Raw genomic sequence first — 144,179 nt, forward strand, 5'->3', positions numbered from 1 at the left:
TTTGAAAAAAAGTGCACTTAATGTTATCGGGAAACATCCCACTGGACATTGTAGTCATTGTCATGTGAAGGAGACGGTAAGGCTAATGATAACAAGGCTTTAGTGATTAAAGTCCTCATGACATGGCTCTCAGAGTGCTGTAACCTTCGCATATTTATGGATTCGTGGTTGAAAGAAACTGCAAGGGAGGGTCTGATCGCCGTATCGACACAGAGAGACGACACTACATGAGAGGGAAGAACAGCCCACTCTCTCTGTTGAGGAGGAATTCTTGGCCGTCACCTCTGTCCCTTGTGTTATCTGAAGAGGAAGCTGAGAGTGATGTTTCTGGGAAGAAAATGATGATGAGGCCATATATGTTTGAACTGGTACATGATGCCGGGGGAGCTTCTGAGGAGGGAAAGACCAGAGAATCACAGGCTCATCCCTGCAATGCTGCATCGCAATAGTACATATGGGTTTGGCGAGACATTGAAAGAATCATACTGTGCTCAATTAGATGGAAATTTGTCGTCAACGATCTCAAAACGCATTCAAGGGCAGAGCGACCCGTAAAATCCAGTAGGAATATTGGAAAAATGACTTTTCCCCGGCATGTGGGTGACATGTCAAACATCATGTAGGTGATTAAATCATTTCAGAGGAATAGTACCAAGAATAAAAGGTGTGACTGAGTGCAAAGACATGGTAGAGGGGAGAAAGTTTGTATTTATGTTGAAATAATCAACACTAAAAGTGAAAAGGATGGACATTCTGGATGCCAAACGCTGTGAATCGCCAAAAAAAACAATGCATGCATCCAGGTTGTTTGCTGGTGTGTGTGTGTATGCTGTTACTGTGATCTCTTTACTCATTCTGAAACGGGAGTTCTTTGCAAATGTGATTAGAACTCATCAATCTGTGAAGATAAGTCAGTTGCCCTACAGCAGTGGATCAAAGCCAAATGAGTCAATCTGTGGTTGAAAACAGGACGAGTACCTCTACCCACACCTCGACAACCATGTTGTGCATGGCTCCACTGCCAGCTGAGAATGAGTCATCTGGTGTTGATGCTGGTGTGCTCCACCCCCCCACCCACCTCCCCAGCTCATACTTTGTGAACAATCACTTGTCTGACAAAACCACATGTGAATCAGTGACCGTTGTAAATGTTACTGAGGTTTTTGATGATCAGATGAGGTGATCTGTGATGGAACCTCTGGAGTCGGTGATGAGTTGAGTTGAGAAAGATTTGTTTGAAGGTCGGATCTGAGGAGAACTGAGACAACACCTGACATCTGAACAGTAAAGCATCATTGCAGATTCTGGTGACAAGCGTGCCAGGTCTGACACATATAGTCAGTGAGCTTTGAGATCCTTGAAAGGTTTGTGTCTTATCGTAAGTTATGGCTGCTTATATTGAACACCAGCTCTGGTTATCAGAATATGTGAGTGATAAAACTTAAAGATGGCTGAAGATTGGAATTTTCTCTCACAGAAAGCAGCTATATTTGAAACACCATCACCTTCATCCACATCTGTAATCCTGCTTGGCATTCAAAGGCTGTACTGGCACTGGCATTTGTCATAGCACACACTTAGTAATATTAAAGCACCATTCAGCTTTTGTTTTACCTTGAAAGAGCAGCTTGAAAATCATTTTGATGTGGTACTGACTTGGAATAGTAAGAATTGAGTCCCACTCTGCACCTGAAAACTCTCACCTTGCACTTTGTGAGGAACACTGCGAAAAGTGCCCAACTTAGTGACGGTAAACAGACCAGAATCAGATTCCACCACTTCTTAAGTAAAGCTTTAGTAAGGTCAGTCAAAGAAAGACTTTCATTCCAAACATACAGGAATTTATGAAGTAAAAGCCTCACACAAATATTCGCGCAAATATTTCTTCTGAAAACAAAGAAGGCAGGGGAAAAATATCCTCCCACCTGATCTGTCACAGTCTCAGTGCTGACAGACATTAATGACATCATGACATGACTTTGCGGGAACTTTTCACTCAAGTCAAACTATTTCAACCCAGAAAGTGACTTTTTACATGATTGTATCACATTGTTCTTATGATTTGCATGGCTCAACACACTCACTTACTCATCTTCTACCACTTTATCCTCCACATGAGGGTTGTGGGGGGGCCACTGGTGCCAATCCCAGCTGACATAGGGCGAAAGGCGAGATGCAAACTGGACAAGTCGCCAGTCCATCACAGCGTCACACAGAGACAAACAACCATTCACTCTCAAATTCACATCTATGGTCAATTTAGCAAGGTCCAATTTGCCTAATCCCCAAATCTGCATGTTTTTGGACTATAGGAGGAAACCTAGACCCTCGAGAAAACCCATGTGCACACGTGGAGAACATGCGAACATGTGAACCCAGGACTTGGCCCAACACAGTTGATGAAAATGAGTCTCTATTAGCTCCTTTGCACACACATAAAATGTTAGTATTTTTAGTGTTGCTTTAATGATAGCTCTGTTCCATGTCTGAGGCCAATTTTCCCCTACATGACAAGAGAGATGCACCTCAGTAACATGCATCTAATGTGAAACTGGCCTTACAAAGACATGACAGTTCTTGCAAAGCCTCCGGATCACAAAACTGATGCAGCTCCCTGGAATTTATCCATCGTTCATTTTACGATTTCCCACCTGTGTTTTTATGAATCAGACATGTCAGAATGTCATTAAAAAAAAAGACATATTGTTTGTTCTTCTCCAAGCATGAGTGCACGGGTGATACAAGACACTTTGCTGCTAATGGTTTCAAATGTTCCCACTGATGTGCCAAAGCGGAGGCAGAGAATAAGACTCCTCGCAAGTGAATACGATGTAAACAGTCGGTGCATGTTTCTAAATTTTAAAAAAAAACAACTCCAGAGCGTATGTGATGCCTCAAAGAAGCACGGGATGTGCTTTGGTGAGTCGCACCGTGTGTAAACAAACACCTTGCTTGTTTACTAGAAAACTCCACGGGGTGTCTTTAACCTTGAGTGTTTCGGCTGCTTTGCTCAGATATTGTAAAAAGCGTAAATTAAATAAACTGTTTCCAGTGGGCGTGATCTCGGATTATGATCCCGTTCTTCATCTTCAACTGACACCGACACTCTTGACTTGTGATAGCGTTGTGTAAACAGCACAAAGTCAGATTTAATAGGCTCTCTCCCTTGAATATCTTTTTTTTTTTTTCCCTGCTTTGCCCTGAAAGTAAATCTGCACTAGTTTCACCAAGCAATGCATGTTTTATCTACCACCATGCCCGTGTGTCAGGAGGCACAAAAAAAAAACCCAACAACAACAACAAAAGTGTGATTACCACTCACCTGTGACACCTAATTCCCCCGAGCAAGGTTAGAGTGCCATATAATTTGAATCATGATGGTAAAGCCTGACCTGGCCGGGTGTTTATTTAAGGACTGGCTTTTGAGGAGCAGTGAGCTACCAAGGTACTCTGATTCTTTCATCAAACAAACCTGGTCTTAGTTTAGATACAGCGCCACGTGTTTAAAGGAAAAGGGAACGCAGAAATACTACCCAAGGGGTCTACAGAGCATGGATTGATTGCTTTTTACTTACCTAGTCTCGCTTTACTTCTTCAGCTTTACAGAGAGCCGAGGGCTTTCGTTGTGTCCAGTGGAGACGCTGTACAGCTGGAATTTACAGACAGACTTTAGTGTTAAATATTTTACACGGTCTATGGATGGTAGCTCATTTTTGCAGATATTGGTTTGTTAATTTCAAAAATTGAATGGTCATAATAGATGATCACGTTAATATCAGTGAAGCATTTTCAATAGAGATATAACCAGTATAACTTTTTTTCCACATCTAGAAAATAAGTGCTGTGTTTTGATCAAAGCTAAAATATCGTTTTGTCTGCAGAGGAGTGAACTAAGCGTTTACTTTGGCACTTAAAGTCCACCTATTTCACATATTAAATATTCATTTTAAGTGTGTTGGAGAGCCTATGCAGCATTCCGTTGGCATCAAAACTCTGAAGATATTTACTTTTGTCATTCTGGGCTGTCTCCATAGAGGTGACCTGGTTGCTGATAAAAATACAATAGGCTAATTTTAGGTTATACAAATGACAATTCCTACAATCAGGCGATTGTCTTCAATTTCTGCCAAGTGAATATAATTTCTCCTAAATGTCACACACTTGACCTTTAAGTACAGCACTACGTTTTGTTATATCCCGTTGAAATGTCTCTTCATAGAATGCATAAATGAAAACCTGTCATGTGGAAGCTGCAGACCCAGAGTTGCACAAAGAAAAATGTGACTTGCAACCACACTCATGTTCACTGTCAAAAATTGCTCTCTCTCTCTATATTTTTTTTTGTCACAGCATCGTCAAAGGCACTTGTACATGGCGGGAACAAGAAAAAAGGGGGGAAAAAATAAGGTAAGAGCAAGAATTATGACATTAATACCGTCATGATTCCCACTGTTGTCTTGTCACTGGTGTCCAAAATGGCACAGTCTTGTTCCATCTGCTCCTGCTTCTCTACAAATGTCATCCCACAAACATCAAGCCAAGTTTTTTAAAAATACCTTTTCTTCGTCATGCTTTGGACTTCTGTTAGCTCCACCTGCATGTCTGCCTGCCTACACCATTTTTTTTTTTTCTATATTTTACATTAAAACCACTGAGCCATTCTTTCTTTCTTGCCATCCGTCCCCCACGGAGGGACATTTGGTCATAGACTACGGCTCAATCACACACAGATCTGAATCTTCTCATGTCCTCATCCTCATCCATCCGTCCTGATTACACCTCTAATGACTCGTCTTCACAGCAGCCACCAGTTGTAATGGAATTATGCTCGAATGGACAGCCGTGTCTCGGCACTTTTCCCTGTTCCTCTCCTTCTGTCTGTTTTCCTCCTCCTCACTGAGGACACGTACAGTCTCACTTCTCCCCATTTTTTTTTCATTTACAGAAGACTGTTTGCACATTAAACACGCCGAAGCACTCAACACTATTTCATATGTGAAGTATTTATTTTATAATCTTTAGTCAGAGAACAAACACTGCCGAGGCTCCGCCATATATCCAGCGTGTGTGACGCTCTGTTCAGGGAGGGAAGCACATTCATCCTCTCCTCCTTTGCCCTCTGCTTCCACATGAAAATGCTTTTATAATCGCTCATATTTAGCATTATTCTTCGATTTCACCCTCCACGCCCTGTGCGTCTGTCTCTGCCTCTTTGAGTCGGTATTGTGACATTTTAGTGTGGTGTCTTGCTCTCCTCGGGGAAAATCATCCTTCCATCGTCCAACCCCAGCAGCCTTATCAGTGACAGGGGAGAGATGAATAAGGGATCAAAAGAGCCTTTTCTCTCCCTTTTTTCACACTGTCAGGTTATATTTACTCCGGGTCCCAGTGGTTTAGCACAATGTCGCACACACCAATTACACATGACAGGCTTTTTCATTTGTGGGACCTGGGGTGGTGCAGTTGTGTTGTTATTGAAACCTTTTTTACTAAACATGTTCAAGGACAGACCAGGAATGTATAAGATGAAGGTAAATGTCCTCCTGAAATCAAGAGTTGGTTTTCTTAACACTTATTTAATTGCACTGGTATCCAGAGTTGAGCCTAATTTTAGATTTCATGGATAATGTCTCTCCTCCTCCTGTGAGAGTATATTTTACACCACATTTAGGTGTTTATGTGACAAATTATAATTGATGGAAAAGTATCACGGAATTGCTGTTACCTCATGTGAGACCAATTACCATCTTGAACCAAAAACTGGACAGCTTTTTTTTTTTTTGCTAATGTGATTCATCCATGGATTCTCGGGCAGGTTCAAACAAACCTTGGTGCAGAAAAATCCCCAAATCCCACAAATCATTTAAAAGGAAACAATAGCGAACAGCAACAGGGAAGCCAGTGTAATGACCCATGTCTCATTCATTTAAAGGATAAACAGATGCCTCTTTCCATTCTTTTTGCAAAAATCCATACCTGCACTGCAGCATCACATCATGTCCCAGCACCCTCTCCCGTTCAAATAGGATCAGAGTTACCAGATAATCCCCAATGAAACAGGCGTTTTAGTATTGCGAACCTAAATCGGGCCAAGATTCCCAGTGTGTTTGAGTGTTTACCCAGCCCCCATTACAATGTACTAAAACCTTGGCTCTGATGCTGAGGACTGGCAATAACCCACCACTTAATGAGCAAGGCCTACTGCTGCTCATGCCAGGCGATAATCTTCTCTTGGCATAACCAAATCAAGCATAGAAATGTTCTTATCAGGAAGAAACAGCAGACGTCCCCCCCACCAAACACCCAGCAGACCCCTGGCTTAATTGATTTCCACCATCCCAAGGCAGCTCATTCCGTGCGTCAGACTTTTATTTACTGGACTACTTGTTTGGGTGCTAGATTGTTTTCTTGCCCATTTGGTTTGATGATGCGATTCGGGTCTTGATAGTCGCTGTGCAAAAATGGCCCGAGACACGGACACTTCTTCTTCCAGACATACCCAACTCGTTTGATCACATTTAAACTGGTGCTTGCAAAGTGACAGTCCCCGCTCAAATGGCTGTAGAGTTAAACCATAATGAAGTCTTTCTTCATACAAACGGTATATGTTTTGTTCCTGGAAAAAGAGCTGAATTCTACCCTGTGCAATTCCATTTGAATGATGCAAGTGCACTCAAATCACACATCACACTTTTTGTGCATGTGTTTTTCTTTACCGTATGTACTATAATTACAATCACAGGGACCTGCACACAGATCGTGTTCCCAGGCTGTGGTAGACTAATGTGCGTCACTGTGTTTAAAGCCTTTTTAGAAAATGCTTTTGCATTAAGAATCACACCAGAAAAGATTGCACGCTTCTTTACGAAACATTTAACGCAGACACAACAGCCACTCAGATTAGAAGTGATTCGATGCAGCAGAACAACACAAGCCATCAGATATGGCCTTCAAATACCTTTTTTTTTTTTTTCCTCACCTAATTACCAGTTCCACTTTTGCTGGTCCCTGGGGCAAACATTAGCCTCATCATTATTTAGCAATCTTCTTGTCTTTTTCATAAAATATTGTACATTTTCAGTCGGAGGAGGCAGCAGGGAAATAGATCTGTCCTTTTGAAATAATGAAAATGCGATCCACTTGATTAGTAATAGGTTTTTAATTGTGTACTGACAGAATCACTTTCTAATCTCGCCTCCTGCTTCTGCTGTTCTCGTGAAGAACCTCTCTGCAGAGTGACATGGGACAGACTATTGGCACAATTCATCACAGATATAAATTAGTTTGTAAAAGTGAGTTGGCCCTGCCATTGCACTGCACTGTTAGAACAACAAAGTCTCAGTATTGAGTATTATTATTAGCATTTTTGCATTGTTTTTCAGCCGTCATGTTTCTTTTTTCAATTTTTTTTTTAATAAAAAGTTTCATTTAATACAAATAGTCTACTATGTTTATTTAAGACACTTGCAACAAAACAGCGTTTGTCATCAGTGTCTGTAAAATAAAATCCTCATTCAACAATCCAAACTTCAGAAAAGCCTGGATTTGGGTTGCATTTCTTAGGTTCGCTATACTGCAGTGCTTGTCACTGCAAACTCCTGCTGATGGCCTGGGGACAGTCTGTTCCTCAATACAGAAGCCAAAGCATCACCTGGAGCCAATAAAGCTTTCTAGTGTTACAGGAATTCTCCTCAGTATCACAAAAGTTATAAAAACCTTAAGTGGCACCCCAAGGCATGAAAGCACAGTTTTGTTTTTGGGGGGTTTTCCAAGAAGAAAAGTTAGTTTCTTGAACTGAACTACTTTCAAAAGACACATTATTTGACATTGGGGGTTATACCACAGCATGAGTGTAATCGGATATCTCATTTGGCTGCACAAACTGCACCACTCGCTCTACTCTCTGGTTGAAACTGACCAGTGGCTTCTGGAATGCAATTAGTCACACGTTCTGGACTCTGCTGTGGTGGGGGTCCACTGACCAGTCACTCCACATTGTTCTCGTTATCCTCTTACAAAATGTGTTTTCAGCAGTCATTTAGATTATTCAACTTTAAATAGGAAAGTGTAGGAGTAGGACAATGTTATATTATCACTCCATAGTTGAAGGCTATGTTCAGACTGTAGACAAACCTGATTGTTTCTCTGTAATCAGAGCTTTTCAGACAGTGTCCACACTGTTAATTGCAAGTGATCAAATGGGATTTGTGTGTTCAGATATAAGCAACCGTCTGCATAGGGCAAAACTACATTTGTGACACTGGTCTTACATATTGCAATGTGCCATGCTTTAGTCAATGCTAGATTAACTGTGCAGCAAGTATTAGTGCCACACGTGAAGAAAACAATATTTTTTGCATTGAGGAGATTGAACTGGAAATTCAAGTTGGAATTTCACGCGGATCAGAACCGGTACTCAGTGTCCAGGTTTATGGCTTGAGTTCTGCGCAGTAGGTAACTAAAGGCAAAGACTTCATGTTATTGCTGTTTTAACACTTCCAGCCAAGAAAAGAGTTTCAGCAAGTCAAAAACTCACATTCCAACCACGTCTGAAACTGACTGTCCGGATTCAGTGGCAGCTTCTGTGGAGCAGTCGCTCTCACTGATGGACATGTCGAGACGAAATGTCGAGTTTAGAGTCGACTTGAATCTCGACATTATTTATTCTCCAAATGTCCAAAACTTTATTCTCCAAATTTCCAGTCAACATGTATCTTGTCATGTATCTCGCCTTAAGAGTGATGCAAAAGGTCATTTGAAGTTATTTTAGCAGTGTTCAGAGATGCATGTGTAGAAATAACCTCCAAATGTGTTTTGACAACATCTGTTTATTTTTGATTTCTTTTCTTTTGCTATTCCGACTTTGAAGACATAGACAAAGATTCGATTTTGTGTGGCCAAAGTTTTCCACGTGGGCCCATCTGCTTAACTGCTGAGGAAGATTGTTTCCTGGAAGTTGTTTCATGCGTGTGTGTGTGCTGTAATTTCACTTCCCGGTTTGTCAGATTGACAGTCCATTATGGCAATTTGGCTGTGCAACAGCCTTGTCAGCGGTAGACCATCAGCCCTCACTGTTTTTTTGTTACCTTTCTTTCCTAGTGTGGAAAGGAGTGCATACAATGTGTGAGCAGCACAAGACACATCTTAGCACTCTGCTCCTCACCTTTAGAAAAATGTGCATACACAGGGATTATTATTCTTCCCTGGGATTTCTGTCTACACTATTGACGTGGGCTCCGGTTTTGCTAAACAAAGCATTATATTCAAGAATGTTGCTTTGATATAATAATGATTGGTATATGCAAATGACCTATAAATGAAAGGTTGATTGCCCTGCAATGGACTGACAACCTGTCCAGGATGTACCTCGCCTTTCACTCTGTCAGCAGGGATTGCCTTGACCCCCATGTGGAGGATAAAGTGAAAGGTTGATTGATTGCATACCGTGTCAAATCACACTGCACTAAAAAATAGTACATCAAAGTATAGTAATGAGGATATTTTGTGTATGAAACCTTTTGAAAACCTTTCAAAGTGCTACTTCAGTGTCATTCAGGTTTTCACTATTTAAACTATTTAAACTGTAAAAGTCACTGAATGCACACCAAATGGCAGACAGGCAGAGTTAATGGGGAACACCGTTGAGATATTTAGTAGATACAGTTTCACTGATGAGTTATTTGTGAGCTAAAGGGAGAGTAAATATTGGATGTCCATTCATCAGGTGAACACAAACACGTCTCCAAATGAATGTTAATGTGAGTTTGTGCACACAGCTTCGTCCGTCTGTAATCTGCAGGCAGCTCCAGGGAACACACCCTATCTCCACATTTGAAAATAACAAAGAAATAAATGGTAAGATACCTGACATTGACTCCAAATGATCTTGTAAAAAGATCATGAGCAAGACCAAAGAGCATTTGAATCCTTGTGTGTCGCGTGTGTGTATTTAACAACTCTCATCTGATCTTGGTCTTATGTGACTGGAGTCCTTCCATTTTGTTTTTATTTTGCTGTCATGAGGGAAAAAAAGGCAGTGTTTATGAGTCAGAAAGCAAAAAATGTCCATAAGAGGAGACAACATGTGCTCATTCTGTCCCTCTAAGGAAGCATTTAATGAGAGGACGGAGCCGTTCTCAGCATCACCTGTGATAAAAAGTCCTGCAAGTGACAGTTTATGAGCGCTCCCCCTTCTCCTCCCTCATTTGAAATGGACGTCTTATCTTCCCTGAGCATCATAATCACCTCTATATTTAAAAGTTTGTTTCTACTGTCTCCAGTTTCCTTTTTTTTTTTTTTATCTCTGCTATCATTTTGTCTCGTATAGAATATACAGGTGCACATTGTTATCTTTTTAATCTGTAGATAGTTGGACCATTATGCTGGCCCACAAAGAAAAGTGCAGTGATTTCGGTCAGAGTTGCATTATAACCATAAGCCGACAGGTGTTGATAAAATATGATAAAGTGCAGTGTCATGACAACGGTTTGTAGCAGTAACACGAGAGCTGCAGTGTGCCGCATCAAGGCTTTGACTATAAACTACTACCCACCCAGGCTGCACTTCACTGGTAATCTGAATGCACAATATGACTCACAGATGCTTTTTCCACACAGCGTCTGTAAATGAAAATGTCAACTTTTGACATCGATTGACTGAATTATGTTTGTCGTTTCATACTATTAAGACGACGGTTTAATCAGTTCATGATGTGCAAAGAAAAAATCGACATAAATATACAGTACACTTCTCCATGACATACAGTACAGACTATATCAAGATACACAATGCATAACAATTATTCTAAGACAACACAAAATGACTTGAATCTAAGGCAGTGACTATTAAAACTGTGCTAATTTCTGGTTTTATAGTTGTAGTATTAGTAGTAGTATTAGCTATTAGCTGTGCAGTGATTTTTTTATTGAGGGTAAAATCATCTGCCTTCACAGACATAGAATTAAAGCGTTCCCATTCTCTGTGCTGAGATTATTATTTTGTCCAGTCTGAGAACTTAAATCCCTTGCTTTCTTATTTCACCTGCTTGTGTAGTCACCACAAACAGCTTTTATAGCGCCTTTGACTGTGCGAGTCATTGAAGTCCAATAACACAACTATAATACCCGGCTGCCTTGCAAATCCAGGGTTGTGGTGCTGTGTTCCTGAACAGCTGGTGAATGGCTCTGGAGCCCCACTGGGAACTGCTGTCTCCTTTCATGTTCACGCCGTACACTGCTGACTTCAAATGCAACCACGAGTCGCCGGGCCTTCTTCACAACACCTCAGATGATTCTGCAGTGAAGTTGAAGTGGAGCAGGAGTCTTGAGTTGAAGGATGTGGTGGGCATCGTGTTTAAATTATGGGTGAGTTGGAGAGGGGAAAACAAAATATGGGGGGGGGGAAATGTAATCTTTATGACTTGCATCAACAGGAAATGTATCTTTTATAGAATATTGACAAATCACGGCACACTTTTAGCTGTCAAACATCTAATTTCACCCTCATTCTATCGCTGCAGCTAACTAATCAAAATGTAAATGATCTATTACGTAGATTGACAGAAGCCATTTTTTGTTTGACTTCCCACACGTCTCGCAGTGTTCCACGCCTGCTTCTTGCTCGTCAGTAAACTGTTAATTAATTAATCCACCTTGTTACCTTGTTTGCACAATAACATCCCATGGTTTATTTAAGATAAGTATCTGTACGGTCGGTTCTTGTCTATGCATACAAATCATGCCTCCTTTGTGGAGCGTGTTTAAAAAAAGGGCAGTTAAATAAAAGAGTGGATGCTGTTAAACCTTCTAATGTGCTGATGGCACAATGGTCCCTGAAAGGTCAGCACTGCGGAGAAGGGGTGGCTTTTCGTCAACTGTGCAAACTTATTTGTTGGACTTCACCAAAGTTGAAGTCCACGCAAAATATTTGCATGGGTTTACCTCGTCCCACAGGAATTAATTGATTTTTTTGCCGTGGAATTTTGTGCATTAATGAGCCAGCCTTTAGTGGGATTATAGCCTTAGGAGTTTATATTATGCAAAGACTAGTTGTGCAGTATAGGCAGGAAGTAGTGAGCCTGATGTCCTTTTAACAAAGGTGTGTGTGTGTACGTACTCTTCAAAACTTGATGAAGTGCAGACAAATATCATTAAAACAGGTGCACTAAATTAGAGTCATTACATCCTGTGTCTGAAGTGATATCAGCTGCGGAAAGAGAGCAATGTTCTTTGTATATTGTACAAAGTAATGTTGTGTTTATTGGTTTAGTCACTGCAACAAGAATCTTCAATTGCAGGGGATCAAAGGGGCCTGACAAAACATTAACCCAAACCAAGGCATTAATTGGAGGACTGCCAGGCGCTGGCACAAAGCCAGTGCTGTATTCCTGTATCTTCACTGTGCTTTTAGCATCATGATCCTGAGTGAAGAATTTGCTACTTTTCACAAAGCATGTTTACTTTGTATGATTTTACTTTTCATGAATATATAGAATTCCATTCAGTTAAAGATAAGTCAGATTGGTCAACTACTTGAGCTATGGATCTTAAAAATCCCTCTGATTATACACCTGCAGCAAAGATGCTTATTTATTCTTATTTTCTAGATTTTTTTTGGCAGTGATGCCCTTGAATTGTTCATTTATATTTATCCCTTGTTTTCCGTGGATCAGCAGTGACCTTTAGTGATTATTGCCAGGCGCACTCATGCCAATCACCACTTAGGACACCACTTTATCACTATCCCTCTTGTAAATAGACACAAAAAAAAAAGATGCAGCAAATAATGCAGATTGATATGGCGGAGCCAGAGATACAGTATTGACCCGGTTCAGACTTGGTATTAACATGTATCCTGAGTCATCAGATCACAGGAAACCACATTTGGAAGTGGTTTGAGGATGCATGTGGCACAGACACAATCTATTTTCAGCACACATTAGAGACGGCCTCTTCATGATTTCTATTTTTCTAATGGTTTAAACTAGTTTCATGTTACAGCAGCATGCGTCGAGCTTTGAGTCACTTGAGTTCCTCTTATCTCTTTTCTCTCTCTATGTCACTTCCACACACACACACATTAGTTAAATACATAACGTTGTTCTTGCAAACAGTCACAGGATTTATTTGAATAAAGGGTGGAGACACCATATCCAATCATATGCAGGGATAGGAGATGCATTCAGGGTGAATTTTAGTGTCAGGTGTGGACAGTCATATTTACGGCAGTCCATATTAATGCAAATTCATGTTAATACCAGGTCTGAATTGTCCTTTCAATTTCACACATTCACCTTTCCCACAGTGTAACGCAACTGCAGACAATTAAGTTTGAGATTTGGGTGTGTTATGCAATTTATTGGCTAACATAGCCCCAAGAAGCGATGCGACGCTGCAGAGATCTGGTGAGCTCGCTTCCTTCTGAGCAGCCGTAGCCATCAAGAACATGACAACACGTGTTTAATGCAGTGTGATCGCAACTTTGATGAAAAACAATCTTGGCAGGATCATGCTCCTTCGAGGCACAGAACATAATAGGCTCTGCCACAAAATTCATATTCAAACAAATTTTACACTTTTCCTCCCCAAAATAAAAACGGATATTAGAATTTCTCAAGGAAAAAATGCGACTGATTAGTGTGACAAATTAGTCACATTTACAGTGAAAAAAATGAGAAAGTTATCATTGACAGAATGATGTCAGGATTAATTTTAGACAAAACAGCCTGTTTAATCCAGCATCACATTTTCAGACGGGCTTTGTAATGAATATACAGAGTGGAGGTCCAAATATACTGACAACAGCAGACAGGATTTGTAGATGAGTAGATGCTTTCACCTTCAACCTTCTCCCTTCCTCAGTAAATGACAGTATTTGTCGACTGACTGATCCTTTTTTCTTTGATAGATGCAAAGATGAAAGCCTGTAAGTCGCTTTCAGTCACAGCCACTCAACCTACACATCCCATTTCTGTCAAGGTTCCTTGTTACCCTACTCTCACCAGGAACGGACTCAGTGGGTTGACATCTGTCCTAGCCTAGATGTGCTATCAACTCAAATAGCAGCAATATTTCATGCAGCAATTTTATTAGATTATGATTATTATATATAATTTTTTTTTTTTTCCCTGACTCTGTGGTTCCCCCTGAAAGTGCCCTGGCATTGGTTAAATAATGTAGTGGAATTTCATCTCCTGTCTCTGGCATTTTCACACACATTACTTCATAGCGCCACAGGAGAGCTTGTTTCTCTCGCACGCTTCAGCTGATTCTTTTTCCACAGCTCTGGGGTCACGCGGTGAGCTGGTCTCATGAAAATGCGAGAAACGATCCCAAACTTTCAAATGCAGATTACATGCTGTAAACGCGAACTATGTACACAGTGCATTCCTCTCCCATAATTTGAAAGCTGATTATGAGTTGGCAGAAGGCGAGCCACAAAATTACACAAGATTTTCCGCGACACAGTACAAGGATGGATCCACAGGCACAAAAGAATGTGATGATAGGTCTGGCTGCTGATGTTATAGTGGCAAACATCAGTAAAATAGGGTGATTTGACTTTGTATGTTCCCTTTTTTTTAGATTTGCTTCACATCACAAAGCATATACAAGATGGTGCTTGTAACTGTAATCAAATATCATTAATTAAATAAGTGGGGCCTGTGCAATGCATGCAAATAAATATTAAATAAACACATGAGATAAGTGATTATACCAAATAGTTTGATGAAATTATTTCACATATTTGTTATTTAAAAGGGAGACATTCTACTTTTGAATATGATGGCTCTTTATCATTGAGAAAAGCTAGTGTTTTGAATGCCTTCCACTCTGGTATGGTTATACTCGGCTCTCATATTCAAGATCTGCTGCTGCTTTGTTTGCAGTGTCAGATGAAGCATCTGGTGTGTATAATCTTACAGCTGTAGTTACTTTGTGTAATATGTCGTGTTAAAAACCTACACCTTCACCTGTATAAAAGCGGTAGAAACAAGTTAAAGAGGGGAACGTTTGACTTTTCACAAGAATTTATAATCACATTCCACGAAAAGGAAAAGAGCTAAACACAGACGTTGTGCTTTGAAGCTTCAGAGATTTAATGGAAATCAAGTAAGTCACGTTAAGAGTTGGGCTGCACCACAGGTATGGGAATGTCCCAGTAGGGGGTAAAGAGTCTTGTAGGAATTATAGACATTACAAGAGCAAGTATATTTGGATTGTATACCTGCCTGCTTAATTCTAAATGTGCACCATGGAAGCATATCCCAAAGCAAAAAAAGCATTAAATTTAATTTCTTAACACATTATCACAAGGTCTTGCATGTTATTGGTCTGTGTGCTTGTATGGTGCATGTTTTCATACACTTCTCACTTGTCCTTTTCTTTTTTGATGTGTGTGTTCCCAGCTTCCCCGTCTGTTTTCTTAGCTCCCAAAAGAAAGGGTTCACGGGTGGGTGGAGCACTATATGCTTGTAGACGTGCCCGGGAGCCTTGCCCAAGGGAGGCCTGTGGATAATTACAAACCATTCAACAAACACAGCCTGCCGGCTTACTGAGACACCCTGATGGTAAGCCAATAGTCAAGAAAGCTCTAACAAGATTGTGAAAGGCAAAATATGGAGTACATGAGTCATCAAACATCAGCTGCCAGATTGGGAACAGACATTGAAGTTACAAGGGCAGAAAGCATCTGACCACTGAGGATAGGAGTGAAGGATATGATCATACCCATCTTTATATATCTATATATAGATATCTATATATATGTATGTGTATATGTATATGTATATGTATATACATATATACATGTATATGTACAGTATATACATGTATATATGTATATGTACACACACACTGTAACTATCACAGACAGGGAGTACAATTGTATTTAAAGCTGCTATAGATAAGAAGCGTATTACATTAAGACATAGTATGACCTTAAAAACATGATGCACTGAAATACTGGCTTTGTTGACAACAATGGCGCCACCAGTATTTTGGCTGTCAGCAGAGTGAGCAAAGCAGCAATAGCTGCTAAGTGTCGGAGCATTATCAAAACTTAAAAAGTGTAAACCTCCTTAATAAAACAATTTCGATCAGTGGAGAAGGAGCGAAAAACCTTGTGCCCTAATGGACAAAAACACAGCACGGAATACATGATAAATACCCTCTAGAGTGCTAAAAACATGAGGAAGTGCCCAACTGGCTGCCATTCATATGTGGCCTCTAAAACAAAATAAATAAAAACATGTTTTCTTATAAATGAATGACTTTCTAGTGGAGAAATGTGATGCAGTGCCCTTGCAACTTTGTTTCCTGTGGGTGTTATGAAGTTCCCTACTGCCCTGACATGACAGTGTCCCATAGGGTGTCCTTATTCAGTGACGTATGAAAAAGCCCATCTGGGTGATAGAAATGAGTTAAACAATAATGTGTGGAAGTACAGGCTACAGTTGTGTAGTGGTTAGCACTATTGCCTTTGCAGCAGGAAGACCCGGGTTCACATATTTGAGGATTAGGCAAATTGGACACTCTAAATGGACTGAGTGTGAGAGTGGATGTTGTTTGTCTCTCTATGTGGACCTTTGATGGACTGGCAACCTGTCCACGGTGTAAAAAACCTACAACTTCACCTGTATAAAATAGCTGAACACAGACGTTGTGCTTTGCAGCTTCAGAGATTTAATGGAAATCAAGTAAGTCACATTAAGAGTTGGGCTGCACCACAGGTATGGGGATGTCCCAGTAGGGGGTAAAGAGTCTTGTAGGAATTAAAGAACAACATTACAAGAACAAGTATATTTGGACTATATACCTGTCTGCTTAATTCTAAATGTGTGGTGTGGAAGCTTACCCCAAAGAAATAAAGCATTAAAGTTAATTTCTTATCACATGAGCTCAAGGTCTTGCATGTTATTGGTCTGTGTGCTTGTTTGATGCCATGTGGTACAAGCATGGATTTCTTTTATACACTTTTTTGATGTGTGCCACCCTCATGTGGCGGATAAAGCAGTAGAAGATGAATGAAAGTGAGTGTGAAAGTCCATGTAGAGGACCACGAGAAATTCATTCCCCAAAGGCCTGGCTGCCTTTGGCCCAATTTCTCACTTTGGACATGCCCATTTAATTTTTCACAGTAGGTGCCCTTTTAATTTTCGCCCCTGCCCATCCAAATGTCTGTGCACGCCACTGCACATAAACTTTGCTGGTATATATTAACATAATAAGACTAGCTCTGTTGCTGCTCTAAGGAAGACATTCTTTTGCTTTCAATCGCTGCTCGTTGCTATCACACAAAAATGAACCCAATGGGTTCTTCTTTCTCTTCTTCTTCTTTTGGCTTCTCCCTTTAGTTGTTGCCACAATGGACCCATCCCTTTTGTCCTCTTTTCTCTCACCAGCCGTCCTCCTTCACAACATCCATGAACCTTTTCTGTGGGCTTCCTTTTTTTTTCCCCCCAGCCTCACAGCTCCATCTTCTACATCCTTTGTCCAGTATAATCACCATCCCTCATTTGACCAAACCATCTCAACCTTGCCTCTCTTACTTTATCTCCAAACCATTCAACCGGACTACAGACTACAATATCATCTGCAGACATCATAACATGGCGTTGGCGCAGTTATTTATGCGTATTAAGTGAAACACTGGTCATAAGTGCATCTCTGTAGTTCACTGGTTTGAACTGGAATTGCTGTTGCCATTTTAAATACAAAATAAGGATAAATAAGGGTATGCTACTCATAAAATGCTGAAACACCCGCCACGTTTTCCAAGCTCAGAATCATTCCAGTCATTTTGGCGATCATCACCATCACAAACACTTCCACGTTCCAGATTGAAGTCTAATTACCCTCATCATTAAATGTCATGTCTATCTGCGACGAGTCTCCTCATCAGATCCACGGTGTGCATGTGTGTGTATTTGTAAGTTTGTGAATGTGTGAAGTGTTAGCGTCTTTCCCCACAGGGTTGGTATTCTAACTGAAAAGGGGGCGGAGGGAGAGCAGAGAAGTCTGCAAAGAATCTGATGTATCGGTGACCTCAATCATGTCTCACACCTATGGCTGACCTCAGGCTAAGTTAAGGGAATTAAGAGAGCAGCCGGGGAGAGATGCAACACTGCCTTTGACTTTGCACTTCAGAAGTGAGAGCACTTTGCCCCTCCTCTGGAGATTCTGGAGAAAGACCATCATTATACATTATTAAAACCAGAGACTTTTCCCTCCTCAGCCTGCACAGCTTCTGTTTGTGTCCCCTATTGATTTTTCACTGAATTCTTTTGATGAGAGTATAGGGAATGACACTTTGATTACGTTTACTGTTATTTGGTGTGTGTTTGGGTGAACTTACTTGTGTGGAGTGTGTGTGTGTGTGTGTGCGCACACAGAAAACACCTCTGACTGTTCCCACACTTTTCCCATAACCTTGTCCAAGTCAATGCCATTCTGTCCTGTTTTATATTCCCCCACAAACTCATTTTCTTCAGCATCCTTCCTTATTTCACCCGCTTTGTTTTCTTTTCTCTTCCCTTTCCCCTTTCTTTATTTTTTTTTCCCCGTTACGCTGTCGTTTTGCAAATTACACACTTGGCATTTTGGGAAGGGCGGTTCACTCGGTTGGTTCTTCACAGTTCTGTGCATTTGTCCTGCTGCCATTCCATGCGTGAAAATTACAGGAAAACACACACATGCAGACAAAGCCAAGGGGGCAAGAAAGTGAAATCTCAGACGGCAACACTGACAATGCTTGACCGCAACAGGACAGCAACACAAATACCTGTTTGCCAATAAAGGGGGTGGAGTGGCTCAGTGGTTAAGACCCTACCTTGTGTACCAAAGACATCATGGTCGCAAGTTCGATTCCACCCCTGGCTAATTGTACTTGATTCCATTGTAAGTCGCTTTGGATAAAAAGCGTCTGCTAAATGACATGTAATGTAATGTAATGTAAAGGGCTACATTAGAACAACAAACAGCTTTTCCTCTCTATATGAATATATCTGGTTTCAGTGACATTGAGTGACAGGGCCATGTACACATAATGTGCACATGCAATTTAAAAAAAAATAAAAAATACATGACCATTAGTTGGTGGATCAAACCTTTACGTCAGGTGTTTTCTAGTGACTCCAAAGTGCATTGGGACGCCTTTGTCAATACCTTCTACCTGTCATGGCTCATTCATTGCATTATTACAATATTTTGACAAAAAGGCCGTAAGGATATTGTCTAAATTGAATCGTCCTGCCATTTATCAGGATATGTGCAATGTTTGCACAGCCAGCTTTTTCCTCAAATGGAAACCATGACCTTGGGGCATGCGGTGAGAAAGACATTTTATGTTACCGTGCATTTGTTCCTGTGTAAGCACAAGTCAATGTCTTATTTTACATATGATATATGGCCCGTTCATTTTAGTGTTTCAAAATCCCTACAAAGAAAGTTAAGTGTTTTTTCCCCCCCAGGTTTCAAAACAAATTTGTGTCAATAAAAAAAATCACAGAAATTGGTCATTAAGCAAGCATGCCAAGTCCGATCTGAATCAGAAGTTATGAAAGCAACACTCTGCAACTATTTTCTTTGAACTTAAACTGCTTCAAAATCATTTAATGGGTCACTGACTTGAAATGGGGAGAAGGGAAACTCTGTCTATCCGCTATGTAAGTTAGAAGTTTGTAATTATAGTCTGCAACGGAAACTGTCAGATTCAGGCCCAGTAGGTTCAAGAGTAATGCAGAACTGAGGTCAGTTATAAAGACTTTAGTGCGGTATATAAAACACAGCAAACACTACAGGGACACTGCACGGCCACCAAAAGTTATATAGCTTTGATTACATCTTCTTGCTTCCTTTTACCTACCGAAAACACGCCGTGATATGGGACCATACTGATTAATCAAAACTTGCTTCAACTTAAATATAACGAGTAGTGTTTTCAGGTAAGAACAGTTTCATTTATTAATGCATAAGATCTTAAACCACCTTAAAGATTGCATGCTTTCTTCTTATTATTACTATTATTATTATTATTATTATTATTAACATCATCATCATCATCTTCTGCAGGTGCTGGGCAATATGTGTCATAATCTGAGCTCCTATACCTGCTGATTGTCTTTGTGTAAATACAGTGCTTAACACATTTATTAGAGCACAATTATTTGACTTACTTTCAAAAACTTTTGGGCAAATTGGCAAACTTTTTTATACCCAAATTTGAGCCGACTTCTCTGAGAAGTCAGAAAATGAATCAGGCATAACATTCAACCACTAAAGCGTATTTTTTTCAGTTTAGAAAGGCAAGTAAATAACTATAATTTCATCATAATCAAGAAATAATAATGTGCTTTACTGTTTTGTTTTCTGTTTTTTGTGCGCAAAACAGTGCTTAAGTAAATTCATGGATAACAATCATAATTATATTTCCCACATTAAAACTATTATTTTGGTTAAAGAGCTTCTACATACTGGTGTATTAACCATTACAGCAACATACAACAATAATTATTCAATTATTGTTTTATGTTGCTGTAATGAATAATACCATATTAATCATAATAAGGGCGGCGCATGGTCTCATAAATGTGCTCAGCAGTGTGTATAAGAACACATGTTTACTGTGTTTATTCAAACATTTCAACAGAATGAGACAACAGGTTTGGCAGGCATGAATAATTGCACTTGTGCTTTGGTCCCTGCACTAATGATTACACCTCTAATCATCCGTCCATCAAACTACCTTTACTGAGCAAAAACATGTCAACTCTTGTGGCACATGTCATTGACAGTAATAACTATGTGTGTGCAGGTGAGGGGGGGGCACGGGGTATCTGTGTGTGTGCTACTGTGCTGCCTGTCATTAAAAACTGCTGAGATGAGGATTGATTTCCGTGGGTTAATTTATATCTGGAGCATTTGTTTGCTGAGCTCAGTTATTCAGGTGTCCTGTGATAATCCCTTAGAATAATCAATCATTTATTATACAGTGGGAACCTTTTTTTCCCCCCGGTTTGATAAATAAGGGCCAAAGTAAATCCACTTCTCAGATGTCAGAGTCTGGCACATTTTCCTCCATTATTAAATCATCATTATGTTCAGTCTTAGATGTTTATGAACTGTGTTTAGGCAAGCTATACAGTCAGTGGTGTATATCTTGTTAGTTTGCATAACTGCAGACAAATGTGCAGTGATCTCATTATTCACCTTCTTTTCTTTAACTGGTGAAGATATGTTGCTTTAAACTCTGCATCAGGCAGCAGCTCCACATCTAAAGGTTATCAGTCATATCAGAAGTGCTGTGTGATGTCACACACACACACACACACACACAGTAATTAACGCCTTGATTGGATCGGATTACTAAACCGGGTCAGGTATCATACTGTACAAGCTGCGTGACCATCAGTATAATTTGCTGCAACATTTAGCTGGTTTGAGGAGAATGTGTTGTTGTTCTGCAGGGGGGTTTATATCACTAATCAGTCCCCTGGTTTAAATGAACTCATTTACACAGTCTAGTCTATACGCAGCCTTCATCTGCCCCGATCTGCTGCTGTTTGGGTTGCAGTGGGATAGGGTGGGAGTGAAGAAGCAGGCGGGGAAGCAGCAGCAGCAGCAGCATCAGCATCAGTCGAGGGCAGGCGGGCTCAGTGGAGGAACGCTCGCTCGGAGCGCGCCGCGCGTACTGAAGGGACGCATTGATTGACAATCGGCGGCACTGTGCGCCTTGTGCTGCACACAAGCGGAGCGCACTCTAATCTCTTCGCACCCGTCTTCTCGACGGCGTCTGTGCGTAATACCAGCCTGATCGACCTGGCGCAAAGTCGGAGTGGCTCTGTCAATTCCCCGGGCGCCGGTTTTGGAGTCTTTTCGCCGTATGCACGAGAAATAGAAGGACGCGACACTATCCCGTTCTGTCTTCTTGAAGTGGCCTCAGTCTGGGGCTGAGCTCACGCTTCAAACTCTCTTAGAAACACGATGGACTAAAAGCTCGGGTTGCACTTCGCAATCTGAGCCCAGGAAGATTCAGTCGATTTTCTTTTTATGGAATAAGAGGACTGCGCATGGTGCTGCCAGGATCATTTTAGGGTTAATTTTTGTCAAGTTCAGTCTAATTGTGATGCGTCTGTGGACCCTGTAAACACTCATTTTTGTGTATTTTAATTGGAATTAACGACTAAATTTTTTATGAGACTTTCAGACGGAATTTAAGTTTAATGTTTGGTGCGTAAATTGCAGTGTGTGCGGTTGCGGAGCCGCAGAAATAGTTGCGTCTCCCTTCTTTTTTTCACGTTAAAGGCTGATTTTTCCACGGATTAGGGCTAAATCACTGATCAAGACTTAAAAGGCGCTGGTTTATTCTCTCTTGCCTGGAGCTCACAGGCGGATCTGATGCGCAGATTCTCCGTAGGATGGTAAATGACCGATGGGGAACCATGAACAGCTCTTCTGAACTCGAAGATGGCACTCGGCATAAAAACCAGGTACATGCTCACTTCGTTGTGATGTGTGTTTGTGAGGAGTGGTGCATCTGTTGGTGCAGTGTCACCACGCTGAGTTTGGTGATGATGGTGTGGCTCTCGCGAATCTCTGCAATGTAGAGACACTGTAGCTGCAAATGAACTCTGACACTTTCTGTTCCTGTCATAATGTCGAAACTCCAACTTGCACATCACCAAATCCCAGTGGTTTCTTCCAGTCACAAAACGCTTGAACGTGTTTGTCACGAATACTTTACTTCCCAACAGTTGAAGTGAGGAGAGTGGGGCTGAAATCACGGCAGGGGGATTAGTGCCAGTGTGAACAGGCGGAATAGATGTTTGCGCATCTTGGCTGCGTACTCTCCACACGCTCTCACATCCCGCATCCCCCAATGCGAACCCCGCGGATTGCGCTTTAATTGAAGGCGATGTAATGGAAATCACATGAAGGGTGTTGTTTTAATGTGGATAACGTGGCACGTAGACCTGTGTTATCAACACACCGGAGTCCTCCGCACGATAGAGACAGGAGCGGACGTGCCGCGGTGTGTCAGGCAGGCAGGCAGGCAGGCAGGGAAGCTGACTTTGGGGAATAGTCGGTGTGTTTTCACAAGGTCAGTAGAGGGTTATTGGCAGCCCACCAGGGAACAGGTTCTGCCCTGGAATCGGATTTCTTGGGCACAGTTAAAGCTCGGCGCCTTTGGAGACACGCAGCGTGATTTGCCTTCATCTATTAAGACTGAGGATGGATTTGGTTTTTGTGCGTCATCACTGGGAAGTAACAATACTGGTGCTCATGAGAATTACTTCAGAACTATCCGATTATGTGTTAATTTTGTTTGATTTTTTTTTTTTTCGTTTTTGGGGTGGCTTTATTGGAGTGGAAAAAATGTTCATACATGTTACTCTTTTAGTTAGTTTGCTTTATTGTCCAAATCATCGAGCAGTTATGCCGGGAGGAACAGCAGGGAGCGTAAATTGCCTCATGATTTACTTTTATTGTGATGAGTTTTGATTTTCCCTTCCAAACTCCAAACACAGAGTATAAGATGTGTTTTCTCTGTGCCGTCATTTGACTCCAGGCTAAACGCAAGAAAAAATGATTTTGCCACGACATTTGTTTGAGACATATGAGACATCTGTGACAGATTTCCAAAGCCTGGCAGGTGTCGGGTGATATCTGGCCTTCTGTCTTGTGCTCTCACGGCTCACTCTGAGTCATTTCTATAGTGGCACTTTGAACTGGGCTGTGCTGTGTTTCAGTTCTCTAAAATTACATTCCTATTGATTAATACAGGCTGCAGTTAATCTTTCAGATATTGCAGTTGGCTGATTCTCATGTAACCTTTAGGAGATGGAGCTGATCAGTTGTGTAAAGGATCCCACCAATACTTTGCCCTCCTGCCCACAAAGCCAGTTTTGCCTCTTTTACTTAAAGGTCATGTGAATACTAAGTACAGGTGATCTGGGTTTTAAAGCTGCGGTGATGAATGTCCTTTACATTCAAAGCCTTTGCCAAAACGATTAAACCTATCTGCTCCAGTCTCCCTTTTCTGTTTCTCATTACAGCTGCACACAGGAAGTGAATTGTTTGACGTCACAGTTGACCGAAGCAGAAAGATTTCTACACAAAATAGATTATATATTTTTATTGAATAGTTCTCACATAAGGCAAAACCTTTAGACCACTCTTTAAGTTCATTTTGGTAACATTTTGCTCGTCATTTAACGACATCATCCACTTTACCAGTACATCTTATTGCTGTTTGCAGCTGCTGAAGCTCTCCCCATCAAGTGCAAACACACAGGTGAACCAAAAGAGACAAACAAATGCTACCCAAGCTACTTCCTGACATCATTAAACTCGGTCTTCTGTTATTGTTTTGATTGAGAGACATATTGTGCATCTAAAGTGATGTGTGTACCAATGCATGTCATGTTGTATCCAAATCAATCACCCGCTACTTAACTGGCCAGAAGAAATTGTTATCTAAAGAGCTTGTATTAGATGCTGTTTCCACACTCTGTGGCCTCTAATAAGTCCAAACAATGAAAAACAAATTATTATTATGTCCTATTCTCCTGGATCAGACAGAATCAGTGGATGTTGGAGAGAGATGAGCAGAGAAATGGAGATGGTTAATACTGCTCTACCTGTCTCCTTCCTCTACACTTGTGGTTTTACTATCACTCACAGACACACATACATTCTCTCTTCTGTTTGTGTGCGTCTGTCTCTCTTTCTAATCTGGAGAGCAGTAACTCTGAACGTTTATCTCCAGCCTTGTGTTATTGACACAGTCATTTCAGACTCAGTGGGGAGGGTTCGGGTAATACAGATCTCTTGTGGTCTCTGTTTGTTTTGATATTACAAAACATGCCCCACTATTCGTCTGGTAACTCGGCGTGTTTGATTTGTTGCTGGAGGTGTGCTGTCATCCGTGCCATTTGATAACAGATGGAGGCCAGTTGGAGTAAAACACAAATTCATCTGTCACTTAAAATCACCCATAAAAACCAAATCCACTGGATCACATAGGCAACAGGGACCCAGACTCCAGACATGGTTGAACACGTGCCTCATTTGTATGTGTGAAAATGTGACACTAATTTATTGCCTTAGCAACGGGAGGAATATAAAACTGAGGGGGCATAAACATGTTCTTAGCTTTTCTCACTCAGGAGACAGTGTGTGAGCTCACAAAGGAAACACAAAGAACAGGGGATGCAATACTGTGCAGTAAAAGCACAGATATTGATTTTTTGGAGGGATGCCAACAAGATTTCTTATAGGGCTGTTTGCTATATCTGTTTCCATGGTATCGTTCCTAAATCAACCTCAAACCGAGTTAAAGCAATTGTTTTGTCTCTGTTTAAGAATTTCACTTTGATATTTTCACTTTTTAACCTGTTATGTATGTATGTCTGTATATACACATGTATATAGTATAGTCTAGTATATCAGAGAAGTCGGTGAGGCCTGTGGGTTGCCCACTCTGGTTAGGAGTAATCAATATCACTCTGAGAACCCCAAACTTTCCAAAGAAGTGAAAGGTTTGTTTGTGTGCGAGCAGAACACCACACACACACACAAACACACATACATGCACACAAATGCACACAAACACAACACAGCAACAGACAAAAGAGAGCTGCGCATGTTTATACCCCAAGCTTCACTTCAGATCCACGAACCAACATAAACACATCAAAACCACACAAATAAATCAAGTAAAACTAAGTCGCCTAACTATGAAAAATAAAATCTCGTAAAAATAAAAATAAAATAAAATAAATGCACACGGTCCTTGGGGCACCTCCTGAAGCTAACCTGGAAATGAGAATATATTAAATAGCCACGAGAGGATGACTCTATTTGAATGGAAGTCAATGAGCCGACTTCCCACTTGATTTATAACGTCAGTAAATCACTACTTTAAGAACTTCTCCAATAGCACACGGTGTCAGTTTTTCCCATTTAGAGGAAAATCGACGATAAAGTACGGCAACTATGAGAGGACACGGAGTGACTGACCCTGCAGCTGCAAAACGTCAACATGGCGCCAGCCAATTTGCAGTCCTGGAGGCTTCAGAATGGGAGTTCAGATACTCACAGGTGATGCTACGACAGGTTGCCACTTTGTCTATACCTACTCACTTTTATACATCAGTTCAAATGCATTTAATACATCATCAGGTTGTTCCTCCCCCTCCACATTTCTCTTTGAATTTATTTTTGTGTCTCTTTTCATTACATTGAAAATGATCTTATTTTTTTTTGACTAAACTAGTAATTTGCAACTCAAATTAGACCGTACACATAGAGTGTTGTTGATATAAATTGGTATTTAACTGCTCTTAATATAACCATTTTTTCTAAAAACAAACATTTACGAAAACACCAGCAAAGATAAAAAAAGCTGTATTTAATATTATATTTGGCAAAATAATGTACTGTATCTGAGAAAATTGTTACTTATTATATGTGAACTCAGCAGCCACCAGTGTACGTTGTACTTTGTCAATTTGTAAATTGTTTCAAATGTACCATTTCTTATAAATCCTTCAGCTTATAATGCTGTTTTGAACTAAGACTTTAGACATTGCTTGGATGTTGGACATTTGTGTTAGTTCTAGTTGCCACTTCAACTTGAATTAGCTTTTGAATCACAGTACAATGTGGCGCTTTTCCATTATACAGTTCCCGCACAAGTTGGCCCGACTCTACTTGGTTTGGGTATCAGGTTTTCCAGCAGCCCCAGTTGCTGGTCTTTGTAACAGAGGAAGCTCCTTTCAGGCCCAGTTATTTATACATGAAATGGGCTATATCACTGAGCCAATAACACACAAAGATCAGCTGTTTGTCTGCAGACTCTCCTTGCAAAATCCACACAGGACTCGTGCAGAAAAGGCTCTGCTGTTGTGTAAGTTTCTGCAACGCTGTCAATCAAAAGCTGGTTCTACCTTTCAGACAGTTCGTCCAGTCGTCATGCAGAAGCCCAGGGTCCGCTGAAGCCGAGCTTCCCTGGAAGTGTCATTTAAGCCAGATTTGTCCATTGACGGTCGAGCGCCCCGCAGTGGAAAAAAAAAACTATTCCTCAAGTGGTTTTAATGCGGAGGCTGCTAAGGTAATACGAAAATCACTTGAGACGATCCAGGTACTGGTCCCTAATGGAAACGCCCCACTAGTGTGTTGAGAGTGAAGACTGGATGGCTGTGTTGTATATTTGTGAGATGTGGATGTGGACTCTCTCCTTCTATGGATTCCCTTGTCAAACTAATGAACCTGCTGAGCTAGCTGGAGGTGTTAGGAGCCAGTGTGGACCGAAGCAGAGCAGGAAGCAAAAGAGAGAGAGAGTTCCCTGGTTCACTGGGCCTGTAATTTCCCTGTGGGGGGTTCCTGCTGTGGCAGCACAGAAACTCGGAACAACTTCACATTCTGTCTCTCCTGCACTGCCCTGGGTGTCATCAAGGAAACACCCACCAGCGAAAAGTTTGAGTCACAGAATCAATTTGGCAGATTACATGAAGCTTGAAGTTGCATATATATACACACTATATAGAATATTATTTTCTCAGTTCAGCATGAGGAAAATTGGTGTCTCTTTTGTTTCTCATAGTGCTGTATTTTTCTCAGTTTATGTGGGGGTGTCTTCTTCTCTAAAGACACAATTCACAAGAGGATTCCTGGCACATAATGTTTTTAAACGCTTGTAATGTAAGTTTCTGACAGGAGTACAAAGTTGTTCCGTGTGTGTGTGTGTTTGCCTATAGTGTGTTGCCCGTGTTTTATTTGTACTTCCAGCTACTGTATACTTGGAGAGTGTATAATATTATTCAAATTAGATGTTGAACATAAATAGCAGCGAGCCACCAGGGGGACCTCTGTTTGAATGTAAGTCTAAGGGAAAATGATTTCTCACTTCTTTATAGTGTCAGTATATACTTTCCTGAGGAGCTAATGGTCTCGTTCACTAGTTTTGCAATACATCATTAAAGTGGACACTGGTTTGACAGTTTATGGTACCTGGTTGCAGGTTATGTATCTGGTTTCAGAAAATGGGATGTTTGTTTGATGGATGTACAGTTTATACAAAGGTATACTATAAAAGCTGAGATTTAGCTATATTTGGAGGAGTCACTTTATTTCTTTGCTTGTGTGATTATGAGCTTCTTCTCTGCCAGTTTGTGTAAGAAGGAGGTCGAGAGTTGAGGGAGCTGTTCAGTCCATCAAAAAAAAAGAAAAGAAAATCTCAATGTCATTGATTTCACTTTGGGTCTGCTCTTCATAGCAACACGCCTTTATATTGGCATGCTCTGTAATGAATTTTAGAGCCTCAAGGTGTCGATGTGTTTTCCATCTTCAGTGGACACACAGATGCTTTCCTAATCGCCTCTCTATCTTTTTTTTTTTTTTTTTTCAAATCCTTTTAATCATAATTTGATTAATAATCTGTGGACACATCGAATACCACAGAGGCTTTTGTATGGCTCGAACCAATTGCTTTTGCTCTTGTCCAATAGCAGAATCAACGCACAAGTGTTCAGAGAAGTGTGGTCCTATTGTTAGAGTAAAGGTATGAATGTGTGAGAGGAGTGAGTGTGTGTTGGTGGATCAAAGTGATAACAAGCCTTTTACTGTCGTTATGTAAGTGAAGAGTGCTTTTACATACCGAGCGACTACGTGCCTTAATGGAGCGCCATGGTATTTTGTTTAGGTTTTTCTATCTGCAGGCAGATGGATCCATTTTGTGTAGCACACAGTTACAGTAGCCGGGTGAGGCTGGGACGTCAGCGGTGTGAAGGTTACAAATGACAGCAGCTGTCCTGTGTGCTCCTGGCCTTGCTCATCCTCTATCTGCCTTTGTTATCTGACCCTGTGTCTTTCTATTTTTTTCTAATTTTCCCTCATTCCGTATCTCTTGCTGACATGAAGGCACAGGATATTTCAATATCAGATATCTGGTGGTACAAGGTGGCCAGGAGGCCTTGGGAGAAAACAAGACCGAGGGGAGGGTGAGGACAAGAGGAAGAGTGAAAGCTGGAGTTGGAGGAAAGCAAAAGAATAAACACAAGAGCCAGAGTAGTGAAAATAAAAGAGTAACCCCAAGTATAAAGGACGTGAGAGGGTTTGGAAAGTATGAATCACAGAAGGTCTCAGATCAGTGTGGAGCAGACAGCAGCCTAGCTGGGGGCACATGTACCTTTTGTGAGATGACGCAGATATATTCCAGCTGCTCCGAAACCCTCATGCCTCCAACAGAGGATTGTTAACAGATATACCACACGTTGTTAGTGGAGGGAAGGCAGTCCTCTTCCACTGTTGACTCCTGCATCAGTTGCAAGCCTCATCACAGAAACCCCAAAGCATCACTGAGGGCTGACTCACATCCAAAACAACAGCTGCAAGAGAAATATATTCATAAGTCTTCCTTTCTTCTTGTGGATTTTTGTGCACCGCACATGCTTTAGGATCAATGCAGTTGTGTGTGAGACTCTGCCGTTTGTATGTTCACGTGTGTTTACAGCACATGTGCACATTTACAGAATGTGTGAGTGAACAATGATGCCGGAGGCTCCTTTTGTGTGTCTTTGTGTCTTTAAATTAATGAGAAGAAAGTCAAGCTGAGTAGGGAACATTAGGAAAGTACTGCAGGGCAAGGTTATACTCTTTCTCCCAAAGCATGTATTGACAGATGTGTCAGCAAGCTGACCTGATGGGCAGTGTTTCACAGTGGAAGAGCTAAAAGTGTGTGAGGGAGAGAGGGAGACCGGGTAAGCTAAGGCATTAGGTTTCTCTCTGCGGGAATCTAACCCGTCGTGCATCTCACTCTCTCTCTCTCTGTCTGTGTGTATGGTGTCCAGGAATTACTCATGTTGTCGGGACCTTAATCTGTTTACACAGTCACAACACAGCTACTTGTCCCCATAATGTCCGTCAGTACTTTTAAGGTCAGGTTACTGTTTGATCAACACATGAGGTTCAAGTTGGGCAAGTTGTATTTTATGGTTATGGTTATAGAGTTAAGTCCCCCAGCAAATTAATGCAAGTCATTGTAATGTCACCTGGAGTTATGGGGACAAGTGTGCCCACTTGTATGTATAACTTTTTTGGGGGGGAGAGAATTACAAGGATGTTAAATAAAAACACTCAAAGTAAAAATAAATGTATACGTTCCCCAAGATATTCCCCAAACTCTTTAATACCCTTAGGCAATATCACTGTTCTGCAATTTATCGCTCACTTTCCCTTTAAGTCGTCATTAAAAATGCATTGGAAATTACGTGGAAGAGGCAAATGAGAGGTGTGCCGAGCACAGGAGAAAGAGAGTGTTAGGAAAAGAGGTGCAGTGTGAGAGACACGTGTTACAGACTCCAGTCACATTGATGGACAATGAGCCAGGGCCATTCTACTGACTGATTGGACACTATCTTCATATCTCCAGTGAAGACATGTCCAATTTACTTGTGGTGATTTCAGTCCAGGAGTTAAAGAGCCTCACTTCAGTCATGATTAAATTGAGATGTGAGATGGCGGTGGGGCTGGGTGGCATGGCCAAAAAAGGTCATTACAACGAGCGTTTTCAAATCAGTTGATCTGTAATTATTGCAATGACTGTCAGATGATTAAAGATTGATTTTGGCTTCTGAGTCAAAGATGAAAAAAATTGTTAAAAAGTTGATGATGGCTGAGTTCAGTTCAGAACTCGCTGGAAAGTCCTGACTACTTGAATTCAACTGTCATTAATGTTGTCAGTTTTGTCGCTAAAATGCCCAAGGGCATGAATTTACTGTGAAGTTTTGGACAATTCATTAATATTACTGATACATATTTATTTTATATTTTTTGTATTAACAATGGAACAAATTGTATTGCACTATTTTTCCTTATTGTTTTATTGACAGCTGCTGCTCTTAGGGAATGACCTACTTGCCAAAAAATATATTTTTGTTATTATTTCCCATTACTATAATACCGCCTCAACATGGGTGTGGTCATCATAGCACGGCTGCAAGAAACTGCCGTGACGTTGTTTTATACGCAACAAACACAAACTAGTAACCAGCATCATTAGTATCAGTTCATTAAAAATATTTGTTCAGTACTTGCTGTATGACCGTTTGACACGGTCCTTAAAAACAAAAATACGGCAACAACAGGGGTTGTGATTCACCTCACGGTTGCTGGCTTTCGGCAGTGCTGTCGCCAAATACACCCGGCTCCTCTGTTAAATATCGAGATTTTAGACATTTCCGCGCTAAACGTTGAAGATTAGTGCATGTTTTCAAGGATGTTTAAGTCTTTGTAACTGTTTGGCATTGTTTGGTTTCGATTCTTGTGTCGACCATCACGCTCATGACTCTTCCAGTGACGGCATTCTCTGCCCCCGGTCTGTTGACCTCGCCAGAGTAGAGTCGAATAAAAAATGAGTCGATTTGAGCTGAGTTCCAGAGTGCCAGAATTGTATAATAGAAAAGCACCATTTGTCTCATCTGACCTCATATATACTCATAAATACACTTGAAATTGTGGACACACACGCACACACACACACACGATGAGGACAATTTGTGATGGGTTATGTGCCTGCCTAAAAATGCAGACTGAACAGTAAATAATAGGGAATTTAATTAGAGTCTGAAAATCCAGTGAATAATTTATGATAAATTGAGGAGTTTAATCAAACCATCAATCTACCCTGGCCTCTGCATCTGGAGCAGAAGAATATTATAGGACAGAGTGAGGAGGAGGAGGAGAATGTAATTGTTACTCGACGTTAACCACTTGAACACACAATAGCTCCGAAAACTGTTGCAATACAGAGAATGCCCTGCAGTTAACCACTGCTAATTGGAAAAACACTAATGCCAGTGTACATAAGGCCTTTATATCTATTTAAGTGGCTGTGATTGAGCAACATTGCTCACTTCTACTTTGTATTTTCTCCAAAATCACATTATTGGCTCTTCCGTGAGCCAAATGGAAACTGGCTTTATACATTTACCTGCTAATGACTTGCTTAAGCTAACGGGGGGGACGACGACGACATAATGGCATCATTATGAACCCGGCAACATCAGGTGGCTTGAGGTTATTAGCAACATTAATTGGCATGAAGAATGAAGGCTGCTATCCATAGTAGAAAAGATTCTTAATTTAGATGCAAACAGGGAGAGATTTCCTAATTACCCAGTGACATATTCAGCGAAATGTATCAGAAAAAGCTAATGACCGCATCATTTTACAGATGTATTCTAAACTCCAGGGAACGTGCTTCACTTTTAACAAGCCACAACATGAAAAATGGAATGATACCTAAATCGTCCATGGTAAATATTGCCAAAAAAAAATGAAGCAATGAAGCTATAAAGCATGAATCTTGAGTAGAGTCAATGCAAACACTAGGCTACACTCACAAGTGCTGTGCATTTACTCCACTGAAATAAAAACTAGCATATTTGTGAGCAGCAAGATGAGGAGAGAACTACACGGAAGGAGGGTGACAAAAAAGGCCTGATGGCAAATGTTGAAAATCGGAGAACGAGGCGAAAAAGCCTACAAATTTATTGTAGGTCCTCTTTTTAAACGGCTATGACAAAATCATGTGTAATACATTGACAGACTTATCCACTAACATCCATTATTTAATCATCATCAAAAATTCAATCTGGCAGTCTGTGTGCCATTATTCAGATGTGCTCGGGGAAAGTGGCACTTTTAAATAAGTGAGAATTGTACTGTAGGTCTCACTCCCAAAGCTTGTTGTTATTCCAGAAACACTTGCCTTGAAATGATTCAAACATTAAATCAGTCAAAAAAGAAATGTTGAAGAATCAATGCTGAAAACAAATTCTAGCCCTTGCTCTCATAGCTGGAATTTATTATATCTTAGAAAAGAAACATTTTGTTTTTCATGACCCACTTAAAAAGAAATCCATCTAATCAGAACTGTTGGAAGTGGCTCTGTCAAACACCATCTGCTTTGTGTTTTTCATGAGCAGAACAAGAAGGCATTATGTTTTCCGCACGTTTCAACTTGCATCTCATTTCAGGGCAGTTTGTGCGCCGATGCTATGGCTGCGGTCGACAAAATATTTACTACATTTGGTTTGTCTTGTTTCCTCTGGTGAGATTTTTTTCTTTCTTTTTTTGCACCTCTCTGCAATACCTTAGTCTGAATGAGATTGGATATGGAAATGTAGAGTACTGCGGACCAGTAGTTTCTGCTGATGTCGTGGAACCTGGCGGCGTGTGGAGAACGGGACATATGCCTCAGAGAAACAGTCGCACATGCAGATGCTTCTCTGCAAGCAAGAGACATAACACCAGCCACACATAGCTCTTCAGTTTAGCACATTACAACCATAAACAATTATGCAGACATGGATGTCTAAAGACAAAAATATTTACCGAGCAGTGATGATGTTTGTCAAGCCTTTTTTTTGTTGTGTGTGTATAGACCAGAAATAAACACAAACGCAGCATGGCTGCCTCGTGTATCCATTGGTGTTTGAGTATTTATTTGGTGTGTCATCTGTGCACATCCTCAGTAATGAATGTGTCTACATGATGCAGTACCTGCTTGAACAATAGGGGCAGTGTCGAGGCAGTGTACAGCCACTGTCCCAAAATAACATTATTTATGTAAGGACACGCGTACAATCTACAGTAGAGCTGCATTGTTTATTCTGTCAGCACCTCACACGTAACCACAAACTGACCTCCAGTACTGACATGTTTTTTTTTTAAACTTAGAAAAAAAAAAAAATGCAGATTCAGTCGCCCCCTGAGCAGTCTGTGGTTTGCCCCCTACTTGACTATCATGACATCTGTAGTCTCCAGCAAGTGAGAGAACAAGTGCACTCACAAGGCTTTTCTCTGCGAACATGTGGCTAAAGAGCAGGCCTGTGAGATTTGAGTCCAATTGTGGACCAGTGGACCGGATATTGTGAGTCGCAATTTGATTTGCAATATCATTTTTAAGTCGAGCACCGGTTTAATAGTCACTGCATTGTCAGTATGGAACATTATGGAGCATAAATGATACTATGAAAAAATAAAGATTACTGCAAGAATGAGAACTTAAGATATGAACTGAATTTCCATTAAGAGTTTCTTAACATCTTTAATTGTTAGTTAAGTATAGACCTTAGACCTTTGGCCAGATGTGCTACACCTTTGCACTTTGCTAATTGCATCATTTATAACTGGGATTTTGAATTGTTCTGCCCTACAGTAAGTATATCTACAACCAGAGTTTTTCGTTTAGAGAGGATATTTATTTATTTATATTTTATTTATATTTTGTTTAGATATTTTTTTTTATCAGTAAAAGGTCTATAACAATTTCATTTTCATTTGTCAGAGTCAGATAGTAACATAAAGTAATATTAAACTGTATATAATCTATGCAGTTACATAACGCCAACAGTTACAGGCAAACTTTATTCAAAAGTTGAATACAATAAACACACTGTTTAATAACAGTTTTGCAGGTGGTGAATGTATGCGTCTGTCTGATACAGCCAGGATGTGAATCCTTGACTCTGGTTTCAAAGCACAACTCCTTACCAGCTGAGCGAATAGGGACGGCAAATGACGCCTGTTATACCAGTGTTTAAAATGTGTATGCGTGATGGTATGTAGAAGCTGCGGGCCGTATAAAATCTGTCCAGTGAAGAGTTGTCCGGAATTAAATGTGCATAAGTTGTTATTGTGTCCACTGGCATGCTGTCCGAAGGCGATCTGTCCAAGTCCACTCGAAGTATATTTAAATTAAAATGATCAATCATAGCTCAATAGTAATTCCTATTCATTGTAAGCAATTGCTTAAATGTTTTTGTGCTTTGAGAATTTCATTTTATTTCATTTTTGGCTGCGTCAGTTGTCAAGATAAATCTAAATGTCACATTAGTGTTAATGTGACATTTAGTGTAACACTGAATTTGAGGCCATTTGTCTTGTTGCTCTGCTGGTGCAATTTGTGCTGCCGGACCATGTTTGTTTACTCATGAGTAAATAAAATTGGCAGCTACCTGCCTGTGGCTAATGCACAATGTACAAAGCCTCTCCCTCTTCACCTGGTCACCTGGGCAACATCGGGTCATTGGAAGAATCTTGATGATGACTGGCTTTCATGATGTAACATCAAACTATTTTTTTCTATAGTATGTATCTTTATATTTTGTCTCTGTATCGACTTTGTGTGCAACTCATCGCATAAACAACGTTTATATTCAGTGTGAACGCACCATCGGATGACGTTTGGATTCAGCATTGGAAGCAGGAGTTAAAATATAGCGCAATGCCACAGACTATTTGGATCCTCGCTTGAATTGTAAATCTCACGCGGATATTTTCCGGCTAAGTTGACAGGTAATTAGGTACTTATTGTTCCAGTCTAAGAGTGTCTGGTATTGTAAAAGCTCTTATAAAGGCTGTCGGCACTGCACAGCATCTCAACCATTTGTCTGCCACCTTTAGTTGAATCTTCCTTACAGCTGCAATGACTAATAGATGAAGTTAGTAAGAGACGGGAAATGGACTACAGAGAGTCAGAGAACTTTTTGGGGGAACTGAGACAGTTTCATTTCTTTTTCTTAACAAGATTGGATTTGTGACTAGATGGAAACAATACCTGTCACATAATCACTTGCAAACTGCTCCTAAGCTTGGTTCACTTTATACAGTGTCTTTCTATAATCCACCCCCTCTATAATGCGTGCTCACTCTCTCTCTCTCTCTCTCTCTCTCTCTCTCCCTCTCTGTGTGTCTCTCACTGTGGGGAGTGAGATCTGGTAGCTCCTCACAGGCTTCTGTCATGTGCTAACATAAGAAATCCATCAGGCTCACACTATTCCTACAGCCCCTCAGCTCACATTGATTTATTGCAAATGTGTTGAAAATGAAGAGAAACTCTTTAGCACTGCAGGGCGAGGTGGTCGAGGGGAGTAGATGTGTGGAGAGAAGGATGAAGGGCCGATGACAAGTTGGGGATGAGAGGCGGGGGGGGGCAAGCAAAGAGATGGGATCTTTGCGTGCCGACCTTTTATTGTGATTGGCTGATGTTCACCTCTAGGGTCAACGCCCTGTCTGTCATCAGGCAGATGTGCAGAGAAAATGATGATAACGTAGTTCTTACTTTACAGGGACTGCGGTATGTTTGCAGTGTCCTGTGGTTTTTCATTGTTATTCTCCCGTCTTCTGCATGATCTGCTAAAATAACTCTGAATTAACACAGCTTAATAAAAGAAATGTGCTCCTGATTCTGTTTTCTAAACAAAACTATTAGCGAAGTGAAGTGGCAATGCTTACCCGCTACATATTATAATGGCTTTTTGCTGTTACCGATATGAGTCACTTCCATTCTTCTACATTTTTTTTTTTTTTTGGAGTCAAAACAAATTATCTTGCTTTTGCCATTCAATTATGATTCAGAGCAAATACATATTTCATGCTCAGGCGGCTCGAGGGGGAATCTGCAGGGAAGTCTCACCAATAAATTTTGTTTCCTATTTTATATATTTCAAGAGTGAGAGGCTTGTTTATCCATTTTTAGTAAAGATGACTGTCAGACAGGGACAGAGCTCAGTAGTAGCTTTGGTGTATTTATATCATGGGCGTGCAATTTGAGGCCTGATGGAGTCGAGGATTGAAGTGGATTACTGAGATAGGACAGCCCTTCAGATCAAATGAAGTCTGATTTTCATAAAATACTCAAGGAGGAAAACATACGTCTGTCCATGGCCATGTGCCGCTCAGCTGAGTGGCTGTGGCTCTGCTCACTGCAGGGGCTGTGAGGCTGATTGAAGGGGTTAAAGAGGAGATTAAAGTGATAATGTACATCTCTAATCCCCAGCACTTTAAGAGGCCAAAGAGGCGAAACCGCCTGAAACCACAGGGCCGGACATGAGGAGGGTGCATCGCTGGCCATAAGGGTCAGGCATCACCATGACACCAGATTATTCAGAATAATTATCTACCATATGTGCCTTGTCACAATTACAAGTAGACTGCTGGGTCGAGCTGGGTCGCGGGTCAAATGCTGATCAGAGTATTGGGGTTGGTGGCAAATGTAACCTCCTACATCTGTCACACAACTTAACCTTTAATCTGTCGATTGCTACCAGCTGCATCACTTTGTTAGAGTAAATATTTCCTCACCACTGGTAAAAAAAAAAAAAACACACTTATAACCCGGGTTTAGTTTTACACCAATGGGTATGTTTTTAATCACGATTCCTTTCTCTGGTCAAATCTCTGCTTTGTGGGCTACGTTTTTGGGAGTGATGGATCATTTCATCCTCCAGCCATTTGGATAGCTCTGTTAGCCATTAGGGCTGTCACTTTTTATCCAAAATGTGGCTCTCCATTCAAACTCAAACCTTAAAAACCCATTTAAGTTCAAAATATGCAGTCTAGAAGCACACCAGACTGTCTGTACTCTAAGTAGATGTCAAGTTGTCCAGCAGAGGTTGCTGTGAGTACAGCTTGGCCTGCATGTATGCTCTCTTTGGTCATCAAAAGAAGATAATAGTGTGAAGTGGGGGTGAATGGTAGTGAGAAGCAGCTTTGAGTCTAAAAAAGTGCTATATGAATACAAACCATATTTTTCATGCCACATTGTCTTCATTAAAGCACAAATATGTTTGTAGTGAACTTAAACTTAAAACTTTAGACTGATATATCTTTTTCTGAGGTCTATGGCGGTCTTGTTTTGTTTCCGTGCACATCCATGACTCCTCAGTTCAAGTACAGGTGATGCAGGCGTGAAAAAGCCCCACCACAGAGCAGCCACTGGATTGTGTTAATTGCCTTTTCCCGCAGCTTCACCCTGGTTACACAAATCCCAGGTCTACCCACTAATTTCAGTGTGAAAAAGGCTTTACTCTAAACGTTCCTGCATATTGTTTCATACATTACTGAGCTTTCAAGTACTGTTTGTTCCCCACATAGATATTCCACAATGAATATAAAGAAATGAATAAAGAGGATTTATGATTTCAATCACAGTAGTAAGCATCTTGAATCAGATTTTTGGCTGAGTAGCAGGAAAAGAAAATGACTGTGAGGCTAACGTGAGCTCAGGACGAACAAAAAAAAAAACCTTCTGTGGTTTGTTCTCATGACCAAACCTTCCATTAGGAGTCCAGACATTTTAACTCATCACTGTAGCTGTCCCACAGGAGTTAGTCTCTGAATGTTTCATTTCCCATAAAGCCGTGTTCACACCTGCACCCTGGGAAAAGAAGCAACAAGGTGCAAAGTGGTTATCCATTATTGTGTAGACTTCATTCTGCCACTATGGCTCATGTGAGAAAAGTCATTTGGAGTGAGATACCTCTGCATTCTGTTTACCGTCCTGTAACACAGCAAAGGCCAGTAGCAGCTTTCAAAATCATCATTAATCAGAGAAGTCACATGAAGTAAAACAGCTACTGGTCTTGTTTCTTCTTCTAACTTTTTTTCATGTTCATAGTGTAGGCACTTGAAACCGCACACGTGAGAAATCTTTATTCAGATCAAGTATCTGCACAACAGTTTGAGGATCCCTGGGAAATAGTGTGAAATGTGACAGTGGCTATAAAGCTGTTTTTTTTTTCCCACAATACCTCAGGCTTCTTACTGCAAGCTGTCAGATAGTGTAAAATGCACAAATATGCTGCTTTTCCCCTCATCAGATGTGTCACATTCCAGCAGTAAGAATCACACGGTGCAGGCAGTTCTGACACGTTGAGGAAGGGGCATAGATGTGTTCAGACAAGCCACTTAGGTCTAAACACCAATTAATACCCATGCACAGCTTCTATCTGTGCTCTATTAGATTGTCACCCATCACAATTATCAGACACCAAGGGCTTCATGGCATTCTGGGAAATAATTACGTTCTTTTTGCTTTATAATTACAGAGGAGAAAGTGTCCCCTTTCGTGCTCGACCAAAGCATGCATTTATTTTCTCCCTGTCTCTGGATTTCTCTCTCCCTGAGCTCAGCCTTTCTCGTCTCTTGACTGTTGTTACCCGAGACACTAATGAAGTGGTTTAATGCGGTAACTTTAGAGGAATTGTTTGCAGAGAGCTTCATTAATTAAGTCCTTATGTATCTTTCGTTTTTCAAAGGTTTTCCGCTGTTTTCTGAATGAGCCGGCCACATAATCCTGTTTGTCATAATCACTCGCGGTCGCTTTGTGTGACACATGTAACATTCGACGATGGATTTGCATGAATTTTTGGGGGCAATGGGTGGATCAATTAGTTAAAATGAATGTAATGCATTTTTGTGCTCTGAAAATTTAGATAGCACCAGTGGAGCCCATTTTCTACTTTACTCAACTCCATACAAATTAAGTCAGTTACCCTTTACAAGCCTGTAATTATGTCATTTGAAATTCACTGATTTTTTTATTATTTTTTTTATCTACTGTATGAACCTACACACTGTGGCAAGTTGATATAAGAAACCTGTCAGGCGTGATCTTTGTTTGGGTAATAATTTTGTTCCGTTTCGCTAAACACGGCTTGTCTGTTAATTCCAGAGTGTGACAGATATTTAGCGCGAGCTTACCACACTCAACTGGTCTATTTATGCAGTCACTCAACTTTGATTTAGTCCACTATATCAGTGAGTGTTCATTGGGATTACATTTTTGTTTGACACCGCCTGTTGCATTCATGGAAAGGAATGACAGTTGTGTCAGTTCCTTTTACAATGAGCCAGAGAGCAAGCCGTTACTTCTGCTCACTTGTTTACCAGCTCCTGAAATTGTTGACTTTAGATCTCAGTATTTCAGAATAAAGTGTCCTTCCGTATTACATCTCCCTCCTACACGGCTCTTGTGTCTCACCAGCTAGAGCTGTCACAGTTTTTTGTTTTTGTTATCTTTTAAGTACAGTGCTTTGCGCTAGGTTACAATTCAGGTTACATTAACGTTGCCGTCAGCAACGGTTTGTGTACAAATGTTTCAAAATGTGCTACAGCATCTATTTTAGTCAGTTTTGTCAATGTTTTGGTGTGTGAGGGAATAACCTGGTGCATCACTTCTGGATTAATGCATCCAGTCATAGATTCACCATCGCAATGTTTCATTACAAACACAGAAATCATTTTGTTGAGCAATAAAAAGGGAAGGAAACATGAGCTAATCAATAGAAGTAAGCTATTTGCCTTAGCTTACTTTAAATTTAGGGGCAGGAAGAAGAGGACAAACTGTACAGTACACTCTGCATCAAACATGCATCTATGTGTATCTGTGTGATATTTAATTTCACACTCCTTTTGACAGTAATAGTTTCCACAAAACCATTAGGGTTCTTCTTTGCTTTTTTTCATGAAATAGAAAGAAGTGAATTGGCGCCTGCAGCCACAGAGTCGCCTGTCATTTGCTTTTTTCTTCATTAGGGTAAGTTATTATTGGAAACTCATAATAGTTAGCACACTTACTTGCCTGGTCTTTTACAATCAAACTATTGGTCCATGATTAAAAAAAACCTTTGATTAAACTCATATGTGAAGTTAATCCATCCATCGTCTACCGCTTTATCCTCCACATGAGGTCGCCAGTCCATCGCAGACCTCTCACACTCGCCTACAGTCTCAGATTGATGATTTTAATCGCCACATCAACATGTTTTTGGACTGTGGGAGGAAACGGGAGAAGCCGGAGGAAACCCACGCACACACGTGGAGAACATGCAAACTCCATGCAGAAATGCCCATGTTCTGACCGCTTCACGATCCCCGGGTCTTCTTGCTGCAAAGACGAGAGTGCTAACCAGTTACAAATATTTTCATATTTGCTGACTCCGCCATGTGAAAAAGCAGCGATCAAACCCCAACACTCTGCATCAAGAGGCCTGTTCGTCATGCACACATATCAACATTTTGCAGTATGTACCGCATTCATTGGCAATTGCTTGGGTAGGGTTGTTTCGCACAGAAATTTAGAGTGCTTCCATTATGCTGAAGGTCCTTTTGGAGAAAATTGCTTTTGTATTTACGAGTAGTGCCATGACAGTAGTAGCACTACACTGTGTGCATGTGGGCTGTCTTCTCCATTCAGACTCCATTCAGAAACGGAACTGCCACTGTTGCTTTTAAGCGTGAAGTTGATGACGATGAGCACAGAAAGCATAGAGAGCTGAGAAATTGCACTTAATACAGGAGCTCATTTGTTTGCTTGTTTGTGAAAGAGCGTCTTGAGTGTGTGCGATAGGAAAGTTGAGTATGACCTTAGAAGACCGCTGTCCACTACAGCACAACCTCCCCTGTGGGAGAGATTCAACACACTGCACTTACCACCCAGTACCACCGTCAACACATCCTTTTGGTCACACTCTTGCACGCACAGCCAGACGCACGCACACACTCGAACACACATCAAATGCATGCATGCACATATATCCACAAACGCTGGGAGTAAAACATCCAATTTATTGCCTTCTAAATCTGCTCTTTATACCAAGGTCAAGATGTATGGTTACCCCACACACACACACACACACACACACAGACAGACACAGACCCACACAAAGAGGGTGATGGACATAAAGAGACAGACGGAAATGCACAATTGCATCTGCAGACGTACAGTAACACGTCCATGATGTGCTGCCGAAGCTATAACCATAAGTCATTTTGTAGACACAGGTATCTATAACACATATGTATTATGTATGAGTGCCTGCACGGTTTGCATGTGTGCGATGTATGCAAATGTATACATTAAGGAGAGGCCACTATTTATTTCTGTCTGTTAGGAGGAGTGTCTGTCTTCTCATATTACTGCTATTAAAATAGCCAGAGATCCATCGTGTCTTTTCATGGCATCTCCGACATCTTTTGCTTTCTTTCTCTCGCTCTGTGTGTGTGTGTGTGTGTTCCACATTAAGATGTTGGAATGTGTTTGTGTTCCTACTTGTTTGTGCACCTTGTGTGATCGTGCTGCTGGTGAACTGCAATTAGGACTGCAGTTTCAAAAACAAAGCGGGGACAGTAAAGGAGGTAGGAGACGTATACGCCCGTAAAGTTGAGATGCAGTGATGGCACTCATTTTGATTAGCTGAGTAAAGGTAAGGTTGAATAGCATCATAATTACCTCCTTGCCATTTCAAACGAGAACTGACTCTGTTCCTTTACAAAGACATAGCTGCAATGTGTGCTAAAGCGGCATCTGCAGGATGACCGTTCTGTTCTCAGTGTGCGTTCTTAGAGCATTAAGAATGTTTATATTGTCACAGAAGTGCTGCCTTAGCATTTGCAAGCCCCCATTACAATGCGTTCCTGGCTGGAATGTGCTCTGTGTGTGCTCATACTCCAGTACTCCTTACTTGGACTGCTTCTTGCAACATGAAAGTTTAATTTCAAGTCAAGATAAGGGAAGTGTGTTTGTGAATCCCAACATCACATTCAGTGTCTCAATGGGTTTTAAACAAGCACACCTAACAACAATTCTGGATTTAGCCCAGTTTTTTTTAGAGAGCAAGGGGGAAAAGAGAAATAGGATGAAGAAAATATTAGTCCCCAAATTCTCAGGACAGGAAAGTTTGATAGAAATCTTACTGGGACCGGTGGCTGGGGAAAAGGCAAAAGTTCTAATGCTGTTTTCAAATGGGGTCGCGTTCATTGTGTTTACGAGATGAGTCAATATGAACACCGTTCATTCCCAGTGGCGCGTGCTGGTCTTTGAAACAGGGGAAGCTCATTTCAGGCCCATTTATGTGTACAGAAATTCTGCAAACAAACAACTAGAACAAGGAAATGCAATAATTATGTAAAACTGAAATGCTATAATAGTGTTTTTATTTATGTACAAACCAAAAAAAATGGGCTTCGTAGGCGAGCAAATACACAACGACCAGCTATCGTGCAGAAGCCCAGCGTCCGCGCCCGTCCACTGCTCCATTGACTCATGTGATTTTGCCACATTTGTCCAATCACCATTGAGATCACCACAGTGAAAAAACCTATTCCATGCCGTCCCATAGAGAACAGTAGACGCTGAGCTTCAAGTGATTTTAATGCATAGGCTGCTACGGGAATAGGAACATCAAGTAAGGCGATCCGTCATCCGTGACAAACAGCTGATTCTGAAAAACTAGTGACCCGTTCTAATTGCATTCTAAACACATGTTTAGTATGGGAATGTAAATACAACACAGTACGTATTTGTCTTAGAGCAATCGCCACTAGTCTGTTCGTGACATCGCATGTGGAGTTTTTGAGTTATGATGTTTTTGTTTAAATGTCTACGTGTTTGTTGCCCTGTCACGCTAAGACTCTTACAAATGAACATTATTAGATGAGGGAGCTTGAGCAAGCGCAGTCTCAAATGATTTGTGTCCTGAGACGGAAGAACAGTGTAAGCACTCATACCAATACAAAACCTGAAGTTCCCCTTAAATCTCACAGTCTCACTTCATGCTCACAAAGCAGCCACTCTGACCTCACGGTGATTGTGTGCTTTATAAGAGCGGCTGAGGTGATGGTATGTTTTTGCATTTGTGTGCGTGTGTGCATTTCAGGAGTGACAGATTGTGTGTGTGTGTTGGGCGGGTATTGCAGTGTGAGCTCCAAGGACAAGCAGCGGAGGGTGGAGCGGGTGATTTGTCTCTTAGGATTGAACTCATCTCTCTCGTCTCCCGCAGGCCTCTCGTCCCTCCTCTTTCCCTGCATGCTGTCTTATTTTGAAGGTGAAGTGCATTTCTCTCACTGTTTGCATGCACACATTTTTCGCCGATGCAGTTAATCATTTTTCATGAATTTACACGGGTTGGGTGTAATGCTTTTCAGGACACATCCACGCCCAGGGGACCAGATTGACATGTATAGTAGATCTGCTCAACAAAAATGAGAAGGCAAAAACCCGATCTGTTTTAGCCAGTGGAGATCATCACACAATATAAACACACCTCCTGTATACCGACTGTGACATTTTTAACATAAATCCCAAATCCTGTATTATAAACATTATTCTTTCATGCATTTTCATTCCGATAAACGGCATTTGTTTGTTTTCTTATGTGAAGACGACAGTCTTGGTAAGGTGTGCTGAAAGATAAATCTAATGTAGACAGAAGGCATGAATAATAGACCAGTCTCCTATTATCAAATTTATCCCACATTAATACCAAATCACAGCTGTGTCCCACCTTCTACAACGTGCCAGTGGCCAAGAAATCCCCCTCCTTCCCAAAAGAAAAGTGTCCAGTGCTGCCATGAGCCATTAGCTGTGGGGGATAATTCCCTTTGAAGTCTGTAAAAGCTGATCTGCTGCCCATTACGTACACAATAGCTGTGTCCTCTAAAATATCCAGACCCAAATCTCTGTGGTGTGCAGAACAGAATACAGATGCTGGCAAAGCAAACACTGCTGTCATCATATTCAGCAGTGCATATGACATTCTTCTGTTTACCACTGTTTGATTTCCACTTCCTTTTTATGAAGGAGGTGGGGAAGGTTACAATATTATTTGGTCGAAACTACTTGGACCATATTGCAGTCTGCTTCATCTGTTTATTGCGCTTATTTTAGGAATAATATCTCTTGCAAATGAAATATCTATATAAATCTTTGATTTTCATATAGGCTTAAGTAGATGGAGGAAAAATAAAGCTGCACATCATTATGACACCCTCCACCTGAAAAGTGCGACTGGGTCTTAGGATAGTATCACAAATATCAGCTAAATTGATAAATAGACATTTTCACATAAATAAATATTTATGATTAGTATGCATATGAAACATATAAAGAACGATAATGCTAATGTATGGAAATGAATCGCATCATGGACTGCATAGTAGATAAGTTACATGAGTTACATCTAATGAATTTCTGGATGTACCGCTTCCTTTAATCTTCACCAATTTCAAATGAGATGGTCTGTTAACCAGCAATCAGCGATGGCAAGTTACCATTAAGATGTCTCACTCAGTTGGATTTGTTAAAAGTGCAGAAACAGGCAGTTGACTCTTTGACTTGTGGTTGTTCAGAGGTGTCACAGAGTGGCAAGTCGTCTCTCGCGAACTCTCTCGACAAGTGCAGACAGCGGTGCAGAGACACCCCAACTGACATCTGCCAGGTTTCGTTTAGGCCTGTCGTCAAGCTAATTAGCTGCAGCCGCTGCGAGGAACCACCGGCAGCAGCGGTACATTTGGTATTTTAACGTACGACAGTGACACTCAGCATTTTGGGCTGTCGCTGAGAAGGAACTTTACCTGCGGTGATTTAGAGCGGCTTAGTGCTGGACTTGCACGTACGCGGTGGAAGTAGAGTGCCTGTCATTCACTTTGAATGTGGAGGTCTCAAGCGTTGCAGTACTGCATTGGGGGGTATCCACTGTTTCTCTGCTTGTGTTGCAGAGGGTCATCACTGTTCAACATTCTAAGTGGCAGCATGAGTGGGAGCCATTAAAATCCTGCTTTTTCTAAAATAAATATTCTAGCTCAGGAGTGTTGAAGCTCAAACAGCACATTGTCCAAATGGAGGTCAACATGAGCAACTCTTGCTACAGTTCTTGCCAGCAGAGCACTTGGCCATACTGCTCCGCTAACTTCCAACACCCACCTCCAGCATGGGGTAGCCAAATATCCGGATTTAAGGTCTGGTGCAGCCTCGAGCCGGACGCTCAGTTGTCCTACCTTTTGTAGTTGCACTGGAATGTAGCATAACTTCCAATGCCATAAAAGCTATGGTCTAACACAGGGTTTCTCAATCCTGGGGACCCACTGACCTGCTCCAACAAACCTGATTCAAATAAATGGGTCATTATCAGGCGCTTGCTGATGAGCAGACCATTTCTATCAGGAAAACAGGTCAGTGGGTCCCCAGGACCAGGATTGAGAGACACTGGTGTAACAGATACTGTAATTGGCTGAAAGCGGTGTCAATCAAATTATGTCTTATATATCATTGGATACAAAATGTAAACATGGCTTCCAGGTGTTGGCCACGCACAGAAAAGGCAGTGCTTGTGCTGCTGCTGCTGTGACAGCAAAAGTAGTAAGGACGTGTTCCGTGGGTTTTGCTCTATTTTTAGCTGTGATCTTGATGTAAGTACAAATGGAAATGGCGCCAGTGAAAGACATATGTTCACATGTAAACAAGTAAACAGCAAACACCTGTACCTCATTTCTTTAGAGAAGATTGTACAGAAGTTCCCTGGCAACAAAACACTCTTGGATGAAATATTGCTTGATATGATGCAGCTTTATTTATTTGTTACATTTATGCCTCTTGCAAGGTATTGTTCTCAGATCTCAGTTGTCAGTTTTTCAATCAGGGATTTGGTTGTGAATAAATACAAAGACTGTAATTTCATAATTTTTCACCATTGTTTTCATGGACTAAATTGTATTGTAGTGTAGTTGTGTGTCCTCCTTTTTGGTTCTATGAAAAATGGCTACCCTAGACTGCACTGTAATAGTGCAGTATGTGGTGTTAGTTTATGTTTAGCCACCATTGCAGTTCCCATTTTTCTCTGTCTGAACCAGTGATACAAGGTAAGGTCACATCCAGTCATGTGCATTTGTCACAGCTGCTTGTTATTCTCCAAGGTTGGCTTGTTACTATCACAGTTTTTCATTTTTGCACTTCAGCCTTACTTAGCGGGAGGTAAAAGATAAAATTGCATATTTTCTCGACTCCAGTGCAAATGTATTTGCTCATCATTGTCATAATTAGTCATAAAAAGTCTTTTAATAAATCCCCTGTCAACCCCTTCCCCTCCCTTAGATGGCATTGTCTAGTTTGGACTGAATTCAGTAGACATCACCCAGTGTTTTAGATATACAAATATGCATTACGAATATGTCAAATCATATTGAACCTCAACATTTTTGAACCACTTCAAAACAAAGATTACAATAGAGGATATCATGTGTGCTCAGTAATGTAGCATGGCCTCAAAGGGATGTGATAAAATTAAAATGGCCCTTGATAGGAAAACTAAATCATGATGAGTGATTGAGGCACTTCCACTTCATGGTCTTACTGAGCAGATTTCAAACAAAGACCCTGTCACTCACACACAAACACAGGTTTGCGTAGCATTTTTTCATAGGCCACTGCATTGACTTTCAGTCATTTGGACAGCCTGAATAAAGATTTATCTCTAACCTTAATCTTAGCCATGTCCAATCTCTTAGTCCTAAACTGTCACAGAAATGAGCTTTGGCCTCATTAGGACCAGATTTTGGTGTCCCCAAGGACTATTGGCCCTCAGTGTTTATGTCAGAAATGGTCCTAAAGATGTGGGATCTTAGGATCTCTGTCCACCTAGGCAAACATGCAGGTGCACTTAAGAGTGCACACACACACTTGTCTGCTAAGATGAGAGTCATCAGACAGGATTCTGCTTTGGTCCAACCAATACAAGGACCAGACATTCTATTAGGTGTGAATCCTCTCCGCTGGTGCAGCTTATGAAGTCAGATTATAAGGCGAGGCAAACGCTGCCATGCAGTCGCGCCCACTCCGGGGGCCACTCCAAAAAGAAGCTTCATACACTGTTGTGATCGCTGTGTGCGTGCCTGTGTGCACTCGCTGCAAAGCGAAAACAACGTGAGCCTCAGCAGGAGAGGTGGCGACGAATAAAGTGAAGCTTTGATACCTGCCACTCAGTGTAATGGGGAGGGCGTGTCTCAGCGAAATAAGCGAGATGCAGCTGATACAAGATGTTCTGCATCTCTCATCCAAGCATACACTTTATGTCTATAGTTCAACATCAAGATAAAACACAGGCACCTTTACCTGTAATGAGTTTTTACTTGGAAATATCAATTCAAACTAATTATATAGCTGACTTGTTGGTTTGTTTAGCTGCGTCACTGTGGGGGCTGTGTTTATTTAATCACGATGGCTCTTTAGCTCCTCTGTGCACTGCAAGCACAGACAGCTGCAATGTTTTCGACAGAACAGACATGGATGTGACCCTAGGATGCTCATTAGAATTCACTACACCTCTCCCAAAAAATCTCCCTCTATCTTTTCCCTCCTTTCCCAACTTCTCTCGTTCCACTTTGCTCATATTGCTGGCTCACGCGCTGAAAGGAAATGAGTCCTTACAGAACAGGGGGTGAAGCCATCAGAGTGACTATGTGATAAGCATACGCGATTCATACTGACAACTGACAACATTTATTTATTTATTTTTTTAAATACTGCGCACATTCACACACTGGAAGGAAAAACAACATGTTATATTAACGTGAAACGAAATGTAAAGTATCTGCTGGAACAAGGACAGGAATGTCACTTAACTCCTGAACATTTTTCTCTCAAAACGATGTTAACCTCCAACACAGCAAGCTGTTCAGATTTTTGTTTTTCATAACCAATGCACAAATTTATATATTCATGCGGGATGGAAATTTTTTTTGAGACATTAACTGCCAATATTTTCTGTATCCATTTTCAAACAGGCAGCTTTATGTATGATATTTGTCCTTGCGATTCTGTGTGTGTGTGTGTGTTTGTGTGTGTGTGTGTGTGTGTGTGTGTACACGTGCTTGTTGGTGTTATTGTCCCTGGCTAATTGAGCAATTCCACAGTGGGAGCAGCGGCGTTTAAGGTCACGGAATGATGTGCTCTCCTGGAGCAGTCAGAAAGCCCCCACTTTCATAATTACTCTGCTTTTATCGGTGCAGCTGCTTCAACAACTCCCCGACAAATGCACATAGAAGCACATGTCGTACACAGAAGCACACGGCATTCACGTATTGCATACAAACACCCACATTTGCCTGCATCGAAGAATGCTTGCCTCACCACCTTCTGTCCCCTCTCTCATTCATTGAAGCATTCTTTTTATTCCTTTTCCTTTTATCCGTAGTGGAAGGAATGTGTGTTCTGAACATTTGCACATCTTTCACTGGGGAAGATGCATTGAGCCTGTCCTGAAGTATTGAATTCAGTGATACCTTTGAGATGCACAGATGCCTGTTCAGATTTGTCTATGTCAATGTGCAATTATATGTGTGGGAAGTTGCAGTTTATCAGCCCCAGCACCAGAGATCTCTTAACAAAGATTTTACATTAGCGTTTGCTAAGGAAATTGTGCTGCACCCCAGCACTTCAGATCTTTCTCTTTTCGTGTTTCTGCATGCATGTGTCAGTGCGCATGTGTTTGCATGCTTGATTGCACATGTGACTCGAACAAACGCCAACACTGGTGGCCCTGTGTGTGTTTGTCCCATGCAGACATTCTGTGAGTGTGTACCCAGCTCCTCCCAGCTCAAACATCGCTGGTCAGACTCAGAAACTGCCAGGGAGACCCCGGCCAAGGTAAGAAAAAAAAACCTGTCACCACCACCATGTGTACATGCACACACAGGCAACTATGTGCATGTGGTCACACCTCAGTGCATGCTTTTGTTTTGCGAGGTTTTATATTTTTAAACCTTAAAAACGAATGAAATGAATGAAAAGTTTGTTTTTTCATCATCATTCGTCTTTTCCCCCCCCAACTCTAACTTTCCAAAGTGTTCCAAAGTAATGCTTCTTTGGTTCAGGGATCGAAGTTTACATTCAGTTTGACAGATGTCCTTTCATCCGGCTCTGGATGGACTAGAGGAGATTGGAAAACATAAAAGGTAATAATGTAAACTTCAGAGAGGCAAACGGAAAGACAGGCTTCACAACTTGGATCTTAGTCGCATGTTGTGGCTGTGGTTGTTCATCTTATGTGTTATGTTAAGCCATATTTGCACTACATGGACGTTTCCTTGGTAATTGTTGGAGAACCCACATTTTCAGGATTTTTAAGTCTTTAAGGTTTTTAACTGATCTGCAGTTCCACTTTGTTCGGTTTGATTCTTGTGTCGGACGCCTTGCTCATGCCTCTTCCTGTGACGGCACTCTGACCAATCCGGGGGCCCGGGCAGTCTGACGATGACACGCGTAGTATCAGCTCAGCTCGCTTGGGACCTCGCCGGAGCAGGTACTAAAAAAAGTACTAGGTACCAGGTACTATCACTAATGGAAACGCAAAATAACCATGCCGTGAGAAGATAGTGGAAAAGGGGCTTTAGTAGCTGGCGGTAGTTGGTTGTCAATTGACAAGGGACTCGCTTTAGTGAATGCACATCCTCTCTCACCAAGCTAATTACCACTAAAAGTGCTCTGTACAGCTTTTTTTTTCTCAGTTAGAAAACCTTTCTAACATTAAACTTTCAGAGAGATGTTTTACAACTGTATATCTGATTTGATGGTTGCAGTAAAATGTTAAAAGGAAAGGTTTGGGTAAATCAGCCATTTACTTGGGCCGTACTCATACTATGGTGAATATTTCCAGTGATTTTGTGTATAAATTGAGATTTATTTAGCATTGCAGTTCAAGCTAATTGAGTCATTTTGAAGTGTTTTATTTCTGTATACTATAAATGACCTGTGTTTACAAAGCGTAGTGTCTGTCAGTACGTGTCTTCTAGTGTCTCAAGCTGACATGTGCCTATACTGATTTACACCTATCAACAGTATCAAAAGGTAGCTGGGTTTAATATTGTAGATGTGATATTAATGATGCGTCTATTTAAAGAATAACAACCATTAATGTGGTTTAAAACCTATTTCGTACTTGTATTTAGATTTAAAGAAACACTAATATGTTTACCTGTGCAGAATGTATATTAATAATGCACTCTTGATGTACAATGTGTCGTAAGGACCAAGTATTAATCATTCTGTGAACATAAGGATTAAAGAATGCAGAGCGAGACACTATGCACACAGTACAATACAATGAGGATCTGCATGAGTGTTGTTGATGAGTGTGTTGCATGCATGTGTACAACACATGAGCCATTCAGTGGCCATTTTTAATCCACTGCTTCTTATACCAGACAAATGTCAAAGTGTATATTGGCCGGATGGAAATTATCCACAAGAATAAAATGTGTGCATTTTAAAGTCCCCCATTAAAACTTTTTAAATGTCCTCTTGTGTATATACTCTGGCAACTCTCTTTGCAGTAAAACTACGAACGGTGACATTTTCACCTGCAGAGGGCATTAGGTGCTGTATAACTGCTGATAATTCTCATCCCAATCTGCTTCTTCACTGCTGTGGTGTTGGCAGTGTGAAGGATTATTGCCTATGACACGTTAAATGTTGCAGCAGCAGCAGCAGCAGGACCCAAACCCCCAAGAATTAGATCGGATTCAGCCTTGTAGATTCTTGCAGTCATCATGGATGCAAGAAGCAAAAGGAGCTTAATTAAAATGTTGGGAACTGTTTTGTACTGAATGTTGATTCAGCATTCAGGTGAATTACATCGTACTGAGATTGTCGAGGAAGGAAAAACTCATACAATTGTTTATATTGTGCATTAGGCTTTTCATTTGTATGCAGTACATCTACTCATTAATTAGCGATGGCAGTGCTTTTATGTGCATTAGACTTCTTTATCAGTCCAAACGTGTGTGTTTTGTTTACAGGACTCCTGCTGGTACCCTTTGTATTAACTGTATAATGAACAGACAAAGCCTTTTGTCCAAATATTGTCTGCCAATGCTTGCGTGGGAAGACATTTCCAATGAGGAATTCTCTCTCATTCACTGCCTTTCCTTTTCTAACTCTCCATCACAATTCCTCTTCCTTTTTTTTCCATTTTGAATCCCATTGTGTGGCATGAGTAGAGACAGGAGAGGATATCAAAGTCAGACACTAATTACTGAATGGGCTCCTGCTGTGAGATTGAGAGAGTAATTAAAAAAAAACAGTTAAAAGGCTGCTTGCGTCCTATTCTTAGTGTCCTTATTCTACAATAACTCTTGGTTTGAATTAAGAGCCCTTGTTTTCCACTGGGAGCAGATTGCTTTTGCATTTTATTTTTACTGACCATTCACCAACCATTTACCAACACAGCAGTCAGTTCATTCACTGCAAATTAATGTCTAACTGACCTAAAAAGGGAGAAGGGAATTTTATTTCTGGGCACACTGTAGAGTATCCCTAGGACAACACTGTACCTTCATTCTTTCAAGTACAATCTGAGACCTTTGCAAGTCACTATTGGCCAATAAACTAATAATACACTCATGAGCTGTGTGACTTATCCAACTTTATGTTGGTTAAAATGGAACAAATGTTTAATTATAATTAACAAGTATATTAGTATTATATGCTAAAATCTATAGACATTTTTAAAACAAAGATCAGGGAACTCCTGCTTGTGTTTTGTTTCAGCTTGTTTGTCAGCTGTGTGCATGTGTGTGTATCTCCCGATGTTAGCAATGAAGGAATAATGGCTTTGCTTTTTGTGTGTGGTCATATGATGTATTGACACATTGTCATCACTGACTTCAACATTCGAACATGCCACTGTCTCTGAAAACGAGCCGGGGACACAGATGCTTGCTCTCACTGACAACGGTAGTGTCTACATACGGAACCAAAGTCTACAGAGAAAATCAGTGAATGTGCGTCATTTTGCCGCTTCCATCGAAATGAAATCTGTTCTTTTGTGACTTTGTTGTCATCTTTTCCAAGAAGTGACACAACGTCACCAAACATGGCAGCAATAGACCAGTAGCTCCTGTGTTATCCATAGACTTTGGTGCAGAAGAGTGAGAAACGGCTCCTAAAATAAACCCAAATGATCCCTTTGAGGAGGTTGTATATGGTATCTTACCCATATTGGGCTGGCATTCAGTATACTAGCAGTAAATAAAGTACAGTTCCAGTGACGGTGTCCTCTGATGTGTTGCCCCGCTGGTGACAGGACTCAGTCAAACTGTTCTAATGTTACATTGCTGCCATTCAGCAGGGTGAAGCGACTATGCACATTATGCCAAGCACAGACACCCCTGCCACGCACGCATCCCCATGCACACATTAATACAGCCAAGCCCAGTTCAACAGTCACAATCACTCAGCTGCACCTGCACTCACTTACACGGGAGGAAGGGGGGCGCGGGGGGGGTTCAGTCAAACACTGTTTGACATGCAAGCAGAGATTTCAGTGTGCAGTCAGGGTCTCTACATGTTGAGTTTGAGCATCGAGACAAAAAAAAACAAAAAAACGTGATGTGCGACAATACTCCCCCGGAGCGTTTTTCTGTGATGTATTCGGGTGAGAAAACAGGAAGAAGTGGGAAGGTTCTGACAAAGCAGCGCTTCAGTTTTTGTTGCACGTGTGTGTGTGTGTGTGTGACAGAAAGGCCTGTGCTCAAATGATGCGTGTTTTGCATTGGAGATGTACTGTATGGGGCGTGAGAGCATGCAGCGTTTATAGAGTCAGTGGGCAGTGTATGTTAATCTGAATATGCTAATGTGTATGCGTGCATGTGTGTGTGTGTGTGGACACAGTTTCCGACCCATTTGGACAAACAGAGCCCAGGGACATTTTTCTGTGACGGTGCTAAAGTACATGCAAGTGTTGTCTGGACAAATAGTGGCCACAGTGAAGCCGGCTGTAACGAACAATATGCATTCATTCAATGAATGTACTCATTATGTCTTTGGGATGTAGAATTAAAACTATCACATCAGCTACAAATTAAACATGATTAACGTCAGTGGTTTCTGGACATTTTCTGCAGTATTTAGTGGGTATAAAAATGTTCAACCCTCAATGTGTGTGTGTGGCGGTGAGATTAAAGAGAGTGAGTGGAGTCGAAGGAACTGAATGAATAAATGAATATTTATTTTATAGTATATAAAAAGAGCCTATGCGTGCGCACTTTAAAATGCACTTAAAGCGTTAAATATTCATGAGTGTAATTCTTGAGGAGGCAGACCATTATATTAGCTAAATAAAATGATAACCTCCCTCCCCCTTCAAAAAACCCTCCAAAAATAAAACAAACGACAATGGACTCGGCCAATTGTAGATAGTCAATATATTTGTCCAGTCGCCCAACCCTAGTGTGAATCATTTGCATTTTCCAACTCCCTCCAAAGGGCGGGGGCATCCAGATTTGGGAACCACATCCAAATCCTCATTTGGCCAGTTAATGTAGCAGTGCTGCCGGTCTGATTGATTGCTTGAATCTTATTATTTTTTTGTGTGAACTATATCACACTCACCAAAAAAGCAGAGGCATGCAGCAGTGACTCACTCGACTCAGCAAATTTGTGCTCTCTTGCCCCAGGCTCTGTACATATCTGACCATGTGGGTTTTGAATGAAGCCATGGGGGCTACAGATGGGGCTGATGTGTACAAAAAAAAAAGGAAAACATCCCCAGGCCTCACACGAACCCCTTTTTTTAATGTGATTTCACTTGAGCTTATGATCAGAACAAGGAGAGATACAACTAAAGGCTTGTGTCGCAAATCATCCTTAGCACCGTGATGGGGAAGCACAGTTTCTGGCAAAAAAAACCCACAAATCAATGTGGGATTAAAATTGTGAGGTCATGTTATGTCAACTTTCATGTATTCCCAGTCTTGAGTAAAAGTATCTTACCAGAACATGACTTTTGTAGAAGTTGAAGTCACTTTTTATAATATTACTTAAGTAAAACTCTTAAAATATATGACATTTGCTGTACTTAAGTATCAAAAGTAATTTTCTGGTATAAATTATACGTAAGTTTTAGAAGTAAAAGCATTAAAAAAGTGAGGAGTTAGGATTGAGCCATGGTTGCTCAGTTATTGCGAGTTGCCATTCAGCTGGAAGGTTGTGTGTTTAATTCCTGGGCCCTGCTAGTCTATATGTGTCCTTGAGCAAGACACTTAACCCCATGTTGCAGCGCGTGAATGGCAAAACTGTAGTGTAAAGCAGCTCATCAAGACTAGAAAAGCTCTATATAAATACAGACCATTACCATCTCTTCTTCACCTGATTTTATTTGGTAGTAACAAGTAACAAAGATAGTTAGAGGAAATGTAGTGGAGTAAAAGTAAAATTTGCTAGAAATACAAATAACAAGTAAAACACAGATATTACATTACAACACTGTGCATTCCCTTCATTGTTGTGGACGGATGCCACATTTCAGGCCATTTGGGCAATTAAAACTTTTTTAAGCGTCTTATTCCCAAAGACGATAAGCCAACACATAGTGGATAGAAGTATTTCCTGCACAACACAATTGATTTTCCTCATATTAACGGAACCATAAACCTTTCTCGTAACGCAGACCATTAGCTGTCTATTAGTGTGCTTAGCTGTGCTTGTACAGCCAATTTACATATTAATGAGCTCACTCTCACTCACACTTACACAAGCACACAGATAACAAGCACACTCTCACACACACCTGCCCACACATTCTCATAGATCATCCTCCAGCGTGGAAAAATACAAAATCAGTCAAATATCAGTTGCTGAATCATTTGGAGGAAGAAAAGGACGTAGGCATTGTTAATCATGCAAAGGTGGGCCACATGACTCTCCAACATATAACGCTACTTCTCTTGACCCGAGTGGAAACATGGCGCCACATCATAAAGGGCCATCATGCGGGCCTTTTATAGTCCAGTTAAGTGAAGACTATGTTACGGGTAGAGGTCTGCCTTTTTCCTCTAAAAGGATTCCTCTGTGTTTACTCGTTTACATCCCAGTGGCTGTCGGAGTCACATTTGTTTACGTTCTCTTCCTGGCTTCTATTTATTTTCAGGTTTTTATTGTTTACCTTCCTGTCTCTGCGTCGTAAAGACAGAACATTGGTGTCTTGACTGTGTGTTTCCTAGAAGTGTCTCACAGTAGCACACAACCCCTTATTTGAATGCCCGCCACGGCTTAAATGACATTGGAGGTGTTGTCTTTTTATTTTGCTTTAGTTTTCTTAGAATTTACATTTTGCACTTTTAGGGCTTCCTGATGCTAAATAAATGATTTAAAAGTACATTTTGACAGATGGGTATGTGGTTATGACGCTGAGCACTGAGCATCTGGCATTCACCATATCCCCAGTGATGAATGGAAGTTATTTCCTTTTTTAATAAGGCAGGTGTTATGTGGTATTTGTTTATGTTCTAGCATTTGATCATAACATCTACTCTTTTTTCTTCTTCCCTCCGTCTTACAGAGGATGAGCTGCAGCTACCTGCTGTGCACGATCCTACTCTTTGTGGCTGTACTGCTGGCCGTCACCGTCACTGGCACCATCCTTTTCATGAATCACTACCAGGCCCCGCCCATGAACGACGGCCTACCCCTCATCTCTACCAATCAGGATGAAGCGAACGCCCTGGTCACTGTGGAGAGAGGTGATGGCTCTCGCATTAACATCTTCATCGACCCCAACTGTCCCGATTACAACAGTAACTTTTTGCGCCTGGAGGGTGTGCAGACTTCACTGCTCCACTCATTGACTGACCATGACTCTGACCTGAAGTCGGTGAAGGGCCAAGATCGGGCTCTGCTCGTCAGTCTGGCTGAGGAGGTGGCCAAGTTGTCCGCCCATGCTGGGCAACTAAAAATGGACTATGAATCCCTACACAGGGGGCAAGGAAGTCTGGGTCAAGACCTTAACACACTGCAGACCGAGCAGGGACGTCTCATACAGGTAAGACACACATACAGACATGGACATGTGTGCAAAAGCATAAAAGAGGCCCCAGAAAGAGGCGCACACCATAGTCAGAATGGGAACTGACTGAATATAAGTTTAACATAAAAAAAAAATATAGTAAAAAGTTTTTCTGATGATATAATTTGCTGTTGCAGACTAAAACCCAATACTTTATTCACTTTTTCTGTGCTGTGAACAGTGTTATTGTTCTCTCAAAATCAATCTTATTTGATCAACAACAACAAATATGGTCCCAAGTCGTCACAAGCACAGATTTGTATTTGGTACAGTGACAACCCTATTTCATGCATGATAAAAATGACCTGAATTAACTCTACGATGATGGTGGTGGTGGTGATTAGAATATTGACAACTGGTACTGCAATTTAAATCACTTACACAGAATGCAGTTACAAGTCTAAGATAGTTTGTTTGATAATCCTATGTATGTAATGTAATAATGTGTCTGCAATTTGGTTTTATGACTAGATGTAATTATTGGTAGTTTGGTTAAGAAGCTATCAAATGGAAGAATTAAATCTGGTGTGCATCATTCACCACCGAAGACCTTAAAGACTGTATCTCATCAACCTATCAATATGCACTGATTGTGAATCCACCGTGAGACCTGGGTGCACACTCATTGGACTTGAGGTCCCTTCCTTTTCCTGAGTGCACATTCATTAATCTAATGCCAGCTAGACCATGGTAATTTCACTTTACACTGCATATTGCCTGTAATGACAATATTAAAGTGCAAATAGGGCCCATGATCCTCTGAGCATATCTCACTCAGTCTAGTGTTTGAAGATCATATCGCAGGGGACTAAAAAAAACCATCATGATTCAAGAAATAGAGCAACTTGTGCATTAATTCAGTGCAATAACTTAATGTTTCCCCAGATGCAACCGATTCCACATGGAAACATTGTTAGACCTCGTGTAGTTCTGTTAGCATTGATTTATTGACGACACATTTCCTGAAAGTGCATGGAAAATCTTTACAGTACATGCTTTTAATTTTGATCCATCAGTCTCAGCCTCTCCGTCCTATAGTAAATAGTTGCTCATAGCTGCCAGCCATTCTGCCCCTACCAATCCATTCTTAAACCAGACCTCTTTAGCCCAGGGTTCAACATTGTTCACTCACTCAAAAACTCACTGGATTGGCCTAAGAAGTTTCCATGGTCTAAGAAAAGTTAGGTGGTGATTGTTGGAATGAGGGAAGCAGAAGGAGGACCTTTATTCTTGTTAATAGGGCGTAGGTGGCGTGCAGTAGGCACTGAGGCTAAGTGGAGGTAGTGCTGGCAGCCCAGAAACTCCAGGTGATTGATTTTCTTTTTGGAGGCGAGGCATGTGGCGTGCACATCCGCTGTTTTTGCCTGACACCATGGTGTGACTGTGTGATCTATGGGCCACCTGTGGCTAGGACTTCTGATTTATACGATGACATAGAGCTGACTGTGCCAGTGTTAGTAATAGCTTTGTGTGAACCACAGCCACTCAGAGAACAGTTTCACTCCGCCACATAGACATAAACCCTTCCACAAGCCCCCGAGGAGGTAGGCAGGAATATATGATTGCACATGTTCAGGAACAATCAGTTATATACTGTATACATGTGTGTGTGTGTATATATACGTATATATGTATATATATATATATATATATATATATATATATATATATATATATATATATATATATATATATATATATATATATATATATGTATATATATATATATACATATATATATATATATATATATTATATATATATATATATGTATATATATATGTATATATATGTATATATATATATATATATATATATATGTGTGTATTATTTTTTCCTAATGATGACTTGAACTAAAAAGACAGGGGAACAATGGCATGTTGCTAATGTTAGCTCTAAATCATGTCATCTAATATAATACTGGCAAAGCCTTCCCCTTCTTTTATTGGAAACCCATCGTACTACAGACTTGACAGACCATCCACAATCTTGTTCCCAGTAGGATCTATGTTGCCATTCAGTGCACACAATGAAGAACGTTTGCTCACATCTTAATATTAGCACATATTCATTCATTTTTCTTTACCGTACGTGTCTTAAAGTAAATATCACATGCTTTATTTCCTTACTTTTTGTGAATTCATTTTTCTCCCCTTATTATTTAAGCAGCACAGAAATGTCTGGTGGAGCGCTGCTGGTGTCCCCTGAAACCGCTGGTGCTCATGGAAGGGAACATAATCGAGACAAAGAAATTGAAGAAAAAAAAAACCCAAGTCATGGCATTCAGTAGGTTTCACTGCCTTTTTGGGGAAAAAAGAAAAGAAAAACAAAATCATAGTTACACTCATGGCAGGTTTGCACCACTTGCACATGTATGGCATTTACTTTGCCACTGGGAGCAATAGTCATAAATACAGCATTTTACAGCCTAAGTACCATCCTAGAAAATATATAAATGGATGCATGTATAGGGAACACATTTTTTGAAGGGATAATTTACCATATACCATATGTATAAATATGTATAAAAAGGGATAAATAATGAGTAAATTTAAAGACATAAATACATCATAATTCATAATGAGAATGGACATAGTGTTAGGCAATATGGTTTAGTGCAGATGAAGTATCACGTGGGACATTGTGGTCCCTTTGCTACTTAGAAATTGTTAATTCTTATATTTTATTTGCTGTATTTTGAATGTGCATGCTTGTGCCTTTGAAAGCCACACAAAGAAAGCTGTATTCATGACTACTGCCCCCAGTGGCCAAAGAAATGACACACACTTGCTTAGTGTTGCATACCTGATGTGAGTGCAACTATAATTAGGCTTTTGTTGGCTCTCTGATGACACCGCAGGGCCGATACGCGTTGGTGTATTTTAATGCAGTAGCCTGATTAGTAAAGGCTTATCATTTAAGCATTTTTAAATCACATTCAGAAATTCTGAACATTCAGAGTCCAAGAAATGAACCCTGAGGCTCTCCACATGACTACATTTCCTCCAATTCCGACCTAAACCTTATTATTGCTGGAAAAAAAAACCTCATTATTTTCATTATAGATTTTTTTTTTTTTTAAATTTAGAAGAACCACTTATAACACTTATAACAGTCAAGCAAAAACATGGATGTTAAGACAGCCTTACACTACACACAAATTGATATTTGTTTACCTCCCTTCAGTGACGTACAGCATGCGATTTGCCACTTGCTTCATTGCTTCATATTTCTAAAAGGAGCATGAGCTCAGATCACACTTTATGTAAAGGCAGAAAAGTCTTTAAGAACGTAATAATTTCAGTCTCAGAGCGTTCGAGGTCCGGCGTCCTCACATTTCTGCAATGTCAGTTTTTGCAAAATGTTCTCTCGAGGGTTTTCTCAAAGGCTCTTACTTTCATAGGCAGTGTATGTAACCATTTACTAGACTTATGAGGTACGGTGAGCATACAAGTTTAATGACCTGCCCTTATGCTGTTGAGACGGAAAAGATTGAAGAGCTTGACCGTTGACCATAGCAAAAGTCTAACCTAAATATGTATACAACTGAACTGAGTTGACATTCAGTCTTTTTTTAAAAAATGCTTGACTGCAAGAAGGTAAAGTCCTCGAGGGAAACTATGACTTAATGATTTCTTTGAACCTGAGGTTCACAGCTTAAACTGAATTATGTGCGCGTGGAATATTAACATTAAGGACCAACAACACTCAGCGCCACTGTTAAGAACCTACACATATTTCTATTCTGCTGCCGTAGACCTTTTTACCTGAGGATGTTAAATGTGGTAAACACAAAGTCCTCTGAGAACTGAAGAAAGGAGGGGGTTTCTGCGTCATTCTAGTGAAGGATGTGACATAAACATGTGACACAATTCACTTCCAAGGAATAGATGAGACTAAAAACCACAAAAATGGGCAGCTCCAGAAATTCAGCTCATCAACCTGTGGAAAGAATACAGGCGTTTTGGAGCATCATTAGAATTGTACAAACAGTGACTCAATATTGTAGTACGAATGACTATATACTGTATGTTAAAGCAGAGCACATTCATTATTGATGCTTGTGCAGAGGACTATTGTTGACAAAGTCAATAAGTGGTTTATTTCTCCACTTCATTTCATTAATAAAGATAAAAAAAATAGAAAGCCTTGATCAAAGATCAGAGTCCCTGAATCAGATTTGCTATGAAAACATTCTCTTAATGCGCGAAGCTTTTGACCATCATCAGGGTAATCTTTTATTCATTGTTTCTGTGCTTGTGAGGTCTCCCACATGTCTTGGATCTCCAAAACCATTAAATCTGAAGGACTAACTGACTGAGGCAAAGCGAACACTCGTGTCCCAAGTATCAGACAATTTAAGTATGGCTGCAGGATAAAAATGTAACATTCACATCTTTTTAGGATTAGATTGTATTCCATTCCATTGTTACGTTTAGTTATGGTTAATTAGCATCAGGAAAAACAGACTTATCTACCGCCTCCACAGCCATTAAAAGACAAACAAGATGGTCGTTTGCTCTTAAATTCAGGATGTGTCATCTGATATCATGCCGGCAAAGTGCAGCATGATGGGAAAGGATTGGATTAACAGTTAAAGGACCCTTTACATGTATGATGTTAGTGTGCCCATTATGTCCAACTCAGTGTTTGGCAGAATATTATGTTCAGGAGCTCTAACTCAAAGAAATGTAGGACAACAAAGTGTTTGGGGAATTATTCAAAGGGAAAGGGAATAAAATAAAAATACAACATACTCCATTGTGTCAAAGTAATGGTTTTACACACACTAATTAGTATTTTTTCAGATATTTTGTAGTTTATGCCACTTGTCCAATATGGTTTACAGACCCTAATGTAGTCAGAGTCAAGTCAATTTTATTTCTAGAGCATATTTAAAAACAATAAAAAACATAATAGTTAAATATCCTGGAGTGAAGGCCAAGGAGAAGAGGTGGGTCGTTAAAGGTGATTTGAAATATTTGAAGGGGGGGCAGATTTAATTTCCATGGGCTATAAATGAATGACTTTAATTTGTTTGCTTTCAATTAATGTTTGTTCTTTGCAAACCCAAAGATATTTCAATTACAATGATATAAGACACGGAAGAACAACACATTTAAAAAAATAAAAAAATATTTTTCTTATCCATTATTCCAATAATTCAGCTACACTGGGATGCCTTTTATTCAAACAGTCATATTCATAATATGAGCAAACGGCAGGAAATTATAGTTGTATCAGAAAATACCATAATTCCATTACAGCATACGTGTCCTCTCCGTGCCATGGTTGGTGGAGGTTCAGAGAAACTGCAGCAGATAAAGGTTTTTCTCATTACATTCCAAACCTCTTGGTTACTCGGATTTAAGTGAGACCATGGAATCGCACCAATGTGCTTGAGGGTTTAAAATTATTTTCAACTTGCGAGGGCTGCGTCAGTCAAGAGGAAAGAGAGTGTTAGCTGTGACTCGATGGCTCCTCTCACTTCTCCCATTAGCTTCAACAGGCTCCAGTTGAGTGGACAGCATCTATCTGAGAGGTGAAGACGTTCTATTAAGCAGATGGTCACTGAATGACTTGTTCTGTGACTCGAACCCACAGGGATAAATGTTTACTTCATCGAACAACACGGACCGATAAAAAGCACACCTAAATAATTCACCCGTGTGTAATGGAGTCGGGTTCAGAAGCAAAACATCAAAACAAACTGCTTTTTTTTTTTTACTTCAGTAAGAAGAAGAAAAATAAAAAAAAGTGCACTGCACAGAATATGAATACTGCACTTGAAAGTTTCAACTTTTTCAGAACAATAGATCTGCTTGAAACACCTACAGTGGTATGCAAAAGTTTGGGCACCCCTGTAAATCTTCACGATTTTCCTTTATAAATCATTGGTTGTTTGGATAAGAAATTTCAGTTATATATACAGTGATATTTGAGAAGTGAAAATAAAGTTTATATGAAGAATTATTCACTTCTCAAATATCGCTGTGTTTTTCTCCTAAATGATATATTTAATTGAAATTTCTTATCCAAACAACCAATGAATAAATGACCTTTATAATGAATAAAGGAAAATCATGAAATTTTACAGGGGTGCCCAAACTTTTGCATACCGCTGTAAATTTGCCTGGATTTTTCAAACTAGGCTCATAAAATCCACGCCCCTTGTTGTTTGTGTTAAGCACTGTGGTGTAACTGATTATTGTGAGCCAATGTAAAGACTCCCCGACGAGTGCTCATTACATCGTGATGCTAATTGTTGTGCCAGTCAAGGCTTAGCATTAGGAGCGCAGACACACTTACCCATACATACACTAACAAACATGTACCCGTCAACTACATTACAGTATGGGAAATACATTTGCACATGAAGAAGCACACACACACACAAAGCAGCCCTGTTAATGCTCAACTGCTCAATAACAATAAAAGCAGTAATGACGTCTGGTAAAAGTTTGCCTTTCAAGCTCACGCACAAACATGCACCCACCAAAACTCTCCTGAGATTTTGCACAGATACTTTTCACAATGGGTCATTTCTGTTTCATGTGTGTGTTGTTTTTTGTTTTTTTTTTTCGTGTGTGTACTTTCATGTGTCTCATAGTTTGAGTGTGAAGCGTGGGTTAAAGCTCCATTGCCCATGCGATATGATTACGATTCAGCTTGCTGTGCCTCAGCGGTGTATCACATTGTTATTGAGGCCAGAGAAAGGCCAGTGCAGTTTCTATCTAATGATTCTATAACACTTGAATATAGCTGCAAAGACTTACCTTTGATAGAAGACCCTCAATCCCCTTATATGACTTGAAGGTCTTTGTGTGTGTGCGCATGGTTTTAGGCGTGCATGACGGTAAATGGAGCCAGACTATAGCAAAGTGGTGAGAGTTTGTACGAGTATGAGAAGGAGCGATATACCTCACGCCCATCCAAAGTACGGGGTGTCTGTCCATACAGGGTCCAGCACCTGGCTGTGCATCGGCGCCGGCCAACTAGGGCAATCTTTAAAAATGACCTTTCTGCAATGAGCATTACATAAAGAGCTGCAGGAAAGAAAGTGACCATGGTAGATCACAGAGGTTACTCTGTTCTCTGCCAATCCTAGCACACACATTCATCACAAGCCTTCCCACAGGGCTCTTTGTGTTTCACAGAATTCACCAGAGTGCATTATGGGATGAAATACCATGTGGTGAGAAAGAGTTTTTTTTCACCCATGTGTTTCCTAAAGTCCCTATACGACTATAGTGCACCAATAGTGTGTGTTGTATCATTTTACAAAGAATATGGATAAGTCTTGCATGCAGTTCTACTTTTGGTTGGTTTCTACTTTCCACAGGATTTTAAACTTGACTATTTCAAAGGTGCATTCGCACATTGTCACGCAGTCAAAATGACTCTGACAACCATCTTTGATGGTGTTCAAGGAAGGTCTGACGTCTGAGATTGCTTTTAAAAAGCACCGCCTCCACAAGCTTTTGACCCGCGATCATTTTCAGATGACAAATTATATGAACAAATGAACTAAACTGCTTTCATTCGGTATTTTCTCCATTGTCACAGATAATCACTACATCATAGAATGAAGAATCCCTTTATGTATTACAGGTGTGATGTAACTTTGACAAAAGTGAAAGAGTAAAAGCCTCTGATTGTTGTTTTTTCCTATGAAAGTCTGATAAAAATCTATTAAGAATTACCCCTCTGTGATTTTGGGACACAACAGTGACTGGTCGTAATGCTAAGAGCATTTTAATAATAAAAGTGCTACGGTGCTATTCAGAATAATGCGTTCATCGATCACTGTGGGCAGCCTGTCGGGGAGAAATACAACAGGAGAACAGCGAGCCATGTTTTCCCCTTGTTCTTCATCCATGACGAAAATTAGACGCCTTCTTCATATCGCTCTAGCTTTACTTGTGTTTACACAGATATATTACTTTTCTAAAATACCTGGAACAGTCTGTGCTGCTCTTCTCAGAATCACTTCATTACCTGACAAATGTGTGGCCTTTGAAACAAACAGCATTTCAATCCAACACGGGGACGGCGAATGCTGCCACCGACCAGTTTAAAAAGCAATCATTATAAAATGTAATGAAATAAATTGAAAGCGCTGTGTGCCAGAATGTTTGTCACACTTAGAGAGATAATCACAGATAATTAAAAGCATGCTCAGTGTTTTAGTCCACGTTAATGCCAACAGACGGGCGTTAACTTCACTGTTAACAATGCAAATGTAAACGTGTGTTCTTCTTCTCTTCCTCTCCTCAATGTGTTGCAGCTCCTGTCAGACAGCCAGATTAACATGGTGAAGGTAGTCAACTCGGTGAGCGACGCTCTTAATGCCATGCAGAAGGAGAACGTGGGCCTGAAGGCGCGTGTCAAGGCCGACTTGCAAAGGGCACCAGTCAGAGGGGCTCGTTTAAAGGGCTGCTCCAATGGTAAGAGAATTGAAGGTTACTTTGATTAGAAGCACTTGACTGCGGAGATGGAAATGTTCCCGTGTAGAGTTGTCTGTCTGCGTTTCAGTGTGTCCCTCTCTGTCTCTGTATAGATAATTCATACATCACTGGGTAGCTGTGTGTATATTTGACATTCTGCCGCTGTTTTCTGCTGCATGTCGTGATTCCTCCCAGTGTGAGCAGGACCCCACCACTCTGTAGAAATCATATTCCAGTGTGGTCTGTCTGTCATCCATCTTAACCACATATTCATCTAACCCAGCCTCTCCTGGTGATATCAGTATTCCTCCCTGGGCTACATCTCATCCACATTATCCAGTGGCCTTGGTGGAGATGTGGAATTTTTTTTTTTTTTTTACTGTACATGAGAAATGACTTGTATGTCCACTGGGCTGTGTTGCTGAGAGATAGAGAAAGGCCCGAGGCGTCATCCCATTGGAAGGCTTTTAACCAAGGCACAGTATACCCAATGGCATTCTCCTGTTGGATTTGCCTTAACATCGGTAGGCACATAGCGAAGGCCGTTCATGTACTGCATTCACTATAGAATAATATAGTAAGAGAGATTCTGTTCACGTTTTTCTTTTTTTGTTAGAGGCAAGACTTGAAAATCTATGTTTTATACACCTGAAAACATGAAGACGTAGCATGTGCTAGGAATGTGTGAAGGTAGAGGTATATTATTCAGACTGTCTGGCTAAGTTTTCCTCGAGAAACTGTAGTTTAATTGATAGAACTGGCCAATTATCAGGCACACCTCCCACCGATCAGCTGTCGAATTAGTGTCTCTCTTTTTGAAATAGTCCTGCGGAGACAATGTTTTCCAATTGAAATACGACTTTTGTTTATCAACTATTAAATCTATATTATACAAACATTATGAATGAATGACAGCAATATCCAATAAACTTTAGGAGTGTAGAATGAGACCAACTAAATCTTTACGTTAATAACCCACACAGTGCTGATGTGCAGAAAAACCCAGACATTGCAAAGAAAAACCCTTAAGTGATGAATCCCTTACTGTTTGAAATAAATCTCATATTCCTTTAGTCTGGTGAATTATTTAAAAACCTACTACCTAAAATAATAATTTAAAAAAATAAATGTTGCCATGTTGATGATTTGTTTTTTTTTTTCACCGGGGAATGTGAAGGGTCTGACTGCAGAGCTGTCCGTGGTGCTGAACCTTTGCAATCAATGCCTCATACCATGCTTCCCTTACATGTACGTTGGTTTTCTCTTAAGGCAGTTACTGGGAACGCAGTAGGATTCCGGTAGGCGATAAATAATAAATCAATCAATTGAAACATTTTGATAGTAGCAGAATTATTAGCGGTACCATAGATCAGTTGTGTAATCATGTCTTCAAGCTTTAATTTGTTTTCTCTTGGCTCTATTGTAATTATGACGACAACAGAGACAGAAACATTATCGTTCCCCATTGTTAAGGCATTCATTAGTCAATTTATGATCTGTGTAGTATTCACCTCCCCGTACGCGGTGTACGGGGAGAATGGACTTAGACGAGGATGCAATGAGATGTGAAGCAAAAGTACACTTCTGAAAAGGTCTGAGCAGATTTTAATGATCACCTTAGTGCTGCTGTGATTGATTTTTCACATATTTAGACAAACACAAACTACGCTTTTAATACAGGCAAAGGAGACGGGAATAGCCTTCTTGCATATAGCTGAAACACAGAAATGATTTGCAGTTAAAGAAAGAAAGTTAAAGACTTGCCTTGCTGTCCAATTTGTAGGCTTAACTCCTCATTAGATTTACATTGATCTATTTAGAGCATAACAATACTTAAACTGTGTCGACACCAACCTTCAGCAACCATTATATATATATACATACATACATTATATTATATAAATGTGATGTGTGCATTCACTGTACATTAAGTCCAGCAGATCTTTAAAAAGCTGATCTCTGCAGATTTCCACACGGAGCACTCAGAGGCAGTTACTGCAGCCTTGACATTTTATCTTAGACCTTCACTGAAGTAGAGAACAGTTAGAGCAACAATAAAAACATAGCCCCCCCCAACAACACTTTTTTAAAACATGTTATGTATCTTACATAACATGTCACTAATGCATCCGATAGGAATCATAGTAATTCTGTAATATACATATATGATAATTAAAAACCCTCTGTGAAGGCCCCATTTTCATCACTTTATTAGAATCGCCACTTTTTCATTTCACTTAACCACTGAAGGGATTTATCAGTAAAAGTTGGTATCATTGATCGGCACTGAGCGTTTCATATTTTATACATTTTGCTGCCATATAAATTATTCATATTTTAATGCGCTTACACAGAAGAAATGAAACCAAATCATAAATATAAGTACGGTGCAGGACACAAATTGAAGCAATTGTACTATCAATGTCTGCCTATTTCAGTAATGCATGCCATCACAATCTTTTTCAAATCATGTCCTGCTGCTATACAGTAAGCACCGTAATTCACCAAATATACAACAGGAAATGTACAACTGTGGTCCCTTTTTTGCTATAATCTATACTCCCTACTAGTTATAGGAAAACAAATAAAATCTATTTCAGCTGGAAACAGCAAGTTCAGAGTGGCAAAAACTACTGAGAGCCCGACTCATTTTATGCTTTTAGTTTTCACTGGACTTGTTGTCAGTAGGAATAGTATAAAGCATCACCACCTCTGTCCTGTAACTGTTTATAAAAAGCAGTTATTTTAGAACTGGGATCTGTGAGATCTATGGACACGCAGCAAGGGGGACCATTCAGGAAAACACTATACTTTGTCACAAAATGCTTCATATCTACAGGTGGGAAGAGGCTCAGTGTGCAGGTAAAGAACTCAGACTCAAAGGCAGTCAAAGGTTAAGACAGAAACATGGTTTACCGACAGGTGATCTGTCTCTCAAAAGGTGGAAAGATTACCGGAATATTCTTCTCAAGTTAAAGTACCACTATTTTGAATAAGTAGCTTGTTTAAAAATGTACTCAAAGTAAAAGTTACTTTTTTTTAACAAGTTTGGGGTTCTTGTGTCATGCAAAAAAAAAAACAAGGGGACACACATCTCACAACAGGAATTGTTTTTAATTAAAGGCAAACCATGACAAACGAGTAAATGTAATTCATTACTTTCCACCTCTGCTACTTGCAATCTGCTCAGTATCCCATTTCGAAATGTAGTCTGACTTGTGTATGATTTACTCTTAACAAGATGTAGATGCAATGCACGCTGCATTTACCAGATTCAAAATTGTCAACTAGCTCTACCTCTGCCCCGGTAAAGTGCAAAAGGCAGCAGAAACTAACATTATCTTACTTTACTTACAAAAGCAATTTTAGGAGATGGATAATACATGTGCTTTTTCTCCACTCAGTATTCAGATATTATAGCTCAGATGATGCATTCAGATGCAGATCCATGTCACCACCACGTGGAAGTGGAACCACAATAATCCATAATTGGCATCACGGGCTAACACAGGCATGAGATTAAATTGATAAATTGCCAAAAATGGCAATTGCTAGTGTGGCAGCAGACTTAGGGACCGTGGTCATGATGTGTATGCTGGAGAGTTAATTAGGTGAGTGGGATGTGGTTCACAATTGTAGGTCATGAGGTCATGGCTGAAGGTGGAAAATGGTAGTGATTCGGAGACGTGATAACCGCTGTAGGGCAGGAGGGAATAGCAGCCTCTAATATGACAGGAAACATGATGCACTAGCAAACTGAAAAATACAGATAACATGAGAATAAGTGTTGCAGTTGTGACAGGAAACTCTGTCTGACCTTATTTTTTTTAGTAGATAGACGATTTCCTTGTTCCGTACACCAAACGTATTCAGGTAGTAAGCCAAGAGTAATAGTGTGATCATGATGAGAGTTCAAGAAATGTTTCTTTCAAAGGATCATTCCACTTAAAGCCTTTGTTATGAAGGGCGAAATCCTCAAATAATGATGATATTGTCTTTTTTTTTTTTTTTGTTAAGTCCCTTGAAACCAAGACGGCTTCAGTTTCCTGTGATAAAAACAGGAACTGGGAAATTCTGCCATTAATGTGTGATGATGAGAAAAGTCTGAGCTTATTAAGGGATGCTTACACAGAGAAAACGGAAAAGCTTCAAGGCAACCAGTCCATGTCAGGTAGGGACAATTTTGAAAAAAAAAAAAGTCTCCTATGGACTTTTCAAGAACTCTTGTGGCCGTTTTAAATTCAGGAGTTTGACCCGGTGAAGCCTGGCATGCATAATCTATGACACTGTACTCATCACAGAGCTCCTCACTTGCTGTCTGGGGAATAGATTTTGTATCCCTGGTGTAAGACGAGTTTCTCGGTCGCAGACAAGGGTGCTGCAGTTCTGCTCGGCTGTAGTGTACAAGCCCCCTGTCTCTGTCACTTCTTTGCACTAAGTCTTCATGAATTCTCTTTTAGTCTGTCTGTTATATACTCTCACCACAGCCTGTGCCGTATCACTCAAATGTATATGCCTCTCTCCTTCTCCTTCTCTGACTTTTGTTTTCGTCCTTTGCCTTCAACTTGTGTTATGTGTCTCTGTGCCGTGTATCTGCTTCTTTTCTATGACAGTCAGTTTTTGTTTGGATGTACTTGTATTCTGTCGTTTTAAGTTTCTCCCGCCTTATTCGCCTCGTCGGCAACATTCTCTACTTTCTCACCGCGGTATCCGTTGTTTTTCAAGCAAAAAAAACAGTCCAGAAAATAGATTTTGAGAGGACAACTTCACACCATAGAGTCAACCTAATGTCCACTGTGCCTCCCTCCTGTTTTCTTGTGTGTTTTCCTCATCTTCTATTTCAGACTGATTTTACTCAATTTATTTTCCTGCCTTTCTTTTTTCCGCCTCTCCCCAGGCTCTCGCCCGCGTGACTGTGGCGACCTATACGCCAGCGGTCAGCGAGAGGACGGCATCTACTCCGTGTTTCCTCTGCACCACCCTACAGGCTTTCAGGTGTACTGCGACATGACTACAGACGGAGGAGGCTGGACTGTGAGTCAGAGCAAAACACACACACACACACACACACACACACAGACACACGAACTCACTTTTAAGTAAGTTGCAACTAAAGTAGAAAACATGAATTCATTTTCACAAGTCTTATAATGGAGATGAAAAAAGATGACAGGGGAATTGGAAGGTGTTTGATGTTTGCTGTTACAAAACTGGTTTTCGTCACAGACTATTCAACCGTGTCAATAAATGTGGTTCTCTGCTGTTTTCCAGCCGACGTCAGTAATTACAGCATCAAGAATCACACTCATCAAAGTTTTACCCATGAACAGTGAACTAGTTTTAAGAGAACCTTTCAGAAAATAGTGCCTTGTTTTTCATGCTTGGTTTCGGGAAAACAGTTTATTAATTAGTCAAACTCGAAGTGAGAATGTCAGCAGGTGGAGTGATGAAAGGAGAGTGGATAACACACACTGTGTGACAAAGAAATGGCACATGGCGATGAAATAGCACTGATTTTATTTACACACTGTTTGATTAAGTAAATGAAGCATTTAATAAACATTTTTTGTATATAGCACCTTATAAGGCACAGACAGCTCATGTGAATATGGGTTCATATTATGTTTGTTATTTGCTTCAAACTCACTAAAAGAAACTGACTTTTCTCATCATTGTTGACCAAAGTCTGACCTATTTGTGTTTCGCTCTGCTCTTCATATCATGGCATTTCGAGAAGGTCTGCAAACAAAAGGAGACATTTAGAGTTCCTAAATCCATGTGTTTCTTTCTCGATTAAAACGCGCGTCACTCATCTGGCATCGTCAACATCGTCATAGTGGAAGCACGGCGTCTTTTGGGAATGAGAGACAGCGAGGTGAACAAACATTGACACAGAGCTGTTTGAAGTTATATTTGGAAGTGTGATTTAGACGCATTTTACTGTGTGCACACACACACACACACACACACACACACACACACACACAGCCTCTTGCTGGTTACAGCCGTTTATTTCCCTTTGTTCTAAAGTGTAGTGTAGCAGCCCTCAGGGAAAGCAGAGCAGTTCTCAGTATGAAGAACTTGGGCCTTGTAACACTTACAGAGTTTGAGATTTGAGCTCCATAATTCCATCACAACTCTGTTTTTTTTACAGGTTGTGACACATTCTCACATCTTTTTGAATCCGTCCAAAGTTATCAAAAGACTGAATTATAACGTCTTTTGGAAATCTTATTTATTATTTATTAAAAATAATTTAAGTGGTTTAGTCAACATGAAATCCATCTCCTGCATTTAGCTCTAAACTCAGGTTATTATTCTCTCTTCTTCATGGATATTTGTTGGGTAATTTGAGGATGAAAAACGTGTCCCCTACATTTATAGTCAGAGGGAACATTTGTACACCTGAATATAGATATTTCGAGATATATTGTTGAATAATTTGACTATTTTACCATAGTATAAAATAGTAAGTATAGCACCTTTAAACAATATCCAAGGATGAGGAGAGTATCTAGTTTTCCTCTTCATATTTCTTTTCCACTAAAAGCACACGCAGCAACGATCAAACGCAAGCCCAAGTCGCCGTTACATTGGCACGACAGTGATTTGTGTGTGTATGTGTGTACACTTGTAAATCTGTGACTAACCGTGTGAGATAGGCAAGGTCATAGCCTCCTATCACCAAATAAAGCAGGACTGTCCGAGTGACAGAGTGCTTACCACGGCATGATGAACGGGCACTACATACCAGCCTGTCAGCGTGTGCATGTCTGTCTTGGCATGAATTAATGCCGGTCCCAATTGGTGTGCACGCAGATATGGTTGAGAGTATTCTTTTGTTCCCACCCTTTTTTTTTTTTTTTTTCACACATTGAAGAAGCAATAAGCCACTGCTCCTTGCATATCATCCTGTAAAAGGGATTTATATCGAAGCTCAGATTAAAGTGATAAAGCAGTCGTTAACTGATCCTGCCAGGTGTGTTGAGCTGATTGTAATAATGCTTTAGCCTCATTAAGAGATCAGTGTGGTGTGAGCCAACAGAGGCAGGTAGGGAGATGGGATGCTTGGTGAGTTGAGTGGCTTACTGTCAGTCTGATGGCTGGGCTTAAATAAGGAATGAGCCATATGTGCCACCTCATTAGCATACTTTGGCGTAGCAGCAGTAGCACCATTGCAGAGCCTGTGACAGAAAGACTGAGAGATGAGCAGGCTACTTAGAAAAAGGAGGGAACAGACCAGGACTCAAGACACAAATCTGATGTGGGGAGAGTGAGAGTCCGACATACTGCAGGTACAGTCTTGTATTAAGTATCTAAAAGGGATACTTGAGTAAAAGTACAAGTATCTTACCAGGAAATGACTTGGGTAGAAGTTGAAGTCACTTTTTACTTAAGTAAAAGTCTTAAAGTATATGACATTGCACTTAAGTATCAAAGTAATTTCCTGATATAAACGTTCAGATACGGGAATGCAGTAAGCAAGTATCTGTACTGTGTTACATTACAACACTGTGCACAAAACTGTAGAACTTTCACTTTTTCAAGCTTCAGCTTAGACAAGAAAATCCAATCTTTCTTCTGTATTTGCAGTAAAAGTAGCCCCGAGGGAGCGTCTGGGGTAACGCAGTTACTTAAGTAATGGCTTAAGTAATGGCAACAAGAAGAGACTCGATTTAGGTGTCAATCAGCAGAGCTGTAGAATCACTCATTGGTGACCTTTTGGGAAACGTCTGTTCAAGTCTCTTCAAACAGAACGTCTACATCATCCAAATTCACCTGCAGCTCACCGAGCGTCTGTTCCTGTATGAGCAGTCGTGTTATTTCCCCCCATTTTCCATACATGCTCTGTATGACCTCACACAATCCATCTTTATGCCAATACGTAAAGGGCTTCTTCTTTTTTTTTGTATGTATCTCCTCATTTATTAAAAAATCTGCTGCCTGGTTTAAGTAGTCATGTCATTTCCCACAGGCCCCAGAAACAAGAGATGATGTGAACTCACCTGTCAGGTCCTTTCAGTGGGAGAGAGGGGGGAGAGATAAAGGCAGAAAATGTATGGTCGTAATAGCTTGGAGGTGCAGCAGACAGGAGGGATAAATCTCTACAGTAATGTGTATATAGCCTATAGTGCCCAAATTTCCTTGGCTATATGGATATAGCTCTAATGCAGAATATGAAGTGTGTGGAATATGGTGCTGACATCACGGAAAACACATGCACAGAAGGTATAGAACTCAATATGTCTATTTCTTTTTCAGCTTTTTTCTTGTTAAAAAGGCAGACAAAAGTTTTTTTTTTACTTTGTGAATATCTTTGGTTCAATCATGAGGAAGCAGGGACAAGTGTTAATTACAGAAACCTGAAGTGTGCTATTATTTAAACCCATTTTACAGTGTTTGCTCTGTGGGACTGAAAAATGATATGAATGCAGGAAACATAATATCATAGCATGAGGTCGGGCTTGTGGAAATCCTTTGAACTGACTAATGTCTTTTTTTTTTTCCTTTATTCTAACACAAACTATGGAGTTGAAAAGAAATATGACACGTGACAAAAAAACAACTGAATTTCGCCTGGTACGATGGTACTTATGGTGACTAATATAAGCATATGTTGAGAAATGAGAAATGCTTTGTGACATTAATCAGTTAAGCATCTGACAGAACATTTAATCAAAACACCAGCGCTTGTTGCGTGGAGGCTAAAACTGCTAGTTTTGTAAAAGCTATAAAGATGTCAGCTAGTTGTTATTACCTGCCACTTACTTAAAAGCTAGCTAATAGAAAATAGGTTAGCTGCTATAATGAAAAAATATAGTTGCTACAAAGTGTCTCAGAAGGCTATGAACCCAACTAGAAGGTTTGTTGTGAGGTAACAGGTAAGTTGCTACTTGCTAAGAAGCTACTAAACCAGCTGCTAGTTTCTAAGACCACAAAAAGCTAGCTACCTGTTGCTAAGAAGCCAGCTTCTAATTGCTTTACAGCTATGAAACTGTCAGCTAGTTACTAAGAGATAATAACTTAGCTGTTATACTGACTAAAAAAGTAGTTGCTGAGAAGCTAAATCAACTGCTAGTCACTCAGAAAGCTATGCACCTGGCAGCTAGCTGTTAGATAATAGTTAAGCTGCTACTTGCTAAGAAGCTAGTAAACCAGCTGCTAGTTGCTAAGACCCCAGCTTGTTATTTGCTACTTGCTAAGATGCTAGCTGCTAGTTGCTTAGGAGATCTTGCTGGAGTTGTTTGCGAACAATTAGCAGTTAACGTTTTAGCAAAGACTTTTTGTTTATTCTTCACGTCACTGTCACGTCTCCTTACTTAAAAAAAAATGAAGACAAATTCTTTTGAAGACGACGTGAGAAAGATGCAGTTTAGCAACTTCACAGTCAGGTCAGTTACAATGGGAACATGATGTAATAAATGTAATGTATAATATGCTTTTCTAGTCTTGCTGACAACTTTGAACGCTTTACATTCCATTTTGGTCGTTCAACTATTCGCAAACATTCTAATATACTGTATCACATGCTGTGGGCACATCAGCCAAGAGCAATTTGGGGTTAAACGTCTTGCCAAAGGACACTTTGGAAGACAACTCATTCTACCACAGCTTCCGCTATGTCCACATGGCCTCTTTAAGCTATTTAATTTCCACTTTTTTTGCAATAACGGTTGCTGAAAAATGTTCTATATTCCCGTGATTGATAACGGAACAAAAACAAATCGCCGAGACTGACTGAAGCTACACTAGGACTTGAGCTAACTATATATTGTTGGAGAGGAAACATTTGTACCGGTTGATGTGGCTGGTTGTCAGAGGAAATTGGTCTGTTAGTGTCCGCGATCATAACTCACGCCCTGTAGAGTGTGTGTGACCACAGACGTAGGAGGGATGATAACAGAGAGGACATAAAAGAAGAGAGCTGTCATTACAAGGCCCCAAGGCCCTCAGCACGCAGACGTATACAAACAGTGCCCAAACCAAACATTTGCCCTTTACGTCGACAGATTGATGCATCAAATAATCAAAGAAGCACAGTATACATGTCTCCATTTTTAGTGCATCCATATGTGTGTTTACTGTATACACGCTCAAGCCCCTCTCTCTCTCTCGGATGAAGTAATCCGCTGGGAGGATGGCGCTGCCTCTTGCCACAAAAGGGAGATTTCAATTTAAACACGGTCTTAAAGCGTAGAGTAATGTTTTCTATTATTGCGATTTTATTTTTTTAAAAGGAAGGGACTAAAAATGACCCGGGCATAAATAATGAATGAGAGTAGATACGCAGCGGAGTTGCGTTATCAAATGGTGCTTTTATCAGAAGTACCGCAATCACTCTTAAATATTCAGTTCAGCTAAGAACCGGAATGTAAAAGTTTGTGATTGAATGTACGATTGTGTGCATGTTGAGTCCGTCTGTGAGGCCTGGAGTGCCTTTTGAGCATCTCAGAGTGTGTTGTAGAGGTTTTTCTGGATCTCTATCTGTCACTTAGGTTCTTCAATATTTCATGTCCGTTAGTTTATTGATTTGGAAAAAAAAGAAGAGGATCCAGGATGGATGTTTTTGTACTGGAGTCTTATCTGTAAGTACTTTGTAAGGCTGGGAAATTGAAAAGTACAATCTAACTTTTGTCCCAAACACAATCCCTTTTTTTTTTTTTACAATGTTTGTGTATATGGCTGTGCACAATGATGAATATGTTTTACTTGTCGTATTGTTTACCGGCTGAATAAGGATGCTCGGCTGGCATCTATTTTTTTTTTTACCCTCATTAGCTCACATTGGCGGGGGGGCAGTTTATTGTGTTGCTGAAAGAGAGCATGAACTGTCTACTGGTGGCATTATCACAGATAGTGTCAGACATGTCCTTAGGATATTAGTGCCATTAGCTGAGGCTGGGTGCAGGTTATTGTGAGGGGAGGTTGCAAAGGTGTATGAGGGCCGCTGCTGGAACATTCTCTGAGTTTTATCATGTTTCATATTCTCTCTCTCTCCTCCATAAGCCGAAACATGAATAGGACTCCCACCAATGCCACTGCTGTTGAATGGTTTATATCCATTCATTACTATAATCTGCATGTGAAAGAAACATTACACTAGGAAAAAAGGTTTTACAGTATATTATATTATGCTTTTATAGTCTGATCAGATTTAATTCCCATTCATACTCGCACACATGACCAGTTGCATACGTATAAGGACAATGATGTCAGCAGTGCTTGAAATTTATTATCTATATTCTATTAACCACTGATGTTGTTTGTTGGCTTCTGGGAAGAGATCATGTGATAGAAGAATGGCAAAAATTAAAATCCAATGAAGTGCTGTACACAGGCATGACAAATACAAATGTAAAAGACAGTAAAACAATAAAAAAATAGTAAAAGCCAAAAAGTGAGTTAGCCTGCCTGATGTGCAAAGGCAACTCATTCCACAGTTTCGGAGCAGCGACTGAAAAAGCGCGGTCACCTCTGAGTTTCTTCCTCCTTAAAAAACAAGCAGTAACATTTTGATAAGTGATAAAAGCACAAGAATAATACCTTATGTCTGATCATATTTAATCAGGATGCATATGTGGGTGGCTTTGTTTTTTAAAAGCCTCATATTCTGCCCATTTTTTTTTTATTATAAACACCTCAGATATACGGATATTGTAGCAAAAGTGATACATTTTAATATTTACTTTTATCCTGACTCACACCTACCAGTTTGAGTAAAAAATAATCTTTCTCCTCAGTGGTGTTTGTCATGCAACCATACACAGATGTTTTTTTTCAAAAGCCTTAGAAGATATCTACTAATATGTTTGCCTTACGCAGTTCAAACATTACAGCGAACCAGGTTTCTTGTTTTTTCACGTCTTAAAAAAAATCAGGTTACTGCTGAGAGCCAAAAATAATCCTCTCGTTCACCGAAGTACATGTAAATACATAAAGCGTGCGCAGAGCAAAAGAGAGATGGTGTATTTGCGATTGTGCGATTGTGTTTCTCCTTCTGTTCTCGTTTGCTGCCGCTGTGTTCAGAGCACATCTGTCTTTCTGATAGGATTATAAAACATCCCCCCAACAGATGTTAGCGGCCCTTTCTGAAGATAGAGATTCTGCAGAGTGCCGTGGATTTACGAGTGCTTTCATCAGACGTTGTTGAATTTGTCACCATATCATCAATATTCTTAACAATGTAATCAAATTGTTGGCAATTCCTCTGCCTGCTTCTTTTTTTTTTTTTTCTTGATCTGTTTAAATCTATGGTAGGGGGTGTGAGGCTGGTTTTAGAGCAGAATCTATTAGTCTTGACACTTGTATTTATCTTTTTCGACACTATATTTATGTATGATAGTCTGTACGTTTGTGTGCGCGTGTGTTTTCTGAGTATTATAGTGTGTATCTAATGGCTAATCTATTAACTGCTCTCTGAAGATGTCTCCCATTAACTTTATTTAGTCAGTATATAGAGCCGCAGCACTCGGTGACATCTGCTGCCAAAGCACCACACATATAAACATAGTGTGTTCACAGTGTGTACATGCCAGGAGCTAACAAGCTATTGGCACCTTTCCTGTTTTCCACCCAGTCATATGCCAGACTGTAAATCTGCCCCAATCAGCTTTGGAGTGCTTGTGGTGATTCTTCGCCTGCTCTGGTGTGTCAGTCAGGGTGTCGCTCTCTGCAAACAGTGAGCTCCGAAATAGTTGACAGGGAGCCCGCTGAAGAGCTTAAGGCAGCTTGTTAAGTCGCTTCCATCTCCTGCAGAGATTACAGACAAGCTCAATGTGATCATGCCAGTGCAATAGCCCTTTAGCAAGTGTTGGGTGCGATGGATTGGAGATTTGGTCGTTAATACAATTTGGGCCATTTTGATTGACTTATATGTTCATAGGCGTTCCTGATTTATTTGAAACAAAAACATACTTCGTTTGTCTCGGACGAATTCTAATGCGACGACCACAGGCGTCGCTTCTCTAAAGAACTGTCACAAATTCCTTGACTGTAGAGCGGGAGCACGCGAGACGTTAAACTGCCAGTGCTTTGTTTATAGGGCCTTGCTGACACAGACGCTCTGAAAAAATGTGTTACCAGCAACCACTGTCCCCCTCAATGGTACTTTCCTTCATCTGTATGGCCTGTCTGCCTTTGTGCTTTACTGTTGCATCGATAAAATGATGGCTGGTGGTAAAAGAACCGTGCGGGCAATGCAAGCTTTGCTGCTGTGCATTGTTTTATCTCGTTAAATCCGTCTCCCATTTCTCACGTTCAAACATTTGAACAAAACTATGTACAGTAACGCTGTATACCACTTTTCAGATGTGGAAATATCAGCGTATATCTGTACATTTACAAATCCAAGCAGCTCCATTACACAGATGTCTTGACTGCATGTTCAGTTTATCTGAAAAAGGATTGAAGGAGGACGTCTGCACGGCTACATCACCACCAGTCATGTTTTTTAATGTATCCCTCTGCTGTATTTCACCCTGACATCCTCACAGTTCAGACAGACAGAAACTTAGATGGAGACACTCACAGTGTAACTGCAACACGTTTCAAAATTCATCGTGACAAATCCTTGGTTTTTCTCTTCACCAATGTCATGTCTTTCTTTTTTTCCGGTTATATTTTCAGCAACTAAGCTGCTTGAGACATGCCTCTGCTCACATCAACACACACATATCCTACGTGTTATTGTTATTTTACCTTTACTATAACAAGGAGACATACATTTTTTTTACCTGGCCAGAGCGATGACTTTTTATTCTGAAATGAAACCATGTTAGACAGAGGAGCACGTCTGTCTCATGTCTTTCTCATTCCAGCCATTCCCACTTTGCCTCGTGTGACTCGGACAACTTGAGCAACTGTTGTTACAAACGGCCTTCATAACAACCCAGCAGAGGTTAAATACCTGCGTCTTACTGGCAAAGCCTCTTTAATGAGAGATTAATCATCCTTAAAAGATCTAGACTTTGTTCAAAACCCGGCATTACTGTCCATCACAGGTGATCCAGTCAGTTCACACCTGGTATTAAAAGGTGTTTACATGTGTTTCTTAAGTGACCACAAGAGATCAGATCTCTGTTTACTTCTGTTTACTTCCATCATTTATTTTTGTGAAGACAGTTATGTTGTCAGACTATAATGGACAAAAAAAGTGTACCTCAAAACCTCTTGGGCATGTTCTGTCCAGTGTTGAATGGACAGAACACATAGAACATATGGACACTGTACTACAACAAAGTCCAGTTGTCCTCAGTTCAACCATCCCTGGACAGTGCCGTACACGGTGGTACAGAAATGACAGTGATGTGGGGAAAGTCTCCTCTGGGAGCTGGCTTGTTTTTAGGCTCTGTGGTGGTGTACGTAGAACAGATTGCATAAGGAATTAATTAGCTGCAAAGAGAAAGGGATGAAGTCAAAACGCCGCAATATGGAGACAGACTGACGAGAAGGTTCCAGAGATAAGAGAAGAGAAGAGAGGAAGAAAGGAAGAACTGTCCCAGAATATTTTCCTTTCATTGTAACTCTGCAGATGACGAACAGAGAAAAAAAGTCGTTTGCTGTAGAATTAAATGGCAATCAATAAAAGCCTTCTGAGAAAGTGTCTACATGGTTCATGACTCAGTATTATTCTAACTATTATTAATGAATCATGTTGTATCTTAGTGATACTAGTATGAGGTGATTGTGTTATGTGTTACTAGAACAGAGGTGCACTCTATTTAATGTACTTGGACAAACCTATTTAAAACATCATTTTCAATATTTGGAACTGCTCTGGATTCCATTAGCCAGCCCATTATGTTGTTCACTACTGGTATACAATATGACCACAGGCCAAAGTCACTATTGATTTTGTAGCTCAGTTTTTTGGATTGTTCTGTACTTAATGTTATGAAACACGGTGGCCTTGCAAAAAAATCTTTTTTTCATAAAATAAAAATTACACATGCTGTGTCACAAATGCAAGTCTCAGGAAGGCTGTGGCTACAACAACATCATCTGCCCTCACCAAACTCTCAGCTTATGACCTTGACGTAAATAACTTTAATGTCAGACTCGGCCCTCTAGCGAGACAGTTGGTGTAAGAATTTGTCAGTTGTGATGTTAAGCTGTGTCCCAGTGGAAACCCTGTTGTCGCGCGTCGAGGTGATCGAGCAGCCGAGCGTCATAAAAACTGAAGCACGTGCAATTGTAGCAGCTCCCCGGTCCCCTGTTTGAATGTGAGGTGTGCTCTGTCTGCACTTCATGTTTTAAGATGTTACATTACATTACATCTACGTTACATTATTAACTGTACGGCACTTTGGTCAACTTTGTTATTTTTACATGTGCTTGTAAACAAATCGGATTGGATTTGACGACTGTGAACATGTTGGCTTTCGAAACTAAGCAGACCGACTTAATGCATTCATGCGACACATAGATGTTGACACTGATGTAAATACATAGACATACAGTGCCCACACACACGCCCACATTTTATTCCGGACAGCCGGCTCTTACTAACCAGGAGACTTGTGGTTCCATCCCTGGCTCCTCCAGATCGTGTGCAGAAGTGTAATTGGGCGAGACATTGAGATTGTAAAGCACTTGAGTGGTATTCAAGACTGGAAGATCGCTACATAAATTCAGACTATTTAGGATTCACACACTGTATGTATCTTTGCATTAACAGCACTCCCCGTAATCCCTGGGTTACATCTACCCCCACTGCGGGCTTTGCTTCTGAAAGTGTAACTAAACCCCTAAACCACGTTTTGCAGGTGAAAACCAGTGTATATGTGTATAATGTCATTTGCCGACCCAGGTGCAAATCTTCAGAGTTTAGTGTAAAGTACTGAGCATTCAGATTTTGCCATTGGCTTTCTTAGTCCACTCTTGTTTCACTGGGACATGCTTTCATCGTCTTATCAGTCCAAGGCTTGCTGTCCCAGACTCCTGTTGTTTCGTTGTTTTTCGCTCTGCATTGGTGGAGCGTGGTGTGAGCAATGCTCCCCACTCTCCCGCCCTCCTCAGCTCTCAGACCACTTCTTGGCATTTTTCAAAATTGTTCATTGAGTTAAGGCCGTTGCACAGCAGATCACATTTTTTGGAATATTTTTCGAACATGTGTCCATTAAATGCAGCATTCACCGTTTAGGTTAAGTTTTAGTTAATAAGTCTTATAAATAAAATATCATTTAGTTTTAGTCGACTAAAATATGATTATATTTAGTGTACGAACACCTAATGGATTATCCATCTATTAATATGTTATTATTAAGGTTCGATTTTACAACACGGATATAACTGTTTTGATGTGAAACATTTTTATTTGTCTTAACAATCAAATAAATTAAATAAAATTTTCTGCATTTCTGCCGCTTCCCTTGTGTTGACATCCTGGTCAATCAACCAAACCTCAGCACCTCACATAGAGATTAGTCTGATTCGATCTCTTTCTTCTGATTGGTTCTCGTCCCGCCCTATCATTTTCTTCTTCTTTTTATTCATTGTGTCAATAGATTTCGTCATAGTTTTTGTCACATCAACCTTTATTTTTATTTACTTAACGTCTCCTTTTCGTAGGTGAAAAAGGGTAATTGACGCACATTTTTCATCATGTTTATCGTAATGCAATGAACGCTGCTGAGAATGGGTTATCCTGATGTTATTGCTATGTGAACTATATATCTGGAGGACACACACACACACACACACACACTGACATACACAGATACAGGCGCACAGGGTCAGTGTGCAATTACACCACAGAGGGCCTCTCCTGTCTTACAAGGATGCTTGATATCGGAGCAGACATGGCAAATATGACAACAGTGTTAACCCTAATCTGAGCTGAACTGCTCGCTGGTTGACCTGCTGCCGTGGAGTGCCGCTTCATGTGACCACTGGCCAGATTGTTGCACTGACTCACAGCAGCAGTAAACTACAGCCAGGTGCACTGTAATCTGTTGACTGAAGGTTCCAGAGCTGTACCAAAAAAAAAATAAAAAATCTCCCAAAATCCTCAGAACTACAATATCACCAATGCAGCATTTTTCGATGCCCATTCGTTCCATCTCCAGTCTCTCCGGAGATTGTTGTGATATTTCAAGTGGCTCTACAGTGTAGCCAGAAATACACTGTGATTATATCAACAGTGTGTTTTTTCTCAGAGGTCCCAGACAATTTGAATGAAAATTTGATGCTTGAGTTTGTGGTTTTCTAAAATATTTCCGTAAAGTTTGAAAGTAGAGTTTGTTTGACTCTCTTTTCTCTTTCTTTTTGTGTATGTGTGTGTGTGTGTGAGAGAGAGAGAGAGAGAGAGAGAGAGATTTATTTGGTTGAGGGATGACTTAATACAATTTCCTCACCTCCTGCTGCTAAAACTGTTAGTGCCAGGGGGGAAAAAAGACAATTAGGGATGCATGGAAAGGAAAACATCAACTTCACTTTTAACATGGGATCATCTATTGCAGTCCTCTTAGTTTCTCATTCGAATGTGGGGGGAAAGAAGTGCTAAGCGAGTAAGAAAAGGAGGCAGGGAGGTTATGTGTTTCATACATACATTCAGTACGATGCTGCATTGTTTATTCTGCCAAAAGCCGCAGCCTTTTTCCCCCAATGGCTTTTGAGAAGGTGTTCCTGTTTTCATCGTAGTGATAGCCATATTAGCAGGTTATTGTCCCTGGTGTGTTTTAATGTCATATCATAATGTGTCACACTGAAAGAAAAAAAAAAAAAAATCCACATGCTCACAGTAATTAATTTTAAGTGCTAATTGAAAGCAAGTCAATCTAAATGTGTTACATGATATAGTCGTTCATGCGGTGGTGCAGACAGAAACGTTAAAGACGTAAAACACAGCCTAACATACATCATAATACAGAGTTTTTTTCCAATCATTCCAGTACCCATATGTCTACAATATCAACTGTTTAAAATAGCTAATTGGCTTGGTGTAAGTCAGACTGGCAAACCCGGCAGATATAGATACCTGATGTCATGTTTTCAGCATAATTGGTTGACATAAATGTTACCACATATCTGTTTACCGCTGTATGCTTCATATTAGGGCTGAACAGTTCTTCGGAACTTCGCAATACGGCCTACTGCAATTTTCAAATCGCAGGACATCTGCACAAATGTCTCAACGCAATCATGTTAAATACGAGAATGAGAATAATGATGTAAAAATGACCATTCCCTGTGATATCGCAAATCATATCACTGTCACTAATGATCGCAATTAGATATGTATTCAAAACCGTTCAGCCCTGCTTCATATAGTATTAGTTCTGGCGTATACACTGTAGCATGTGTGTTAAGCAGCTCTGTAGCCTCACTCCTTCTCTGTGTATGAATCATTGATGACATTATTTATACAGCACCAACAGTACATCATACATTAATACTAAAATTTCAAGCTGTAGTATATTTCAATGAAGGGAAAATACGAAATATTACCGAATATTGCAGTGCCAAATTTCAAACCATATCTGTGATTCTCATGAGGAAATATGGAATTGTTTATGTAAAATTATACGTAACTGTGGGCAAACGTAAAACTAGTTAGTGTCACCTCACGTTCACATTTCATGTTCGGAGGCTAACTCTGCACAACTGTCAACATAGATCCCCATGTCAGCTTAAGGAAGTTAAGAAGTAAAATCAATGGCGTTAATACAGATACCCAAGATACTTTGGATGATCTAATGTGAAGAGACTGGAGCAAAGCCTGCGAGAGTCTCATGCAATAGATGATATAAACCCCTCTGTGTCTTTATATATAATTGACGGCTTCATACAGCAACTCTGCGTGCCATCATTTCTATTCGGGCCTCAAAGAGAAAATGTCACAGGGTTGTAGGAAAGGGGACTTTTAGAAGCCGAAAGAAAGAAAGAAAAGAAAAATATGGCTGGTCATATTCTAAAAAAAATTACCCCAACAATGTATTGATCCGACCACTGTCTGCAACCACAGTCAGGTGGGTTTTTTTTTTTCATATCTTTAATATTAGCCATTGTTGTCCTTGAACCATGAATGACTTACACAGCCACTGTCGTGAGTGGCATGTCGCCTCGCGATGATTGATGCCTGCAAGAGCATAAAACGCTGCTGTCCCCATTCAGCGTTGACAATGTTTACTTCTGTTTCAGTTGCATTTCCTGAAACCTACTCTGATTGCCTGGAAGAAACTGTATTACCCTGTTTTTTAAGTTAATATTTATTCAGCGAGACATTTGTAAACACTTGCATCTTTTGACTGATATCTTGTCGCGGCGTCTTCTTGCATAGATTGTCAACAGAGCACTGATACTGCTAACTGCTTTAGAGTTAACAGAAAGATGGATACAACAAATCTGCACAATCTCTGTCAAGGCTGTTGTGTGTTGTTAAAAAAAGAAATGCTGTAATTGCGCCGCAAGTCAAGAATGCTGGGAAGTATTCAGAAAAAGGCCTTAATGGGGAGTCGAAAAGAAAATTGTGACATAAGAAAGGAGAATTGCTTTTATGGTAAAATAGTGTTGAGAAATAACGGCAATGCACTTGTGATGATGGCCATGATGAAGACAATTTGCGATGACGAAGATTTCACACTCTTCAGGATTTTCTTCTTACCAGATGGCCGTTGTTGTCGTCTGGTGCCATATGGTCTGTTATAAAATAAGTCACACTAACCCTAAACTGTCCTTTGTCATTTCAACATTGACTTCTTTTCACATTTCCCTTCCCTCTCTGCCTGACACTTGTTACCACGTTTATTGTATTCGCTGATGTAGATACCACACCTTCACACGTGTGATCGAACGCGCCGCTGAGATCAATTAAAGTTGCTATAATCTTCCACACGGCACAGCTCATCTACAGCGTGTGTATTAAGGATTGTTGTTTTATGAATTATTGGGATATGAATTTGTGAAGATTCCATGGCCATTTGTTTCAAAGTCGGTCACAATTTAATGGATTTCCTTTTATTAGCTTCCTTCTCTAGTGGAAATAGCATTTGCATTATTCATTTGTTAAAGTGTTAGTGTGAGTTCATCTAGATGAGTTGCGAATGAGCTCAGTAACCAACACGAGGACTGAGACATTACTAGGGACAATGAGACCGTTGCCTTGAGCAGAACTTGAGCAGCCCAAACGCAGGGCTTAGTGGAGGAATAAGCGTTTTTATATTTGGAGGTTTGCTATGGTAAGGTTTAAGGGGAGCAGAGTCCGTGTTAATATAATGGAGCAGAAAAACGAGGGAAAAGGAGTTGAATGAGCTGCAGGATCATGACCTGGAGACATGAACTAATGCAGAATCAAACCAGCTTGAGGTCAACATGAGAGAAACTGGAAGTTAAGTTTCGCCTGTAGCATTTTCACCATGTTGTTGGATGGAATGACATAGCAAAGATTGCAGTGTATACAGTTGTGCTGCAGGATGAGTGAATGGATCACAGATGTAACCAACAAAACAGGTTTGGATTGGATTGGGGGAATAAGCTTCCATGAAACTACTACATTTGTTTGATTTTGTTTTATTTATCCTGTACTTATCTTTACTTCTTTTGATTGAAACTTGCTTTTAATCCTTGTACTTATGGTTGTATAGAAGTTTTGGTAACACTTTAGATTAGGGAACACATTTTCACCATTAACTAACATGCAATAAGTAGCATACCAGACCTTTATTAGTAATTATTAAGCACGTATTAACACCTTAATTAGGAATTCATGTCGTAATAGAGGTACAATAATATTATATAGAATAAGATGTTAATATGTGCTTAATAATTACTAATAAAGGGCTAGTGTGCTATTTATTAGTGAGCACCTAGTTAAGAGTGAATATGTGTTCCCTAATCTAAAGTGTTACCAAAGTTTTTAGTTTGTGTGTTTTAGAGTAAAGCACTTTGTGATTAATAAAAAAAAAAAGAAGAAAAAGACTTACCTTGCCCTCTTTGTTGTCCAGGTGATCCAGCGCAGGGAGGATGGGTCAGTCAACTTCTTCAGAGGATGGGAATCCTATCGTGAGGGATTCGGCACAATTACTGGTGAACACTGGCTCGGTAAGTGGCTCGGCTGTGTTTGTGAGTGTGACCTCTGACCTTAGATTGCGCTATACTAACGACATAATAAAATGAGGCTTTCATTGGGGCTGCTCCTGAAGCCAACCTGAGACCACATCTTGATTGATAATGTCTGTAAACCTGCTCCTGATGTGTAAATATTCTCAATTGCTAGTTTTAGGGCTCTTCAATTTTAAATTTTTTCAATCAATTTTGTAAATTATTTTCCCATTTAGAGGAAAACAGAGGACAAATCACAGTATGATTTACGCCTGGTTACGGGTGATGCCTCTGAACATCTGCCTGCAAAACGTCAAAATGCTGCCTGTGACACCGTGCCAGCAAATATTCACACAGTGCTGTGAACTTTGATTAGCTGCGATATAGTTACCTTGATAACGCTTCACAGAGCTATCACATCATCAACACCAAGTGCAGCACTCAAACTAAAAGCAGAAATAAGACGGAAGCTCATTCACAGAGGCTGAAAAAGCGTGTCATCTCGAGTGATGGATCGGGATAAAGAGACGTCCAATGAGTGGTCAACATAGAAAAGCCTCAATTGCTCAGATTCCACTTCACTATTTTGTTTAACAAAGTTAGCAACATTTTGTCTTGTAGAGGATCCTCCTCAGCACCGTCAGAGTTCCTGTTGCTTGTAGCAAGTTAGCTGTTCGCTTAAAGTGTGCTCTCATGAGCAGAGTGGCAATAATGACACCCATGACTAATTAGACTTTCACATGACTAAGTGGATTTGTGTTCATCTTTTTCACACTCCCTATGTAAATGAGTTTTAAAAAAATCAACCTCCCGAAGGCCTGAAAGGATCCGAACCCACAGAAGAATGTGTACCGATATTTAAGAATGCATTTTTCTTCCGGACTAAGCGATGCTTTATTAACAGTGGGACTTTCAGGGTGACAGCAGTGTGGATTTAATGTAGAAAACAAGTTATTCCTCCCAGCGAAAGCATGCGTATTACACCAACAACAGATATCAGACTGAAGCCAGAGTCATACTGTGATTTGGCTGAACTTGAAGCAGCTGCAGCTGTGGAGTGGACGCTGCAGAAGCATATAATTGCTGTTGTCACAGAGAGAAACTGCCCATCGGTCTCAAAATGCTCTGTAACCTCAGCTGTTACCTCTTCGAACAGAACCTGCCACTGATCGTGATTCGCGGCTATCAAACTTTGATAGTGGCAACCAGTTTTGTTTTATCCCATCAAGAAAAAAAATTTCTAATAACTACTTTCCATCTCTCTTTCCTCTTCTTCTTCTATTTATAAGTCGAAAAAGAAAGTTGAAATAGCTGTGATATAGAAAATTCCAAGCCAATGAGGTATTCTTTTATGAGCTGATCTGTTCATACAAAAACTGGTTCCCCACCAAAAGAAAGCTCACACAGACATGTTGTTTCCATTATAACATTTGGATTATCTACTGAGCGTTAATGAGCTATCACCATGGTAATTTTTTTTTTCTATTAAAAAAACCTCTCAAGAGCCCGACCCTGCCTATGAGCAAAATGAGTGGCCAAGGTCACACGGCTAATAAAATAATTATAATAATGATAAATCTTCCAAATTTTGAAAGTGCATAGAACTCTGAAAGTAATGTTTATACAACCGAAGAAAAAAGTCCGAAAAAGAGTGACGACTACATTCATTTATCACTGTCTCTATTCAAGTGTGACCTTCTGTTCTGTTGAGTCTGTTTCTCTATCAGAATAAATGCCACTTTCTAATGTTTCTAAATAAATTATTCAGGCAAGTGTAATTTCAAGTAAAGTAATATGGTAAATGCTCCGTGTTTTATATAGTGCTTTTGTTTGTCTTCAAAGCTGTTTTATGTTACAGCGTTGCCATTCATTCACTGACTCATTCATTCATGTGCAGCACTTTTTCTATTATACCCATTCATTCATTCATGCGCTGCCAGCACAACCATCAGGAGCAACGTGAGGTTAGGTGTCTTGTCCAGGGATTGTGCCTACAACCCTCTGGTTGAAGGACGAGCTGCTCCGCCCCTGAGCCATGAGCCATCACGGAGTACAGAGTGGTAGAGTAAGCAGAGTTTAAAGAATTCTATTTCTGTAGAAAGTCACTTGTTCATGGTCAAGGTCATGGACGTGCTGCAGCTCAGCTGTGATCCCAACGGCACTGGGGATGTAAAGCACCCTTACACACACATTCACTTTAGGAGGTTGTGCGCTAATGGTGGCACATTGTAAAAGAGTGTGATAAACTTTTTTTTCCACTTTTATTGCAGTTACGTAATGAAGTAGTTTAATTTCTAAATGGTAAATGAAGGGAACTCGAATCTGAATTGTAAAGTAAATAATTTTTAGAGAGTCAGTGCACAGACCTATGTGAGCCACATACAGGGAAAATAATAGATGCTGTAGTGTAACCTGCAGGCAGTGAGTGGTGCATGACCATAAACCACAGCAGAAATAATAATAATAATATAAAAAAAAAAGGACATGACTATGATGAGAAATGTATGATTTGTTTTTGTTGTTAAACATATTCAGTGTTATCTGGGCACACCATCAAGATTTCCTTGGCACGTGTACATCAGACTTGAGCCTCAGTAATTAATAATTTTCAGTATGCAAATAGGTTGGAGCACAGGTACCAAACAGCAGGTCTGAGACATTTAGGACCGCTGCTCTGTAATGGTGTGGCATTAGTCATCCCTGCATGGTTTTGGATTCTATTATCATCTGCACCCGCCTGCGTCCTTGCTAGACATTGGAAGACTTACACACAGACTGTATAGGTTTTCCGAGTTAAAGGGAATTAATGTAGATCTAGGTTTCTTTGCAGACCTGAGGCCATTACAGAGTGCAGGGCACGATATAAATTGTGGTTAGACTGCCAGCTAGATCTCCCTATGGTATGCTGTAACAACATGGCGAGAATATGGAAAGCCCTGGATTTAGCAGAATGAATTTGAATGAGCCAGAAGGCAACTTTGAACCATTCAGAGTAGCCTTGTTCATTCAGGGTGTGCTGTTGTCTCGTTACCCCCATCATCGATTACCCTCAGGGCAAAAATGAAAAATGGATTTGTGCCTGCCTGCAGCCTGGAAGGAAATTTATTGCAGCTACCTCCTCTGGACCAACATTGCTCACTAATGCCATCAACCACCTCTGAAGATCTGTACATTTCTCATTATCTTGATACGCCATTAAATTCAGATTTCTTATTACATTTTGTGTTTTATATACTGTGTATATATATATATATATATATATATATATATGTAAGTCATAACTAGAAACGTTGAAGGGAAGGATAGAGTTAACAAATGCTGCCTTTTACACTGAATTAGTTCCATCGATGTGTTGCTGTATGACGGATTATGAGAAAATTCTCACACATCTGTTACCGGATACATGAAGTTATTCTAAATCCAGTCTAACACAGGAAACGACCAGGTATGGGAAAGAGAGGCACTTTTTTTTTTATTTTGGCAGCAAATGTGTTGATTAGCTGACGCTAATACGTTTTAATTAGTGTGCCAATTCTGTTGCGAGATTGCAACAGTCTTTCATAGTCTCATAATGGATTTGTTATACTTCTCTTTATGATAAAATATTGTAAAGACCGGTGCATTGTACTGTATAAATGAATGCTTCAGTTTCAACTGTGCCAGGTCTGAAGCTGCCGTTCGTGTCTACGCATGACGAATGCAATGTCTTCGATTGAGTATCTGTTTTCTCTAGGGCTGCAACTAACGATTATTTTTAGAGTCGATTAATCTGTCGATTATTTTCTCGATTAATCGAGTATTCTTTTGTTCATAAAGGGTAGTGAAAATGTTGAAAAATGTCCAACGGTGATTACCGAACCTGGAAATCATGATGTTCTCAAACGTCTAATGTCAAATGGGGAAAAGAAACCAGAAAATATTCACATTAAGAAGCTGAAAGCTGGTATTCATTGTTTAAAAAAAACCCTCAAAAACCGATCAATAGATGATCAAAATAGATTCTTTGCAGCCCTAGTTTTCTTATCTTCTCCTCTTTTCAAGTGAAGCACAGCTTCATTACTTGCATCTCGAGTAAATAACAACATCATTTGGATTCTGTGTGTATAATAAGGACATATTGTGTAATAATCTGTCCCAGAGGAGCATTTACAAAGAATTTAAATCTTGGTCTAGGCATTTCCATTGTCACCATCAAATCTCCCGGACACCTGGTCTCTGAGGCTGATGTAGACTTGTCTACCTGTAATGTAGGTCCTGAAACTGTTTAATGCTGTCCCAAAGAGACTAACCCAGTTTTCCAGGTGGCCTGTTACAATAATATACTGTACCTTGGTCTGTAGAGTGGAACTCGGCTCTTTCAGTGTTCAGCGAAAAAAAAATAGAAAATGTGTCAGGAAATTGCCTCTGTTCATATTCACATCTTCCCTCCTGGCTTCACGTCTGTAAACTGGAGCTATAATTTATTCTTGTGTACAAACACAGTGTAACTAAAACTCAAAGGTGTCACTTGAGCTGCTGTGTTTTGTAGAAGTACGGACTTTTTGGCTGACTTTGACGCGTCCAATACAGAGTGACAGTTTGTCCTTTCTTTCTGTGAAAACTGTCGCAGGGGACTGACATTTAGAAAATGTTTGAATGTTTTAAAGGCTGCTTGTCGTGAAGTTTGCTTTTGAGCGTGGAAGGTCATTTTACCTCGCACTGTGGAATATATATATGTACATTATAACACTGAAATTATTCCAAGATCAAACAGGATTTATATAAATGTATTAAAAAATGTTCTGGTCAGAATTCTTTGTGTACTGAACCCTTGAAAGAAACTAAATATTAATTTTGTTGTCGAGCAGTATTCAGTTGTATTAATCAGTGGAGCAATAACAGCTTAATCCATATCTTTAAATGGAATTCTAGTTTTTGTTTGCTCCCCATACGTTGGTATACTAAATGCTGGCTTAGATCCATCCATTCATTTATTGAAAAAGAAAGAGAGTTTGACACTCTTTTTCCCACTTTTCATTTCATGACAAGTGACTATGAAGAAGGGAGATACGTCCACACCTCCCCGCTCTGTTCAAAAATAAAGCTGATATTAGATGGTGCTGACATTTCGCAGCGGTGATGTCATTTAGACAGAGTAGAGCTGCTGCATTACAGTCCCATCCTCTCACACACGCCCAGACAGACTCAATGTCCAGAGGTGTTTTTCCAACTCTCTCCTCTGTGGTGACAAAGAAGATACTAAGAAAGACTGATTCTCCGTCTTCCTGCAACAGCCCGAGTGAAATCACCTTAAAAACCACATTTTTTCCGATGGTGCAAACCGCCGCGTAATTGCACGGTAATGCAAAGTGAGCGTGTGCAAACGTGTCATCTGCGATACACTCTGTGTTAAGGGGTTCAGCGAGCCAGGTTAGTGCTTTTGTTCCAATGTAAGGGTTAGTTGCAATACTTGGCCACTTTTTTGTGTTTCAATAAAGTGAGTGAGAAATAATTACACTGTTATGGTCATTAAAGCAGTGCTTAAGCAGCAAATCGAATTGTGGCCTAAGACTAATTGCGCACAATACTCTACAAGAGAAACCTGATGAGTTAAAGTTTTCAACAGAACCCACAAGAACTCCTTACTCTGTTACTCAACTCGCATAAACTCGGTGAGGTGAATCCACCGTGGATATTGCATTATATCTGCCTGCAGGCTTTGTACTCTAAGGAGTGGGCAGCATATTGAAGGTTGTGTATGATAGAGATTAGGAGAGACAGAATCTGCTTTTATATCAGTAAAGGTTAGTGTATTGATGTCACAGTGTTAAAGAAAATCTGTTGTCCTCACCTTCATGGTCCTTTCATAAGCAGTAAGCCATTTTATTCACCACAGAATTCTTCTTCCTTTATTCTTGTCAGTGTTTTACGGCCGTGCTTCGAGATTGTGGGACTGAGGCGTTGCAACACCAAATAACGGAGCAAGAACATCCAGACTCTCTTCTTATTATATTTTTAAAAGAGCAGACCTAACTGTGCAGAAGGTACTGTATATGATGTAACTTCATATACCTTCTGAATTAGTGCAGTTAGGGGGGAGGGGAACTACATTGAAGAAACACGCTGTTACATAGTATTAAAAAAGGCTGTTTTTGAACCCTCTGATCACTCATCTTTTCACAACTTACAGGAAACAGAAGCTAAAACCCACAAAGCCTGTGGTAAACTCTGTGGGAGGACAGGATAATGATTTCATTGAGTCCGCTGACACCAAGGGCCTTACAAATTTAGCAGAATTTGCAGCATTTTTGCATCATATCCGCTTTTCATGCACATAGAGCCAGGGTTTTGGGAGCCCTAAAATACCCATGTATTCACCCAATACACAACTTTGGGGAAACCACAACCTCGCTAACCCTTAACCCCACTACATGTCGTTGTTCTTTTTGTATATGGAGTTTTACACGCTTCATTTTTCATGTTTTGTGTACTTGTGTGGCACCATTACAGCACCACATACAGGTCGAGTAGATATATACTGTAATACAGCATTGAGAGTCGTTTTGGGGGGGTTTGTCTATATGAAGGCATTTCTTGAAACAATGCCATGTTTAGAGAAAACTTTTTAAGAGCAAAAGATTGTATAGGTGCAGTTCTGTTTTCATGTGGATAAGGCCAAACATTGAAAGGTGTCAGGGCAGAACATTTTTCCCTTGCAGGTAGTAAAATCAAAGTAATAAAAAGTGGTTTTAGAGATGAAATGCTATTAGAGCAGATGGAAGAAGCTACATTGAAACCTAAAACGAGCAAAGGAAATGTCCTTGGCTGTCAGTGCGCAATTTACTGTTGCAACAAATTTCTGTTCTCTCACTAATATCGCCTCAATGCTGCATTAATGAAGAGACACTTCCACGGGAAAAAAGACCAGGAAAGCCCCAGACCCAGATGGCATCTCACATTTCTGTCTGAAGCCCTGTTGTGGCCAACTGTTTCCTGTCTTCACACAGATCTTTAACAGATCATTTCATCTGGGTGAAATTCTCCCCTAATTTATATGCACCACAATCACCTCGTTTCCTCCTGAATCTTCTATCACAGGGACATGTATTATAAACACATTGTCCTCACATCTGTGCTCAGTATTGGTCTACCAAAAGACCATAGTACCAACGCTGGGTCACGTGCAGTTAATGAAGCCGATATAATGGCACCCCACTTTGTACTGCAACTTTTCTACTGCCTGAAGTTACTGGACTGTATGTGAGCATCTTTGTTCCTGACCCCAACCCCCCTCTGCTCAAAACTCACTCACTCCATACATACAGTCCTCCAACTCTGCCAGTGTATCCGTAACCTCCCTGCAAGACGGGATCCATCAGGAGCTTTCATGCCATTCTTGTATTCCCAAGAGACGTGCATTCCTCTCACCTGCTCGCCGGTGTTGTCTGAGGAAGAGCATCCCATAGTGCTTCTTTCAGCACCTCGGCACGCCGGCCATGGAAACTTTCAGTTTTGGACCAAAGCTTGTAAATAAATAAAAATCCCAGCAGAGGGTTTTCTTCCCCGTGCAAACTGATGAAGTTCAGCTTGACCTCTTCACACTTAGAGTTGGTTGTGTTCTCTGCATTTGTATGAGCAAGTTCAGGTTGGCCACAAAATAGGGCAGGAACAGAATACAACGGACAGATCACTGGCACCAACCTGACTATCCTCGAGGACATCTACGGCCCCTGAATCCTCAAACATTGATGCCGACCCCCTCAACCTTGGCCAAGAATTATTTAACTCCTCCCCCCTGGCAGGTGCTTCAGATTAAAGGCCTGCATAGGTCTGTTATATAGGTTCCCCACGTTCACGTTCACCTTCACCCACAAATGTTTCATGCCACCGCTGCCTCATCTAATGCTCATCACTGTGTGTTTCCTGTTCCCCGTCCTGCAGAGAAAATAACGTAGTGCTTACGGGTTGTTAATCCAAAACAAAATGCTAATGTAGTTACTCAACTATTAAATAAGCCAGCTGTAGAAGATATGAACATTCTTTTTAAAAACCCAGCCTCACCCCAAAGCAGTGGGACAACAAATGCTATGGATCACGTCCTTGTTTCTTAAAAAAGCTTATGTCAGTTCTCATAGTAAGTGATGCAAGCCAGAAGGACAGAGAAGCAAAGAATTTTCCATATATAATATGTATGCTCATAAAGAGATCAAAGGAGAGCGAATAGCAAACAGTGGAAAACTAAACTTAAGTTTAAAAAGGACTGAGTTAAGGCTGGGTTAAGACAATTGTCCAGGTTAAGCGAGCTAGGTTAGCTCACACACTTTCAGACTTTTATTTTGTGAATATCATCTGCATTTCCATGACCAATAAGAAATCCTAAATATGGAAAATATACACTCTATTATTTCTACATGTCAGGGACTGCTTAGTGCCAGCTTGATGCTCACAGCGATGTTAAAGTGTGCGGACGGACGCTCGAAGCAGCTGCTCCGAGCGTCTCTTTCAGGCACGGAATGGCACCTTGTGCGTTTGTGAGGACGGGCTCCGTTGTACAGTATGTGGCCGTCAAGTACAAATAAATGAGTCTTGCAAGGCTACAGTATCCTGCTCCGATATTACATGACACAGGAAAACTTTTCTACTAAACACAATCTACCACGGTCAAATGGAAATTAAGCCTGACGGGCTTTTCAAAAATGTACATTAAAGGCCTCTGTATGGACACTTCTCATGAGCCACTATTATTAACCGCGTAGGCTTTTGCACATTATTTTATTAATCTAAACCGTCTGTGAACTGCCAGACTCTGTGGTGCTTCCTGTCAGTTACAGACGATTTAGATAAGTCATAATTGACTGTTTTTCTGTCATTTAAATACAGCTGTGCACAGCTATACTGACACACTTGACAGGATTTGTATAGTAGAATCAATATAGAAATTCCAGTATGGAAGAAACGGCTATCGTTTCTTGATAAATAACTGCCTGCATGATATTTGGAGGTACTCTTTTTGGTGTTATCCTGTCGTATCATCAGACTTTTGTGATTGTGCAGGGACACGGTGTAACAAGACCCATATATCTTGACTGCTCTTCCTCCATCCATAGTGCCTTGTTGTAATTTAACATTCCTAAGCTGACTGCCTCATTTAAAATACACTTATACTGCCACAGAGAAGACATACAAAAGCAAGCCTTTATTTCCCTCTACCTCTCACTAAAATTGCAAAGAAAGATTCCTCAGAAAGTCAGTGTTAACCACTTAACATAACACTCACCTGTAACAAGTGGGACATATGCAAGTGCTATAATTGAGCTCTTAGCCTGTCTGACTATTGTAAGTTAACGTGATAGGGAGGTGAGCCACGAAGATTAAGACATTTGCCTGATTGTGTGTTTTTATATGAAAGCATAGTTTGCCAATGGAAGCCCAGCGAGGGAATTACTATAATTTAACAACGTGCAATTCACAGGCTTGGCTGTCTGTGCCAATCCTTAACAGATGAGGGCCACTTCACATGAGAAAAATGATGAATATAGTGAGTCAGAAAAATGTAATAGCACTAATGCTCCCTACGTGACAACTTAAGAAGAGACACTAAAAAACAAACTCTGCAAACTTTGGCTACTTTGTTCTCTTCACTGCTTCCCTTGTATATGCATATCTTTTCTGCTAAGCACATGTTCGTCAAATCGTTTTTGAAACAGCCCAGTCTGTTTCAAGCACTCGGAGCTTCACTTAGAGGAAGAGCCCATTCATCTTCCGTCAGGAGAAAACGCACCATCTGCACACACAATAGACAGACAATAGTGAAAGAAATAAGTCGACTGGGCCAAAATACTTAAAGACAGCATTCTTTTGCTTGTATCAAATTATGTTTTGTCTAATTTAGTTGAATTGGAGCACACATCGCGGATAGTTTTCAAGTCGCCATTTTATATAGCTGTAATCCAGGGGTCTCAAACTCAAATGACATCTAGTCTGGTCAGGATGGGGCCAGTCAAGTGAAAAAAAAAGATCAAATTAAAAATCACATCACAATATTTGATCGCTAGATCACAGAAACAGTACTTTGGAGGACATTTCACAGCATTTCAAAGTAAAAGAGTTTGTTTTTCGATATAGAATTACACCTCACAATGAAAACATATTTATGATCCAAATTTAATCTAATATGAACAGCAGTAGGCTAAAAACAACTGTGAATAAAATCTATATATAATTTGCTGTTGAATGTGTTGCATTTAATAATCTGATATGCATAATATTTTATTATAAAAATGTTGTGAACTGTTTATACCAACTGTGAACACAACAACACGTGCTTTGTGTTTAAAAGTAAGAAGAGGCGGGCCGCATGGAATCTGTAGAGGGGCCACATAAGGCCCGCAGGCCTTGAGTTTGAGACCCCTGCTGCAATATATTTCTGACAGTGATGCAAGTTGGAAATAGAGAATATAGAGTAGTTCATATTTGGCGATGGCGTGATAATGGGCCATCGCATTTTAAATCTATTACACAGTAAATATTGATCTTAAGCTTGACTTTATCAGAAAAATCACATTGAGTTGCTTTTCCCAAAGAGATTAGCCTTAATAGAGAACGCAGTGCAGTGTACACTTCAGTTGGATCCGAAGCACTAGCAAATATAGCAGAACAAATACAAAGAAGGTCATAGAAAAGGTCTAATTTTCCATCTAAACCTTTTGGGACTACAGTGTTCATATTTAAGATTCCCACATTTACAACTGCATGTACACGGCAGCCATATTGTACCAATTTATTCCCATGTTTGCCTTACACAACAAGCCCGTATTTTTTATCACTTCATTCCTCCCTAATCTCTTTCTTTCCCACAGAACCATATGCACAAACACACCCTTACACATTTATCCTCCACAGCTTGCATCTTCCAAAATGCAGCGTCCTGAGGCTTTTATTTATATTCTTGTCACACAGCAGAAAACCTAAAGGAGGACTGTAGCTACAAAAGAGAGCACAAATCAAAGCACATTACAATTCCTGTAAGAGTGACAGCCCATTTTCCTGTGCTTTGTGTACTCTTTTTCTTCTTTTTTCATGCCTTTTTTTTTATTGTGGACCATTAGTTTTGTGCAAATGGAATAAGCCAGGGAAGGTCAACGCGGCCATGAAAAGAAGGTCTAAGACTTTGAGTAAACATTCGATTATGCTCATGGGGGGGCGGGGTTATTCATAAACCTCGCTCCTCTTGTCCGCCTTTAATTAACATAACCCTGAAGTCAAAGATGGAACTGCATCACAAACTTGCAGCATCATCCAGGGCAGACAGCATCCACAGATCAGAGAAGACAGGAGTGAAAGCCAGCTCACTACAATCCGCCAAACACTTGAGTTCATGTGATGCCGCTGGTGCTGCTTCTCGCGGTCAAGGGTCAGTACCTCTCACCACTCGCAGGATGAAGTGCTGATCGATTCCTCTTTGGGAGATTTATTACTCCAGTCTTAAAATGGGTGATGTCATGTTTAAAGGTGAGACGACAGTGTTGTGTCACACATGAAGTGATTTTTAGACATGGAGAACATCCTAAAGGAAATCTAAGGAAAAGGAAACAGTTGAGCAATAATAGCCAGTCAATTTTATTTTAATAAACGATGCCTTGATGCTAAGGATAAGCGTTATGACTATATATGGTAATATTCCTGTATTTTTATATTAAATGGCTATATACAGTATACGCTAATATTTTATAGAGATGCTGTCAAGTGTCACATATGCAAAAAAATTTGTCGGAGCACAATGTACCTGCATATTTGCAACCTCATAATGACTACACTTACAGTTTTAATTGCCTGGCGTCATGGACATCTTCAATAAAAAGTCTTACTGATGAAAGCTCAGCCAGTTCCAATGATGTTGATGTTGATTGTGGATAGGATGGTCATGCTTTAGTTCTGACTGAACCTCTCTGTGTGTCCGAGAGCTGCAGCACACATGCAAGAGAGCTGTGTCACAACAGAAGCGTGCACTTATTTTAGTTCATGTGTATTTACGTAAGAAATTACAGCTGATTTACACGGAAACAATCAGACAGAAATGTGCTGATGTCTGATTGTATGTCTCTTTATTCAGCTCATATGCCCCTTGACCACCGCTCTCTCACTCTCTATTGGTCGAGCTGTCGCACCGCAAAGTTGCGGTTTCAACGTCAAACCAACGACGTTCACTGCTCATTAGAAAATAGTGTTTTCTGTCACGACACAGGTTGGATTTTTGCCAAAGAGCTGAGGCGGAGCATTGCAGTACAAACCCTGGTTGAGCAGCGAGCGTCCCGCAGCTCACTGTCTGGTCTGTGGGGAGCCGACAGTGAGCTGCTGACCGCAATATATCCTGGTAAATGGTATTGTCGAGTTCTGTGACCCATTGAATTTGGCTCTGGGTCATGACCCACCTTTTGAAAATCACTGCAAAAAGGGTAAGAGGGAGTGACAGCATTATTCAAAGAGGACAGAACATCACCGAGCTGTTGGAAGAGACAAAGTGAGTGATGGGCTAACTCAACAAAACGTTAAATTTGATTAGATTTTTTTATACCATTATACGAATCCATTATTCCTGCCAGGAATATTGAAATAGATGCACTTGTGGGTGCAAGCCTAAGTAAGCACAAGCTTATATGCATGCATAGCCACAAAGTGCACAAGAGGCTGTTGTGGTGTGGAGTCAATAACGGCTGCTACCCTGCAGGAAGGTCACAGCTTAGAGGAACTCTCCAGAATGCTGTACACAGTCTCCCCCTGAACTCCCTCTGTCCCCGTTAGAGGGAATAAATAGCCTCATTATTCCAACAGGCACTCACCATACATCCCTGTTTGAGGCTTCTATTGTTTTCTAAAAAAAAAAAAAAAAACTGTGGAAACGGTTAATTCTGTCTGCTTCTCAATATAGATTTCTTAACATTGTCCTCAGAATTAATGGACATTTTTTGCACTATATGCTATTACCATTCCTATTGTTCATCACTTTCTTCTGCCTGAGGGAGAAAATAATACATTTAAATGAGTGCTACTGTTTACAGCAGGTGACACCGTATACCCCAGACTCCAGTAGAGAAACAAGTTGTCAGTCTCCATATCCTTCAATTTATCAGTGTGCTCTTTTAACACAACTGCGAGGTAATTAGCTGGTCCCCCGTTTTTATCCGGCTCATTAACCGCTCACACTATCATCTCACTCCTGTGTTCACAATGAATTGATATGATACAGAATGTTAGCAGACTTTTTATGTCTGATTGTCGACCTTCTGAATGGAAAAAATGTGATTGAAATTTGTGTAAATTCTGTAGATTTCTCTTTTTTCTCTGAAATATAAAAAAAATTATATTTTAAAAAAAAAAAAGAAAAAATATATTTTCTTTTTTACATTTTAGGGAATAGATTTAGACATTATATTATATTATATTATATTATATTATATTATATTATTTTATATTATTTTATATTATATTATATTATATTATATTATATTATACACATAGAAAGAGAAAGATAAACTTGGTTGGTCACTGTTACCCTTTTTAAAACGGCTTCTGACCATTGTGTGGCATATGTAACCAAAAACAATGGACGAATGAATGAATTGAGATGGAGCTGCTGAGAGACTGGGAAAAATAAGCGTGAGTGACACAATCACCCTGCCAGTGTCATTTTCTATCATGGTACAGTTCGGTTTGGTACAGAATGGTACAGTTTGGATGGCCGATGGCCGTACCAGCGAAATATGCAGCGTAAACGTTGTACTGGTGCGTCAACAAATGACGACATCAAACGCAACACGCAACAGACGCAATGTTTTTTTTCTGCTCTGTGGCTGTGTGTCTCAACAAGACTTCAAGCTTTATAGGAGAACAGACTGCGGCCGATGAAGAAACACCGGTTGCAAGGGAGTGACATATTTCTGTCGCCCAATCAGCTGATTGTCGTAGGTCTCGCTCCATTCGTACCGCATCATTGCTCTGGTACCCCAAGGGAAGGTTACAGGAAAAATGTAACGGCTGGGAGCAGTTATTTCGGTACAAATAAAGGAAACACAAAAAAATGTGTCCCCATACCGAACTGTTCCACTCGGTGGAAACACACCACAATACACCTCAGTTACCTCAGACTTATTGCACATCTTTAGATTTAAAGTAATCAAACACATCTAAAAGTCAAGTTCATAAAATAACTTTATTTGCATCCATGGCATTGCCATTAGCATACTCTGGTAAGAGTTGCTATATAGGGACTTAATAACAGTCATCAATTGTAGATTAATACAATTTTAAACATGCGATTAAAACACAATTAATCGCAAATAACTATTGAGTGATGATAGTTTTTCAGCCCTAATAGGCACACAGAGCAAAACAGAGTATAATCCAGTGTTAGTAAAAAAAAATGTAACTCCATATAGAACATTTCCCACCCCAATTAAAACATATTAGTATAAAGCAAAACAAAGTTTATTGTGATCACGATGACCCTAACATCAGGAAAACAGTTGTTTTTAATGCGTTGTGCATCTCTTTACAGCCAGTGTCTGCCCACACACTGTGCCCATGTGGCTCATACAGCGTGCTTGCTTTGTACCCTGCAGATGTCCTCCCTCCAGCCACACTGCCTGATAATTATAATCGAAAGAGCCATTTCATGGGGTAGTACAACCACAGCAGTTTGCTACCGCGATGTTTAATTCTTCACTCTGACACACACTTCAGTTTTAAGAGTGTTTCACATAATTGCTGTCATAATAACTGGCTCGGCATGTAAAGAGCTTTACGAAGCTTGTACTGGTCCCTGGTTTGGTTTTAACATTTGTGAAAACCTTTGGAAAGGGACAGTCCATTGCTGCATCGATGTATACGTATGTAAACGGTGTCTCTGTGAGGACAGTGATAAGTTTCCCTTCATGTGTGCTGTGTGGGTGTTTTACATTGTCAGGATGTGGCACATTTTTACGCTGTATGTTCTGTACAATGGTTTGCTTTAATATCTCCTGTCACCTTTCCAAATCGTTTTCCCCAGCTCCGTTCATAGGTTTTCCCCTTTACTATTCACTTACAAATCACTTCATATCACCTACAGACACATATATGCTTTGTTCACGGTCCCCGGATATTACATTTTCAAATATGGTACGTGTTACATGTGACCCCCAAGGGTGCAGTACAGTATATATACATCCTTGGCAGGCAAAAGTGCCGGAAATGTCTGACTCTACAAGGGCAAATCAAAGATTTACTAAATGTGGCTGACTGACAGTAAGTGCGAGCACTTGTGCGCACACTGAAGTACATTTAATACGCTGATAAATGTGCCAGTATTAGCTACGGGGTGCAATTCAAAACACACCGGGGGAGCTGATTGAGATGAGTGTGGAACCCGGCTGTCAGGAAACGCAGGGATACATGATATGATACCGCGCCGCATGGCAAAGAGAGATATAAACTACAATACCCCGCAATCTATTATTTAGAGTACATTTAAGTGTTTTCAGTTGAAGCTCCTCCGATACGGCATTCATATCCAATTAATAATTCAGCAGTGGGATTCCTCCTCGACGAGTCCGACACTCTGATGTTGACTGTCCAGGGATCCAGTCAGACAGCCAGCTGAGGCTTTGCCAATCAGCGCAGATGCTGACACAGAGATGTCTCAGCCTGCAGCTCTGCCTCTGCTTTATTCAGGAGAGGTATGCTGTCTGTGATTGGTGCGCCTCTACCCTGGCAGACACTCCATCTGCACTAGATTGCAACGGTGGAGTGGAGATAGGTGCAATTTGCAGCAATTCGTAGTCCTCTCCACGAGGCTCAGGTCTCTTTATTTGACGCCTCTCATCACCAGCCTACAGGTATTATAGCTCCACCTCCCCTACTTGTGCTTTGTACCAAAGGTGTGGTTTGGCTTGTGCTGCAGAAAGGGATCTTTAAAAAACTAGGAAGGAATTTTATTGTCCAGGAGGTGTAAAAATTAATGAGCAGTCGTGTCATACATGAATGTTGAATGAGCACAGATGGGGTGATTGAAAATTTGATTGAGGAATGATTGAACGGAACAAGCAACAGCGGTGACAGAAACTCTCTAAGTCTATAGCCGCACAATTCCCTTTCTGTTTTGTTTCATGTAATAATTCATTTCATCTCTCGACCCAGGGTTTTTCTCCAGGGCTTTCAATTAAAAGATACATAATACGTTTTTCACTGCATTGTACATAAGCCACATTGTTCGTGCCTGGTCAGGCATTAGACAACAGAACAGCGTAACTATTTATAATTTCTTATGTAGCCTCAAGTCCTCCGAGTTGAGATAAGCAACATCTCTGCAGGATGGCATCCTTGCTCTGTGCTGCGGCATTGTGAATAAGACATTAAAATAAGGATAAGGCGATAAGCTTGTTTCCTGTCACTGAATTAAACATACTTTTGACAACCCAGTGCTACATTTCCCTGTCTGTATGGGTTATTACCTTTCTGGGAAGCTCCTGGTACACATTTTCTCCACATTCCCCTTGTGAGGTCAGGCTCAGCAAGGCAGAAATTATACCAGCTTGATATAAAGAATCGCTTTTGCTCATTTTAAGTGCAATAATCTGGTCTCTATTTCACCCTATAGTTCTGTTTTCATAAAGTTGGGGCTTGATATAGCAAATATAGCACTGGAGGGTCTGGAGATTCAAGCCTGTCATTACTTTGACCCTGGAATCAGAGGAGAGGGCTTTGCAACACCACCACGCATGCCCTTGCCCAGCCTCAATGTTGTCGTGTGCCCGTGATCAAAGTCGTCATTGCATGTCAGTTGTCTTTTCCTTGCTCCGTGACACCTCCCTTTCCCCCGTCTCTCCCTCTCCACCAGTGTCTCTCCCTCTCATCTAACGCAGATCTCCCTGCTCTTTTGGATTCTTTGCTCAGCACTCCTTTTTAATGCATTTCACTTTTCTTTTTTTTTTACCATTTTACCCCCCGAGGACTCGGCCCATCAGGACAGATTAGAAAGACTGTGGCAGAGGTCTTTTCTCAGGACACAACCCAGTGCCAAGCTCTTTTCACTCTAGTCAGGTTCAGGCTGGGTGGTGAAATGTGTAATACTCAAGTGGATCCAAGTGAGTTTTCTATTAGTTTACATGGTGCATCCTAATCATGGAAGTGGGCATAATGTAAGTATCTTAGGCAAGACAGTGTTCACTAAATGAAGTTAACAAGAACTAATTAGCTGATCAGCACTGCAAATAACAATTATCAAGACATTTGTTATGGTTGGGGGGGAAATGTCCGTCAATTTCTTTTAAAATGTTCCTAGGAAATCTTCTTGGATGTCTTTCAGATTAGACCCAAATTGTGAGACGATTAATCTTTTTTGCTTTTTTGATTTGTTTCCCTTTTTACAATAGTTAGGCTGCCTGATTTAAGTTGCTTCAACTCGTGTTGGTGTTCTGTATCCCTTTAACACCCAAGCCCTATAAATGTACAACGTTTTGCTTATTTTAAAGGCGACATCGAATGCTTGTATCACACATACATGTTAGTTATGGAGGTCTACTTATATATTAACTTGTTTTCATGATTAAAAACCTCCTAATCGCTGCAAACGAGCCGATCAAAATATCTCCTCACTGACGCTCTCGTCAGCCGCGCTGTTTCAGACCAAAACCACACCCCTAGAATGTGGACTGTGTTGTGATTGGCCAGCCAACGAGAGCTTTCCTACTGTCCTGTGATTGGCCAGGTACCTGGAAGTGATGTAATAGATAGGCCAGCTCTCAGATACACAGCTCCCCCTCTGGCACGGTGGATGCTCTGCATCTCAGCAGCTACAACGAGAGTAGTTCTTCTTCTTCTGCGGTTGAATGTACGCAGCTGGATGTGCCCGGACTAGTGCCCGCACCAGGAGGCGCTACAGTGGTGAGAGGAGTGGTGAGGATTTTTGATGACAACATCAAATTAAGGAAGTGCCGATCCGCTTCGCAGAGCCCAGGAAAACAATACAACACTATTTTCTCAGCAGTGGTTGAACTGTTTGTTCTGAAACTTTAGGGTTTCATAAACGAGGTAATGACGCAGATACACACACAAACGCAGTGTTAATTGGAGCTTCCGGTCTATGTGGCCTTTAACAATAAAAGGGCCGGAAAATGTCCAATGACTAAGTGCTTGAATGCCCATTTTTCCAGAATAACTTTCAATATCTGCACGTTAAAATAGTGTATTAACAATTTTAAATGAAGAAAAACAAAAATGTTTTATTTAAAAAAGAAAAAGTTTATGTTTTTGAGTTTATGTCCCAAAACTGGAAACTATGTACAGGCGTTTTTCCAACTCTCTCCTCTGTGGTGGCAAAGACACTGATCTGCCGGAGTGAAATAACCGTAATAACCTCATGTTTTCTAACTTCTCTGCTTTCAGAAACCATTGTGATACGTTCGGTGTTAAAGGGTTAAATGTTGCCTGTCACAATTATAATAACCCTATCTTTATGTATTATTATGCATGTGGGGTGTGGATGGACCTTTACAAACATCTGTGTCGGATTAGGTTTTACATTTTGCACCAGCAAAAACCATTTGTGGACGGACCCGGTTTTTTTTACTCTGTTGAAAGTAAATTGAGTTAACTTCTCAAACAAACGTATTGAATCCTGCTGAACCTTGAAGCTTTGTGTCTGTGTTAGTCCACACCCAGTGGATTTTTTATACCCTGTGTTATGCCAGCGCCCTCCATCAAGATTGGGCTGCTCTGCTCATTTTGTTTTACCTGAGAGCCCCTTTTAAATATTAATATGATCTTCTCCCTAAATTACAGCCCTACAGGCCTGCCAGCTCTCCAAGCATTTATCTACCTGGCTCTCTTTCCCTCCTCCACTTTCCCTGTGTATCTCCCTTCACCACTCTTGGCTCAGTCTTTCCACCCCATAGGTTAATTTCTGATGATATCAGATGTGATGGGTAGTTGGCTCTCATTCTCCTCTCTCCTGATTTTATGACTCTAATCCTGCCTCTTGAGCAAAATCCCCTCTTTTATTTTGCCCGGCGGATGATATTTGGAAGCATTTAGTTTCATAGAGGCGTGAAGTTAAAAGCAAACATGAAATTTTATCGTGACATCTAACTGTGCGCTATCTCCCATCAGATAAATTAATCTTGTGTGATGCTAACCAACACTGAAAGGCACATGACTTCAGAGATTTAAATGTGTTGTGTCACCCGTGGCTTATACCTGCCCTTCCTATCACTAACAAATGAGTCTTGTTTGAGCAGGATAAATGAGTTCGCTGGCTTGGCAGCTGCTGGCAGTTTTGACGATTTTTCTGCTCATCATCCTTGCTATTTAGCATGTTAAATAACAACAAGATAATGTGGAGCACTCTTACACATGCTGTCATTTAAGTGCTTTCAAAAAAAGCACGCTAATTATGAGCGGGTGCTACTGTAGCGCTCTGAGAAGCTATTCAACATATGTTCAAATAGACTGTAACACAAAACATTAAGCGTCAACTGCTGTGTATGTTTTGACAATGCTACTTTTCAAATGCACCCACTTGGGATGAAAACATTAGAAATGATAAACTGGATCATTTTATTTTTCCCATAAGTGCAATTTATTATACACTCATGCCTTCAAATGCACAATGAACTCAAACCCAAACAATTTCCAACATGTAAATCCAAATTACATTTGCAGAATTATTACCATCGGTAATCACTGTCAACTGCATAGTGATAGCAGACATTTTGACTGCCTCTTCTGCGCTCAATTACATCTGCATGAATTATTCTTCGAGCAAAGGCAATGTTTTATGCATAGTTTATTATAAGAGGACCTCAATACAAGAGCAATTTCAAAGCGGATCTCACCAGTGACACAATGAGATGAAGAGAGGAGGGTAGTGGAGAAATTGAGCAATTAAAAAAAATTATAGCATGTTGCGCGTGCGTGTGCGTCTACGCGTGTATGCGTTCTTGCGAGTCATGGTTCATTAGGGCAGAAATGTGAACTATATCTTAAACTATACGTCGCAATTAGAGACCCGGCGATTATTTTTATTTTACATCTCCCATGAATAATTGTCACGATGCAAACATCACAGTTCAGATCGAGATCAGGCGACGTGGGCAGCCGTGAGACTTTCTCCGCGTCTTACCGTGCGAGCGCTCATCGACGGCAGCAACTGGTGCTCATTTATTTCAGATGAGTAGCTACCGGGAGAAGTGATGGGACAGAAGGGGGAGTGACAGCTGGCGGAGACGTCTCAGTGAGTTGGCAACAGGAGAAAGTCGAACACAGACGTGATGTTGTCACAGACACCTCATTATTAGTAAGAGGAAACAACACATTTATGAATTATCATAAATATAGAGGTACTACAACTGGTTATGGATAATGTCCCCCTGAACATGCTCTTTATAGGCAGCAGGAAGCAGGACCCACGAAACTAGTTCATGGTTACCCACAGCCACAGCTGAGACAAATGTGGTTTACTCTGACCTATGAAGGTAACATACTAAGTAAATGCCTCCTAGGGCATTTTAAATACAGTACACTTCCTGTTAAATAAACATTTCAGTCGCAAAGCCAAGTAAATATGTTTTGCTTCGCTTTCGAGCAAATGATTGTCAATCAGGGTTCCCAGCACCCAGCGGCATTTGTTTCTGCCGTTGCTGAAGGCTACAGGGAAAGCCTCTGTTTGCATTTGAAAGACACAAATCCCATTTTCCATTATAGCCAGCTGCAACACCTGAATCCCACATTGCAGTTCAGAGTTCATGCAGGCAAATGAGCTCTTTGGAGGTAACACTGAGAAAATGCCTTTGACGTAGAAGAAAAGGAAAATACATGGAGGCGTGTTTTCGTTGAATAAGCCTTGTCCAACATTTCTTTTCTTTCATTCAGTCATTTATTACGAGTCACACGATGGACACATAGAGACAAACAACCATCCACTCTGACACTCACACGTCCCCAAATCAGCATGTTTTTGGACTGTGAGAGGAAACCGGAGAACACGGAGAACACGGAGAACACCCATGCACAAACGGGAAGAACATGGAAACTCCTCGTTCCGTGTTATTAAATATGTTCTGAGCAGTATTAGAGTACCATTTTACAAAGTAGCAATGCAACAACTATCTTCAACTAAAACTCTGAGGGGGACAAACAAACGTTTGTCAGTAATGCAGAAGCAGTTTAGGCTTTGACTGACTGACTGAAAAAGTTTTCAGTCATCTCTGTGTAAGCATGTCCTCCAGCCTTCCAGTCTTTCAGTGGAAACTTTCTATTATTTCATCCTGATCGGTGCTTATTCTTCCTCCTCATGTCGATCTGCAATCAAGAGAGCTACAGCAAGAAGACGTTTCTCTGACGGTGATAAAATCACACCGTGCAGCTACATAAGAAAATTCTCGAGGTGTGCGACAGGAGAGGAAAATGTTGCTGTTCTCATGAGATCTTGCAGCAGTTCCTCCACAGGCGGCACGAGCAACGTGTGCGGTTCGTGCGCTAGTGTACCCTAATGTATGGGTTATAAAACAGCCACATCTAAGACTGAAATCGTAAAAGATATTGATCACGACCACTCGCAAACCTGTGCCGATTTATACCATCCTCGCGTTATGCAAAAAGGCTGTTAAAATGTTTTATTTATTTATTTTTTCTTTGCTTGAGGCAGATAAAATCCACCGAAATACTGCCTTTGCCCTAAAACTGTTTTATTGCAGACACAGTTGTCCCTGCAGAGTACATAGTATACAGGTTTTCCTGGTGAATTAACATTTAATTATGCCTTACATTACAACACCACCATAATAACTTTGTCTCTTCTCGCTGTCTCTCTCCATCACTTAATAGCTCCATCGGAACACTACACAGACCGGTGTGCGTTCAATTGCCGTCCATCTCCTTGGCCCTGTGTAACTCTGTCTGTGCACACTGTGCTTTTAAATATGACCCTTGATCATGAAATAATAAAGAAGAGAAGCCCAAGCTTGGAGCTTGATGTAGATGTATCAAGTTACTTCCATGGTTATAGCTCACTGTGTACAGTGGACTAGCGAAATGAAAGAGCCACAGTTAAGTCTGATAGTTCCTTTCTTCGTGCTTTCATCCTCTACACAGCATTCATCACAATTCCACACCTGCTGTCACACTCAACTGCCTTTGTGTGCGACACGGTGTGACAACTTTTAAAGCCGCTGGACTTAATTCAGTAACAATGCTGGAGGTCTGAATTAATGCCTTGGTAAATTTTCGTTTTCTTTTTTTCTCTTTCCGTCTGGAAAGGACACAAAGAAAACAATATGTATTAATAATGTGTTGTAAATATATATATATATATTTATATCTATTTAATATATATATATGTATATTTTCAAAAATGAACCAAGTTGACTCCTGAGAGCTGTGATGAAGCTGCTGTGGGCAAAGAGAATAAATATCCCCAAGATCATTATTCCCATAGGTAGACTCAGCCACGGGAACGGCACCGTATGTTTTCTGCTGAACAAATAGTCGAGCTGAGATGATCATCCAACTTTAACATCTGTATTCAGATGATTTTGAATGTAGCACATCAGTCAAATGCCAACGCCAGAAAAACAAACAAACAAGCACAACTACTTCATTCTTTTTCATTTCCTTTGTGAAAGAATTGAGAGTATATTAGCAGGTGTAACAGGTCCCGTCTCACTTGATTCAGTCATTCACAGTGAGTGGGTGTGAATATGCAAGCTCTGTATGCTCATGTTTCATCGCATTTCTGTGAAGTGGCAGTGCGTGCATCATAACGTGTGCATCGCTTCCTATAGCGACAGTAAAGGAGACACACGTCAACAGCGACCTTGACAATTTAAAACGGTTCCTGCAATACCAACTCAAAACGTTGTAGTGCTGCACATATATCCGGCATAATTGTCCCATTGTTTGTCCCATGGTCCACCAACAGCGTGCACTACAGGGAGAGAGAGACATTTAGCAAGGACATTTGTGAAATCTCTATTTCAACAGAGTGGATTTAGCGGCAGCACTGACGAGAGCCGGACGTACTGAACTGAATCTCAACCCGTTCTGTTTCAGTGAGTGAGACGGAGTCTGCGCTCCGGTCACGCAGGAAGAACTGAACGATTCGGTGACCAAATCTTTTTAGTGAACTGATTGTAAAGATTCAGTACACCGAAAATAACCTTTGTTCCCACCGCTTGTGGGACAACAGACCGAAACACCGAATCAAAACATAGTTTCTAAACCCTGAAAATACTGCCTGCAAACTAGTATTTCAATGTAATATATTTCCTTAATCTCTGATGACACATCATGGTAATTTTATGACCTATTATCATACATTTCTTACATATAGCCCCTTTAAAAATGATATACTGTCCTAGATCTATGGGTAACATACTGTTCCATGCATAATCTTCTTGGGAAAGGTGATTATCTTGAATAAGAGTTTGCTAGAGGACACTTGCAAATAGGCAACAACTCATCAAAGATGACAGTTAATCTTCAAATTTTTGCCTTTTTTTTGTCCCGCTAAATGTCATCGATGGCTCCAGGGGAAAAGTGAGCCGTCGAGTTCACCTCACACCTGTCTTTGTGTTCCTCCCTGCGCGCCTGTCTTTTGATGACAAGAGGCGAGCTGACGATAGCGAGCCCATTCTACTTCCTAAGACCAGACGACGGTCAGCTTTTCAGCCGACGCATGTTCACAAACCCGCTTAACCAGTCCAGCACTGGTAAAGGGCGCAGCAGTCGTCCCCGTGGCTGTGGAAATAGTCTGTCCCGTTCTAATTCTTCCCCATTCACCAAGATTGTGGATGGGGAGTACAACTGCTTGACAGGAAGATAAAAGTAGAGGGGAGGGGTGGAGAGAAAAGAGAAATAGGAAGACAAAACGAGAAAGGGGTTGAGTTATGATGGGAGGAGGCTGGGAGGTGGAGATAGAAGAGTGCTGCTGCTTTTCTCCTTTTGGCTGAAACTGTCTCAGGAGCTGCCCCCCAGCAACAGAGGGAGAAAAGCATGATGAATAATTAACTCTGAGAAATGTCACAAGCGGCAGAGAGAAGTGTAATCATTCCTCTGTTGGGTTTATAGATCTGTTTTTTATTCGCTTCCTTTATGCCCTGTAGAGCTACGCTGAGACTGCAACCCTTCCCCTAAAAGCATCCAATACATTCCCAGACATACTTTTCAAATAAAAGCAAATGAATCATTAATATTTTGGCCTTTTAGCATCATCACAGAGACATCTCGCAGAGGTCCTCTACATTTTTAATTATGTCATTGATGTCAGTCTCATTAGCTATAAAATCACATTTAAAGTGGTAATGGTTTAGTCCACGTTGGAACGGCTTGAGCTTTGTTTTCTTTTTAATTCTGGAGAGCCAAACATGCCCCTCTCAGAATAAATAAAAGATGTTTGTTTTTTTTTTTTAAATGACAAATTGTTGTCTTCATGTCCAAAACAAGTTAAATTTGTAGTCTTTCCTGTGCATCTCAAAGCAGTCAAAGTGAGTTATGGATTAGCGCGACCTAGCTGAATGAGATAATTGCAGATATATTTCATTTTCTTGTCATTTTTTTTTTCATAAATCTATTATCAAAGAAAACAATTGTTTGCTAGCGCATGTTTAAGCATTAGTTCAAAATGCAATATCATTCTGCTTTTGTCACGAAACACAAATAATTCTCTTTTGTATTTTATCCAGTTGAAATGCTAATATTCATGAGAATGGGCATGGTGAAGATATTGTGGGTTTTTTTTTTTTAGCATTTTGAACATCATACTGTACGTTTTCGCTCTAATGTTGGCAAACATTACAAAAGGAGGCAAATAATAACAAAGAAATCCTGAGGATTTTTGTTTTTGTCCGATCACTGCTGGTTAATCACTTGCACTCCAAGTGTTTATCAGCAAACGCTTTGATTGTTCATAATGAGCTGATTTTTCGAGAGTATTGTTTATTTTACCCGCAGATGCCATTGAGTAATTACTCTTGTATTGTGTTGCTTGTGTGATGTTGACGAAAAGAATCAACTGAACCTTGACTCGAGGCCTTTTTCTGAGGCTCACACCATAGATGGAATGTTATTTTTCAGTATTTTTCAATACTTCTCCCCCACACTTATGGCGTGTTTCCACCTCGGCACAGTTCAGTTGTGTTTCTACTTGCATAGTTTTTTTAGTGCCTGCTCTGGCGAGGTTCTAAGCGTACTTAGAAGGTACTATACATGATGTTGCCAGACTGCCGGACACTGATGGGTCAGAGTCAAGAATCAAGCCGAACAATGCCGAACTGTAGATCAGTTAAAAAGACTTAACCATCCTAAAAATGGGGGTTAATCTCAAACAATTACCAGGGAGATGTCTAAAATCTCAATATTTAACAGAGGAGTATTTAGCGACTGCTGATCGCGAGCGGTATCACAAACCCTGCCGCTGTATTTCAGTCCAGTGACTGTGCGGAGGAAGTTCTGAACAAATAGTTTTAATGAACTGATTCTAATGATTCAGTTACACTGAACACAACTGCTTTACAAGTCACTAGTCACTCGTTTTCGTGTGTCGCAAACAAAGTCCCCGCAGTTTCATGCAGCCGTGCATTGATGACTCCGCCCACGTTGAGTAGGTGCTTTTGCAACCTAAACCTAAACCTAAACCATGCCGTGCCGAGGTAAGGCGAGGTGACTGTAGTGGAAAATAGCCATTACTGTAAACTGAGGCCTGTATGAAGCAGTCTTTTTACATCATATCTTCTTCTATTATGTTACCTAGTATCATGAATGCATAAATATACCACTCGGGTAACTTGAAGCAAGCATGTGTAAGGCCATTTTTAGCCATGGTGGCATGACTCTAGGGACGCCATGTGGAGTTTATTTCCCCGTCTTCTGTCAAGAGTGCCATCTTTCATTTTGAGAGCGTTATATATTCTTTTTCTTTTCACATTCAGATTTTGTCTCGTTTCCCCTTAAGTAAAAACAACAACAACAATAATAATAATACTAATAATAATATAAAGCAGGGGAAGGCAATATATTTTTGGCAAACATACTTCTGTACCTCCCAACAGGCTTTGTTTACATCAATCCTGCCTACAGCTTTAAAGAAAAGACTAAAGCAAGCAATTAAAAGCAAATTATAAACCTAGCCTGAATAAAAGGAGTAAAGAAAATGTAATCTAATTGCACATCTAAGGCGTGTAGGAGGAGAAAAGTTTTTTAGCTCCTTGCTTAGCTTACATTTAATGGCAAAATCAGTGAGAAAAGGGAATCGTCTCTCTCCCAGTGGATCAATCAGCATTTTAATATTGAAGCAAAATACTTCAAAATTCTCCCTTGTATTAGAGCCCATTTAAATAACCTAACAATAGCATTTAATTAACAGGGAGTTACACCTGAGCATTCAGATTTTAACCAAAGTAGTCTCAGCTGTTATTTGACTTGTCTTCATTGTTAATTATTCTGAAATAGATTCTCACAGAAATTCTCCTGGGCTTTAATTAGGGAGTGAATTAAACTTATGTAAATACAGTTTGAAGCCACACTCTTTAAATAGAGTTGCGTTGCACCCCCCACCCCCCTTTTCCTGGAAGAAAAAACAAGCTTTTTCTTTTTAAGTTTGTCAAATGACTCTGGGGCACTTTTCCCTTAAGTGTATGTGTGGATTGATACTTTCTCTCAAAGGGCAATGACACAAAAACAATTTTTTTTTTTCTCTGAATATGCATGAAAATGTGTTTGGGGTGGCACTTTATATCAAGGCAAATAACATGAAGTAACTTGCGTATGGATGTACAGTATTGATGACTGAATCTACCTTCAATCTCCTGATACATTGTAAAAAAAAAAATAATAAAAGGTTCTGGTGCTGAGATTGGCCCTATGCATCAGACAGTGTGCTCTCAGAGTATGAGTCACAATGTCGACAGAATTAATATTAGTCGAGAAAGTTTGGGTTTGAGAGTTTGAAAGCTATCATTTTGGAGTGAATGTTATATGTCAGTGAAATGCCTAGTAGAGTAAAACAAACCTTCTGTCATGCTCCAAAAAATAACCTTCATTCTTAACCAGGTAGCATTTGAAGCCTTGATTAGTTTCATGGCTTCCAAGCAAACACTGCAAATGCATAAAGTGTATTTGTAAGCATGGAGAAAAGCTGGCTGGCAGAGTTTAAGCTCGAGTTCAATGTTGTTTGTCTTCCTGACTCGGAGTTAGTGTTTAAGGCATGCAGGTTGAGTTCCTCCTGCTCCTCTGAGCCTGACACACTATTCCTCTTTTACCTTTGATCAGCCCAGGAGAGGAAAACTTACCTAGGGAAGAGCCATCACTCCAGCACAGCGGGGGAAAACATAGAGCAGGAGGGGGCAAGGAAGGAGGGATGGAAACCTGTTTCCCTCCAGCTCTTTCTGTCTTTCACACTCTGGGAAGAATCAAGCAACAATTCAAAATGAGCTCAGGGAATGCAGTGAAGTAAATGCAAGCTTGACTCTTTCATGGCGGAGTCTAGTGAATGGGAGCTGTGTGTGTGTGTCTCATTTATTAAAGGAGCGGGAGAAAGAATTTTCTAACCAGAAAAACACAATAAAGAATTAGTTACAAACAGACAAAGTCTTTTTTTCCTAAAGTACATTATGCATTTGGGAAAAAGTAATGACCGTATGATGATGATGGTGATGATGGAAATGAGGTTTAATCAGGATCCTTTGTTCCGTTCATGGTTTACTGCGAGCATTAATGAGCTGGGACATTAACGCCGAATCAAATGCACTTAATCAAAAGTAAATTGGGATTTCTACATGAGTAACTGAATAGATTTACCTGAAACACTGTGAGACAATCACAATCTAACTTCTCCCACAATTCATACATTAGTACTGCAGCTCATTCTTTTCTATACATGTTCAACAAAATGTCGAAATTCTTTTGTATGAGGTCAGGATGTATGAGAAAGACGATAATAAATAATTTAAACATTTCCAAGGCTCTGAATCCTTGTTGCTCTCCAATTTCGCTTTCTTTTAATCAACATTTTCTATGATTTTAACCCAACAAAACTAATACCTGTGAATTAGGTTTAAAAAAACTGAAAAAAAAGTTATAACATTAATATTTTTTAAACTAACCCTAATTTGTGGACATTTAAAAAAAGAATTGACATTAGTATAATATGCATATCAGTCATGTTAATGTAGCCAAAATAATGTTCTATGAAGGTTTTATGAAGGTTGTGACAAAAGTAACGTTGGGGAAATGTTCTGGGAACTAAATGTGCAACCAAAAACTAACATTAGGAGAATGTTAGGAAAACTTTTCATATCAATGTTCCCTCAACCAAAAGGTAATCAGAAATGATTAGCTGGCTACTCTTCTTATGCTGTAAAAGGTTCGCTTTCTTGTTCTGTACTTAAATTTGAACATTTTGTTCCTGTTTTAACTAGAAATTCTGTCAAATATGGTCAAAATAAATAACACGAGTTGATACACTGTTACTTACAACATATAATAGTAGTGACAAGTTGCAGCAAACAGTGAAAGAAATATTTATCATTTGTGCTCCATTTAAAGTTTTATACACTGATTTTGTTGATTCAGTTGGTGGCTGGGATCACATGGTGGTGAAGTGGCTGACACTGTTGCCTCACAGCAAGAAGATCACCAGTGTGACTGGGTTGTTTTTATTCTGCGTGTTTGCCCCGTGGTGTTCAGGGTTTTTCTACAGGTAATCAGACTTTCTCCTACAGTTGAAAAACATGCAGAGGTAGATTGGACACTCGAGTGAAGTAATGGCTGTCATGTATTCTCCTCATGTGGAGAATAAAGTGGCAGACACTGAGTGATCTGTTGTCTGCATCCTCACTGCTCACTGTACCGTGCACAGCAGACACTTTAATCTTATTTTGGAAACAGAATCCCACACATGCAAGAGGAGACTCCAAATGGGACAAAAACCATATTATGTCTTATTTCCAGAAAATGTGTGGCGTGGCGAGGCTTCTGAAATAGCTTTATTTTGTTTGCTGAGAACAAAGGTTGTACTTTGCAATAGATGTTTTAGTCTGTGTCTCGCTCTTTTTCCCAACAGGGCTGAAGCAGATCCATGCCCTGTCTATCCAGGGTAACTACGAGCTACGTATCGACTTGGAGGACTTTGAAAATAGCACCGCATACGCCCAATATGGTACCTTTGGAGTGGGCCTTTTCTCCGTTGACCCTGATGATGACGGATACCCCTTGACTGTGGGAGACTATTCTGGAAATGCAGGTTTGTATACTGTGTGAACCAGTTACATCTTGCTTGCAAGGATTTCTGGGATAATTAGTCTCTGTGTTTTTACGCTCAGCAGTGGAGTAGAGTTAAAGCTGACTTCCAGCTCATGCTACCTTTGGGTACAATAACAGTAAGTTATTTTTACAGTGCAGTGATTGTGTCTAGTGGTTCAGCCGTGCAGACAGTTGCAACAACGAGAGGGATGGCTATTGTCTGTGTCTCCGCTCGCCGACCCTCAGATCCAAGCCAGCTACCTGTCACCTTGATTAAATTACTGCCAATTAATTGCACTGCTTGACCTGCAGCGTAAACAAAAACCTGCTTTTGAAATGAAGACACAATTTAAAGGACCTTTGGGGAGCTGTGCTCTGAGAGCGAAGAGAGAATGGGGACAAATTTGAAATATGGAGCAGAGGAGAGAAGAGAAGAGAAGAGAAGGGAAGGTAGTAAATAGGATGTAGAAATGAAGAGGACAGGTGTGAGAGAGTCGTAGACAGTATCAGAAAATGAGGTAGTGGTAAGTCAGTATTGAGGATAGAGGTGTCTCAGGGACAGAGGAGGTAGATAAAGTCAATAAATGAAACCTGCAAGGAGGAGAAAATGTGTTGTAGGCTTTACCAACTGTTTTGCTCAGATACAGTGGTTTTTCTGTGAATGAGTGCACTAACAATGGTCATGGTGTGTCTTTACCATGGCCTGACCTTGAACTTATCGTCTTGTTTCACATTTGAATCCAGTGAAATTAAGGTTACTCAAGACTCTCTTATGTTACCTACCCTCCCTCTGCTACCATTATTACATTATTATTAGTAGTAGTAGTAGGACTAGTAGTACTTCTCTGCCATGGCCGTGCTATGATCAGCTGACAGGTGCTCATTTGGGTTGGGAGCAGCTGGATCTTAATGGGCATCAGAGGAGACTCTGAGCCCCCCAAGCCTCCGAGGTGACACCTAGTGCTTTGCAAATGAGCCTCTAAGTGTTTCCCTTTTGTCGTCTCTCTCCACACACACACTCACCCCTTCTTCTCTACATCCTCTGGACATCACGTTGACATCTCTGAGCTGTTTCATCTCCTTTTTCTCTCCCCCACTGTCTCGTTTCTCCTAATGTCGAGCAGCACACAACATGAATATAAGACATATCTGTCAGATTATTCTTCCCACTGACTGGTTACCATGGCAATGCCAAATGGAGAGCCGAGTAGACGAGACGGGGGGGGGTAAGGAGCTGGCTGGCCACATCCTGGGCAATTAAGGGTTGTTTGATGCCCTGACAAGCTGTTAGCCAGCACCTGATGGCTGGTGAGCTGTCTCTCATTCTGCTCTCAGCTTTATCCTTCTATCCACTTCTGGCCACAGTGGGAAACCTCCGTTATAAAGAAAGGAAAGGACACAGAGTTAAGTAGAGGTATGGGAAGTTTATTGAACATTATGAGCCCTCTGAACACATTTTTTTTGCGGGGAAAACTCACCCATAAGTATCTACTGCAGTGTGTGCACACTGGTGTTAGAAAATCAGTTATTGATGTGGAGAATTTGCCAGTGAAACATCTTTATAGGGCGGTTGGATCGTTTCAACTCTGCTATTTGATTGTGCATGCAGACCATGATTAAGGGCACATAAGTGATGCAAGCTGTGTGTGCCGCATCTCTGCAGTGGTCTTACATCACTGTCATATTTACGATTACAGGTCACAGGAAAGACACGCCCCCCCCTTATTGACTGTTATGTTAATTCATCTGAACAGGTTACAGAAACACATACAAGATCAAAGCTGATAAAGTAAAAAAAAACAACACATTTGATAAAGTCCATTAAAGGTGTCTCATCCACTCTAATATCACGTCCATTACTGACGGACAAACATCACAGAGGTGTGGTAATGAAAAAAAGGTCACAGTGGAACCTTTGATAAATTGGCTACATTGGCTGTCTGACCTCCTATTTTAGATAATGAGACTGGTTGCTCTGGAGAACTGCAGCGCTTTATTTTTATTCCGTCCTCCCCCTCTCTTAAAGAAATTAATTGAATTGTCCGAGGCCATTGTGAATTTAATCGCTTGTGGATCCGTCTAATTACTGGTTTCTGGTGTCAGATAAAAAAAAGACACACCGAGGATAATAAAACTCGTGTCTAAGAAGTATTTATTTTTTCCTTCTAATCTCCAGCTAATCTTGTTCACGACTTCTTCTTTCATTAATGTAATTCCATCAGCCTAAGACTTCTTTTACATAAATCTGTGTTTGTTTGTAGCTTTTTATTTCAGGCCATAGATTTAGTCTTCTGTTTGCAAAAGGAAGTCCTGTTTTGAAGCCTCGAGTTTCATGATTTGACAAGGGAAATTCAAACAGACTTCCTTTGCCAGCAGTGTAATTGCCCCCCTGGTGGCTACTTGTGTCGTACCTGAACTTCACTTTTCAACTGGAAGACTTAAGTGTCTTTTAATGTACAGTATATGACTCAGACATTTTGTTTTGCACCTGTTTTCACACCATAGGCGACTCTCTACTGAAGCACAACGGAATGAAGTTCACCACCAAAGACAGGGACAACGACCACTCGGAGAACAACTGCGCCTCCTTCTACCACGGTGCCTGGTGGTACCACAACTGCCACACTTCCAACCTGAATGGCCAGTACCTGCGCGGTCAGCACACCTCCTATGCTGATGGCGTCGAGTGGTCCTCCTGGACTGGCTGGCAGTACTCACTCAAATTCTCCGAAATGAAGATACGTCCCACCCGTGACCCTGAAAATAAATGAAACTGTCCAAAAGAGAAATAAGAAAGTTTTCGAAAACATCGCAAACTAGACAGCTAAGCAGAATTGTTTGTCTTGATGTAGTTTCTTCATTTTAACGAAAAAAAACTCTTTTAGTTTCCTCCTGATGTGTCATCCTCCCTGCTCCTCATCCTCCATCACTCAGCTCTACTAGTCACACAGGCTGCCACAATCCCATCGTCCCTTTTCTCTCAAAAATAATGCATTCATGACGCCCCATGTTTTTCATCCACCAGTTCACAAAAACTGCACACCAGACCCCTGAGAGCCCGCAGTCCACTGCTCAGGCTTTACTCTGTCTGACATGGTGGTCCAACCATCCCCTACAGAATCACACACCACTGATTACCTCCTGGCATGTAACTCTGACCTCCCATCTGTGCTGACATGGCACTTACACTGTCGTTCAGTCTCACTGCCCATTGCAATCTCTGATTGGAGAGGGTTGTTCCAAATGTGACATAAAAAAAAAATGAAAACCCTTCACGAAATATGAGCAGATAGGACTTCTTCATTTTTTTATTTTTTTTTTACTCTACCCCCTCTCTGCAAAGGAGATCTAGTACGAGTTTCACCAGCGGGAGGGGACAGCACTGTCACGTTTACATCCGCGATCTTTGTGAATCAAATCCAACTGGGTAGTGGCAAGAAGCGCAGGGATCTCGGATAATGAGAGCGACATGGACGGAGAGAGCGGAGAAACAATTTGACGCGGGTTGAATTAGTCGATGGGAAGGAGGGCAGAGTGAATCAAAGGGGGAAGTGGAAGATGCAGATTAAAAAAGAGAGACGAGGGAAAAAAAAGAAAGAGACAACGGGAGGATCTCATTTATCTGACTGGGGCCATTAGGGAGCATATTGGGGCACTGTCTGATCTGCCTGCCAGCTAAGAACTGGCCAACTGATGCAGCACTCGCAGATGGTAACCCAGCACTTTGTGTTTCTACGTGTGTTTGTCTATGTGCGTGTGTATGTGTGTGAGAGACAGACAGACAGACAGTTCGTTGTTCTCCAACGCTATCAATTTCCTGTCATGAGTTCAGTGGAGCCTCTCAAATGACTGCAATGTTTAGCACAGACAGACTGAACATGGAAACATGATGCATGACTGGCATACCTTCACTCTCTCCATCAGGAGTTAATATAAAACAACCGAGCCTCTAATGTATGTACATGTGAGATATACCGGCAAATATTTCAACAAGACCTTTAGGACTACAGAATGCATCCGAAAGGAAAAGGGTTGTGTCATAGTCGCACCACAGATGTAATTTTGTAGGTAAACGTTTCATTCCCGCCCCTCTATGGTTTGTCCTGTTTATTATGGGAGCAAGTTTGTTGATGTAAAATAAGATTTAACGCTGTCAATCACTTTTGTTCCCTCGGGTAGGAATTCTAGTGTGTTATTGCAAAAACAAAATTGCCTAAAGCAAACAAAAAAAAAACTGTCATGAAGAAGAAGAAAAAAAAAACCACACCAAGACAACAGTGGAGCGGAAAATAGTGCAATCCTGATTTGTTTCAGTTTCTCCATTTCCTTTTTGTTTTTTTTTAAATCGGCAAAATAACTTTTTTTTGCGGTTTCATTTACTTTCTTTCAATGTACTGGAAGCTTTAAAAAAAAAAAAAAAACTAAGAAAACAATCTGTAGATTTTATTGTACAGTATGTATGACTTTTAGAGCATGTGAATCTGTTTTCTTACTATGCTAAAACACAAAGAGAACTGAAGCACATGGACTTGATCAAATCCACAGGTTTAAAAGAAACAACAAAAAAAAAGATGTATTTACAGAACTCTATCCCTTCCTCTCGCTGAGCGGCAGGTGGGAGTGGCCTGTGCCGCTCTGGAAGTCAAATGTCAAGCGAAAAGGAGGAACGTGATGACGCATCAAGCACATGTTCATTCAAATCTGCAGCACAAATATGAATCTTTTTTCTTTCTTTTTTTAAACGGAGGCACTAAACGGGAGAGGATTTGGAGCCTCTTGGCGCGTGAGCTGCCTCGCCGGATGTACAAGACCCATCTGACATTGGTTTGGCTGTGGGAGAAGGTATTAAATTTGTGCCGACAGTGAATACACGTGTAGCACTGAATACCTCCTGACATTGGGAAAGCTGTGAGTGTTTCTGTCATCGCCGGTGCTTGGAAAGGTCTCCTTTCTCCAATGCGTGTGTGTGTGTGTGTGTTGTTTTTCCGCAGCACCTCAGCTGTGTACATTCAGCTACTGTACATAATGTCGAGGTGGACTGCTGTCTTCAACGTCAAAGCACAGACGTGTTACAAATACCTGCTGATGTTCGCGTGGCACAGAGTGAGCGTGAGGTGTGGGGAAACGACCAGAAGACATAGCTCATTTTTAAAAGGATTCAGAAATGTATGAAAACACTCGAAGGGGATGGAGTCGGAACTCAGCGTGAGAATGTATGCAAATGTGTGTGTGTGTGTGTCTGTGCTAAGCAGAACATGTGCGCGGTGTGCGTCTGTGGGAGAGGAAATGCGCGTATGCACACATGTGCATCTGCAGTGTCTCTGTGTACACATATATGCACATGTTTCGGTTTGTACATGTCCTCGTGCATGAGGCAGACGAGAGGGCGGGAGGCCCGAGTTTGTCTCTCTGTGGAACTTTTGAAGTATAATGTGATGCTTATGTACAACTTGCCTCCCTTGCCATTTGTGTTGATAACAGAGAGAAAAATTATAAATGAAACTATTACTTATTGTGATTGTGAACCCATTAGAGTGGACACCAACTTCTGGTACTGTGTTGACCTGCGCTCGTACCCTCAAACCCCCCCTAGCACCCACACCATAAAATTGTTTTTCACCTCCACACAACGTTGTGGCCATTGTATATGTTAATGCTATACCCCCAATGATTTAAATGTTAAAAGAAAAGTGAAAAAAAAGAGAAAAGTCTTATTTTCCCATAACCCCCTCTGTGTGTTACCCCCTCTGCCGAAGGTTACTCAACGTCTCAAACGGAAGAGATGATAAAAGAGTGAAATCTGAGGCTCTAATCATTCCGAGTTATCCTGCTCATTACAGTGCATCAGCACCCTACTGATCGATCCCAGAGGTCCCCAAACCTTCTATCTCTCTGACTCTGTACCTCCTTAATTGCCTTAGCCTCTGCTGCCAATTCCCACTCACTCCATACCTCCTAAATTATCCTCTCTTCTCTCTCCAGCTTCAGACTCCCAGCATCTTTATTGCTCTGCTGTTTGCCCCACTTCTCCCCAGCCCACTGTCCTCCAATTCCTTCAGTCCCAGCGCAGAACTAACTCTGTTTTTTTTTTTCCTTTTCTTTTTCGTTTTTGGTGAAGTACTATAGATTGTTTTGCTGAATCTTGATAATGTGTTTTAATGTTCTCGTCAACATTTAATAAACATTCACATTTTATAAATGGGGAACCCCCTGAAGTGTTTGTTTATTCGCCCCTCGTCTCTCTGTGGCACTGGGAGCCCGGTTTTTTTAATCTTAAAACTCTTTAGTTAATCAAACAATGAACAAAACAATCTATATGAACGTCAAACACAATAAAATCACAAAATACCTGAGCTCACATAGAATGTAAGAATGGTTGAGAGGGTCATGTTGAGAGATGGTTTTATTTTCTGATGATTTTCACATTCAACAACAATCCCCATGTTTGAAAATAGCTCTTTCAAAGATCACTCATGTATAATTTCCATCCATAATTGGCTTCCACTCTGCAGGACGTATTATACCAGCCTATCAAACAAACAGTAGGTCACCAGTTGAATATGTTTACTGAGGTAAAAAAAAACATTCAATGAATGGATATTAACCACAATGACAATTCTTTCAGGAGTCCCAGCAGTAGTTGGGTCACGAAAAAGCCATCTGCGCCATTATTGCAGCCCGGGGAAGCATCCGCTCACCCTTTAGAATAAACATTTTAAAGACTCGACGAGATGTCACATTGCCCTGTAAATAAATGATACACTTGCTGTGCCACAGAGGCAGGACTGAAACGGAGCAGAGCAAATACTCATAACAATTAGTTCAAATGTTGTGTTTATGCAATTTGTCAAGTTTTTTTTTCTTCTTTATGCCTTTTGTAAAAGGGCTTTCTCACAGTAACGCTCCAAACCCTTAGCAACATAAACAAAATTATAATTTGAACTGTTCCAATGTGAACACACATGCTGATATTAAGTTTGTTCTGCAATATTAAGTCATTTCTCTCCCACACTGACATTTAGGGCATTGGAATTGCTAGCAAAGCACTGGTATGTATACAATTCTATAATTACACCGATATTCAGTCAGATTTTATTGCCTTCTGTTTACTGTTTCTATCGCCTATGTATTCTGGCTGTGCTGCTAGATTCTGTTTCCTTTCGCCTGCAGAACCTGGCTGTCAGAACATCAGGTGAGCACTCAGATCATGCAGATGACAAGCTTTATGATGCTGCCTATCCGCCGCTAAAGTGCAACAAAGACACTCCGATATTCCCTAATGATGAACATCATTCCGATACTTTCCTCTGGAGTTTTGAAATCCTGCAACACACGGCAACCTGTCACTGATCAGATCACAAAGCCGGGCCAATGCGGTGCATCCACTAATTACCATGAATCAGAGTGACTCACGATGGGGAGGGTAGGGTGCACGCTGAAGAAGTGATGCAGAGGAGGGATACTGATTGCGCGATCAAGCTCTTCAATTCATCCCAGATCAAACGGCAGCACATGATGTCAGTGACCGAGTTCTTCTCTCTGCAGAGTCACAAGACGCGCAGAGGCATTCGAGTGTGATCTGGGGAATGTGTGATGCTGGCTGTGCCATTTATTCAATCTGTGGAAAGTGCAGATTCGGCAGCAAAGAAATGCTGTTTGCTCATTTGTGGCGCGGCGCTAAGTTGCTTAGTATACGATTCATTCAGCAGTTTGTCAAGGAAGAATGATGTAACATCAGGATACTATTCTATTGCTGTGTATTATCCTGTACATTTTCCTGACTTCCTCTTGGCAACTGCTTTTTGTCCCATGCAAGTTCAAATCGTTTATGTCGCTAAGGGATTAATCGATCACATTGTTTTTCCTCAGTAAGTATCCGTTTTAAAAAATAATTGTATGAGTTGACAAACTGGGAGCACTAGACTCGGATTTTTTCTTAACCTGCTACCGTGTAAACATGCCAGTGGTTGTTCTGTTGCCCTGTGCTCACAAAAACCTCTTTTGAACCAGGTTTAAACTGATCTTTTGACTAGTGATGACAATAGTCCTCAGTCATTTCGTGAACTACAGTAACAGTTCCTCATAGCAGAGAATAATCTCGTCATTACACTCGGTTGTGAGTGTGGGTCATTAGCATTCCCTCCCTGCATCTCTTTTCAGCTTGTGAGCAGAGTGAGCATACAGATTACTGCAGAGCCATGAACATCAACTGAACCCATGAGCACCTGACTGTAAAAGAGCTTTGCGTTAGTTCAGGCGGAGCACGAGTGTGAGCTTTACTATTGCTAACAGCTAATTGCTCCGCACACCAGTCTCTGTCCATTGTCCTAACGTCAGTCTTTTTAAATATCCTGCTCTGCACCAATAGGACACAGTGTAACGTGCTGCACTCCTAATGCTGCTACTTCCACCTCCCCATCCTTTTATCTGATGTGGTCTACCCAGTGGCTCTGACACTATTAACACTGCATTACTCTGGGAACACCCATGGGTGGCATGTGTGCGCAGAAAAAAAAAAAGAGCAGGGGGAAGTTTACTGCGGAGCCATGAATGTCAAGTGAATATGAACATTTCTTTTTTTTTATTTTTTTACTGGCGCGTGTGTTAGCATTTAAATGACTATTTGGTTCATTTACCACCAAAACAGATGATCCTACACTAACCTAATGGCTCAGTGATGTTAAAAATTAAATCAAGTCCAAAAACACAACACATGAAGGTGTTTTATATTCAGCACGTATGCATGTATAAAGGGGAGGTGACACTGGAGATAATGTTTTACATTTCCAATTATATGAGAAAGTGGGAAGTTGTCAGGTCATCAGAAGTTAACAATAAGACGGTGGGACAGCAGTCCTGCGCCTCGGGTTGTGCACGGACCGAAGAGAGACAACAAAAACTCAGTATAACAGTATAAGGCTGACAGTGTCCTCCAAGTCAAATCAAATCTGCCGTGCTAATATGTGGGGCGGAGGGGGGGACCAAACAATTCACAGACTATGGTTTTTCGATTGTTGCAGAACGTGCAAGGTGCTCTGTCAAGCTTGTCGTCAGTATTGCCTTTATGCTTGTATAATTAGTATACTATGCTATTTCCTGTCTTTTATCTTATCATTTGAAGTCATCCTTTTTCATCTCATGACTCTTAAATTCTAGCTGACCATATTTAGTGTCATCTGTGTGAAGAACAAACATAAAATGATTGAGTGTCCACATAACCTCCAGTGGTCTACGCCGGATGTTTTTCGGCAGAATGCAAAGGTTATTTTCTATGCTGAGGTTTGTCGAAATTAGACACGTGGTTGCTGTGAACAACAAATGTCCTTTTAGTTTTTCTTGCAGTGTGGTGCAATCGCGTCCTCGGTGCAGAACACTCTGAACCCAGTGTAGACAGATAATTATGCCAACTCCTCTTATTTTCCTCATGTGTGATCAGTAACTGAATTGCCGGCATGTTGACTAATCACCTCCCCGATTGCTGCAGTCGCACTTTTAGAAAGTGCTTGCAAGGGAACATGCTGATATTTTGACGAATGGCAATTAATAGCTGATGGAGGACTTTGAATGTCCGGTGTGGATGTTATACACTTTCTAATTTTCCTTGCAGAGACTTAACCAGATGCCTTTGCGTGACAATGTCACTTTTTTGTTCTTAAATGTAAATTAATTGAATTTAGTGAGTTGATTTAATCCTGTATGTGCATGAAATAACCAATTTCAGCCTGCATCAGCGTCTGATTCAAGTTGATGGCAATTCTTCCTGCAGTGGCACGGCTGTATAACACAGCCTCAGTCAAGGTAAAACCTTTTCAGTGTCTGGTTCTCCTATCTTACATTACGGACTGCATTAGTGACCCTTTGCTTCCCTCTGTCTTTTTTTAATGCAACCACCCAGGTTTCCTGTTTGTCTCTCTTTGCTGTCAAAAAATGTGGGCATTCACCGTTACAGACAGCCATTGCCGTACAGGCAGTCTGACATGCAAGCTGTAGAAATAGAGCTTATTTCCCCACATTTTTATTAAAAGGACTTTGGACGAAGATTATGCTGGATGAGTGATTTAAGAAATTTCTCCAGTAATTTTTTTTTTTAATGCTGAGGGTATCTGCTGTGAAACCTCATCACTGTTGTAATTAATTTAAATTGCAATTTAAGCCAAACTAATTTGCTGGTTTAAAAGAAAAAAAAATCAGATCAAACCATGATGTATTATCCATAAACAGAAAGATTAATTAATAGTTTAAATATCTTTTCGCCCTCGGGTGAAGTACATGTTTACGTCCACCTTCCACAGTATAACTGCATCCATTTAGTGACGGGCTTTAATTACCGCAAATATTACAGCATAATGCTCTGGTAGCCGTGCACTGCCGGTTTAATTTGCGACTCTTCCTCTGATAAAATGCGCCCTGCAAATGAAGTGATTTCCAATCTCCTCTTTCCTCGGTGTATCGATTCCTGTGCTTATAAACCAAGTGGCAACTGTTTGTGACATCTTACATAAGAATCTGACCGGCCATTTCGAAGCCTCCAGAATCGTGACTCGGCCCGGAGGTTTGAAGGATTGAACCAGCAACATTGCGGTTATGTGCCCAATTCCTTTCCTCTTCGCCACGGGCTGTCCAAATGATAAATGATGGCCATGATGTTCCGTCATTTATCAGTAATTTCCCCTCAAAACAGGAACATAATGTACAAAATTAGCATCATGTGATATTGAAGAAGATCTGAAACTAGTGATTTCAGAAAACTGTTATAAATCAAATCAGAAGTTTGTGAAGTTTCCCACAGCCTTCCATTCAAACTTGTGGATTCACCCCCCTGGTGGCTATTTGATTATATTTTAACTTCCTCATTGACTTCACCAAGTAAAATTCAGAAAACTCCATTTTTATACAGTGTCTAATTCCATATGCTACAACACAATACCCTAACACACAACACAAGTTCTCCTCTTTTTTTCCCATTTGTTTCCACTTGTCAAATAAAGGCTTTCCCAAACCCCCAACTGCCAATTATAGAATATCTCTCCGATGTGTCTCCTGTCACCTGTACTTTCAAATAATCAGCCACGATCCGACTGCAACCCACAGGCAACTGAAACGCCTTTAATACCAGGTGTAAATTGGGGCGTTAAAGAGAGCTGCAGCAGTGCTGTTTCATGCCACAGTTGGGTTCCTTTGAGCTTATTATCTCATGGAGCGTGCCGGCGCTACAACTTCAATGAATATGGTTCTTATTCAAAAAAAACACGGCTCCTTTCTTCTCGAGCACTCCGGGGGTGTCATATCAAACTGGAAATGTCAAGGAAAAGTCACACTCATTCAACCGCACCTGGTATTGTGACTGGTGGTGGCTCGTGACAATGTCAATACCTTGATTTTACTAATCCTAGGGATGGGTAAGGTAATACAGAGGCAAGTCTTTATGACAGACTTCTTCCTTTATGAATCACAAAATTGAAAGCATGACCCTCGTATTTTTGATCTGCTTAATTTTTATCTCTTTTTCATTGTAATTTTTAAGAGTTATAAACATCTTGTAATGTCATTTTGACTGCAGATAGATTTTATTAAAAGGGTGAATATTGATCCATTTGATCCTATTGATCGTTTGCTATGAGTCAAAAAGGCCCGTACTGACTTTACTTTTTTGAGTGAGCTTGCAAAAGAGTAGATGCACAGAAAAAGTTTCAGTAGTGAGTTCTTGTGTTCAAAAAAAAACCCTTGGGGATTAACACTTTGATGGGATAAACTCTTCTTGGCCCTGCTCTCCTTTGTGCTGCCGCTGAATACACTGAATACACACAAACATTCCCTCATTCAGGTCTTGTCAGGTATTGCTTGAGTAGATGAAGATGCGGCGCACAATTAATGTTACATAACTGCTGTTCACAAAGACAGCAGTTGTGTAACAGGCAAGAAAAATCCCCCAAAAATGATGCACTGCAGCTTTAAGTCCATTGTCAGCTGGGATTGGCTCCAGTTCAAATGGCCTTTTATTTAGATTTCAAAGTAAAGGCGTCTTTGCACTACGTTTATAAATCCATTCCTTAGCATTAGCCACCATGAATGGCCAAAGTATAAAAGAGCACACGCAACAAAGAGGGCCCTTTCTCTGTGAGAGAACTTTTTGTCTGAGAGCATTTTACATGTGAGCGCTCTGTGTCCCTGTTACGGAAAAGGTTAGCCATCTTAACCCAGTTTCCGTGTCCAAATTCACCTGAGTCAGCAGAGTGAGCCGGTCCCTCCTGCAGCCGCGGAATATACAACTCCAATCAGGAGCCGTTTCGAGGGTTCAGCATTGGCAGCAACCGTGACAAGCGCTATAACTGAACGCTGACCCGAGCGGTGACACAGAGAGACAGACTGAGCAGGAGTCTTAAATTTCAAATGAGGTTTGGACACGGAGAGTGGCGGCGAGGACCAGAGCAATGCTAGTGAAGAGATCTGCAAAGCAGATGGTTTAACAGGGTTCAGTCTTATGTAGGTGGAAAGTAGTCAAAAGCTAAAAGTGGAAAGTTACGGTGTTGCTGCTGCAAAACTTCTTCTTGAACATCATCCAGTCGCGGTACAAACATCGCAGGAAAGAACAAGATTTACGAATTGCTCTTGACCGGCTGTCAGAAATTCAATTCATTCGCATATAGTGACATCTTGCAAGAGTCATGGAAGTGTTTTTTGCATCACAACAAAACCTTAAAATGTTAAAAACACATTCCGAGTTATTAATCATCACTCAAAATCTGCTTTATGCTTCATCGGGATCGTGTGAGTGCAGCCGGATACAGGAAACAAACAATCCATCATCTGTCGTCAGACACTACACAGAAATCTCTCATATGAAATAACCAAAAATGTTAATGCTCATGTAAGACCCCATCAAGAATGTGAGTGATGCATCAGATTATCAGACAGGTGCCTTTAAGAGTTGTTACTACTGTTTAATCTTGTTTTTTTCGTGTCTGTTTTCAGCAATGGATGTATATATATATATATATATATATATATATATATATATATATATGTATATATATATATATATATACCAGTATATCCATGCTGCAAGTATAAGATCATAGATCATGCATGCGATTCCCCTCCATCTGTGAAGGAACAACCGGAGGCCCAACAGTCACGTCTTCAAGCTCCAACCCAGGAGCTGATATGTTCCTGTGACATGTGACTTTATTACATGTTAGACTAATTAATGGTGCTGGCAGTGGAAGGTCCCAGTGGGGTCTTGTAGGAGCAGTGGATGCAATATTCTGCCTGACACACACAGGCTGAGGATACCTGTAATCTGCTTATTACAGGTGACACCTCGCAAATATGGAGCAGCAACTAATAACCAAGCAGATCCCATGAGAGCTTTTGATGGTAGGAGGAAAACAGAGGCTTCAGCTAACTGACTTTTATTGAAATTACACAAAGGATTATAAGCTTTGGGATGTAAAGGATGAACTTGTCCAAATTGTCAATAACCGCAAAAGGAATACAGTACAAATACAAGGAAATGTCCAGAAAATCACTAAAGTTATTGTGCTGTCAATTCACATTGTAAGCTGTAATTTGAACTCCTTTACCCCCAAAATTGACGCACATCTGTATTTAATATTGTTTCCTCACTTTGCAAGTTTCAAGCACAAATAATCCTCACAAATTATCGTTTCCTTCTCTTAATTTAGAGAATGATAAAGATCCTATGAAAAATTACACTTTTCTGAAGTTTGATGATAGAATTTATGTTTGTTTTATAAGTGTTTGCCCAAATGTCGGCACAGTATGACATATAATGCATTACAAGTGATCAGTATGGTTTTATAAAGAATAGCAGTAGATCTGGATAATTTATGTTTAAAGTTTGTGGTCTACAGTGACTCCCAAAAACTTGGTTTCATAGACTCTTTCAATTTTAACACCCTTTAAATTCAACTTTATGTCAAAGTTGCCACCAAAAATCATACATTTTGTTGTGCTTTTCATTCTTGAGCACTACATACACATGTTGACTTGCGCTTATATAATGGACCAACTTTCAGTCACATCATTCCAATCCAAATGCAAATTATCACAGAATTATTAGTTTTTAGCACAGTCCTATATATATATATATATATATATATATATATATATATATATATATATATATATATATATATATATATATATATATATATATATATATATATATAGGGTTGTATGCATGTGTGCGTACACTGCATCTATCTGTTTAGTCATGCTGGCAGCGTGATGTTATGCGATGGCAGTGGTGGTCTGTCAGTCTGCTGCTCCGCTGCTTTGATCCAGAGTGAAATATCTCAACAGCTATTTGATGAATTGCCAAGACATTTGGTGCAGACATTCACAGCCACCAGAAGATGAAGCCTTGTGACACTGATGATCCGCAGACCTTTCAAGTGGCGCCCCCATGAATCTGACAGTTTCTTCTTTTTTTGTGTGTGTGTGTGAAATGTCTTGACAACTGTCAGACCGATTGCCATGAAATTTGGTACACACCTCCGCCGTGTCCAGAGGATGTTTGTGATGCCCTGACGTTTCATCTTGTGCCAACAGCAAGTCGATATTTGCAGTTATTGAGTGAAATTTCTCATTTCTTAGATGGATGGCACATCGGTGCAGTCGTTATCCTTAGTGACTCACAGCGGAAAGGTTCAAAGAGTGTCTTTTTGTGTGTTTGCATGTGTGCATGGGTTTTCTCTGGCTTATTCCCACAGTACAAAGACTGCTCCACAGTGTCAGCTTGGACTGGCTCCAGGCTTCCTGATGACCCTCCCAGGATAAACAATATCACCGATGATTGGAAAAAGTAAGAATTTTATTCACTTTATATCCTTTAATATCAAGTTATCATTACAACCATGTTAGCATAGAGACATTAGCATTTTAATCATAACACGTACAGTCTCATCGGGCTGCTTGCTTTGCTCTGAGTCACTAATAACATCACTTAATAGCCTAAATAAAATAAGTAATTTTGAACCCTGATCATGAATTAAGTTAAATGGAGGGTACAGTTACAGGGCCACACAGTGGGTATTGTGGTTAGCTCTCTTGCCTTTGCAGAAAGAAGACCCGTGTTTGCGACCCTGGTTGCAATAAGTTTGCATGTTCTCCCCGTGTGAGTGTGGGTTCTCCGGTTTCCTTCCGAAGCCCAAATCATGCAGATTTGAGGATTGGGCAATTTGGAAACTCTAAATAGACCATAGGTGTGAGTGTGAGAGTGAATGGTTGTTTGTCTCTATATAGCCCTGTGATGGACTGGCGACCTCTCCAGGGTGTACGTCGCCTTTTGCCCTACGTCAGCTGGGATTGGCACCAGCGCCCCTCATGTGGAGGATAAAGTGGTAGAAGATGGATGGATGGCACAGTTGCACACAAACACTTCACTACAGACTATCCACTTCCTTTCTTTCTTTTGCCTTTGCCACAGATAAAGACACCAAACGACTATTTCCACAAAAATTGGACATTTCCTATAACTAATGGTCCAGACCGAAACGATATTTTTTGCAATTTTTACATACTGAAACTCAGACATCAGCGAAACGTCGCCTGCCAAACGCTTCCCCAAAATATCTGTTGTGTTCCAGTGGAGCAGTCAATTACAAAGATTTTGTGTTCAAACAAATAGATCAGTAAGCATGAGTGAAGAAAAAGCGTGCGTGCCGAGGCAGTGATGCACCCACTTGTAGTGGATTGTAGATAGTGAAGTGGTAGAGCTGGTTTAAAGTATGTGTTACATTGTTTTCTGCTGAAAAACCACCATTCAATTGTAGAAGTAGTGTCTCAATAAAAAAAAAGACAATGGCTGTTAATGGCATAGGTCATAAGTATCTCACTTTGTTTATGAAATGTAATCATTGAAGGAATAAATCAATGACTTATTACTATTCAGTCATGATTCAATCACTACCGAACAAAAGACACTGTTGCACATTCATGCTGCTATATTAAGCCCTGAGCTTGCATGAAAGTACGCTGTATCTGTAAGTTGGTCTTCTGGTGGAGTAAAAGCAGGTGGTGCCACCAAAGATTTGTGTCACTTACCACAGAATCCAATAGTGGCCATTTTCACGAGGCAGAAAGTATCCAAATCCAATTTTATCATGCAGCATAATCCCCTTCGCTGCCGTCCATCTGTACACTCAGCCTGTTCCAGAAAGGCAACAAAATATGGCAGCATTCACATTCAGAGCTACAGTGTATGTTTTACAGCTTGATGGTAGTATACTGGTGGGCAGTTTTATTTTTGAAAGAATTAATGTCAAGTCAAGCAGTTTTGTGTTGTTTTTCTGTTACAGACAATGTGATTTAAAGTGGCCCAACATTCTCCCTAACACTTGGCGAGAGAGGGAGAACTCATTTCCATCGAGTATACACCTCGAGCCGAAACAGGCACCGGGTGGGCGACCATCTGCCCCGACTGTTTGAGAGGAGAGGAGGGAGCGGGAGTGAGACCATAAAACAATACAGGATCTATATACAGTAAACATGTATGACACATTTCATAGTAATTCTAGGAGTGAGCATGAGGCAGTAACATGGTCAGCAGTTATAGATCCAGACTCTGCAGCTCTGAAGTTAGAATCCATCTGTGGAAAGCAAGAAGCAGAGACAGGATGGGAATGATTAAAGACCTAGTTTGAGGATGTCTGGAAGCAGTGTTGGAGAGCGTGTATTGTTGTCTTTTTGTCTTTTTCCTTGTACATTTGCACTTCTTGTTCTTTGGTGGCATAACATGCATACAAAGCAATGAGTGGTCCTCATCCATAAGTGCACAGCCCCAGACATGACCTGGGATATGGAAATAAGTATAACGTGCGCACGAAATATTCATTGATGTTATAATTCGGTGATAATGATTCCTTGCGATGCCAGGGTTTTGAGAAAATCTTTGTAACTCATTCCCAGTCTAAAATAAAACTCAATCACACTATCTCTGTCCTCTAGCGCCCCTTTCTGCTTATGCAGCGCTCAAGGTAATTCATGGGAATGGTTGATAATTAATTAGTATTTAATGCACACGTTATACCTATTTTGTGGCCACTATTTGTTAAAAAACAAAACAAAAAAAACTTGGCCAACTAGTTGTACCTTTTATTTACTCCCTTTACTAATTGAAGTGTTGTGTCTACCACTACCACCAGGTAGCACAGTGAGCTGGAGAGGTGGTTGTCACAAGCTGCCGAGAAAGAGGCCCTGAGGTGCATGCCGATGGTAACTACGTGCTTTGCTTATCATTTTACAGCCATTACACAACATTTACAGCCGCTACTCAACAACAAATGTATAATTAATTGTTGCTTTTAGACATTTTAATGCAGAGATGTTTCATAATCATATTTTAATTTTACTGGGAATGTGTCCAGATGGAGAGGGAGAGGAGGTGGAGGAGGAGGAGGAGAGAGGAGCTCAGTGCATCGTGGGAAGTCCCCTGGCAGCAACGGCCTTAAGACGGAGAACACAGTGCTGGGAAGACACCACAGGTATGTACAGCACTGTAACACAAACGCAGTCAGTGACCCTAAAGTTGTCCTCAAGACAACACTATGTCCTCCGTTTTGAATATACTGTGTGATAATGTATGGCCGGTGTGTCTAAAGTGGCAATTTCATGCCTCGTGTTTCATCGGATGCTTTGTATATCCCAGTATCCTGTGTGTGCATTGCTCCTCCTGTCTGATTTTCCCTCATTTTCTGTATCTTATTCAGATCCTCTTTTTCCCTCTTTTTCACACATTTTAAACACGCTACAACATGCCACAAACCGAAATAGCAATGCTGGCACGATGGCTGTGAATGCTACAGTCACACTGCTGTAACAAAGTTGTTTTTTTTATTTTTTTTTATTTTTTTGAGGTGTTAGTTTCACGTCGCCATACTCTGCAGAATTACAACTGCGGAGTTGTAGCTTTCCAATTATTTTCTGAAGTGAGAATGAGATTCAGTGGGAAAGTGAAAATAATGTGTCTCCCTTAATTTAAACACCTCCCGATGTGATGTTTTTTAATTGTTATCCGGCTGATTATGACAATTGTACATCATAGGGGATTATACTTGACAATATACTGTATACGTGCTAAACTTCTGTTTTATTTACCAAAGACTTAGAGGTTCATTTTCATTCTTTGCGAGGCCCTTGTTGAGAATATGATTTCACATTTTTCAAATGTGAGGACTCACTGCAAAGTTCAATTAATTCGCTGCTTGGTGAGCAAAATGTAAAATGTCTCTCTGCTCAACATGGTTCACAGCTCACAATGATTATAAGTTCAGTCCTTTATAGAACAATGAATTTGAGATTTAGCACTGCAGATTAGCCCCATGCCTAATTGATTATGAGTTACATTTAACTGTGTTACCGCTCGTAGCAAATTGGACATTAATGCCATCTCCTTTGTGCAAATGCAAATGTTTACTCTGCCTCGCTTTTTTAATGTCGGTACAGAATGCATTTGTCTGCCTCAGTAATTCTGCCATTTTCTCTCTCTTTCTCTCTGTTCGACTCGCTGTGCTCTCTCGGCTTCACTTTCGGGCCTGGAGCCTGAAGGTGAGGCTCAGGATTAACCAGCTGATCTACGCTCCAACTCTCACCTTTAGTCGCAAGATGTGAGTCGTGACCAAAGGGATGAAACGGCAGATACAAGCAGCAGAAATTAGTTTTCTTTGCGGAGATGGGCTTGGGAGCTCAGATACTTTGATATCCTATCTAAGCTCCTAACCTATTCTTGCAACAGTTGCTCCTTTATGTTGAATGGAGGCTACCGAGGCGTCGGGGGCATCTGATTAAGATGTCTCCCCAAAGCCTCCCTGTAGAGATATTCTGGGCACGTCTGACTGGGAGGAAGCCCAGAAGACGAGGGAGGGATTATGTATTCCAACTGGTCTCTGAATGCCTCAGGATCCCCTAGAAGAGGCTTGGAGCACATGGCTTGGAAACAGAGCTGCTTTTATTAGTTTGCTGCCACTAGAGCCAGGACCCTCACATGAAGAGGTGTTTTAGAATGGTTTGAATGTTACACATTGACTATTGCCATATTGTTAAATCTATGGAAATGTGTATTTTGTTTGAGGGAAATGGACCGTTCTCCTCATTTCCACCACCTTTTAATGACGTTGCCCACTTTGCTTCTGTGTTTTTTTGCCTTTGAAAATTGAATAATGCTCCTCTGTACTCAACAAAATGCCAGGACTCTTCAGTATGGACAAGACTCTGAAAGGCCACCTGCAGGTCCTACAAATGCATTTCTCTTTTTCTTTTTTTCTTTTTTGTAAATGGAAGGAAATAGCACAGAAGCACAAGAGTGCTTTTCCTTTAAAAATAAGTATTGGACATGTAGTGTTTGTGACAGACACATGTGACAGATATAGACGTTGACCTGCTGTTCAGTGGAGCTGAAAGCGAGTCAGTCGGTTGTTGTCCCACTTTTTAAAACTGGAACACAAAGGACATTTGGGGAAAAGACAGGGGATGAATCACGTAATCAAAAAAATTTGGTCTTTTGTTATTGTTTTGATTGAGAAAGAGAGAGAGAGAGAGAGAGATCTAGAGGCAGAAATGACATACTGTGCATTTACAAGTCAGTCATTCATTCGTTCATTCATTCATTGTGCACTGCTTCATCCTCCCCATGAGTGTTGCAGGGCTGCTGATGGCAATCCCAGCTGACACAGGGCAAAAGGCAGGGTTCACCCTGTGCAGGTCGTCAGTCCATCGCAGAGTCAACACTTAGAAACAAACAACCATTCACTCTCACTCACTAATTCACACCTATAGGCAATTTAGAGTATCCAATTAACCTCTGCATGTTTTTGGGCATGTGGTAGGAAGCTGTTGGGCAACAGTGCTAGCCACGTGTACGACTGTGTGGGCCCCATTTACAAGGAGGTATATGTGCATGTACCAACTTCAAAATGGTAACATTTTTATATAATAAAGGCATTTCTAATTAATAACAATTAAAACAACTTTTTTTTTGGCAGAGGTGGGTAGAGTAACCAAACAAAATTACTCAAGTAAAAGTACTGTTACATTAAGATAATAATTACTCAAGTAATCACTTGAATAAGAGTAAAAAAGCATGCAGTGAAAAGACTACTCAAGTACTCAAGAGTACAAGGATTTATTTTTGAGCTATTCAGAGCAACACAAATGGTACAAAATAGACACAAATGGGACAAAATAGACACAACATAATATAAAACAGCAATGTTCAAATTAAGTATAAGTTGTATAATAAGTATAATAGTAATATTTTTAATAAAACAATAATTACTACTAAATACTACTAATATAATAAATAACCCTTGAACTAAAACGATAATACATGAATTCTTTGGGAAATTAAATACATCACTTTTAACTAAAAGTACAATCAATTAGGATTATCCAATTCAGATACATCGACACGGTAAAAATATTGGTTGGCCGCTCAGTTGACAGCTGAGAGCTGAAACAACTGATAGCTGAAACCCAGCATCCGGAGTGTAATAAAAACAAAAGATGTTAAAAAATGAAGTAACGACGATCATCACTTAGCCAAATGGAACGGTAAAAGTACCGTTCTTTCTTCAAATATATACTCAAGTAAAAGTATGTTGCAATAAAACTACACCTAAAATTACAATTTATCCAAAAAGTTACTCAAGTATTTGTAACGGAGTAAATGTAGCGCGTTACTACCCACCTCTGACTTTTGGCAATTAAATTTTACCAACATCTGCAGGATTGCTCATTATTTGGAATAAGATTTGATAAAGTCCAATTTTAAAAAAAGACTTGTAATAAGTGACATGTACCCACCTGCAGGTGCTGCATTGCACTTACACACTCTTTCTCCTTCAAAGAAAACTTTCCGGAAATTCAAAGTTCATGTGGCATCTGGATACTTTTGAAATATTCCGCCATAAGAGACAATCAGACAAATGGGGCCAAAAACAACCTCCCTAGAAGTAATTATAGGGCATTTACTCCTGTTGGAGCTATGGCTGCTCTTTGTACTGCCAGTGTCAGTCTGTGTGCAATTATGTGTAAACAAAGAGACGGTTGGATAAGGATAAAATTGGTCATTGCAATTTTGAATAGACAGCCAGCGATATGCGACATAATGCTCTGTGACCTTGTCATGCATTTGCTTTAATCCCATTCAGATGGAAAATAAGCGTCATTCCAGTGATGAGTTGGTAACGGAACACAACAAAAGAGTCAAATGTATGAGACATGGATTCTAACTGTTTAAGGGCATAGAAGCATTTTCTGTCTCTTTTACACCAAAATTAGCAGGTCGTTTTAACCTTTTCAAACATGGGTAGATAGACTCCTTCCTCCCATCGCAGGAATTCATCTTTCTGTTTTGTTTTTTTCCCCCCTCTGCTGAGTCTGGTTTGAGACGCTTTCAAACTCAGTAGCAACTGAACAATGTTAGCTTGCTGCATACTGGGCTGAATAAAGCAATAAATAGCAAAAAAGAAACAAAACAAAAAAACACATGTAACCACATGTCAAGTTTTCTTGGCCAAGCCAGTTCTCAATAGGCCAGTTGAAAAAAAAAAAAAATTATCAATTTATCCACTTGACACCTTGGTGTTTTGATTGTTGACTCAGTCACATGATCAGATTTGGGCATTCTTTGAGTTAAAACATTCTGTACTGTTTTTTGTGTCCTTATTTAAACAATCTGATGGTGGAAGGTCTGTGGAAGAAAATCCGTGAAGAAAAAGGTGAAGTGAAAGGTTCCCTCAGCTGGGAGGAAAGAAAAGCCTGGATGTATCCAGCTTGTTTTAGGGCAGGGATCTGCACAAGTGCATCACTGTGCCATTCACTTTCTCTCACATCCTATCAAAAGCAATCCACGGTGATCTCCTTTTGTGAACAGAGCAGCAAGCATTGTCTGACTTCTCAAGTTCCACCTGAGTCGCACATATAACATGACTTTTTTTTTAACTGTGAGGGTTTAACTGTGAATGGAGGTCAGCAAATATGTCAAAGTTGGAGGTTTTCTGTGCAAGGAGGAAATGTGTTTTTATTCACACTAAATGTTGGAATTTGTTGATCCTTCAGCATTTAATAAATAAACCTAAGAAAAGTGTGTTTTAGGGGGTTCAGAGATTACACATTTTCTAAATGAGGCACTGCAAAGTATTCTAGAAAATCATTTTACAGCTTAACACTTGGTTTCCATGAAATTTAGATCACCACACTGCCTCCCTTTTGTGACTCTTGACCTTGCAGAGCTCAGTCAATCACTGGTCTCTCCCGGTGTTCACGTCATGTGAGTCTTTTTAGGAGTAACGGTTATTCCCCTGTTTAGCTTTGAGGCAAATGATATAAAATAAGATTACTAGCCTACTGGCCCCCAATAAATTGAAAGTATGTTTAATGAGTTATTGATTTTCTGCTTCACTTTCAAACAGTTAAATGGCAATATGGATTCAATAATCATAATGACACCTCTTGAGATCAAGGGAGACTGAATAATTGTCCTTTTCTTAGTCATCTATTTATGCTAGTTAGCAAATTATCCATCTGTCTTAGCTTGTTAGCAAATTATCTATCTATCTATCTATCTATCTATCTATCTATCTATCTATCTATCTATCTATCTATCCATCTATCTATCTATCTATCTATCTATCTATCTATCTATCTATCTATCTATCTATCTATCTATCTATCTATCTATCTATCTATCCATCTATCTATCTATCTATCTATCTATCTATCTATCTATCTATCTATCTATCTATCTATCTATCTATCTATCTATCTATCTATCTATCTATAATCAGTGGCCTTGTCTTCTATTCATATAACTTTATATAACTAACTAAATAATCAAATGCAAATGAACCTCATAACGCCGCATTCCAGTGTGTGAGACAAGGGTCACTTAAATCCCTGCACGTTAAAAAGAATCTCAGAATATCATTGCCTTCGCTGATGATGCAGAGTAGTTTTATTGCACTTTCTCACATCATAACTACCATAAGACTGATGAGACTTGACTTGTGCTACAGAGCTCAGAAAACTCCGCACTGCACCAAGATTAAGGCCACTAGACATTAAATGTAGCAGAGAGAATTAAATTACATGTTTTAGGTTCTCTTTTTTTTCTTTAGTCAAACAGGAAATTCCAAGACATTAAAGTTAATATTCTTTAGGAAATATTATCCATGAATAGAGACTCTATTTGTCCATTAATGAGGAAAAAGCTTGTTACAGGTCTTTGGGCTGATAATAAAAGCACGCACCAGCTACAATAGCACGACAATCTTGGTTTTCCTCCCTCTGCATGACCGAGACATGACTTTACAGATTCTGGCAAGTACCTCTTTTCCTTTTCTTTTCTTTTTTTTTTTGAGAGAACACTTATCTCTATTTAATTTGCCACAGAAATATCTTCCACTCCTCCACACATCTCCTTTGCCCCTTCAGCTTCTCTGCATATACTGTTTGTCATGCAGAGTTCAACTAATCATGAATGTTTTTGTGGCTCTCATTTAAAGAAATGATGGGAGAACGATTCATTTTTATGTTCGTCCCTCCTATACTATGTTTAAAGCAGAAGTGTGTAACTTTTAAACATTAAACAAAAAAATGTCTGTTACATTCAAACGAGTTTGCACGACTGTGATTCAAACAACTCTTTCTTAGTGCTTTCAAGTCAAGTCAAGTCAGTTTTATTTATACAGCACAACATCACAAACACAATTTGCCTCCGAGGGCTTTACAGTCTGCACAAGTGACATTCTCTATCCTTAAACTCTCCTTAGAGTCGAGTGAGGAAAAACTGCCGTGTACGGGGGAGAAATGGGAGAAACCTCAGGAAGAGCAACAGAGGAGGGAGCCCTCTCCCAGGACGGACAGACGCGCAGTATAGGTGTCACATGGACAGAAAGTTCAGCAGATTACGAACAAAAAATTACATTTACAGGAAACAGGAAAGAGACGAAAAAGAAAAAGTAATAACAGACACAGTCTCAGAACCTTGGTCCCGTCACCAGCTCACCGCGCTACTTTTTCTCCGTACTTCCCATTCGTCTTCACAACACAGAGTATGACACACCCACTTAGAACAAACACTTTTTTTTTTTTGCTCCAGCTGAGAACCATCTTTTCAGGTTCCGAAACCAATTTTTTTTCCTGGTTCAATGTGTCAGCCAGTTCAGAATTAGGTTCAGGAACTGGCACAGAGCCCTGCCGATGTGAAAGGGCTATCTGTGTTTCTCAAGACAGATGGACTATACTTCCCCTGGTAAAGTGATATGGCTTCAAACAGGTTTCAGTATGAGTGAAAACATTAATCCTGTTTGCCCCTGTCCACCCCTGCACTGCTGGGGGTATACACTAATGCTCCCTCAGTCAGGTCTGATAGTATTGCCTGACAGAGCCCCGGAGATACAAATAAATTAGAGTATAAACATCAGCAGCAACAAAAGTTATGCATAACAGCTTTAAGTTCATACATGTACAGAGCCATACTCTGCACATGCTCTTCAAACACGTTACATCGTGCTGATGAGTCCTATTCTGAGACATAATGGAGCAAATCTAACAAGTTTGCGTCGTGGCTCCGCTCCGTGCGAAGAGAAAATGAATAGTGTGAATAGCTCAGTATATACATTTGCACGGAGGGAAGATTACAAAGACTTTGGCTCAATCAACACATGCCGAGTCATGTCATGTACACATATACGATGGATGAGCCATATGGCACGTGGCACGTAATTTCATTATTCGTTTCCGGGCTCCAGCAGTCAACCTGCAGAGCCCTCTCTTCCTCCATCGCATGCTGCTGAATGTCAGGAGTTCATCTGTGTCATTACCTCTGAACCGTTCTTGCTGAAAGACTGCTAATGTTCCGTTAGCGGCATGAGAAGTTTGAGTTCATGACAAGCATGCTCTATCCCACTAAGTGTATTGTGTTCCCTTCAAAGAGATGTTTTCTCCAAAGAAGTAGATTCAGCACTTATTGTTTTTTTTTTGCCGTTGTTGTTTTTTTTCACATCCGCAGCTCATTTGTCATCTTTATCCACAACACTTATCTACAGTGAAGGCACGAGGGGTATTGGTGCTGGTGCTGCAGTGTTTGCATGCATGTGTGTGTCTCCAGATTTCATTAATCACTGAAGGTTAGGCAGATAGAGAAGCAGAAAAAGGACAGATGGAGATAAAGTGATTTTTGAAAGAAAACGTTGCTCTGTCTCTGAATTCATATTGATTTTTTTTTTTTCAATCAAATGAGAACTCATCTGTCTCTGCTGCAGATTACAGCTCCCCTCCTTCATCATTTGCATAGCCTTCATCCACCACATGACTGAATAAAAAATGGTGAAAGAAGCTTCTGGAGCAACACACACTCCTCATCATTTATTAACTCAACGAGTACTGATTCAGCTCCCTATTAAGATGAATCCTCCCTCATGGTCTCTCTGGACCCCCCTGTCTTCTGAAATCAGATAAACCTGCACATATTACCAAAGTTAATATTTTTAATGTTATATAGCCTATTGATGTGTTCACTGTTAATGCTGCTTGGATTGAATTAACTCGGGGTGGCTCTAAAGAGGCTTGCAGGCTGCTATCGAAGCCTTGGCCTTGGATCAACATATCTAGTGGGTTTAGAGAAAATTGCAGTAATGTGTGTCCCCATCTTTATACAGAAAAGTGACCTGAGGCAAGAGAGTTTGGCTGAGGCAATAAGGCAGAAAATGTAATATGGTGGCATGGGCTGTCCCAGTGGGCTAAGCTATCTCAAACAGTGAAGGTAGGCGTCTCATTCTGTGTGTCTCCTCTTTCATATTCTGCTTTTCCACGTTCTGCTCCCTCATTTCCCCCCCCCTTTCTTATCCTTACATCAGGCTTGCACACTCATGGATGCTTGCGCTCACACAGACACACAGGCACAGTTACACATATACGTAAAGTGATAAGCTGTGAGTCCTCTCTTGCTATAACCCTAACCTCATTGCAGGGTTTATTGGGCAGCTTTGCTGGAGAAGTAACCTCATTTCGCCTGTAGGAATACAGAGTCAGCTATTTGTTTGGCTGCCTGCACGCTTCCAACACCCATATAACCTTCTGCCTTTCCCCACTGTCCAACCCCAACTCTGTCCTCCCATTTGTTTTCCAAATATATCCCTGAGTCTTCGTGCACACACGTCAGCATAGTGGTGTGTTATGTACCACCGCATTTGCTGCAGACAAAAAATAAGTCATTTTTCTTCTGAATTGCAAAGTAATGTCCGTACATAATCAGTACGTTTACTTTTATGCACGGTTTAATCGAGCTGTGGTCAGGACAACTTGCAGAGTCCGTGTATACGTGCGGAGGAGAAAACTGATTCATTGGCCCGTGGTCGTCTAATTCTGCCTCCGTAGGTGGCGCTGTATCTCTCTAGAAGCTAGTGCGTATGAAATCAGTTTCCTATTGACCTTTACGTCACAGAAAAACATATTTTGCTCTCTGCGCATGTTAACCTTGATACAAATTAGATTGAGCATGGCTCCGTGTTGTCCGAAGAAAGACAACAGGTATGTTAGTCCGACTAGGACTAGCTCGATTTTAGTCGGACTAATTAAGATAGATTAGATAGATTAAGATAAACTGAATGAAAATGTTAATGCTAATGTTAATTGCAGCAAATTGCCTGTAAGAGATTTATATTTCCTATTATTTTCTTCTTTTTTTTTAATAAATAATAAAATAATAAGCCACATGGTTTGTGTGAGACCCGGGTTCGCGACCCGGTCAGAACGAGGGCCTTTGTGCATGGAGTTTGCACGTTCTCCCCGTGTGTGCATGGGTTTTCTCCCATAGTCCGCAACCCTCATGTGGAGGATAAAGTGTCTCTAAGTCCCTGAAGCAGACACCATTGTACGCATTTTGTACGTCTTCTTATCCCCAGCCTTATGTATTGTCATCTTTCCATTTCCGTCCCACCGCAGAGTGTCTGAGTGCAAGGATATGTCCCATGACAGAATATTCATGTGACGTTTCCACAGGCTTATTTCCATACTTCCGCACTCGAGCATCACTCCGACCCATCACGCCGCTAACTTCCCCGTCCCCGCACAGCTGACTGCACAGTGAACTCGCAGCTCCACTTGAGGCCACAGGTTCGCCACCTTAGCCTGTCATCTCTGGCACTCAGCTGCCCTGCACACTGCCGTGTTTCCTGCAATCAGATTTGACGTGGTGAAAGAAAACAGATGTTGATTACTGGGACTTCCTCGACAGTTTACTCAGAAGCCAGTGTTTGATGCACTGGCTGTGGCTTATTGATTGCTCGTGTTTTGTTGTTGTTGGTCTCTCCGTTCGTCTGTTCAGTATTCGTTTGTTTTTGAGTATTCGACAAAGCTGTCCTCTTCAAATATAATTTATTTTGGGAAAAAAATAGAAAATGGCCATTTTTTTTTCTGAACATCTTCTGGACAGAGCCATGAATGTTTAGCTGCTTCAATCAAACCTTTGCCATAGTGATTGCAAATCAAATCAGGAAACACTCCAAATCTTTTCTGTAAGTGTCGCGGCTTCGTATGAAATGTGGGAAGCACTGACAAACAATGTTGCCTTGACAAGGAGGAGCCAGCTGACAAAACGGCGAATGGCTTCTGTAATGACCATTTGGTTCAAGTGTGTGTGTGTGAATGTGTCTGTCTTGTGCGCTCTCTGTTTGTTGTCTTTCCAATAGCCGTAACTGCTCTTAGAGGGAACGAACGCTCAAATGGAGCCGTCACACAATGTCTGTGCCGCACTCTCATTAGCGTCAGTGGTTCAAGCAGGTGATTTAAAAAAAAAAAAATAATAAACAAATCTGACTGCATTAAATTATTGATTATATTATCATCTAAATTTTGAGCAGAGTGGGACAGAGGTACGAGGCTGACTTCATAAAGTGCCTATTGAGGAGCACAATGGCCTCATCCATCTTCTTTGCTTTCCTTTCAGCTGTGATTAAATGAGTGTGATGGATCTTGCCATCATTAGAGAGACTGAGGGTCGGCGGATTGGAGGCATCACAAATCAGCTTTATGTGAGAAGAGCATGGAGTGGCAGTGACAGCTTTACAGCTCCTGTGGAATTAATGGAAAGGAGCATTTTACATTGCATGGCCCTACAGCCATTTTCACATTAGATGTATAGTAACCAAGGGTCATTATAGATTTCTAGGCACCGAGTTATGAGTATTTACATTGGTGCGCTCCGCCTTAGTCAGCACTAAATATCCCGTGGTGTCAGTGTTCTCATCCTGAATTCACTATGCTGACCCACTCCCATAAGATATAAACTATATTTAAAAGATGTGTGCGTATGCAAATATGTGCCTGGATTGGGAAAAAATATGTTTCATGATGCTCAGTTTTTCCACTGCTTATTGAAACGCTGATGTGACTATATTGTTCATCAATGTATGAAGTCGGAGTCCAGGATGTTGTCTTACTAAAGAGAGCACTTCCTCTTCTTTGATCCGATAATGCAAAACATTTTTTTGTAGATGTTCTTATGCTCTGTTGCCAACTTCGCAACTTTGTCGCTATATTTAAGAAGTATTCAGACCCCCTAGCGACTAGCGACAAATCTGGCAACTTTTTCTTTTTCAGCAGATCCGTAAATGTAACAATTTATTTCACTCAAATAATTAATTTGATTGTAAAAATGTTAAAAAAAAAACAAAAAAACATGTTTCTTTTGGCTCACTTTTGCTGGTCCTAAGCCCAGATAAAGGGGGAGGGTTTGTGATAAGAAATCCACATGAGAAAGATCATTTGTAGTTTTTACTCATTTTTTGTCTCTCCCACAAATGTTATACCTCTCTCCTACAGCATATATTGCAATTACATAAACATTGCCAGTCATGCAACTTAGGTGATGATGTCATTTAGTGACTTCTGGCGACTTTTAGGACAGCGTATAGCTACTTTCCTTACTGAGGAGTTGGCAAATCTGCACCCTAGATGAGATG

At 40.5% G+C, this 144,179-nt stretch overlaps 1 protein-coding gene across 2 annotated transcripts; it reads left to right on the top strand.

Annotated features, from left to right (window-relative positions):
• The first annotated feature begins 21,654 nt into the window (after positions 1–21,654).
• fibcd1b (fibrinogen C domain containing 1b) lies at positions 21,655–119,558 on the top strand. Of its 2 annotated transcripts, XM_044053649.1 has the most exons (8): positions 21,655–22,486; positions 49,183–49,266; positions 55,958–56,437; positions 64,749–64,908; positions 69,806–69,942; positions 85,851–85,947; positions 115,016–115,195; positions 117,700–119,558. In XM_044053649.1, exons 1-8 carry the CDS (start codon positions 22,415–22,417, stop codon positions 117,963–117,965), a joined length of 1,476 nt encoding a protein of 491 aa, XP_043909584.1. In that variant the 5' UTR covers positions 21,655–22,414; the 3' UTR covers positions 117,966–119,558. The 2 variants fall into 2 exon arrangements, with proteins under 2 accessions (XP_043909584.1, XP_043909585.1); XM_044053650.1 differs by lacking the exon at positions 49,183–49,266.
• The last annotated feature ends 24,621 nt before the right edge of the window (positions 119,559–144,179 follow it).

The sequence above is a fragment of the Solea senegalensis genome, linkage group LG21 (assembly GCF_019176455.1).
Source record: "Solea senegalensis isolate Sse05_10M linkage group LG21, IFAPA_SoseM_1, whole genome shotgun sequence".
NCBI classification, from domain to species: Eukaryota; Metazoa; Chordata; class Actinopteri; order Pleuronectiformes; family Soleidae; genus Solea; species Solea senegalensis.

Bases quoted from the DNA above. Each gene is read 5' to 3' on its own strand.
- fibcd1b (XM_044053649.1), top strand. From the start codon at position 22,415: ATGGTAAATGACCGATGGGGAACCATGAACAGCTCTTCTGAACTCGAA. The intron at 49,267-55,957 runs GTAAGAAAAAAA...TCCGTCTTACAG, and splicing joins CCAGGGAGACCCCGGCCAAG to AGGATGAGCTGCAGCTACCT. The intron at 85,948-115,015 runs GTAAGTGGCTCG...TTTTCCCAACAG, and splicing joins TACTGGTGAACACTGGCTCG to GGCTGAAGCAGATCCATGCC.